Source organism: Canis lupus, chromosome 26, assembly GCF_003254725.2.
Source record: "Canis lupus dingo isolate Sandy chromosome 26, ASM325472v2, whole genome shotgun sequence".
Lineage (NCBI taxonomy): Eukaryota > Metazoa > Chordata > Mammalia > Carnivora > Canidae > Canis > Canis lupus.
Genome location: NC_064268.1, coordinates 29160514 through 29268518, shown reverse-complemented (window position 1 = coordinate 29268518; position 108005 = coordinate 29160514). Strand labels below are relative to the sequence as shown.

At 45.9% G+C, this 108005-nt stretch overlaps 2 protein-coding genes across 6 annotated transcripts; both read right to left on the bottom strand.

Moving 5' to 3' along the window:
* Positions 1-9087: 9087 nt before the first annotated feature.
* SLC25A1 (solute carrier family 25 member 1) lies at positions 9088-12342 on the bottom strand. 2 transcript variants are annotated; one of them, XM_025474865.3, is made up of 9 exons: positions 12177-12342; positions 11804-11911; positions 11559-11658; positions 11321-11459; positions 10772-10856; positions 10505-10609; positions 10190-10305; positions 10035-10108; positions 9088-9822 (listed from the first exon to the last, which is right to left on the bottom strand). In XM_025474865.3, exons 1-9 carry the CDS (start codon positions 12259-12261, stop codon positions 9708-9710), a joined length of 927 nt encoding a protein of 308 aa, XP_025330650.1. In that variant the 5' UTR covers positions 12262-12342; the 3' UTR covers positions 9088-9707. The 2 variants fall into 2 exon arrangements, with proteins under 2 accessions (XP_025330650.1, XP_048957844.1); XM_049101887.1 differs by lacking the exons at positions 11559-11658; positions 12177-12342.
* Positions 12343-12977: 635 nt separating this feature from the next.
* CLTCL1 (clathrin heavy chain like 1) lies at positions 12978-107609 on the bottom strand. Of its 4 annotated transcripts, XM_025474864.3 has the most exons (33): positions 106722-106784; positions 95366-95573; positions 88274-88542; positions 65487-65648; positions 64014-64127; positions 60751-60924; positions 59646-59843; positions 58455-58655; positions 58207-58359; positions 57449-57571; positions 55730-55867; positions 52504-52668; positions 51741-51921; positions 50239-50402; positions 48979-49104; positions 48299-48441; positions 47724-47958; positions 45141-45263; positions 42545-42690; positions 34683-34866; positions 33431-33623; positions 32659-32816; positions 28202-28366; positions 26158-26265; positions 23554-23721; positions 23324-23473; positions 20874-21005; positions 19806-19916; positions 19408-19578; positions 16345-16566; positions 14295-14370; positions 13731-13770; positions 12978-13511 (listed from the first exon to the last, which is right to left on the bottom strand). In XM_025474864.3, the coding sequence occupies exons 1-32, from the start codon at positions 106767-106769 to the stop codon at positions 13751-13753; spliced, it is 4929 nt and encodes a 1642-aa protein (XP_025330649.1). In that variant the 5' UTR covers positions 106770-106784; the 3' UTR covers positions 12978-13511; positions 13731-13750. The 4 variants fall into 4 exon arrangements, with proteins under 4 accessions (XP_025330649.1, XP_025330648.1, XP_025330647.1 ...); XM_025474863.3 differs by lacking the exons at positions 13731-13770; positions 106722-106784 and adding an exon at positions 107477-107609; XM_025474862.2 differs by lacking the exon at positions 13731-13770.
* Between the last annotated feature and the right edge of the window lie 396 nt (positions 107610-108005).

The following is a 108005-nucleotide window of genomic DNA, read 5'->3' as shown; positions in this document are numbered from 1 at the left end:
TAAAATTTTTTATTTATTTATGATAGTCACACACAGAGAGAGAGAGAGGCAGAGACACAGGCAGAGGGAGAAGCAGGCTCCATGCACCGGGAGCCCGACGTGGGATTCGATCCCGGGTCTCCAGGATTGCGCCCTGGGCCAGAGGCAGGCGCTAAACCGCTGCGCCACCCAGGAATCCCTCGAATTATTTCTTGAGGGTTCCTGTAGAGTCTCCTGTGTCACAGGAGAGTACCTCTGTGTGGATCAGCTCTTCCTTATCAATCCTTGTGTCCCACTTTCTCCATCGACTGCCTTCAGGGTTCCCACTAAGGCATCTTGTCCTGGTTCTTGCCAGCTCTGCTCAGACAAACCTGCAGTACCCCTTGCACACCACCCATGCCCTCCCAATGGACCCAGCATTTCAGTTAGTCTATGCTGAGATATGATCCTATTTTGGGGTGTGGTGGCTGACAAGGGAGGCGGGGGTGACCCAGAAGCAAACACTGTCTGATACGGTGCCTATCTCTTTTGAGGTGTGTGCAGAGTTCTGACGTATGGTGGTGTTACCCATGGATGAATCCTAGAGGGTTCGGGGGAGTCTGGGGTTCAAAGTGCTCAAATCCATCCATCCAGATATCCCCACTCACTCCATGTGTCAGGGTCCCATTTCTTCAGTATTAGGGCCCTGACTTTGATGCAAAGAGGCTTAACTAGGTTAAGATCCCTACTCTGCAGTGTCTCATCTTCATTTTCCTCAGGCTGCAGGGTCTCTTGACATGTGCCAGGTGGTCTCTGACACTCACTGTTGATTAATATCTCTGAACTTGCCATGTTCTCTCCTTAAGGAATCAATAATACTTCGCAACGGCCACGGCTCTTATTGGTACCATTTCCTCCCTCCTTCTCCAGTGCCTGAGACAGTGCACCGGCTACTACCTCCTTCTCCACTGTTTCCTATCCCGATTCTCCCAGGTGACAGTTTTCAAAGTCACACTGCTACTCACGCCAGGCGCTATGAATTTTCCATATGTCATCAGTGATGGTCTCTCATTGCCACCCGGTTGCTAGGAATCCAATTGTAGAGTGCTGTCCTTAAGGTCGGTTTCCTGGGACCACCTGCTCTGGTCAAGGCCAAGTTCCCTAAACGCAAAGCCTGATACTGAGAGTCTTATCCAAATGAGATGTTTTTGAGGGTGTGGTCTTAGGAGTGAAGAAATCTGCATCAGTTTGCTAGGTCTTCCTTTTTTTTTTTTTTTTTTTTTTAATGATAGTCACACAGAGAGAGAGAGGGGCAGAGACACAGGCAGAGGGAGAAGCAGGCTCCGTGCACCGGGAGCCCGATGTGGGATTCGGTCCCGGGTCTCCAGGATCGCGCCCTGGGCCAAAGGCAGGCGCCAAACCACTGCGCCACCCAGGGATCCCGCTAGGTCTTCCTTAACCACGTCCCTCAGTCTGTGTGGCTTACCACAGCAGAAATTTATTCTCTCAGTTCTAGAGGCCAAAGGTCCAAAATCAAGGGGTCCACAGGGCTGTGCTCTAGGTGAGAATCTGTTCCATGCCTTTTCCTTAGCTTCCAGTGCTTCCGGCAATCCTTGGTGCCCCCTGGCCTGTAGATGCATTGCTCCATTCTATGTCTGTCATCACGTCACTTTCTCCTTGTGTGTCTATGCATCACGTGGCTTTTCCCTCTCTGTGTGTGTCTGCCTCTGTCTCTTACTTCTTTTAGTTTTTTTTTTTAGATTTTATTTACTTATTCATGAGAGACACAGAAAGAGGCAGAGACACAGGCAGAGGGAGAAGCAGGCTCCATGCAGGGAGCCCGATGTGGGACTCGATCCCGGGACTCCAGGATCACACCCTGAGCCAAAGGCAGGCGCTCAACCGCTGGGCCACCCGGGGCGTCCCTCTGTCTCTTAATTCTTATAAAGATATCAGTCATATTGGATTAAAGGCCCACCCTATTCCACTATGACTTCATCTTAATTTACATCTTAAATACAGCTGCAAACACCCTATTTCCAGTTAAGTTTACATTCACGGGTACCAGGGTTTAGAATTTCGACATCTCTTTTTGTGGGACACAACAGAGGTGTAACGTGAGCAACCATTCTGGTTTGGGCAATGACATTTACCTTCTGGTAAAGTCTTTAGTGTCAGGAAACTGAGATGGTCAGTTACCCTGGAAGCAGGACAGGGCAGGGTGAGGAATGGAGAGTGCTAGGTGAGAAGGTGGTCTTGGTTGGAGTCAGCTTCCTGAAATCCCATATGGAAGCACTGGTGGCTTCACAGATCTGAATTGCCTTGAGGCAAAGTAAGGACCAGTCTTTTGCACCCTTATGCCAGTCAGTTCTTGGCTGAGCTCTGCCCTGAGCAGAGGGAGTGTGGGAGGGCCCGTCACCAGGGACAGTGCTTCAAGGTGGAGGCAGCTGTGCTCCATTAGCCACCAACACTCAAAGCAGCAGGACAGATGGGCTGACCACTGAAGGCATCCGGACAGAGTCCCAGCAGCCTCCACGACGCCACCCATGGGCGCACACCCGTCTACTTGACCCCCTTGGTAAATGGCCCACCTTTCTACCTAGTCACCTGGATAAATGCACACCTGTCCATTCAGGTTTCGTGGCCCACCTGCCCACTTGAGCGCCTTGGTAAGTGCTCACCGGCCACAGGGCCGTCCCAGCCTCAGAGGGGTGAGCCTGCCCACAGAGCCAGCAGTGATCTCTACAAACAAATCCAATCAGAGTGCTCCCCTGCTTCATATTCTCAGGATAAGAGGATCCTGAGGATTAGTCCCTTTGCGTCCGTGGTCCCCCAGCCCCTGGACTTTGCCACTTCTGTCCGTCTGCCCCACTGGCCTCTGGCTTCTCCCCTGATGCCCACATTCCGGGTCAGCTCCTCCAACGAGTCTAGTGCACAGCCAGCCTGGCTCGTCTCAGGCCCACCCCAGGGCTCATGGTGGTCTCTGCAGAGGGGCCCTTCCTACTCACCCCACTGCAACACCAGAGAGCTCAGGGCCTCTTTCCCTGCACACGCTCTATCAACAATCCTAGTCAACACTGGATGCCCTCATTTCTGTTTTCCACACTGAAGAGCAGACCCGGCTGCTTCCAGGACTGGTCAAAGCCGGTTACTGCCAAAAGAGAGGGACAGATGCAGGAGCATCAAGGGCCATGGGAAGAATGGATCTGCAGAAGAGCCCTGAGAGATCGTCGGCTTTGGACAGACACTGGAGTGCAAGGCAGGCGCAGCAAGGCCCCGGTGGGTTTGGGGGTTAGGTCTCAGCAAGTGCAAGGATGGTGCAAGAGGGGAGGGGTCCTCGCATCCAGCAGAGAGGCAGCCAGGGTGGAAGTGGGGAGGGGTCCTAGGTGCAGTCCAGGGCTGGGTGAGGCAGGCTCAGGATGGAGGTGGGGAGTTGGGCTCCTGGAGGCAGCACCCCTCCTTTCTCCTCCCCCTCCTCCTACATCCCCTCCTCTTTCCGGACCCCCTTTCCTGTCTCCCTCCCAGGCCCGGCAGGCGAGGCCATCAGGATTCCCCTGATTGCTTTCTTTCATCCTGGTGCCTTTCTCTGCAGCAAACGCTGCTAATGCCTCCTTTATCACGGAATTAGGGGATTTAGGGCCAATAGCACAAAGAGGCCTTCTATAGCAGCCATAATCAAACGCCAATCGGCCGATCTTGAGCGGGCCGGGGAAGAAAGCGAGCGCCGGGGATTAGCGCGGGACCCGCGGGCCGGGCGGGCTGAGATAGTATCGGCGCGGTCGCGGGGCTGAAGCCGCGGGGAGGGCCCGGCCACGGCCACAGAGAAAGGCCGGCTTAGCTGCTCAGCGCCGGGGATTCTGAAGCCATTAGGGGGGATTAGCACCCGGGTTAATCTGCTTTGGCCGCTCAATTGTCAGCAGGGAGTGCGCCAGCGGTGGAGGACACCTCTGGCCCCGAGTGGCCACGGGACCTCTGCGGTCCAGGCCCAGAGGCTGCTCTCGGTTTCCCCAGCTGCCTGGGCCGAGCCTGGTCCTGAGGAGCAGAGGTAAGGATGCGCACCCCATTTCATCAGGCCAAGGGGCTGATGCAGACACCTACCCCCTAGGTGTGAGTGCAGCCAGGCTCTTGGCTCTAGCCTCCCCCTCTGCCAGCCTTTTTGGGAGATCAGAGAACACGGTCCCTGCCCATCCTTGGGGACACGCTTCCCTTCTGTCCTCCCCCGCACTCCACCTCTGGCCTGATCACCGCTTGCAGCCCTGGGGGTCAGCTTCCCCACTGAGCGTGGGTTCCTCAGTAAAGCTTGCAGCCCTGGGGGTCAGCTTCCCCACTGAGCGTGGGTTCCTCAGTAAAGCATACACCGTCCCCATCATGACCGGGAGGCAGGACACAGGCCGAGGGATGCTGATGGAGATCGCAAGGAGCCACCACTTGCAAACCCTTCTTGGGTCTCTCTTGGGGTCCCTTCTCAGGGTCTGGACCCCCGAGGGGCCTATTTGCTGACTTATTCAGTCAGAACTGATGTGATGCTGCCTGCTGTCTCCCCACTGCTTGTCTCCAGCCCTCTCGCACTAGCTGAGGCCAGTGGGGCCGTGCAGACTGGGGCCTCCATAGGTCCTGGATAGTCCTTTGTCTCTGCCTGGGTTTTCCCATCTGCGAAACAGGGCTGGCTGAGAGAAGGAAAGGTCCAGCCAGGAGGCGCCATGGTCCAGTCGCACCACCTGTGCTCACTGCTGCCTGCTGGAGGGACACCCTCCAGCCCCTTTGCCTCTTCCTGGGCTGCTAACGACAGGCTCCTAGAGTAGGAAACTCAGAGGGGTGTCAACACCCTAGGCAATGAGGATGTGGCAAGGCCACTGTGCCTACACAAGCCCACGGCCAGCAACAGATGGCTGGTCCGAAGGTGGCCAGGCCGGCACGATGGGGCGGGAGGCGGCAGCGGAGAGGCTGGTGGAGCCCCGTTGGTGCCATCCCCTGACCCCATCTCCTCTCCCGCGGCTGAGGCTGGGGGCACCGAAGTAAACACATGCGAGGGGAGGAAAAGACGGTCTCCCAAGTTCCCTTCCCTCCCTCGGCAGAGCCCTGTCCAGCCCGGGCTCCGTGGAGGGGACACGCGGAGCTACAGGCCCAGGCTCTGCCCCGGGAGCTCGGCTGTGGGCGCCCAGGCAGGCAACCGGGCGCCGGGCCAGTCCCCACCTGCACGTAGGTGGAGCGGACCGCGGCTGCCGGTCTGGGGCGAGGCGGAAGCGCGCTGCCGCGGGGAGGCCCAGCCCGGGGCAGCACCTGCAGGCGGGGCGCGGGGGGCGCGGGGGGCGCGGGGGCGGCTTCCTCCGGCCGGCAGCGTCCCGCGGGGACAGTCGGTCGCCGGCGCGGGGCCTCAGCGACTCGGGGGAGCGGAGAGTGTCGGGCACCGGCGGTAACACGCGAGGCCCGCGGGCTCCGGCGGCGCCCACCACCGGCCTCCGACGCCCCAGCCGCTCCGAGCGCGGCCGAGCCCCAGGGCGCGTGCGCGAGCCTCCGCCGGGAGCGCGCCCGTGACGCCATCAGCGCGAGCCGCCCCGACTTCCGGGCGCGAGCGTCCCCGCCGCGGGCGGCCGCCGTTCCGCTCGGGCTCTCGCTGGCTGTCCCCAAGGCCGGGAACACAGGTGGGCCCGGGCAGCCCCCAGGGTGCCTTCTGCGCCCGCGGGCCCGGCCCCGGACCTCCAGGGCGAGGGCTGAGAGACGCCCCGACGGCCTGCGGCCTCTCGCAGCCGCCCTCGCTCCTTCCCCGTGGCCCGGTCCGGACAAGGCCCCGGGTCACCAGCGCGGGCGGCGGATTACCTTCGCCCGTCGCAGCCCTGCGGGGTCCTCGTCAGGTCACCGGGCGGCGCGGGTGCGGAGGGCGCTGCGGGGCCTCGGTCAGCCTGTGTGGGGCCCCCGGGCGCAGACGGACGGACTGGCCGCGCCGCCCGAGGCCCCCGCGTCTTCGGTGCTTTCGGCCGGGGGTCGGGCGGCAGGCCCCGGCGGTCATCTGAGCTCCGCTTCGGGGCAGAGGCGGTGGGATGCGTTACCCCTCGAGGTCACTTCGGGACAGCCCCCCCTCCACCGCGGCCGAGCCCCCCGGGTCCGGCCTGCCCGGTGGAGGACTCTGGGGAGGTGGGCGTGGCCTGCCTGGGACACAGATGACAGCCGCTGGGGAGGGTCAGGGTCCGACCCAAACTGAGGGGGGCGGCGAGAAGGGGAGCTTGCCCTCAGGGGTATTGCCAGGCGGGTGTGGAGGAGGGGAGATGGAGACCGACCGCAGCGGGGCCGCCTTGCTTCCCACGGGTCACCCACGTGGTTGCCTGGCTCAAGTCCCCCGCAGCCCTGAGTGTTGTCCGGGGCCTCCAAGTTGCCCTTTGCGGCCAGCTCTTCACTGCATGCATCTCTGGCCTGGTCCCTGGGGCGACCAGACCCTGCTCCCCGATCTGGTTGTGGCAGGAGCCGCTCAGACACCCCCCCCCCCCATTCTGTGCCCCTCCCCAAGGACCCTTTCTTTGTCTGGGGAATCTGAAAACGCGGAGGAAGTACAGAGAGGAAAATACTCTGGCATCGTCAACTGAGATTCTGTTGGCCATAAAGGCTGAGGGCACGATCCGAAGAACAATTCTCTTTGTTGGCTAAAAGGGGACAGACCCACTTCAGGAGTGACTGGGTTTTTTGTGCAGTAAACTCTGCCTGCCATTCATCACCTACACAAGGACACAGAAAAATCCAGGGGATGCCTGTGCAGTAGGGGCAGAGCAGGGGGTGGGTTCAAGGCAGCAGGGGGCTGGAGGACAGCTGCGGGCGTGCGGCCCCGCCTAAAGCGGTAGGACACCCGGCCCCAGCCCCGCAGCAATGACCACACGGCTGGCGGCCGGCCGAGCCCTGCCCAGGAGTAGCCACTACCTCACCCTCTGCTTGGTTGCCCTGGCCGAGGCCATTGTCCCCTTTGGCTACATTAGGTTAGGATCCCCCGCTCGAGGCCATGCGTGACAGTGAGGCTGCCTGAGGCCGAGTGAGGCTGGCTGTGGCCTCCGGCCTCGCACTGAGGCCCTGAGTGGGGCCGGGACACGGTGACCTGGACTCCCCACACTTGTCAGCTCCCATCTCTCCCCTGACGTGCAGACCCCCCCCCACCTCCTGGGGTTCCTCCACCGCACCCCCTACCCACAACGGGGCTGTGTCCAGGTCTGTGGGAGACGGGGTTGGAAGTTGTTCTACCAATTACTTGAAGACCTGCACACATTCCTCCTCTGTTCCCCCACTGCCACAGGGCTACGGTCCCCGTCGTCCTCCTCTGCACCCTTTTGGGGTCTTGGTTGAATGCAGCTGGGCTCCCTCCAGGTCCCTACCTGCTTGTTCAGCTGCTCTCTGCACGCCCGGACACCTGCTCTTTCCCGCATACAGGACACCCCTCCCCTCCTGCCCCCTCCCTCAGGTCTCCACAGAGAACCAAGGCCGCCTACTAATTCAGGCTGCGCGAAGGGGGTGGGATTGCCTCCACCACAGTGGGTGGCTCTTCTGTAATCACAGCCCCAGGGGGCTGGCCTCCCATTGTCCACATTGTGCTGGAGGCACAGGAGAGGCAATGTGGCCCCGTGATAGGGTTCCTGGCCCTCCTGGAGAGAGGAATGGGACCTAGGTTGCTCCTAGGTGGGGTTAGCTTCAGCCCTATCCTCCCAGTGACTGAAGGGGACAGGCCTCTGGGGTGCTGGTGTGCAGCCAGTGAATGGATACCATTCTGGACAGTCAGTGTTGGGGATATCGAGTCCCCTTGGGGCTCAGCACTGGGCTTGCCTGCTCTACGAACTACCTGGAACTCTGGGAGACTGTAAATAATCTCCTGCAACCCAAACAAAAACTACACATGCGAGGGCTTACTGTATTAGGCATTGTACTAAGCACTCTAAGGATGGGACGGGTTTTTCAGTCACCCCATTTCACAGATTAGGAAATTGAGCTTATACCTACCCTTACACGGTGGGCAAATGAGAGCCAAGGTTCTTTCTGTTCCCCACCACTGTCCACAGATGCTGGCTGCTGTGTGCCCCCTGGCCTCAGTGGCCTGTGCCATAGGCAAGCGCTGCCTGTCACCACAGAGCTGGCGGCCTGTGTCTGGGCCTGCATGCCCTGGTATGTGTGTGGGAGACAGCCGCTGGCCTCAGGGGGCAGGCAGGCTTTGCTGTGGGGCTCGTTCTCCTCAATTGTGGCTATGATTGGTATCTCCCAAGAGCACCAAGTGTGCACTGCCCAGTCCTTCAAAACCATTTTCCTTGTACCCCTATGCCTACAAGTGTTCCTCGGATCTCGGCGCTGTGGGAGGTTGCGGGGGCAGGGCACTCTCCCCTAAAAGGAGCAGCTCTAAGGACCAGACCTGCTTACTGAGAGGCTCCTGTTGGCAAGTTATTTCCCAATCTGAGCCAAACCCTTGAGTGACTCTTACCCATAGATCACTTGGACAGCAAAGTACCTTCTGCCCCTGCAGTCAGAGGCCCTGGTTTATTCCATCCTGCTCTCGGATCTCTTCCACTTGGCCCTGGGTTGTGGTTCCCAGCTTCTGATCTGGGGGCGAGGTGGGGTCCTGGGGCCCTGGTTGGGCGGTTCTACTCCCTGCTGCCCCACAGCAGCTGTCTCTTAGCCAGGGTAAAGAAGTGAGCAAAGCCCCCCTGCTCAGAGCCTCAGAAACTGGATGCCCCAAAGCACTTCCCTACAAGCAGACCACAGAGAAACTGTGAGGGAGTAAGGTATGCGGGGCCATAGGCTGAGGGGCAGTCAAGGGTCCTGGCGTGCAGTCTCCCAGGCCCAACCCCTGGGGATGGGCAGTTCTCACTCTGTTCACTCAGTGCTGCCTGCCAGGTGACCCCAAGGGCATGTCTACTAGCTGACCCTGCAGAACCTTGCCCAAAGGCCACAAGCATGGCCTGGAGAGAGTCCAAATGTTCCTTGGCTTCATGGAGCCAGGCCTCTTGGGAGCTGACGCTGTGGCCACAGCTGGCTCACCCACCAGCCTGCCTGCTGCCCTCCTTCCCTGTACTCCTGCCACTGTCCTCTGGTGAGGCGGTGGGCCTGCTCTCTGCAGAGGCACGGCCATTGTTATCCCATAGATGGGCCCACACAGGGACAGGAGGCTGCGACAGGATCCGGTTTATTCTGCCTTGGGAGGGTGGTCCTGAGAGTGGCGGATGCCACCCTGTCCCGGGCGGAGGGAGGGCCCAAGGGCCAATTAAGGCCAGTGGCGGGAGAAGCAGGGGGCATGTAGCCCCTGGAATGCGGTGAGGCCAGGCTGAGGCCCGGAGGCAGCTGTGGTAGGCTGGAGCAGGTGCCCCTGCTGCCCAGGGTGGAAGGCACCGGGCTGGGACCGGGCCATGGCTACAGGGCCGTGGACCCAAGCCACATGGGCACCCCGGGAAGCGGGGCACAGGGTCACTTGACACTGAACATGAAACACAGGCACACGGCTCATGAGTAAGCACATGGACAAGTGGGCACAGATTCAAAGGCCAGACGGATACCTAACCTTGGCCAGACACATGGACACAATAGTGGTGTCATACACACCACAGGGGACGTACGGCACTAAGGGACATATGGACTCGATGGCTACAGGGGATAGACCCAGGCCATGGAGTGCAAGGAACAGGGGAAAGGGGCCTTTTGGCACGACTGCACTGGAATTGTGAGAAGAGGGCAGTGGGAGTACTGGTCTGGAGGCACCTGGGGGCAGCCCCCATGCAGACCCCCTCAGTGACTCAGTCTGTCTTCCATACTTTGTTGAGTAGCTTCACCACTTCATCGTAGATGACAAACACGATGGCCACATCCAGGCAGACCCGGCCCAGGCGGGGGATGGTGCCCTTGTAGAATCTGGGGTTGGAGGGGAGAAGGCAGATGAAGAATTGTCCCTGGACAGTGAGGATGGTCCAGACACCAGAGGGACAAGGGCAGGAACCTAAAGGTAAAGACTCCCTGGAGGATAGCCTGGGGCTGGCAGCAGTTATGGGGGGAGGCCCAGGTAGAAGGCCGGGGAGGGCCTGGAGTGGGGACTACAGCCCTGGCCCGCCCCCTGCCACACTCACGCCTTGAGCCCCTCATTCCTCAGGATCTGCAAGCCACAGTCCCATGTATTCCGGTATTTGTGCGCCTCCAAGCCCTGAAGGACAGCAGCATGCCACAGGGGGTTCAGCGGCTAGCCTGTCACAAACTCCTACCCCCTTTCTGGCCCCACCCTTACCTGCATGCGAGTCTTGATCACATCCAGAGGAGTGTTCCCGAAGACACTGGCTGCACCAGCCACAGCTCCAAACACTCCAGTGATCAGTGGGTTCATGGGCTTGTTGGGGTTGTCCCCTGGGTGGGGGTAGGGTTTCAATCAGAAAGTGATAGGAAGTCAAAGGGGAGGGCTCTTCAGGGCTGGGGAGGAGCATGGACCAGAGCCTTTGAATGTGGGGGCCCCAGGAGGTCCTGGCCAGGAGGATTGAAGAGAAGGAGCCTAACCCAGAGTGGCTGGAGGTAGGGTCTTGGGGTAGCCGACCCAACAGATACATACCTCTGTACCAGTTACGCAGGGAGGTCATGACGAAGAAGCGGATGGCCTGGTTAGATCCCTGCTTCAGCACGGTGGCTGTGAGGCCCTGGTAGGTCCCCTTCAGCCCTAGGGGCAGACAGACATGGGAGTCATACTGGTGTCTTCCAGGCCCCAGTCCGGGGAGTCGGGGGAGTGGCGCATTAGAGCACCAAAGTAGGAAGGGGGAAATGCAGGCCAGTCTGGCCAAGGTCCCTCGGCCGACCTGAGGAGGAAGGCATCATGGCTCACCTTGTTCCCGCACAATCTCCCGGACCCCATGGAAGAATCCTCTGTACTTGGGTTTGGGAGAGGTCTGGTCGTGGATGAACTTCACCTGTGAGAGGGGAGCAAAGGCACTGGTTCTCAGGATTCCACTGGAAGGGCATGCTTCACCCTTTGCCTTGCAGGCAGGCCCAGGGCCCAAACAGCAGATCAAGGTTGGAGGTGCAGCTCTTTACCTGGAAATAAGGCCACCCAAGGCCACGAAGGGACACAAGGCCCCAGGAAACAGAGGGCTGGCCAGTCTCTGCAGTTGTATTTGCTGGTTATTTCCCACAGCTTAGGCAGGAAACATGCATTATCTTATGTTTTCTGTTTATAAAAGTGTTGTTAAAAATCCTAATGTCACTTGCTCCATTGCCTTTAGGACAGAGTCCAGTCTACAGCACACTTCCTGCACCCAGCTCCCTAGGCCTGCCCCCTGCACGCCTTGCCAGGCTCCATGGAGCACAAGAGCAGACTGGCCCCGGCCACCCCAGCATCCCTCTGCACCCCTCTGCACCCCCTACCCCTCCTCACCTTGATGGTCTCCATTGGGCACACGACCACCACAGCTTCGGCGACGCCGGCACCCAGGCCGCACAGCAGCCCCCGGGTGCTGTCCAGGCGTCCCTGGGGATCCCGCATGTGGTTGCTGAGGAACTCAAACATCCCGAACCTGGGGACGGGGGTGGGTGGGGGTGGGGCAGTGGGGTGAGAGGGGCTGCAGCCGCCCGGGGTGCCCTCCCTCGGCCGCGGCCGCCCCAGCCCGCCTCACCTGACGGCCGCTTTGGGGATGGAGCCGTAGAGCAGGGAGCTGAGGCCTCGATACAGGCCCAGGACGCCATGGCTGCGGACGGTCTGCCGCACGCAGTCCCCTGGAGGAGGGGGCGTTCAGCGACCCCAGCCGCCCCGAGACCCGCCCCCCGCGGCCCGCCAGGGCTGCTCCCGCGCGCAGGGGCCCGCCGTGCCGGAGCCGCGCCGCCCCTCCCCTCCCCTCCCGCGCCGCAGCGCCCTACTCACCGATGCCCCGGTACCGCGGAGGGTGCGAGCGCTCGTCCAGCTGCAGCTGGGTCTTCACGTACTCGGTGGGGAAGGTGATGCAAATTTCGATGCCGCCCGCCAGGCCGCCTGAGGGGACCAGGGACCCGGCCCTGAGACCCCCGCCCGGCGCCAGGCCGGCCCGCCCAGACCTTGTCCCGCGCCGGCGGGGAAGGGGAGGGCCCGCGGCGGCCCCCGCCCCACCCACGTCGCCCTGGCCCGTGGGGACCCGGGCCGCGCCCCCCGCCCGACCCGGAAGTGGGGCGGGGCCTCGGTGTCCCGGGCCCACCCGGAAGCGTGGTGGGGCCGACGGAGGGGGCAGCCCGGGGGCCCGTGTGCCGGGGAGGGGGCCCACCTGCCAGGATCGCCTTCCCCGGGTGCGTCAGCTTGGCCTTCCCGGACGCGGGCGCGGCGGCCGCCAGGGCGCGGGGCGCGGCCATAGCAGGCGGGGAGGCGGGGAGGCGGGGAGGCGGGGCGCCCGGCGTCGGCCTCGGGTCCGAGCCTCCTGCTCTCCGCGCTCGGTCCGCGGCGGCGGCGGCGGCGGCCGGTTATGGCCCGGGGGGCGGGGCGGTCGCGTCAGCTCCCGGGCTCCGCCCCGCGTGGTCCGAGCCGGGCCCCGCCCCCGGCCCGCCCCGCGCCGGCCGGGAAACTGAGGCCGGGGCGGGGCGAGCGAGGCAGGCGCCGGGGCGGGGCCGGCAGCCTAGCCAATGGCCGAGCACAGAGACCTTGGGAGGCGGTGCTGTGCCCCGGCCTGGAGCTGCGGGTCAAGGTGCAGTTTCTAAAACCCGCCCCGGCCTCTGGCACAATCCGGCACGGGAAGGAGCTTGTCTCGTGGTCTTTGCCTCGGCCTGAGCGGCTGGGTCCCCGGGAAGTCGCGGGCGGAGAGACGCGCAGGCCCTCCCCCAGGACACACGGGGCTCGTCCCGTTCCCGGTGCTTCAGGGTTTGGCATTCCGACACCCAACGGGCAGTGCAGCTGCCCTTCCCCCTACGGTATCTAGAGCTCCATGGGGAGCACGCAGGAGAAGACCCCCGGTGCACCCTGGCTATCCTCCTCCTGCGCGGCTTCTTCCCCGAGCAGACGCAGGTCCCCATCCCAAGAGGCCCCAACAAATCTTTTGTCCCCTACCACCCACACCAGCACCAAGCAGGGAAGCTTTGCCTTGATAAACCGACTTTAATATTCATGATCGGTAGGAGGCTCAGGGCCAGGTTAGAAAGTCTGTTGTCTGCAAAGGGGCCTGGAGCCGGCAGATTCGCCAGTGCAGAGCGAAAACTGGGTGCCCCTCCCACCAAAGGCGGGGAATCCCTGATGAGAACTCCCCAGGAATGCTGGCTCCAGCCAGAGGGCCTGGAGGCAGGAGTCCACCAGAGCTGGTCGTCTTGTGCAGTCAGTGGCTACCCTGGCCGCCCCAGGTGTGAGGATGGTTCACAGGCTGCCATCACTGGGCCTCAGCAAAAATAAATAATGTCCAGGTGTCCCCGCCTCCCATCAGGATCCTCTGTGCTTCTGAGGTGACATACTCCTTGAGGTCAATAACCCCATAGAGTTGTGTAGCCACTGAGCGCCCACTACACGCTGAAGCCGTACACAGGAGGCTGGGCGAAGGCAGGTGCAGCAGTATATCCATAGGGGAAGCCAGCAGGAGCAGGGCCTGCAGCAGGGCCTGCTGTCAGCATCAGCTGCTGGCCTGCAGAGGGAGAAGCAGAGTTAGGTAAGCAGAGCTCCTGCTGCCCCCAAGTGGCCAGGGGCCCGAGGAGCAGGGTCACAGACCAGCCCTGACCACCCAAGGCTCAGGCACTGGAGAACAGGTGCCTGGGGGCAAGGACAGTAGGAGCTGCTATTGTGGGAGCAGCCACAGAGGCTGGCCAGGCTAGGGGGTAAGCTAGTCCCAAAATGGGACACTTACTTAGCTCAAATGGCTGGGTCTCAATCATGCCCATCAAAATCTAAAAAAACCAGATTGACATTAATGGTGGTGGTAGGGGGTCACAATGATCGTGAGGACACAGTTGGTGGGAGACTTGAGACTAGGCTCACGTGCTGTGTGCTCACACGACACCCTCAGGCATTTGTTAGCCCTGCAACACACTTCAGACCCCAACCAATCTGTCTGCTCAAAGGCCAGGCCATCCAGACAGGCTCTCAAGTCAAAGCCAGCAGCAGCCTTGCTGCCCGGAGCCAGGCAGAGCAGTGCACAGCAGCAGACCCGAGTTAGGCAGTTGCTAGGCAAAGGAGCAGGCAGGGGCACCTTCGCAGAAGGCACGTACCCTCCGAAAAGGGAGGACGATGGCTGTGCACATTCCTGGATACACTGACCTCTTCACACCCAGCAGCTGTTGGGTGCTTCTGTCCCCCACCCTGTCCATTCCCTCTCGGATCTGAAGCCCAGCCAGGGAAGGACACTATGAATCACCTTCCCTCTCTCCCCTCCCTAGGGACAGGGGACTAGGGGCAATGGGGGACCACCTACCAAATAGGAGAGGGGCAGGCTCCACCACATGCTCCTCTCGCTTGCGCAGGCTCTCTGAGGCGTCTAGTCTGTCTACCTGCAAAGAGGTGAGAGCACTCAAGTGCTTGCCTGCCAGGCCGTGTTCAGGTCTGGGTCAGGAGGTGAATGTGGGGCAGGGAGGTGGCACACAGCCTCCAGCAAAGTCAGAGTGGGGGATGGCTGGAGGGCAGAGGCTGTACCCACAGTGACCACTGCCCTGCTCCACAAGAAGGTGAAACCTCTATAACTGGGTAGACATGGAATGGCCAAGGGGGCCCTGGTGACCTCTGGCTGTTGTTCCAGCCCAGTGCTTTCCAAGCAGGCACTGGGCTGCCTGGTGCATCAGAGCAGTGGCCAGTGACTGCAGGCTGCATGTGCGGCACGACTCATAGGGCTAGGTCCTCCTCTGGATCAGGGACACTGCTAAGACAACGTAGCACTTCCTACATCCAGCTAGTCCAGGCTGCCCTGCCCCCCTTCCTGAGGAGATCAGTCACTTGACATGTAGGACATCCCACCTGGCAGGGAGGATGAGCCACCTCAGAGAGAGGGGCAGCAACAGCCATCTGAGGACAGGCTGCCTCCTTGCTCTTCCTTGAGGCTTCAGCAGGGGCTGCCCATGCAGTACCCACAGGCTGGAGCAGACACACATATGGGGAGGGAACAGAGCAAGGCAGTGCCAGGGGCCTGCAGGGCAGACAGCACTGTGTGTCTGGGGCATCCCTCCTACCCCTTTGCCACCCCCCACCCCCAAAACAAGAAGAAATTCTTGTGTGCACTTGGGCCCAGGAGGGATGAGGCCAGGTACCAGAACATTAGCAGAAACAGCCCTGTTACTGGCCCCGTTACACCCCCTTCCCCTTCCCTCCTTGGGACCAGAGCTGAGGGGAGGAAGGAGCAAGACAGTGCAGGAGACTGGCAATCCACTCTCTTCCTTCAGCTAGCTCACACTCAGACTGAGATCTAAGCTAGGCCTGCCCTCCACTGAGAGAGCCAGGGGGTTCAGAGGTGTGAGCAACAACTTTCCTGCAGCCTTAGAAACAAACCAGACTAGGTGACAAGGGTCTCTGGACAGTGGCTCAACTAGGCCCCAGACAGGAACTCCTAGGGCTTCAACACACAGGGAGAGCTAAAATCAGACACTACCACCTCATTAAACAGCTCACCAGCCTGCAAAGAAAGCCAGAGTAGGATGCTAGGGCCACTAAGTGACATCCGGAATAGTAGAAGCAATTTACTGAGACATGAGTATGGCCCTGGGGCCAGGAAGATGTGGGTCTGAGCCCAAGTCTTCATCAATCAGCTTTGGACCCAAACCCATGACTACAGCTGTAGAGGGGATGATTACCTACCCGTCAAGGTGTTGCCATTCCTACTAAGTGCTCAGCAAAAGGGGGGTTACCATGACAGGTATGCCAACAAATGCACCCCAAACTCCACTGGAGGTGCGCTGAAAGGTTAATAGACCATATGGGGATGGAGCCCATGGGCTGTGTGCTGGTGCCTTGCTATTCTCACATCACAAAAACCCTGGGCTGGGGATCCCTGGGTGGCGCAGCGGTTTAGCGCCTGCCCTTGGCCCAGGGCACGATCCTGGAGACCTGGGATCCAGACCCACGTCAGGCTCCTGATGCATGGAGCCTGCTTCTCCCTCTGCCTGGGTCTCTGCCTCTCCCTCTCTCTCTGTGTGACTATCATAAATAAATTAAACAAACAAACAAACAAACAAACAAACAAACAAAAAAAACCCTGGGCTGTGGGCAAGCACATAGTGCACAGGAGAGCTGATGTAAGGGGAAGAAGTGCTTACTTCTATCCAGAGGCCCCCAAGGTGATTTTCTAGAATAAGTTAATGTTGGGCAGAAAACCACTCAACTGTGAAGGCAAAAGGCCCCTCTTCAAGGTGAGAGGGGCTGGTTGGACAACTTGGGCTGGTCCCACACAGGCCACTGGCTACCACATGGCCTCTGTGGACCTAGGCTAGCGTCACAGCCGAGCTACATGGGGGATCCAGGGCAGAGCCTGTACTTACTTTGCTAAGGTACTCTCTCATCACCTGGATGAAGTAGGGCATGGCCAGGTCCACAAGGTTGTGTCTCCAGGCCAGCTCCAGCACCACATCTGGGGGAAGCAGGTCATAGCAGGTGAAGAGAGAGGCTGCGAAGCACTCTCGCTTGCCCTCCTCCAGGAACCACTGCAGCAACTTCTCAGCCAGCTCAGCATCCCTGGATTCTGCAGCATGCTGCATGGCATCCTGCAACCAAGGCAGACACACAGCTCAGGTCTGTCCTGCCCGAAGCACATTCTGGATCGGCAGGACATCCTGGCCCGTCTAAAATAAAGAATTATACCCACCCAGTGAATAGTCACCAGCAAATTAGTGATTTCAATTTTCTAATCACAATGATAAGAACTGAACAGCCTAAACTGCCAGTGCGTGCGTCAGCTCCTCGGACCCTCCAACAGCCCTCTGTAGCAGGTATCCCACCATCTCCTTGAGGACCTGAGACCGAAGCCCGAAGATGAGGCCTCTCAGCTGACAGGCACAACCAGTCTCAAAGGCATTCTAGTTGCCTACTAATTGCTGACTGCCATCATGGTCTCAGCTCCTTGCCTGCTCAGTCCTCTGACACGAACCTCTGAGGTCTGTTTGGGAGACTCTCCCATGGGACCCAACATCCTGTAAGCTAGCTCTGTGGAGGCCCCCCTCTGGATCCTCCTCCTAAAATGATCCTCTCCCACCTGCTTGTTGCTGTCTGCTGAATCCTGTGTCATCCCCACGCTGTTCCTATGAAGGCAACTGGCCTTTTTATGGCAGGGGTGCAAAGTCAGCGGAGGCTCAAGTGAAAGCTCCAGGACGCCTTCAGGTCTCCTTGGACCTCTGACACCAATGCTGTCGCTGCTCGGCACTTTCTCTGCATGTCCTCCAGTCCAGCAGAGCCCACCCTTGGTTGGCTCATCTTCAATGTGCACCTAGAATTTGGCACTTCTCTCCCTCCACAGGCCTGGAGACCATCTCACAAACCCTCACAGCCTCAACTGCCTTCATCAGAAAGTGGACGTTTCCAGAACCCTTGTGCTTCAACTGTCTACAATGGCAATTTCCTAGAGGATTCAGGTGCAGTGAGGCCCACAGATGATCTCAGTCTGTGCCCTCCTCCTGCAGCCTAGAACCAAGCTTGATTCTCTCACACCTTCTTACTTCTTGTAAAGTAAGACCTGGCCCATGTCACTATTGGGGGACTTCTCTACCTTGTCCCCATCCCTCAACCTCCCTCCCAAACTACTGGCAGCACTTGCCAGGGCCCTGCTCCAGGCCCTCGCCCTGTCCTTCATCATCTCCAGCCTGTGACTATACCTCTGCAGGCTCCTGTTCTTCACTTGTGGGCGTGAGGTATCTGTGAACCTATTGTCTGTTCACACACCTGAGTATGGGCCCCTACCCTCACCTTCCCATGTCCTGATACATTTCCTCATGCCCCACCTGTCCCGCTGTTCCTCAACAATCCCAGCCTCCAACGTGAGTTACCACCACCTCTACTCCACTGGCTTCTCAGGTAGAGTGAATACACCTCAAAGTGGCTACCCCTAACAGCCAAACGCCCACTATGCTTTTACATCCAAGCTCTGCAATCTGGAAAATGTGCTTCTTATTCCTTTATGACTATTCCAGAAGCTAGCACTGGCCACTCACCAATCCCTCCAGGTGGCACACTGACCAACCACTCACTCAGGACTTCCATGTAGGGCGGGCTCTACTGCTAAGGCATGGCTGACACTTGCATATGTGTATGGGGTGGGGGCCTGTGCATTGTGGGCCCTTCTAGCACACAGTGGCCTCCACTTACTAGATGTATCATCACACCCCCAGGTATGACAACCAAACATCCCCTGGGGGTCAGAATCGCCCTCGCTAAAAACCAGGGCACTGGAAAGTATGCCCACAACTTGCTGCCTATGGCTTTGTCCTTGTGGATTCTCTTCCTGGCACACATTGCTCTGAGTGGGACTGCTGGCTGAAGTGGACAGATGCCCTTCTGGCAGTTCTCATAGCACTGCTTGCTCACTCACTCACTGACTGAGTGATAAGGGGCTGCACTTTCAAGACTCTGGTATGCACACTGGCAGGATGGGACAGCTGGGACCCCTAGATGGGGGCAGCTTCCCACTGGTGTGTTGGAGCCCCCACTGCCGCCTCCCAGCACCAGAGCCTGAGCACCCTGACAAATTGTCTCAGAGTTCCCTTTGCAGGAGCTCTGTCAGCATCTGAGGTAACACCATGAGCACTGTCACTAAAAGAGAGGACATGTCACATAACAGTCCCAAACTGGAAGTAACAATTGGGATGAAGCTTGATGTGCCCCTGATATCCAGGGTTCTCTGGCCTCAGCCAATGTGCTCTGAGGGAGATGCCTGTCCTCGTCCTAGAAAGGAACTCAGGAATGACAAGGACAGTTCTGGGAGTAACATCTTTAGGTCAAGCTCATGGCTTGGGAAAAGGCTCTCCAGAAGCTCCTTGCATGGGGACCCCCTGGATATCAGCTTAGCCACACAGCACATTACAATAATGGCCCTCTCATGCAACTGCACTTTACCCCACTGGGGAGATGCTGAGGCCAGGTGGAGCAAAGGGCCTGAGACCTCTCCAAGCAGCCCACCCTGGCTGCCAGATGCCCAGATCTGGATCCAGACCCGAGGGTGGTACCAAGCCACCACTCAATGGCAGAAATAAGTATTGTGAATGTGATTTTCACTTTGGAGTCTTTATTCCCCACATTTTTTTTTTTAATTCCCCACATCTTGATGGATAGAAAGCAAAGTAGGTGCCAGGTGAATGCTGCCACACTCTGCTTAGGGAAGAGTGAGACTCACAAATACCTGCCAGGAAAGACTGAACTCCATGGGAGCTAGTCTTCTGATCCAAATAACCGTGAAGAGGCTCTATGTTAATGATAGATAAGGATCCTAACCCTGTGTTCTACAAGCACATCTCCCTTAACTTCATCCTTCTTGTCCCCACCATGAGGGTCTCCTGGGAGGGGGTGGTGGTCATCAGGAAGCACATGGGGGGTGGATGGAGCACTGGGACACTAACCTTGTAGAGATGGTCCTTCTTGCAGAGCTCCACACTCTGGGCCCACCGGCTGTTGCCCTTGTATAGATAAGCTGCAATGCGCCTGAACTCAATCAGCTGGTGCTTCTCCAACCGCTGTGCCAGGGCGATGTTGTCAAAGTTGTCGTAGGCATCGATAGATGCCCTCAAACCCTAGGAAGACCCAGCCTTTCGTGGGTGAGGGTCACAGTGGAATGGACAACCAAGAATTACTCCCTGGCAGTTGCTGCCACCATGACCTCAAAAGGCCCCTTCCCATCTCCCTCTGGTGGGATCCATGACCACTCCTGTGCAAGGTCAGCCTTTGGGGAAGAAGGCTGGTGTGGAGAAGGGCTCTCCAGTCCCTGAGCGCCCAACATGGCTGCTTCCCTCACACCCACCTGGTAATCCTCCTCTTCCGTCAGTAGGTGGTTGAGAGCCTCATTCACACTCTTGTTGTTGTGGCTCTGGACTGACCGCAGGTAAGGCTTCACTAGGGGCAACTGGCCTGCCTGACGAGTCAGGAGAATGGTTAGGGTACTCAGGCAAGTCATCAGGGCACTAAGCTGGGGGCCCTGGGACACACTGATGGGCCAATGCATACAGCCTAGCTCCAGGTCTCCTTCTGGACACCCACAACTGATATGCTCTACACATACTAACACATGAAGGGCTGTCTGGGTTACTAAACAAATACCATTTCATCTATGGACATTTTGGTGGAAGTACAAAGCTATATCTGAAACCTAAAGCGGTTTGATACATTTAATTTTTATATTTGCTAAGGATCAATTTAATAAACTACTCATTAAAGGATCCCTGAGTGGCTCAGCGGTTTGGCGCCTGCCTTTGGCCGGGAGCGTGATCTTGGAGTCCCAGGATCAAGTTCCGCATTGGGCTCCCTGCATGGAGCCTGCTTCTCCTTCTGCTCGTGTCTCTGCCTCTCTCTCTGTGTCTCTCATGAATAAATAAAAATCTTTAAAACAAAACAAAACAACTATTCATTAAGGAATGAGTGCCTGGATGGCTCAGTTGGTTAAGTGTCTGCCTTCGGCTCAGGTCATGATCCCAGGGGCCTAGGATTGAGGCCTGTGCTGGGCTCCCTGCTCAGCAGGGGGTCGCTGCCTCTCCCTCTGCTGTTCTCCCTGCTTGTGTGCTCTTTCTCTCAAATAAATAAAATCTTTTAACAACAACAACAAAAACTTTAGGGACGCCGGGGTGGCTCAGTGGTTGAGCATCTGCCTTTGGTTCAGGTCATGATCCTGGGGTCCTGGGATGGAATCTCACAACGGGCTCCCCGCGGGGAGCCTGCTTCTCCTTCTACCTGTGTCTCTGCCTCTCTCTGTGTGTCTCTCATAAATAGATAATAAAATCTTTAAAAAAAGAAAAAAATTTAATTAAGAAACTACCATTCAGATGACCTTGGCCCAACACACCCTTCTCTGGCCCTGGGATGCTGGCTGACTCACCTTTGAAAAGAAGCCAACAGTCCGGGTATGGTCTAGCCGGGGCGCCAGCACAAGCAACAGGTCATTGAGGAGCAGAGGTTTGTAATCCAAATAGAACTGAAGGGCTTTATAGTAGAGCTCCACATTGGCAACCTGGAGGTGGGGACAGAGCTGAGGGTTGGCCTCTGTCAATCTCCAGACTGCCCCACCCACGTGTCTTAGATGCAGCATACTCTACTGTAACTCCTGGTATTTGCTCAAACGTACTTTATTAGCAAGGCTTGTTGTGAACGCCCCTTTTAAGACCACATACTCCCTCCCAACATGCCCCCTTTCCTACTTCTGACATTTTTCTCCTCAGCACTTGCCCCTCAATGACCTAAGAGGCAGACGTTTGTTTCCTACCTTGCCCTAGTATTTGACAGAGGTCGATGCCCAACGAATAATTTCTGTTGAGTGAATGAAAGAGGGGTAACAAGCCACGATAAATCCAAACACCAAAATGTGGTTTTATCCAAGCAAGAGTCCCTCAGTCCTCCCTGGATGTGCAGCCTGAGCTGTAAACAAATCCATAACACATCCTATTATGTCTACATTGCTCTCAGGTAAGACGCCATGGTGCTCAGACTGGGCACCCTGGTACACAGAGGAGGAATGAGTCACTCCAGGCTGACCCTGTCTATTTTATGGATGGGGTCACTGAGGTTCACAGTGATGACATTAGCTCAAAGTGACAGAGACAGCAAATGGCTGAGATACAACCCAGGCCTGTGTCACCCCTATCTGGCCCTCCACCGCTCAGTCTTATGGTCAGGTGATTCTGAAGCTCTCCTGTTATGTGCCCAGAATGCCAGCAATGTCCTCTCTGACAGGTACCATTCCAGCTGGTGTCCTCTACCTCCCTTTCTCCTCCACATGTGACCTGACAGGAGGCTCACATGGCAGACGCAGATGCACCAATGTGTTGCACCAAGAACAGAACTCAACTGTCAACTGTGTGAACACTATTTTGCCACAAGAAATGGTCTTGTCTGCAAGCATGAGACCTAGGGCCCAAGATGCCATGATGCCCTCCGTCTCTCCTCTTATCCTGACCTGAAGCTTCTTATCCTGACCACCATCCAGGTGGACTGAACTCGGGTCATGGGCCACATCAGCTGCCTGGACAACTTAGAATGCTCCAGATACCACTAAGAAACAGAAAGCACTGCCACCTCAACCATGGCACATCATCAATTTTAAAATGCACCCTGATTATCATTTGAGTTCAATGTGAAAAAAGCACGCCTAGAATTGATCAGGTGTAGGTTTTCCAGCATGGCTTTCACGTGCTGGGGGCACAGGAACGTGAACTCCGGCCACCCTTCCTCAGCAACCTGCAGACCTATACAGGGTGGGACATCTGCAGGCAGCCACTGATTCCACATTCCACCACACTGGTATGTGAATAGCACTGACATGTGACCCCAGACACTGAGACCTGGCTAGGCATCCCACCTGTCACCCACACCTGCCCCCAGCAGCCATATGTAGAACAGAGGCAGACAATTCCCTGGACCCAGACGGTGAGGAGTTCACATGCTCCCCTGTCCCTGCCACCCTGGGAGCAGTAAGACAGACACACAGTCAAAATGCCATCTTTCACTGACAGACAACAAATGGGAAAGATCTGTAGACAAGTTACTCGTATAAGGCCACTGGGACAAAACGAGGACACTCAGAGCAAAAGACCCGGGCCTGATGACAGAAAACTTCATGTCCCTACCTTCAAACATACAGAGCTCACAGAGGAAAAGAGAGGCTTGAAAGCTGGGCCCACTCTGAGCCCAGAAACAAAACAGCAGAGGTCCACTCAGTGCTTGCACCCAGACCTGACACCTGCCAACATGAGATGGCAGCTGGGAGACTAGTTCAGCACCCTGGTTTATCCCAACTAGACTACTGGAGGGTGGAAACTCCTAGGAAGGGCAGGGACCCAGAGGCCAGCAGATCCAGGCTCAGGACTCCACCTCCACAAGTGGCTCTGAGGGTGGCAGTTTTGGGAGGAGAGATGTGAAGAAAAAATATGCCAGATGGTAGGAAATATGAAACAACAGGAAATGATATAGACAGAGTCTGGAGGTGGGCCCCAGTATGACAGGGCAGAAGGAAGAGCAAACACCAGGGTGTGGCTGTTCAGGACCGTGCATGGGAGGGAGGGAGGGAGGGAGGGAGGGAGAGTGGCCCTGGCCCCTGTCCCACCTGCAGACCAGCTATGAGGTCAAGGCCAATCACTACCCATCCGAAACATCTGTCCCCTCTGTGCAGACAGAATCCCCACCGCCCGCACAGAGGGCACAGAGACTCACGGGATGAAGGCAAACACAAACACACTCTGGGCACACATGCTGGCAGTCATCCTAGCCCCCCGACCCCCGCAGGGCAGGCTGGGCAGAAGCAGAGGGGGGGATGATGCTCAGGCACCCTCTGACCTTGGCAATGACGTCCTTGAACTGTCCTTCCCTCCAGGCGTCAGTAGGGTGATTGATCATGGTAAGGACGGCATTGTCATACTCCTCATACTTGTCATAGAGGAACACCAGCTCTGCCCAGAGATGCGCCTGCTCTGCCGCTCTCAGCACCTGCGGGGACAGCCATGGCCGAGGGCTGGGCTTGTGCCACATAGGCTCACGGCAGCTAGAACCTTGGAGGGCTACATTACCTTTGGGATGTTGACTCGGGACCAGAAAAGCTCCAGGTGCTCTGGCATCTTCTGAGGCTTGAATTTGGAGTAGAGGATGGCCAGCTCTGTGAACATGCCCATGTGGGCTCGCTCCAGGCCCAGGGCAGCCTCCAGCAGAGAGATCAGTTCCTCAAAGTATCCCCGATCCTGACAGACCGACAGACATACTTGGCGTAGGGCTAAATGTACTCGGAGTGGCCAGCCCTGCTCCCTCTCTCGTATGCGCTCTGGTTCCAGCCTGCCTGGCATGCCTAAGCTGAGTCTGACTGGGTCTCATCACAATAATGCCCGAAAATCTCCAGGGCCACCCCCAGGGGACTTCACACTCTCCTCATTGTCTTCACTCTACGGATAACCTTGCTCCTGCTTCACTGAGAAATGGAAGCCATTAGAAGCAAATGCCCGTGTTGACCCTGCCATCATCTGTACCCATGTTGTCTGCTGGCGAGCTGCTCATGTTCCTGCTTAGGACCCAGCCAACCTGGAGCCCAGGCCCCAGCACCTGCCACCTACTGAGGCTGCTAGGTCAGTAACTGTCCCTTTCTCTCTGGGCACCAGCTTATCCCTCCACAGCTTGCCTTGAGCAAACATCCTACTAATTTTCTCATCCTGAAATGCTCTCTCCTGACTCCATGGCCCCTACCATCTCTACCCACCGATTCTCTACTCTTTCCAGCAAAACTCCTCAGCAGGACCCTGCCTGGCTGACTATCCTTCCCTCCTGGGCACAGCCATCTTGTTCTCTGGAGCTGCTTCTTGCTTTACCCCAACATGCTATTTCAGCTATTCTTTATCTGCTCCCACCCCCCACCCCCCATGCCCTCACTTAAGTTGTATGTCTTTATGTTCCATCTATGTGTCAACCAATGGATCCTATTTCACTTCTCTAGCTGAGCTTCTTCTCTGAACACCCAGGCCCTGTTTCCCTCTGCCTCCCTGACACCTCTATATGAACATCCAATTGGCAGCTCAAACTTGGTGTGTCCAAAACTTAACCCTTGTCCTTCCTTCCACTAGTCTCTTTAGTCTTGCCCATGTCCACTAGGGAGAACCTCAAGTTGTTCAGGCCCAAAATAAATGGAGTCATCCTTGTCTTTTCTCTCTTAGTCATACACAATCCACTAACATATTGACTCGGTTGCACACTCAAAACTCCTGAAACCTGACCACTTCTTACCCCACACCACCCACTTCAGGGCTCTCCGGGCTGCCACCTGCACCGTCCCCCACCTGCTTATCCCCAGAAGAGTCTGTTCTCAACCTGCAAGTCAGAATAGCCCCTTATGCTCAGGTCCTGTGTCCTTCTGTGAGTCTTTCATGAGGGCCTGTGTCCCCGATCTCCCTTCCCCAGGACCCTTCCTCAAATACTTGGCATATTCCTGCCTTTGGACTCTGCTCTGGCTGCTGATTCTTCCTTCAAATATCCCCATGACCAAGCCTCTCAACTTCTCCATGTCTCCTTTCAGGGTCACCCTCTCAATAACCCCTCTGTGGTTTCACCTAGGCCCTCCTGGTCTTAGGCTCCACTGCCCTTGTTAGGCTCCAGTGCCCTTGTCACTCATCACTTCCAAACATGTGTGTTGCCTGTCAACCTCACTGAATGTAAATTCAACTGAGTGAGGGTTTTTCTGTTTGGTCCGCTGCTATCATTACCTAGAATAATGCCCAGCATATGGCAGGTGCTTTAACACCTGCTGAACAAATGAAATATTTGTTTAGTCACCAGACTGCTTCATTACTTTCCCTGTCTACTTTACAGTTTTATTTTGTGAACTTCTGTAGAATAGGAAAGTGTATGTCAAGAAAAGTCATCCAGCCTATCTTGACATTTTAGTCTCCAGTGGCACTCATTTTCACAAGGTCACAGCCCCTTGAACCCCGTGACTTGCTAAGTCCCCCCATAGTCCTTACTATACAGTCAGTGAGGGAGGCTGGGGCTTGAGTTCCATGTGACCAATAACACTGCTGAGCAAAATCAAACTTTTAGTCTTCCCTGCTACCTTCACACTTTCACACATATAGTTCCAGGATTTCCAGACAGAGGCCCAGGCCCTCAACACACTTGATGTCTGTCAACCACCTGACAGTGAAGATTAACTAGGATACCAACACGGGTAGCTCCCACTCTTCTAAGGCCTCCTGGGTTCCCTCCCCTGGACTGTTGCAGGCCCCCTGTCTCCATGGTACCTGATAATCATACCCTCTGTAGGCCACATTCTGGGGCACTAGGATGTGGGCTGTGTCTCTGCCATGACTGGCCCAGTGTTCCCGGCAAGGTATCCAAGGGTTATCCAAGCCACTGGCTGGGCTTCTGAAGGTCCAAGGACATAACAGGAGGGGAAGGGCACTTAAAACCACAAATATCAGCCAGAAGTGAGGTCCAGGATATCTAACACACCCATCCAATTTGTGGACAGGTTGTCTAGCACATGAAAAGACTTTCCCGTAGAGACAGTGCTTTGTATGACTTCCTGTGGATGTGACCCATACTAAGGGGATAAGCGACCCTCTATGTGGAGTGTTTAGGTGTTACTTGTTACCTTCACTGTTAATAGAGATAATCTCTGGTCAGAGACTAGTTACCTGGTAATAGTGTATCAGCTCCTCCAGCTCATCTGCGTGAATGACAATGTGAAGACCACACAGCTGTGCAAGGCGGAACTCCTGCCCATCCACACATGCAAAGCACACCTATGGGAGGCAAGGCCAGACAGTGTGAATGTCCCCAGACGGGGCACAGGGCCCCAACAGCTGGCTACCAAGGATGTAACTACAAATGCAGAAATACCAGCAGACGGGGTTTTTATTTTTATTTATTTTTATTTTTTTATTTATTTAATATTTTTTTAAATTTTTATTTATTTATGATAGTAAGAGAGAGAGAGAGAGAGAGAGAGAGAGAGAGGCAGAGACACAGGCAGAGGGAGAAGCAGGCTCCATGCACCGGGAGCCCGACGTGGAATTTGATCCCAGGTCTCCGGGATCGCGCCCTGGGCCAAAGGCAGGCGCCAAACCGCTGCGCCACCCAGGGATCCCCAGACGGGGTTTTTAAAGTTAGATTCTGAACAAGTAAATAACTGAAAGGTGAGCTGTATGAGACTGGGAGGAAAAAATAATGAACTTTCTAATCTGCAGGCCAAGGGGATGTTTGAGACCACAGAGAGAAGGCGGCTCATGTATTACTTTTAAGTCCTGAGATGTTAAGGTCTCTTTAGGTGACAGGAAAGCTATGCTGGCATTTCAGGTTTGGGGTTTGAAAACACTTTAACAAAGCTCAAGAATAGCTGTCAATGGAGCACAGTTCATCTGAGTGCTGTTTATGTGGGAGGAGCTTATACTTTAATAAATATTTTTCTAACTGGGCTTTTGTTTTAAGATACTCTGAGGTATATACACATAAGTTCTAGGGAGTAAAAGCAGCCCCGTGCATTTCTGCTCAGAAAGACTCGAAAGAGGCCCCTGAGTTGCTCTTCTTCCTTTGTCATTTCCTTTTGTTTCTTTATTTCTAAGATTTTATTTATTTATTTATTTATTTATTTATTTATTTATTTATTTATTTGAGAGAGACAAAGACAGAGACAGAGAGTGCGTGTGCAAGAGAGCACAAGCAAGGGGAAGGGCAGAGGGAGAGGGAGAGGCGGAAGAAAACCCCTGCTGAGCAGGAAGCCAAGTGAGGCTTGATACCAGAACCGTGGGATCATGACCTGAGCCTAAGTCAGACACTTAACCCACTGAGCCACCCAGGTGCTCATAAGCTTGCTCTTCTTTCAATGGCTACAGACAGTCCTCATACCCACAGGCAGAGCTGGCTTCTCTTGAGGTTTCCCAACTTCATCTTCTATATACGCATGTGTTTTCATGGTAGATGAGGCAGGAAACCCAGATAAACAAAAATAATCCCACAACCCAGAGATAATTGGTCGTTACCTTGAGACACAATTGTTACCCACTATTTTCCCTGTGATAGAGCACCCACCAGCTCTCTCTCTCACACACTCACAAACAGAAGGGAATTACACTGGACATTCTACTTCGATTTCTCACAGAATACTTCAAAAACCTTCCCTCCTGTAACCCTGCCTATGCAGTTTGGTAGTTACAATATGTATACTATTTAACCATGCCCTTGATATTGGACATTGATGTTGATTTTAATCTTTTATTAAACAGTACTTCAGAGATTCATTGAAGCTAAATCTTTTGCACCTTTCTTTAAAACTTTTTTCTACTTACAGATACTGATAGTATCAGTGAGCTATAGATATGCCCTATCAATTTACTATAAAAGATCAACAATGCCAATTTACAGTGATTACCCTGAGAATATGGTGGTTTATACAAATATCTTAAATCATGATACCACTGCTCAGACTGATAATTCCATGCTATTAAGACAGCTTCTGGGGGCTGATTGGTCCAACACGGAGTCCTCCAGGACCTTTGCTACAACCACAACTGATAGCTTATGAGATTCTCTGAGCCTTCCCCTGCTGAGAAGACTCAGAACCCTGCCTGGACAAGGCAGGCATCCAGACACATCCCATGTGGCACAACGGTGTGGAGGAAGGAAGGACAAAGGGGGAAGGCTTGAGAGACCAGTGGTCCTCTGAAGACCAACTAAGCTTACCTCCTTCCACGTGCGGGTGCTGTTGGCCTTGCGGCTGCTGTCCACTGCTGCCTGATATTCCCCGAGGTGGACCAGGGTGGAAGCTAGGCGGGCAAAGTTAGAAACGCTGCTGTACAACAGCTTGGCAGCTTCATACATTCCCTCCTCGTAACAGCGGTCTCCAACCTATGAACAACCGGGTAGCTCTGCTGAGACCTTCTTAAATGGGAAGATCCTCCAGAGGTAGTCTAAAGTTCCAATTGATAGGGTATTTCTGTTTTCAAAGAAGGTATCTTTCTGATCACACAGCAGCCTGGGCCACCACAGAGCTTCTGAAGGATGAAGCGTGACTCTCAAGCCCTGGACCCACACCTGCCTGCTCCTGTGTATGCTGGCTATCATCTCCCACAGCTGCACCCCGGTGGGCCTGGCCTCAGAGCTGTGCTCCTTGCTGCTTCTAGTCTCCTCTCCACAACAGCTGCCTACCAGAGAATAGCCTGCCAGGGATCACACACAGCCCTGGTTCTTGCTGCCATCCAAAGATCTCCCTCACTCCCTGACAGCTTTAGCTTCCTCTGAATTCCTCTGGTCTGAGGACCTTGTGTCTCTAATGGTAGCCAGTCACTGTCAACTGCCAATCCTGGGAAGCTTAGTACCAGAACCTACTCTGCCTGCCATCTCCCCTCCTCTCCAGCTCACCACCTCCAGCCCCCAACTCCTAACCCACCACTCCCATCTGCACCTGGCCAACTCTCCTCCTGGCTTGATGGCTGTTGGCAAGCCATGTGGGCTCTATCTTCACTCCCTTGGTTGTACTTGGCCAGACCCTAGTCTTGGTTAGAGCGGTTCTCTGCCAACTCCACACACCCAGGACTGCAGAGCTAAGTTCAGAGAGCTGAACTCCCAAGTGCTGCCTGGGCTCTCTTAAACTTCATGATGGTGACCCCAGAGGAACTCGTGACATTAGCCATCCTACTCCCTCAGCCCAGGTACTTGCTCCTTTCCATCATTCATTTCCTAGCTTCTCTCCCAAAATCTCCAACAGCTCAGGCTGAATGCTTGGTTCTCAGATCCTGAGGAGACAGACACAATCAGAAGATCCTGTCCATAAGCATCAGGACTGAGTCTGCCCCCTGCATCTGTGGTCCTCACCTGGCCACCTGGGCCAACTCACCTGGTACACACGATCCCAGCTCCCCTCCCCTACTCTAGGTCAGGGGCCCAGGAAGCCCTAGCAGTGATTTTGCCCTCTATCCTAAATCACTGCTATAAGCTTAAGGAATCACTACTGCTTTCCCCAGCTCCAAACCAAACCAACCAATCTTCACTGTGACCTCAGCCCAGCTATTGGCTACCACCCAGCTTTTAGCATTTCTTTTCAAGCAGTACTTCTCAGAAGAGGTGTCTGTGTGTCTTAAGAGCTGTCCCCAGTCTCTTTCTGTGCTCTCTGGAATCTGCTGCAATCAGTCTCTTGCTGATTCACCAGCAGGGTCACTGCTTTAAGTCACCAGCACACCATCTGGCTTCCCTAACACTCTCCTGGACAGATATATACTTGCTTCCCTGTACAAACCTTTGCTTTTGTCCCCGCTACCTCCAGCCATCTTCCTGCACCTGGGCTTAGGAGTGACCTAGTCTCAGGCCTCAGCTTCCCCCCACTGTACAGTGTCAACTGCACACTGAAGGCTGCCACTTTTACAGCTCTAGTTTCAAATTCTCCTTAGAAATTGGACTTCTGTACCCAGCTGGACAGACATCTCTGGATGTCAAGATTGAACTTGTCTGCATATGAGTCTTGACTGTCCTCAAGGTAGGCCTCATACAGGGCCCCACCTTGGCAGACACAAATCCATCTGTCCAAAACTGTCCCGTGCCACACATGGCACAGATGCCTCACTCCCGCTTCTCACTTAAACTCCACCTACAACCCAAGCATATCACCAGCTCTCTGCCACTCATCCCGATCACTTTCTCTGAGTGGCCATTGACTCTGGCCCGGGCTACTGAATCACTTATCTGCTCTCATTGCTTCTGTCTCTGTCCTTCAGTCTATTTTCAGCACAGCAACCAGCGGAGTTCTGTTAACCCCTAAGACCAGATCATATCCCTCCTCTGTTCAGTGTCCTCTTCCCAGACTGAAAGCCAGAATTCTGCCCATGGCCTCCAAGTCCTGACATGCCCTGCCAACAACCATCATTCCCCAGTGTTCCACCTTTGACTTAACTGAGTCCATGTTTGACTGTGCTGCTTCAGCCTCCTAGGCCACCTCTGCACTGCACTGTTCCTGCAATATGCCCAAACACTCCTCAAGGCACCCTTGAATAGGCTGTCCATGCTCAGGCCTCCTCCCCCACAGAGATGCAGACTCAAAAACTCACCTCTAGACATCTTCCTGGCCACCTGTCTAGAAGTGTACCATCCACCTCACCCACATCACCTGCCCTACACTGTCCACCCCTCCCTGCTGTACTTTTCTTCTATACATTTACCATTTAACATACAAGAAATTTCTTGAATGGATCATAAGATCTACAAAGACAGAAATTTGACTACGACTACTACTTTCACATCTGCATCCACAGTCCCTATCCTGGCACATGGAAGATACTCAAGAAAAGTTTGTTGAATGGATTAATTAATGAAGTATCATATCAAAGCACATGATCCTTTAAGACCTGTTATTGTTGACTTATAGGCAATACAGGGAAAATGAGTAAAATGACATCATGGGAATTCAGTCAGCAGAAGCCAGACTGTGGGAAACATAAAAATAGGTGGTGGGTTGGAGCTGGTTGATGTGTACTGAGCCCACCTTGGAGGACTGTGGAAGGCAGTGAGTACAGCCTTAGGGTCACCATGAACAGAGGCAAAGAACAAACAAAGCCATCTGAGTTTCCCAGGCCAGCTAGCTTTCCGGTAGGATTTACCTTTGGTGTGACCCAAAAGAGCATCTCTGGCTATGGTATTTAATGGGCTCCCCAGTTAGGAGAATTCTGTTATGAATTCAGAGGGAGATCTCGGACAAGGCTTCATTTTCTAACATCTTACTAATTTTCTGATTATAAAGACAATTTAAAAAGTTTTGGTCACCAATCAAAACAAAACTTGGCAAAACGGGCAAATGAAAGGAAAATGGAAGACTACTGCCTAAACTGTATCTTTGCTGTCACACTTGACATGTTTTTTCTAAGTACATAGATATGTTCATCATATTGTACATGCAGGTTTTCACTCAGCTGCAACTTACCTCAAAAGATTTTTCTGTCACAAACAAGGCTCTAAATACCTGTAATGGCTATATTATATTCCACTGATGGATGGTGTTTCATTATTTCCTTTTTTGGGACACTGGCTTTCAACTATTATTGGTATAAACCATGGTGCAATGATTAGATATTTATATTAAAGTTATCTGTACTTTTTTTTCTTTCTTGGGATTTATTTTTACATTTAGACCTATGAGACCCATGATTAGGAATATACATATATGTAGAACTTTTATGCATTAGATGAACTGATACTTTCCTTTGTGCTTTCTTCAACTGCTTATATGCTTAAAAACTCCTTCCTCATGGAAAGACTCAAATAGATATTTAAAACTTTTAGATAAAACCCCCTCAACTTTTACCTATAATTCTTTCATATGGAATTTTAGTTACAGAATTACATGATGAACTTTTAAGCCCTTTCAAAACTCCAACCTAATTTCCAACAGCTAATTGGATCTTACTTTGTTTTTTTTTAAATTTTTATTTATGATAGTCACAGAGAGAGAGAGAGAGAGAGAGAAAGAGAGAGAGAGAGAGAGAGAGAGGCAGAGACACAGGCAGAGGGAGAAGCAGGCTCCATGCACCGGGAGCCCGATGTGGGATTCGATCCCGGGTCTCCAGGATCGCGCCCTGAGCCAAAGGCAGGTGCTAAACCGCTGCACCACCCAGGGATCCCTGGATCTTACTTTGAAATAAAGAATCCTAAGTCCACTTTTGTGTTACTTATTTCAGTAAAGTGTGTGTATTCTTTACAGAGGGGTTAGAATATATTCTATTAACCCTTCATCTCTATCACTTTTTCTAGGGGTAACACTGTATGCCAGGAAATAGACTTTACAGTTATTTAGATCTTTCTTTTATTTAACACTTTCCCTTAAGGTTTATTTAAACATTTTGGTGTTCTTCCTACTTTAAAAAATATTTTTCCCATTATGTTATTTGATAACTGCTGACATATGGAAAAACTCTTTTACCTGGCTAGTTAGTTCACTTTGTTCTCCCATGATAATAGCTAGAATACTGGCACATAGTCCTGGCACCTTTTTTTAGGAGTATCTTTCTGATGTGCACAGCCAGGGCCCTTAACTTCCATACTAGGGACAGTAACAAAGCTGTGGCTTGTTTCTCAGGGTCAGAGATCTGGGCCACTCTAGGGAGTAATCCCTGAACCTGCCTGTAGCAGTTCACGGTCCCCAGGGCACAGCCTACCTGCTGGATGTGGGCATTGTTGGGTCCATTAATACAATCTTCTAGTTCAGACAGACGGCTGGTTTTAGCCAGGGCAAAAATAAGTTCAGTCTCTACATAGGATTCTCGGCCCTTTTTCCTGGCCATCTGTAGAAATTTAACCAGATCCTCCCAATTGTCTAAAGACAGAAAATAGAAATAGGTTAATCCAGAGCTGCTAAGTTTAAACAGGAGGCTCAGTTCCTCCCATTCTATCCTCAGGTAAGATGTTTACACTCCCACTCTGCCTTAGTGAGGGCTTGGACTCCAGGTAAGGTCTCGGAGGACTTTTGTCTGCTAAGCAGAGCCCTATCCCAGATGGGAGAGACAGAAAGAGCAAAATCACACAGGGGCTGACCCCGGGGATGGGAAGCTCTACATCATCAAGTAAAGACCTCACCAGGAGAGAGGATGCTTATTCCAGTCCCTGGAGAAGCAAGCACCAGTTAACTGGAAAGGCTAGAAGAAGCTCTGGACCTAAGGTTCTGACCTTAAAATTATTATGATAGTGCTATCCATTGTGCTTAAACTGTCCAGTCAACCAAAGAGCTAGTGTCTAGTTAACAGTCAACTAAAGAGCTAGTGTCATTAGCAGATTAATAGTAATAGATTCTTTTGGAAAACTTTTACTTAGTGGTGTCTCCAATATTTCTGGATGCGTAACATGTGCAGATTCCTGGGAAGGCCACATCCTTCTCTTGCCAGGCTTCACACCAGTGAGAAGCAGAGCCTCAAGGAGAGGAAGTTCACTTACTGCTCTTGCTGGCTGCCTGAACGACCTCTAAGTAAGAGGAAGGGTCGTCCGCTCTGATGTAGGAGTCGATGGATTCTTTCACCAAGTCTTTCTGGAGCTGGGCGCGGGCCAGCTGACTCCATACAGCAGGCTCATTACATCTCTCTGCAAACTCGTATGCTCGGTCCAGGTTTCCAATGTGCTCAATCAGGACCTAGGGGTTATAAGAGGGCACTTATTTTTTACCACACCTAGTCAACTATAGGGAGCAGATTTTTGTTCAAAATGTAGAACATTTTGCCTAAAGCTGCATGGCCATTTCAATTCAGTCCAAAGCAACCAGGCATTAAGTATTTCTCAGATGATGAATGGAAGGAAAAGATAAGACCTATACTGTACAGGAGGAAGATGCCTCATGGAGAAGAGACACTCCAAAAAAGAGAAATAAAGAAATGGGAGACAGTCAAGCTAAGCTTTTTGGTCCAGAACAAGGACATGGGAATTGCCCTTGATCCTGGTAAGACAGTACAATGGAGCATACAGGGTGTAAAAAGCCTCAAAGGAGCTACTGTAGGGAATGAAATAGCTTATCAGGAAGAAAATACCCTTGAAGGGTACTGTCATCTGGAGGCCTGGGGTGCAGCAGTTGCCCCCTCATACAGTTTGATCTCAGAGCAAGGCCACAGACCATGTATGAACCAAAAAGAGGGGTGTTTATGTCTGAGATTTCACAGGCAGGTACAGAAAAATGGTAAGGGAAGAGGCAAGGACATAAAGAATCTTGGTGAGAGAGTAATTAAAGTGATCTGTCCCATGGTTTATAATTGATTTGGAAATAAAACCAGAAAAGACCAATAGGCTGGGAGGAAACAGAGGAGGGTTATGGGAAGGGCTCTTGGTGGGGCTGAAGGTGGGCAGGAGGGCTGGCAGGACTGCTCTGGAGAGGTGACTGCTCTGGGGAGGTGAGGTAGCAGGGGGTGAAGGACTGGAACAGTCATCACATGCAAGGACCTCAGTCACCAGGGCTGATCACATGACCTGGCTTCAGGTACCCAAGTCTAGAGGAATGACCGGGGGTGACTGCCAGAGAACAGGAGTACTAGCAGAATAGGAGCCAACAGGCTGGGAAGACAGGTTACTGGTGAAGAGAAGAAAAGAGCACAAGAATCTGAGAGAGACATCGAACAGCCAGATGGGGGTGACGACAGATGATGATGAGGACTCGTGTGGCAGAGGTCACTAGGGTCTACCATGACCGCACTCAGCAGCCCACCTGGATTGCTGAGGCGTTTACATCAAACTTGCGGAAAATGGCAAAGGCCTCCTCATACAGTGCGCTGCTTACGGCGATGTTTGCAATGTCTGGGGCATCGTAGTTGTCCAGGCGGCTGATGTACTCCATGACCCGTGTGCGGTCTGCCTTAATGGCGGTTAGGATCAGCAGATTCTGGAGATTCCTTAGGAGAGGTGGTAGTCAGCACAGTGTCACAGGAATGAAAGCCACACGACACTCTTTGGCAGGTTGACCGGCCCAAGACTCTCAATTTAAAAGTATTTAAAACACACACACATGACTAATGAATGATACAACAGAATATTTATAAAGTATATGTGGTCCAAAGTCTTGAGAAAGCACCAGGTAGGAGAAATCAGAAAACCACCCACCACTGGAGGGCTGCTGTGGCTTCTCCAGAAGCAACCACCACCCTTACTTCACAGGCTTTCCTCTAACAGCTTTTTTTGTGTGTGTGTGTGTTTTTAATAGTTCTGCCATATAAATTGTATATCTAGGGGTGCCTGGGTGCCTCAGTGAGTTGCCCATCTGTCTTCAGCTCAGGTCATGTTCCCAGGATCCTGGGATCGAGCCCTAAGTCAGGCTCCCTGCTCAGAGGAGAACCTGGTTCTCCCTCACCCACTCCCCATTTTTGTGATCATTCTGTCAAATAAAGAAATCTTAAAAAAAAAACTGTCTATCTAAGCAATATAGTTTTGCATGTTTTTGAACTTTTCTTTAATCATACTAGATGCATTCTTATAAAATGTTTTATTTTGCCTTATTTAAAAACATGGGGGGAAAATCAAGGTAATGTACCATATTAAGAATCTAAAAAAGAATAACATGAACATCATGTTGACTGAGAAAAAATATCTGACAAAATTCAATACCCATTAATGATAAGGACTCTAAGCAAACTAGAACTAGAAGGGAATTTCTTCAATCTGATGATGAAGGCCATCTACATAATATTCACAGCTCTCAATACTGAGAGACTGAATGCTTCTCCCCAGGATCAGGAATAAGACAATGATGAACACTTTCCCCACTTTTATTCAACATTCTACTGGAGGCTCTAGTCAAGGCAGTTAGGCAAGAAAAATAAATAAAAAGCATCTAGACTAGAAAGGAAGAAATAAAACTGTCACTATTTATAAGCAACAAAACTGATAGAAAATTCCAAGGAATCTATGAAAAAATCCTAGGAGAAATACATAAGCTTAGCAAGATATTAGGATAACCATTAAGTCGTTTGTAGTTCTGTATACTAGCAATGTACAATTGTAAACAAAGAAACCCCTACCGATTTACAGTAGCTCCCCAAACATGAAATATTTAGGTATTAATCTAATAAAACATGTACATGATCTATATGCTGAAAAATATAAAATGCTGATGAGAAAAAGTAAAGATCTAAATAAACGGAGACATGTTGTATTTATATACTCAACATAGTAAATATATCAACTGTCCCCAGATTCGTCTATAGATCTCATGCAATTCCAGTCAAAATTCCAGGAGGTTTCCCTTTTGATACAAAGCTAATTCTAAATCTTGAACAAGAATAAAGTTGGAGGGGGCAGCCCAGGTGGCTCAGCGGTTTAGCGCCGCCTTCAGCCCAGAGTGTGATCCTGGAGACCCAGGATCGAGTCCCACGTCGGGCTCCCTGCATGGAGCCTGCTTCTCTCTCTGCCTTTGTCTCTGCCTCTGTCTCTGTCTCTCATGAATAAATAAATAAAATCTTAAAAAAAAAGAATAAAGTTGGAGGAATCATGCTACCTGGCCAAGTGATTTTTGGCAAAGATGCAAAAGGAATCTGATGCACAAAGGACCTAACAAATAACCCTGGAATGACTGGATATCCACAAGAAAAAAATGAACCTAAACCTAAACCTCATATGTTGGTGGGCACTGGACCACAGATCTAAATGTAAAACTGTAAGACTTTTAAAAGGAATTTAGAGAGAATTTTTGACCTGGGACCAGGCACAGAGTTCTTAACACCAAAACACAATCCATAAGAGAAAAGTCTGACTTTGACTTGATCCAAATGAAAACTTTTAAGGGCACCTGGGTGGCTCAGTTGGTTAAGCATCTGCCTTTGGCTCACATCATGATCCTGGAATCCTGGGATCAGACCCTGTATCAGGCTCCCTGCTCAGCACTCTATCTCACTCCCGCTCTCTCAAATAAATACATAAAATCTTAAAAAAAAAAAAAAAGAGAAAACTTAAAAAAAAAAGATTTTATTTATTCATGAGAAACACACAGAGAGAGAGACAGAGGCAGAGACACAGGCAGAGGGAGAAGCAGCTCTCCATGCAGGGAGCCTGACGTGGGACTCGATCCCAGGTCTCCAGATCACGCCCTGGAGGCAGCGCTAAACCACTGAGCCACCAGGGCTGTCTGAAAACTTTTTTATTTTATTTTTTAAAGATTTTATTTATTTATTCATGAGAGAGAGAGAGAGAGAGAGAGAGAGGCAGAGACAGAGGCAGAGGGAGAAGCAGGCTCCATGCAGGGAGCTCGACGTGGGACTCGATCCTGGGACTCCAGGGTCACACCCCGGGCTGAAGGCAGGCACTAAACCGCTGAGCCACCCAGGGATCTCCACGAAAACTTTTTTTTTAAAAGATTTTTAAATTTATTCATTCATGGGAGAGAGAGACACACAGGGGGGCGGGCAGAGACATAGGCAAAGGGAGAAACAGGCCCCATGCAGGAAGCCTGAAATGGGACTTGATCCCAGGTCTCCAGGATCACGCCCTGGGCTGAAGGCAGTGCTGAACCGCTGAGCCACCCGGGCTGCCCAAAGAGAAAACTTTTGATCTTCAAATGATGCTATTAGGGGAATAAAAAGACAACCTCTACACTGGGAAAAAATATTTGTAAATTTTTTTTGCAATCGAGTCCGATATGGGACTTGATCTCAGAACTCTGGGATCACGACCTGAGCCAAAAGCAGATGCTCAGCCATTGAGCCACCCAGGTGCCCCAAGGCAAAAGATTTAGAAGGATCCTTGACCCAAGAGAATATATGGAGGGTAAATAAGCACAGGAAAAGTTGTTTAACACCATTAGCCATTAGGGAAATGCAAATTAAAACCACAATGACACACCACTATACACTTATTAGAATGACTAAAATAAAAAATACCGGTAATACCAAGTGCTAAAGAAGATGTAGAGAAATTGGAATTCTCACACATTGCTGGTGGGAATGCAAAATGGTACACTCTGAAAAACAATAGTTTGGCAACTTCTTAAACAGTTAAACATATATATACCATGTGGTTCACCAATTGCTAGATGTGTTCAAACAAAAATCTGGACACACGTTTATAGCAGCTGTATTCATAGTCACCCCAAACTGAAAACAATCCAAAATGTCCTTCAATGAGCAAGTGGATAAACAAACTGCTGTACATTCATACCACAGAACACTATTCACCAATAAAAAAGAACAAACTGGGATCCCTGGGTGGCGCAGCGGTTTAGCGCCTGCCTTTGGCCCAGGGCGTGATCCTGGAGACCCGGGATCGAATCCCACGTCGGGCTCCCGGTGCATGGAGCCTGCTTCTCCCTCTGCCTATGTCTCTGCCTCTCTCTCTCTGTGTGTGTGACTATCATAAATAAATAAAAATTAAAAAAAATATTTTAAAAAAGAACAAACTATTGATGCAGATAACTTGGATGAAGCTCAAAGGCATTACACTGTGTAAAAGAAGCCAGCTCTCAAGAGACTGCATACTGATTCCCTCTACATGACATTCTAGAAAAGGCAAAACTGCAGTGATGGTGATGAATCACAGATGGATGACTGTCAGGGGATGTAACTGTAAAGGGTAGTTTACACAAGGCAGTTTCATAGTGAGGGAACTGTTCTGTACCCTGACTGTGGTGGTAACTTACACAAATCTTAGGCATGTGTTGAAATTTCTAGTATTGTACATCCCCCATAAAAGGCCAATTTAACTGTATTATAATGAAAAAGGAGGGAAAAAGGTATTAAAAAATTAGGTCCTAGATTCACCTGTGCTGTTGGACAGCATTCATTTTCTCTGTGACATGGTACTCCACTGTACGACAGTACGACAACCCTTTTACAGTTGGGTATCTGGATTGCTCTCAGATCTTTGTTGCTGGAAATTGTGCTTTGTGCATTCTTGCACATGTCTCCTGATACATGTGAGCCAAGTTTCTCCAGAGTTCTGAACCAAGAGTGGAAACCCTTCCAACATGCACTGCTTCCCAAGAGGAATGCACATTTCCAACAGGGCATATAAGAGGCCCAGTTGCTCCACACTGTCATCAAGGCTGATTAGGAGAGCTAGATCCTTGCTGCTCTGCAGGAGGAAAGGGATGGCACACAGCAGTCACACTGTGCTTCCTTGATGGCTGATGAGGCTGCATTCCTGCCGTAGGCTCACAGGCTGTCTCTCTTGCTGAAGGATCACTCAAGTGCTTTGCTGAGTTTTCTAACAGGTTGAGTTTTTCTTTCATTTTGTTCTCTGGGCTAGTTTTTGTTGGTTATGTATGTTGCAAATGTCGTCTGTTTGTAGCTTACCCTTTTCTCATTATGATAAAGTTCTTAAGTTTAACATAGTCCTATTTACTAGTTTTTCAAGCGGTTTTTATATTTTCGTGGCTGGCTTATGTGTGCATTAGGCCACAAATACATTCTTCTTCTAAACATAAACTCTAAAAACATTATAGTTTTGCCTTTATATTTAAATCTTTACATAGTATGGCACAGAGGTCCAATTTTAATTTTTACCTATATGGATAATCAGTTGTCCAGACATCATTTTACTGAAAAGTCTATTATTTCCTTCTGCATAACCAACTCTGTCATAAATGCATGTTTTACATATGTGTAGGTCTATTTTAGGGCTCTTTGCTCTACTATAATGGTCCATTTCTCTGTTCCTTGCCTAAACCATCAGGACTTGATTTAATTTTATAATAATTCTAGATCAGAGTAAGTACCTTGCCATCCCTAAACCTACTCCCACCTCTTGGGTGACTTATTATTTGTGTTGGCAATCTTGATTATTCTTGGCCTTTTATCTTTTTTGATTTCAGTCCCCTTGCATTAAAATCTCCTATCAAGTTTCATAAATAAACAAATAGAGAGTTTTATTGGTATTGCAGTAAATCTGAATGATGTGGTAAAACTGATGTCTTTTTTTCCTTAAAAAAAACTTAAGATTTTACTTATTTATGAGAGAAAGATAAAGTGAATGCATGTGCGCATGAGCAAGGGGAGTTGCAAATGGAGAAGCAGGCTCCACACTGAGCAGACAGTCTGACATGGGGCTCGATCCCGGGACCCTAGGATCACAACCTGAACTGAAGGCAGACACTTAACTGAGCAAGCCACCCAGGTGCCCCTGATGTCTTTTAGTATGTGATCATTCATAAATTTACATCAAGCTCTTTATCATGGTTGAGTGGATAGGATTATAGAAGTTTGTCTTTTCATTTATTTGTCTCTTGATTTGTTTTTTTTAAGAACCATGTCTATTTGTTGAATAGATGTAAATTCATTCTAGTAAGCTTATAATTCAACAGCTATATTATTTTTATTTACTTTAAAAATGTATTTACTATGGTCTTTCTTTATGTATACTTTTTAATATGCTCATTTTTAAAAAAGATTTTATTTATTTATTCATGAGAGACACAGAGAGAGAGAGAGAGAGAGAGAGGCAGAGACACAGGCAGAGGGAGAAGCAGGCTCCATGCAGGGAGCCCAACGTGGGACTCGATCTCGGGTCTCCAGATCACACCCTGGACTGAAGGCAGTGCTAAACCGCTGAGTCACCAGGGCTGCCCTAATATGCTCATTTTTAAAGCTAATTGTTCTATCAATTACCCAGAGATGTGTTAAGATGTTCTAATGTGGTGAATCTGCCTTTGTCTTCTTGCAGTTTTGGCAATTGCCACCTTACATATTTTGAAACTATATTATTAGGTATGTACGAGTTCAGAATTATCTCCCCGATGAGTTAAATATTTCATCATTATATATAGTAGTCCCCCTCAGCTGCAGGTAATTATTCCAAGACCCCCCAGTGGGGGTTTGAAACCACAGAGAGTACCAAATCCTACATATATGATATTTTTTCCTGTATATATATCCTTTGATAAGCTTTATTAATCAGGTACAATAAGAGATTAACAATAAAAACTCATGATAACATAGAACAATTACAACAATACATTATAAATAAAATTTATGTGAATGTGGTTTCTTGCCCTCAAAATATCTTGTACTGCACTCACCCTTCTTGGGATGATGTGAAATGCTAAAACGCCTATGTGATGAGAAGTGAGGTAAATGATGTAGGCACTGAGATATACTGTTAGGCTATAACTGAGCTTCTGACACACTATTTTCAGACCGAATATAGTTAACCATGACAACTGAAACCATAGGACATGAAATCATGGATAAGTGGGGGACTACTGTACTGGCCCTTTTTACTATTAATGGTTTTTACCTCAAAATGTATTTTGTGTGACACAAATATAGACCATATAATATATATAAGTTTTTCTAGTAATGGTGTAAGTATATAGGGATCTAGTCTGCCATACTGCCAACTCTGGCTATTTACACCTACACAGAAAACTATGTCTGATGAAGCAGCCAGTCCTAGAAAGAGGGGCAAGAACTTGAAGGTCCCCTTGCATGTATGAGAAACAACAGTGTTCAAGGAGTCAGCACACAGAATCAGAACCACCTTTAAGTATTTTTCTGTGGAAAGTACTAACAAGCTAGTATCTATCAAAGGAGGTTGACCAGACAACAAGATGGAATATCCTAGTCACCTCAGGCATCCTGTAATCAAGAAGGGCTCAGGATTCCATTAAAATATAATTTTACATTCCATAATTTGCCATTTAGCATTTCTGAGTTTAAAAACAAACACATACACAAAAATATGCTTTAACACATGCCACAGGCCTTGAAAGCCCTTCTGGCCTACAAAACAAACCTTACAATTAAATCTTTACAGCAGGATTTATGGTGCAAATATACTGGTCTGTTTGACACAGAATCTCTGATAATGAATTTTAAAGTGGAGATTAAGTGCTGAGTGTGACCACATTGAAGCATGCTCTATTACTTCCAAAGTGTCTGCCCATGGAGCATCTGGGTGGCTCAGTGGGTTAAGTGTCTGCCTACAGCTCGGGTCATGATCCCAGGGTCCTGGGATGGAGCCCCATGTCAGGTTCTCCTTTCAGTGGGGAATCTGCTTCTCCTTTTCCCTTCTGCAGGTTGTGTCTTTCACTCTGTCTTCAAATAAATAAAAATCTTAAAAAAAAACCCACACACACACAACAAAACAAAAACAAAAACAAAAACAAAAACAAAACCCAACAAAGTGTCTGCCCATGCTGTTGTTTCTGCCTAGAGTGTTCTTTCTACCAAAGCTCTTACTCATCATGTCTCTACATTACATATCCAGCAAGTCTTCCCTGATACATGACCAGATTTAGTTTTCTTGGCATCTGTTTCCAAGCTTTGTTCACCATGATTTCAAGAGTTTAACATGCTTGGGACATAGTAGGCACTAATGAATATTAGCTCCCTTTCTGAGCATTGTGGTTAAAAAAGAATAGTGCAGCCCAGAGAATCAAGAGGAAGGATGGCTTCCTGGAAAAAGGAGAATTTAGGTTGGGCTAGAAGACATAGGTAGGACTGAAAATACAGAACACAGTGAGAAGACACTGGGGAGCAGTCAATGAGGCTGGGCAGGTGAAGAAAGGTCCAACAGTGTAATGGAAAGTGAACGTCAGGCAGGTGCTTGAATCTGACCCAGTCAGCACTACCCTTGGCATACCCTTACCTGTGCTCACTGAAGACCGAGTTATCCAGAACAATCTTCTCCAGCAGCTCAATCAGTTCATTAGGCAGATCAGCTGTCATGAAGGCTTTGACAGTGACTGAGACCTCTTCAGGATCCTGTGTTTCTGACAATGCCGTCTGTACCACCTGGTTTTAAAAATCATTTGAAAGAACTTGATTAGATACAGCCAATTCAAGACTATCTTTGAAGCTAAACCGAAGGGAAGGATTCCTCCATGGCAGTCTGAAATAGTCACAGAGAAAACAGATTTCTCAAGGCAAAAAGGGAAGGTTGTCTAAAGGAGTCCATTTCAGAGATCTCTGCCTCCTCTATTTGACAGTTAGTTGCTCTCTCACATCAAAAGGGCTGCAGATTCATCTCTGCCCGAGTGAGCATACCGCAAATTTACTCCACACTCAATAACACAGTGCACTAAACAGGCAGCTGAAATGCATGTCTGCTTTCATCTTTGTTTTTTAGGTCACTGTTCATAGCAAATACGGCCTCCATTTCTCTAATGAAGACACCACTCTAGTGAAGCTCTTGCTACCCTAGAGCACCACTGGCCCAGCCCACTTCCAGGCCTGCAGTCCAGTATACCCTGAGCTCCACAGCCCTCAGAACAAGGCCAAGGGAAAGACTGGGGAAAAAAAAAAAAAAAAAAAAAAAACTGGCCACACCACCCCTCATCCAACTACAGGTGTCTCATTACAAAAAAAAAAAAAACTCACAAGTGGGGGAAAAGACACTTTCCCAAAGAGTACACTTCCCAGATGACAGCAGGCTAGAAGGTCAGCATCGTTCTCTTTATTTACACTTTGTGCCAGGGGCCTTTGGTGGCTTCAGGATCTATCAGTTTTGCCAAGTTTGGGTGTTTATCAGGGGTGAGCAATAGTAGTGCATTAAAGAGAAAGAACTGACAGCTCAGAGAAGGTATGACAGATAATAGATGATACACAGCTCTGGCCATGAGCTTTTACCCTGCAAACAGGAGGGGCTGCAATAGAACTAGAATCAAAGCCCAGTCCACCTTGCAAGTGGCCACTGTATACTCAATGGCCTCATAAGATACAAAAGTTCTTCTGAGGAGTTTATAACAATCCTAACAGTTATTCCAAGGAGTTTGAGGAAAGGGGCTATCACAGGAGATAAATAACAAAAAGGGTGCACTTAAGGGAAAAGAAAACTGTCATAGCACACAGAATCCATCCAGAATAGGAGGTATTTCCTGCCATCATGATATCTATCCATTCTTGAAAACCTTTGAGTGCTTTAAATATACACTGTTTATTTTAAGGGCAAAAATAAATTTCCATCATCTATTTGAGTCAACAGGATGCCTAATCTAAGGTTACTTAAAGAAGCTGCTGCCTCTAAGTAAACTTTCCATAATGAGCTAGCTTCTCCTCCAGGCCTACAAGCAGTCTGCCTCTGGCCTCATGCAGTCTCTCTAATTAGAGAGGTAAGGTAGGTAAATGCCCCCTAGGAGGTGGCTATGAATATTCAGTCTCAGCAGACATAATGACAGGATTAGCAGCCCTACACAGACATGGGGAGACCAAGAGACACTCTGCTGGCTTCAGTTCAGCAAAGCATTAAAGCTGCTCGAGCCAATGCAACATGGCCTACAAGACATGTCAGGCAGTTGGACAACACCTGGAGAAGTATCTGTTGTCTGTAAATCTGGAGATAGATCTCTAGTGGAATATAAGCCTACTCTGTCCCAGGCCCTTTGCTGCTCAGTATCTGTCAAGTCTGGATGAATGAATCTTCAGGCAAATCTTACAGATGGGTAACTCCAAAGTTAATATGAGATCCAAAAAACCAGTCTTCTAGCCATCTAAAAGTGTTCCAAAATGAAGTTTATTAATAAAAATATAATGGCAGAAACATGAAGAACAGTGGACAGAAAACAAGAAGATGAAATTCAGGAGAGATAGAGGTGAAACCCAGCAAGTGCACCCAGTGGTTGGTAATGCACACAAAGGAGCAGAGGCACTTTAGTTGACAGGCTCAAGGCTGAAGGCCACTTCTTGGACCAGGGTGTCTTTTTCCCACCTTGGTCTTAGCCTACCCTCCAAAGAGTATGCCCAGCAGCTGAGGGGAGAGTGGGGATGGTGAAGTATCAATTGTTGCCTTGAAGCTATGGGAAGCCTACCAAGTGGTTGAGGTTGACACCCATCCGCCAGACTGCACATAGGAGGAACCCTGGCCTCAGCACTGGAGGAGAAGGAGGCAACTAGATAGTTATAAGAGTGCAAGGGGTTCCTCAACAAAGGCAAGTCCAGCTGAAACAATCCTGAAAGTCATTTACCTTGTGTCACCGGGGGCTGAGCTGAAAAAATACTAAGGATCCAGCATGTAGGCATGCCATCAGATATTCCTTTTACTGGAGCAGCACATCCCTGCTTTGGAGATTAGGGCCAACTCTGTGCCTTTAACCAGTAAACTCCAGAGAGGATTCACAAGATAGTCTGTCTGGTCACGCGTCTGAAGATGTGTTAGACGTAATAATTCAACTAGTCACTCTGGCCACAATATGGTAAGACAGCAAAATGCAGGCATGCATACCCATACTCCCATTTCCATTCCTCACCTGGTCAATCAGCTGTCTCCTGGACGGGTTAGTCTCCTCAAGGACATGAGCCCAGAGCTCAGGATCCTTCCTGCGCACCAGGTAGCGGGCCTCACTCTTGAACAGAGAATTCTCATTGCAAACCTGAAATGAGCACACTAGTGTGTATAACACAACCAACCAATGGATGCTACTTAAGGGACCCACCCTAGTCAGTTCCCTCTGTCCCCAACACTTGTTTAGTGTCAGCCAGAGCCTAAATGAGAAACAGTACTTTGACATGTGATAAGCAGCATCCCAAATGAGTGACAATGCACTTCCCAGAGTGACAAATTAGCTCAAAACACAAGTTTCTCAGTTTAAAACTTAGAATGGGTATGACTGTGAGGCAGCTCCTCTCCACAGCAACCTGTTGCCCTAAAGTAGTGCTACCCAGCAGAACTTTCTGAGACAATGAAAATGTTCTAGACCTGTGCAATGGAATGCGGTGCATGAAGGAGGGACTAATTTTTAAATTTTAGCTAACTTAAACAGTCATCATCTCTAAAATGTTATCAGAATAGCCCAGAACTGGTACAAAACAGCATATATGCTACATTTCAAGGCCTATAAACTTTATTTTTATTTATTTTTAATTTTTATTTATTTATAATAGTCACAGAGAGAGAAAGAGAGAGAGGCAGAGACATAGGCAGAGGGAGAAGCAGGCTCCATGCACCGGGAGCCTGATGTGGGATTCGATCCCGGGTCTCCAGGATCGCGCCCTGGGCCAAAGGCAGGCGCCAAACCGCTGCGCCACCCAGGGATCCCTCAAGGCCTATAAACTTTAAAATACAGGGATCCCTGGGTGGCGCAGCGGTTTAGCGCCTGCCTTTGGCCCAGGGCGCGATCCTGGGGACCCGGGATCGAGTCCCACATCGGGCTCCCAGTCATCCCAGTGCATGGAGCCTGCTTCTCCCGCTGCCTGTGTCTCTGCCTCTCTCTCTCTGTGACTATCATAAATAAATAAATAAAAATTAAAAAAAAAAAAGAAGAAGTAAAATACACTTTCATTGATTGAACTTGAGACCCTTTTTCTGAGTGTTCTAATATACATCTCTAAGAAACCAGCTGTTTACTGGAACATCTCAATGTGTGAGGCACTTGCTAAGGCCTAGTGGGTATCAGACTGGCTGGGTACCACAGGCCAGGCACAAGGCTAAGTGCTGCATGTGTGTCCATGGGCTGCTCATGTGTGCATAGCATGACTTCTAGCTTGCCCCAAAATCTCACTGCAGCTTCTCCTTCTGACACAGCAGACCTTAATGAGCATTTTTGGGTCTGAACTCTGCCTTACTAAAAGGCGATGTCCAGGTAGGACAGATGAGTGTAAAAATCCCTGAGAGGTCACTGAACTGAGTTTTAATAAAAAGGTGGTAACATTCAGCCAAAAGGTTGGCTTATGGTATCAAACCAACTAAAGTCCCAACTTCACACAAACTGGCTCCCTAGAGACTGTAAGACAAGGTGCTGTGTCAACCTGGCCTATCACTTGCATGGTCAGTGTCCAAAGCTAAAGTAGGATGACAAACTGGTACACTGCTCTTGAGCTTTGGCTCTGTATGCTTGATACCCTAACATATTCCTTCCTCAGTTGCTGAGTTTCTACCATGTTGTCAGGCACTCTGAGGTGCCCAGGGCAAACAGATGTCTATAGATCTTACAGTCAAACAAACATCAGGCACACCCACATGAGATTTCTGGAGTTTAAGGTCACAATAAAATATGTAGATCCAACCGAGGGCAGAGGTAAGCAGACCTGAGGTGGATGTTCCAAGGAGGGGCCAGTTAAGAGCTCATGGTTGGGAAGAGTTGGCAGAGGGTATGTGTAAGAAGCTGCCTTAAGGAATATAAATAATAGTGAAAGGGAATATAAGGGAAGGGAGAAGAAATGTGTGGGAAATATCAGAAAGGGAGACAGAACATAAAGACTCCTAACTCTGGGAAACGAACTAGGGGTGGTGGAAAGGGAGGAGGGCGGAGGGCGGGGGTGAGTGGGTAACGGGCACTGAGGGGGACACTTGACGGGATGAGCACTGGGTGTTATTCTGTATGATGGTAAACTGAACACCAATAAAAAATTAATTTATTATAAAAAAAAGAACCATAGTATAAAATACAAAAAAAAAAAAAAAAAAAAAGAAGAAGAAGCTGCCCTAGAAGAGCAGGAAGTGCTAGGGCACACAGGATGGAAGCATCCAAGGTAGAGAGGCAAGAGGGGAGGTAGTCAGGCTGCTGAGGACAGGACTTGCAGTTCCCAGAGGAACTGTGTGAACCCCAAGTCAGACTAAGGGGCTCAATTTTGCCCTCAGGACACTAAGTAACCTTAAGGACTGTAAACAGAAGGCTGACAGGTCAGACTTGGAGCAGCAGCCAGGCTTATAGGTACAATATATACAAACAGGGTATAAGGCATCTGAATGAAAAGGAAACCAAGTTTATGGAAATGTACCACATGATCTGCAACTGTGGGGCTCAGAGGAAGTCCTCAGCAGCCCCCACTGATGAAGTCCTGCCACAGGAAGCCAGGGCAACAGCTGGCAGCTAGGTGTATTTGCTCCCCACCTTAATGAGTTCAAGATCACACTGCCCCCTCTCGTAGGCAACGCAGGCCAGATGTGGGTCCCGTTTCTCACAGTAGCGGCCCACCACACGGCTGTCATAGTAAGCATTCTCTCTCAGGAAGCGCTCGGGGCTATTGTTGCTATCAATGTAGATCTTGGCAAGTGCATTGTGAGTGGCAGGCTCTTCACAGCCTTCGTGACTCCGGGACTCCAGCCAGGGAAGCAGCAGCTTTAGCCTTTGGAACAAAGAAGAACATCATAAAAGTCTCAAAACGAACATCCTAAGCCTCCAGGGCAGACCCTGAACTCTGAAGGTTGCTTCTAGAAACAAAAATCTCATTCTATTAACCTCAGGTTGTTCTAGGGACCAAAACAGACTTGAGTTCCAAACTTATTTTAATTGTTACATTTTCCTGAAAGATCTGCAGTACCAATAGCAAATAACTCACTACTATGAATCCAGCCATAGAGACAGTTTACTCTTGGGGTCTGGAGGCTGACTGAAAGGGATCTTGGAGAACTTAACAGCAAATAGAACCCAGGGGCAAGAGAAGATACCAAGCTAGGATCCCTTACCTGTTTCTTTTTTCTACTTCAGCCACCAGCTCATCAGTAGAGAACTGTCCTCTCACCACCATGATTAAGTTTTTAATTACTTCCTCAGAACAATCCACATCAAGCAGCCCTCCAACCACAGCAGGGATCCGGCTAGGGTTGACCTAGAATGGTCAAGGTGGTGACTTCAGTGCTGCAGGCACAGGTCACTGCTACAAGTTCCCCAGTGCCTGGACACTGTGGCTGTCTTAAAGGGCTCCTGTGGTGGGCAGAATGCATATTTGAAACTCTAAGCCCTAATGTGACTGTATTTGAAGATGGGCCTTGAAGGACATAATTATGGTTCAATGAAGTCACAAGGGTAGGGCCGTAATCAAAGAAAAGGCCATGTAAAGGCACAGCAAGAAGGCGGCCATCTATAAGCCAAGGAGAGTGGCTTCAGAGAGAACCAACCCAAGGTGGTGGGGTCAGCACCTTGATCTTGGGACTTCCGGCCTCTAGAACTGTTAGTAATAAATGTCTATTGCTTAAGCCACCCAGCCTGTGGTATTGTGCTATGGCAGCCTGGGTTAAGATACCAGTAGTCTCAGACACATTCAGGGAGCAGAATCAGTCTCTCAGGTGTAGGTTATTACCACCAACCAAGGCACAAAGGTAGCCAGGTGTCACTTGGGAGCCAGCAGCGACGGTCCCAGTAGTACCTTCTGAACGTAGATCTCGATGTACTTCTGCAGGTTGTTGCGGTATAAGTACAAGACGAGGTCATGGACAAAGTCAAACCGATCACACACAATGATGAGGGGAAGCTGGTCTGTGAGCTTGGCCTCCTGTGTTTTGGGAAAGCACAGAACAAAGCAGGCAGTGAAGACCCCACAGAGCTAGACTGCAGGAATCAGGAATAAGCACAGGGATGGCGCTGCTTCTATAGAAAAGCAACTCTAAGAAGACTCAGGATGAGAGTTTGTTCTAGAGATGCTATTGTTTTAAGTTATTTGCTTTTGGGGATATAGAGTTTGCTTTGGGAAACAATAGAAAGATAATACTATTTGGTTAAAGAAGAAAAGAACTCTGCTAAATTTGGCAATACCATTGCAAACTGGTCCAAAAGCAAATACCATTTGTGTTAAGATAAGCAGCCCATTATGTATAAATGCGACCCAAGCCTGGCAGCAGACAGTGTGGGCTACTTTCAAGAACACGTGCCAATAAGGGCTGCCTTTCTGGGCAAACAGCCACACTCCATGGAACATCAGCCATCAGTGCAGGGGGCTCCCCCCAACCCACTGCCAACACACACAGTCCATCATAATAACGCCTCCCCTCATTTGGCCATACCTACACGACACTTCTCAGGTGCCCTTGCACCTTTGCAAGGTTCTGGGTATGGCCATGTGATCCAGTTTCCTCTAATGGAATGGGAATCGAAGTGCCACATGCCACCTGCAGTCTCACCCATAAAAACCACCCATGCTTACTCCTCTGAACTCTCTTTCCTTCTTCCTGTTGACCATTCAAGGTGGTATGCTGAAGATGGCAAAGCAGCCATCAGCCTGGTCCTTGAAAGATGGTGAAATAGAAAGCCACCCTACTTTAGCTCCACATTTACCCCAGTCTGTGCATGAGGAAAAAATACACTTCTCACTTTTGATGCCACTAGCACTGAGTCACTTATTTGCTTCTATAGACTTTCCTAACCTAATTAACAGGGGCATAGTTGGGACATTGTTGAAACATAATGCAGCAATAAACTAACTCCCTCTACTCATACATTGGATAATTAACAGCATAGCCTCATAGGTTGTTAAATGAGCAGTGGCCTCCTCCAAGAACTTTAGGCCATAAAGTAGAGCTCTGCACTAAGGACCTAGGGAACACTAATGGAGACAAAGCTGGCTTTCCACCTCTTGGGCAGCTGCCTGATGGTTTGCTCAAGGAATGAGGCAATGCCTGGACACACTTACCTTCAGGAAATTCTTCACTCGCTCTGGATTGTAGCAATTACTCTCCCGGCATATCCTCTCCACCTCCTTGATCTGCCCCGTCTTACAGGCAGCCTGAATGTATTTCAAGTGCACATCTGGATCTTGGCTGAAGTTCACAATTGAGCCCAAGAAGTAGAAGAGGCCTACAAAGAGAGATTGTTTCATCTTATGCCATCATAATATCGACCTGCCTTTTCCACAGTCACAGCCCACCTGCCCTTGAAGGCCAGCCCACAACAGCAATGCTCCAGTCTCCCAGCTCACATAGCCCACTCACAACTTAGAAAATCTACATGAAGTTCTTCTGCTTTGGCATCTCCCCCCAAATAACTAGTTCTGATTTCCATCAAATTTGGGAGGTATACCTGAGATGTTCTGATGTAAAATACTGTGTGTGTGTGTGTGTGTGTGTGTGTGATCCTTCTGGGGGGCCCAGGCACACCCTATCTTCAAGAATAATTCAAATTCAGGTAACCTAAGAGGGCTGTGTGACTGCTGCCCTAAAAAAGACAAACCAGGGAGAGAGGAAAGCAGAGGCTTTCAGTGGCAGCCTCCCTGACACTGAGCTGCTGGCACACATGGAGCCACTGTGGACTGGGCTGCAAGGTGAGTCACAAAGCACCGTTATTCATCAGAGGCTGAACATCTCCTGACTCTCACAGAAGCCAGCCAGGGAATACTGGTGATAAGAACATGACAGGATACCACAGAGAATACCACTTTCTCTGAGGAGGTCTTTGGCTTTAACCTGGGGGAAGGAACCAGAGCTCTGAAAACAGACAGCTCCCACTGACCCTACTCTACTGCCATCTCCTCACCCAGTGCAATCTAATAGCTGCTGCAGCCTTTCCTGCAATGGCGTCTTCTGACGATAGGGGCAGCTTCCTAGAGGCAGGTCTTGCCTTTACTCCTCCAACATTCCAGCCTCACTAGGTCCAGGGAAGTGGCTTAACACCTCACTGGACAAATGCTCAGTTTCTATCCCTGCCCCAGCCTGTCTCCAGCAGACTCTCACCTAGGAAAGCCATCACCTTCACCAGCATATTCTTGGTGTGATACCCATAGGAGGACAGAGGTGGCTAACCACAGTCAGGCCTGCCAGCCCAACAACCATACACCACTGAGCCTCCATGGGGCTTTAACTTGGGGGACGCCAAAGGCACTGCCCTCTTAGGGCCATGCACTAGTGCAAGTGGCTCAGGCTTTCTGGTGAACATTCAGCAGACTGTGTGACACAAAGATACTCAATTCCACAGAGGCTCCAGGGACACAAGGGGGATTCTAACTGTCCCCACCCAACACCAACCAACTAATTTCTTCCTTTGCAAATGCCAAAAAACTACCTAAGCTGGGTAACACGCACCAGACAGCAGAAATCTTCTGCCAACGACCGACACATCGGCCTGGCCTGAAGGAAGACTGTGAGATTACTACAGGCACCTGAGCAAGAGGTGCAGTTGGCTAGAGGCTGTGAAGTTTACCTTCGTAACTCTTGAAGGATTCAAAGAGCTCCACCAGGGACTGTGTGCCCAGCTGCTCGTGGTACTTGGAGGCTACCTGCACACACAGCTGAAGGTTCTGTCTGATACTGGCAGACAGCAGAGCATGCAGACACGCCAAAGAATCCTCAACCGACAAGGAGCCAAAGAAGCTGATGAGCCACTGTGAAGCAAGGAAGAGTTTGTCCACAGCTAAGTACCATTGTAGATGTTGCCGACACTGGCAAAATAACTGGGTCAATTCTTCCCACTGAGTGTCAAAAATATAAAGAATCTTCACTTAAGAGGACTGAAAACAACTATCCCTTGTGGTAAAAAGTACGAGCCAGGAGTGAACTTAGGATAAGATACTAAACTTCAACTATTCATTAAGCTGTCCCAGACCCTGCAACACCCCACAGTTGAAAGAAAAATCTATTCTGTAAATGGAATGCAGTACCAATTAGTTTCTGCTAATGGTTTTAGACAACCCTGATAGAGCTGTCAGTATTAATAGGTTCTTTCGGGCTAAGTCAAAGGTAGACAATGGAAAGAAAGAGGTGATGCAAGCCCAGCTGTGTGGGTAAGCAAGTGGAGCTTGTGTGGGGGCTAAATGAGAACTGTATATAGCAGTGACGAGGTTCATGCACAGGGAAGATACATGCCACAGTCCTATAACCACGTACGTAGGAAATTTTGGGAGCATGTGATCCTAGTGATAGGTGGGTGTCATCCACAACAGGAGTGCCCCAAGGGTGCATGATACCTCAGGATTGAGAAGGTGAGTGTGGACCACAGCCCTCTTGATGTCGTAGAGGTCAGTGTAGTGCTCCAATGCACGCTGCAGGAGGCCTGCCTTTTCACAGAGCTGGGCAATGTGGGCCCGATCATAATGAGTAAACATCTGATTTCCAAGAATGGCATCTGCAACCTGTGAAATAGTGAGGTCAGGAAGAAAGTCTAAATGGTGGCAATTTTAAGAGCAGCTGCTCAAACCTTATCCCTCAGGGCACAGCTCCAGAAAGTGCTCACAGGAGAGAGGGGCTTCACCAGGTCTAGGTTCTTCCCCACTTCTGAGCAGAACCCTAGCCAACCATCCAAGCCACGTAAGGCTCTTCAAACAAGGCTCTAGGGTACAAAGTGAGGTATGTATAAAAGGCTGACGTTCTGCCCTAAAGCGTGTTACTTGGGTCATTCCAGACTATTACTCTGGCTTTTTAGCCATCATATCTGTACAGTTTTCTATGGCAAGTGAAGGTCAATGTCAGGGTGTGAGTCTACAAGGGTCTCCCTTAATGAGCTCAATCCTTGGACTAGCAACAGTTAAGATTAGACCTGGAAGTAACAAATCCTTTTGGCATTCACTAAGCATCTCAATTTGGTAAAAGGCAGAATTAGGGGTATGTTTTGTGGGAGTCGGGTATGTGAGAAAATAACACTCCTAGAAAGAATTCTGGTAAGATTTAATATCTATCATCTTTAAACAAGCAATCTCTGGCCTAAGAATGAGTAGGTCAACAAGCAACCTGTTATCTTGTTAAGTGATCTGACCCTCAGTATCTAACTAGTATCAAGTCTTGATGAGATGGGTGTCACCCAGCACACTCTTTCCCAATCCTTCCAGAATATGGAGCACCAACCAAGTATGCAGTGTCCACAGACCTAGTCTAACAACATGCTGCTCCAGGGAAATGCATACTCTGTGTTCCCTATAGAGAAAACAATCCAGACCAAGGGCTAAGAGGAGAGTTTTGTAATATCTGGAACTTATCGATGTCCCTACTCTTTGTTTTCTCCAGATCTGTCTTTACTATCCTCTTTAAAAAAAAAAAAAAGTTTTCTCATTATAGCAATAGCGTCATTTAAAGAACTCAGAAAACACAGATGAGCCAAGAAAGAAAATATCATCCAGCCTCTGACATCCAGAGAAGACTGCTCCAATATTTCTGGTGTTGTGCCCAGCTGTGCACCCATCCAGGCTGACCCTCTTTCAGGTTTGGGCTTTTTTTAGGGTCTATCTGCTCAGTTCCTAAGTGGTGCTTAGTTGCTGTTTCAAAACTCATTTACTAGGACAGCTTGGGTGGCTCAGCAGTTTAGCGCCTGCCTTTGGCCTAGGGTGTGATCCTGGAGTCCCGGGATCGAGTCCCACATCAGGCTCCTTGCATGGAGCCTGCTTCTCCCTCACCTGTGTCTCTGCCTCTCTCTGTCTCTGTCTCTGTGTCTCTCATGAATAAATAAAATCTCAAAAAGAATCTCATTTATAAGATTTCAACAGAACACCAAACAGCAAATTAATAGCATTTTTGCTTCCTAAAGGTAGGGTATGAACCACACAACAACAGCTGACTTGTGGACTGGATACCTGAGATCACAGAACAATACAATGAACATACTGTTTCCTAATCACAAAAACAGTACATGATTATAAAGAAAAAGAAACTGGAACACAAACAAGTAAAGAATAAAGTGAACTATGATCTTGTCCACTCAGACGACTGTGGTTAAGAGCTTGATATAAATTTCTCCAAACTCCTTTCCTGCATATATATCCAAAATTAACCCAAAAAGGCACATAAATGTAATTTAACGTCACCCCTCAACTTTCAGTTCAAGAAATGCCCTGCCACAATGAGCTACCACTTCACACCCATTTAGGATAGCTATTATTTAAAAAAAAAAAAAACACATACAGAAAATAGCAAGTGTTGACAAGCATATGAAGAAATTGGAACCCTCATATATTATGGTAAGAATATGGTATAACTGCTTGGAATACAGTATGGTGGTACCTCAACAAGTTACATTCAGTATTACCATATGATCCAGCAATTCCACTTCTGGGTGTACACCCCAAAAGCTGAAAACAGGAACTCACTCAAACTGATCGATACCTGCATATATTCACAGCAGCACTATTTGCAATAGCACAAAGTGAAAGCAACCCAATGTCTATCAACAAATAAATGGATAAACAAAATGTGATATACACATACAAAGGAATCTTATTCAGACATAATAAGGAATGAAATTCTTTTTTTAAGATTTTATTTATTCATTCATGAGAGACAGAGAGAGAGAGAGAGAGAGAAAAGAGAGGCAGAGACACAGGCAGAGGGAGAAGCAGGTTCCACACAGGAGAACGTGAGGACTTGATCCCCGGTCTCCAGGATCATGCCTCAGGCCGAAGGTGGCGCTAAACCACTGAGCCACCTGGGCTGCTGCCCTGGAATGAAATTCTAATCCATGGTATGACATGGATGAATCCTGAAAATAATATGCTAAATGAAATAAGCCAAACAAAAGAACAAATATATGATTCTACTTATATGAAGTAACTAGAATACGCAAATTCATATAAAAGGTACATAGAATAGGGGGTTACCAAGGACTGGGGAAGGGAATGGGGAGTTACCACTTAATGGGTATAGATTTTCTGTTTGTGATGATAAAAAGTTCTGGAAATACATAGTGGTAACAGTTGCACAATATTGTGAATTTAGTTAACGCCACTGAATTGTGTGCTTAAACATGTTTAAAACTGGGGTGTCTGGGTGACTCAGTGGTTGAGTGTCTGCCTTCGGCTCAGGGCATGATCCCACAGTCCTGGGATCAAGTCCTGCATCGGGCTTCCCACAGGGAACCTGCTTCTCCCTCTGCCTATGTCTCTGCCTCTCTCTCTGTGTTTCTCATGAATAAATAATATCTTTTAAAAAATGATTAAAACAGTAAATTTTTTTATGTATACTTTACCACAGTGAAGAAAAGAAGAGAAAGAAAAGAAAAAAGGAAGCAAAAGAAAAGATGCCCCAGTTGTAATTATTTTTATGAAAGTTTTGCACCATGGATTCTGGAAATCTCTTATAAGAAAGTCCTAGAGAATGTCCACTGAGACACGAGCACATCCCAGCCCAAAGCCTCTGTGTTTAGGTGTGCGAGTCCTACACAGAAACAGGTCCTTTGTCCCTTGGTTTCAGCCTAGAAATAGCACTTGCCTGGGGTGCATGAATCAGGTTCATCTCCAACAGGCGAGTCTGGAGGTGCCCCTCAGCTGGGCGATTATTTTTCAAAGCATCCAATAAGAAGGAAGTACACTGCTGAATTAAACTGTTTTCCATGAAAACATCTACAATCTGAAACAGATAGCAAGCCACATTTTTACCCAAAGGAAATGGTTTTATTTTCTTATTCAAATAGTTCCTAAAGATGAATCTCATTTAAAAATTCAATAATTAGCTCCTTCCTTTGCATTTAAAAACTTTTAATTTATTTTAGTAATCTCTACACTCAACATGGGGCTCAAGCTTACAACCCTGAGATCAACAGTCACATGCTCTTCTGAATAAGGCAAGTAGGTGCTCCTGCATTTTCTCTTATCATCAGAAGTCAAGTAATTCATGGCCATTTTTTATTAGGTAATTTTGTGAAATTTATCACCCATGTCATACTCACCAACAGGGCATTTTATTCAAGTCAATCAAAGGAAGTAGTTGTATCAGTATGAATCCCCAAATTCCTCTACAGTGATCCAAGCAATCTTAACAATCTATTACTTAATCAAATCCTAGAGGCAGTCAACACCTGGTTTCTAGCCCTTATACTCTTATTATTCAGGCACAGTTAAGAAAATGCAAACATTGACTTAGACACCAATCATTAGAGTTAAAATATATATTAAAGAATAAGCCTAAGAAGTGAAATATAGGTAATGAATTTATGAATTTGTAACTGTTTCCAAGTTTAAAATACAAGAGAAAGTTTATAATAAAAATACTTCAGGGGTGCCTAGGTGGCTCAGTGGTTGAGCATCTGTCTTTGGCTCAGGTCGTGATCCCAGGGTCCCAGCATCGAGTCCCACATTGGGCTCTCTGCAGGGATCCTGCTTCTCCCTCTGCCTATGTCTCTGCCTCTCTGTCTGGGTCTCTCATAAATAAATAAAGAACATCTTTTAAAAAATACATAAATAAAAATACTTCAGGAATATGAAATATAATCCAGATATAATCTGGAGTTTTTTTTCCTCTTGAGATCTATGTAAATTTGCCTCAAACCCCTTAATCTCCAAAATCTGCAAATTCCAAGATGTATATAACCTAGTGTGACTGTATTTAAAATTGAATCTATACAGGATATTGATTTTGCTTTGCTTCAAGCTTCATTACACATCTCTGCATTACCCAGAGCTCTTTACACACAGTTTAATGAAGGTGACTTGACAGGTGTTTATATCTAAACACTAACTATGTTATGCTAAAATAACAGTCTCCTGTTCACCTACCTCCAGGTTAGCCAGACACCCACAAGATGAAAGTCTGCAGACTCAAAAGCACTCACCATAACCAGGTATGCAGGCAGAATTGGGTGGCTTTAGTCAGCAGAGTATAATGAGGTGGGGCTGGGGGTGGAGTGGGGCCACCATTCCCAATGACATCCTCACTCTCCACCACAAACCACCACAAAGAAACAAGATCCTCACAACCTGACACATGAATCCTCTAAAATACTTCAAAAAAAACGGTAAATGATATGTATTCAAACAATAAAAGACTAGAAGACAATCTTCTCTGGTACATCATATCTTTTAAAACTGGAAGATTAACAGCAGACAAAGAAAAGAATTGAGACACTAGTAAGAGTAAAAAAAACAAAAGGGAATCTTCTTGACAGCTATACAAGCCACAGAAAGCTGTCCCAAACAATCAGCCAATGCTCACCTGGTCAATATTGGCCAATGGCTCTTCCTCTCGCACTAGCATCTGAGAAAACTGCAGGCCCTGGTCTGGACTGATCCTCATTACACTTCTTAGCAAAAAGATCCAGTCTGGGACATAGCCAACCTAGAAGCAAGGGAACACCCATCAGAAAAATAAACAAAACACTGTGAGTGGCTAAACAAAAATAAAAACAATAACACTCCCATTTTTTGTTTTAAACTCGTGTTTACAAAGAAATGAGGAACAATATAAGCATGTGTACATGCTCGGCCTCTGCCAAACACAACAACCCCTTCAGTGTGATGATGCCATGTATTGCAGAGGTGCAATCAACTACACAAATAGCCTGGACCACAAAAAAGTCACTCCAACCAGTGTGCCAGCTCTGACCCATACCCAGCACACAAGCCAGTGAACTTTGGGCACAAGCTGCTGTGGAAGCCTGGGAAACACAGGATTAACACACAGATGATGCTGAGGAGGGTGAGGGAGAAAGAAGAAAAAGAACAAGATAAAATTACAGGAAAATCCCCAACTGGAAGGAAATTGGAAGGACTGTAAACATAAGACAGGAAAATAAAAAACTGAAGAGAATAAAAGAGGATCATTATCACTGAATGACAGATGCTAACAGCAACATCAACAACTCACACTAGAGCACGTCTGTAGGAGGAAGGGTATTTTATAAATTTCAGAATCAGCAACCACTCACCACTAATTAATTATCTATGAAATGCTCACGGTTAGGCATATATTACCTTTTTGGCATAGAGGACAATTTTCTGGAATTGGCCTGTTTCTGCAAAACATTGGATAACTTTGCTTGGCACATTTGCCCGAAGATATACACTCAGAGCGAGTGTAGGGTCAGCAGTTTTGACCAAATCTCCAAGTTCTTCTGAACACTCCAGCTGTGATGTGCCAAAGAGACAGGATTAGGACCAGAGGAGCCTGTGACCTTGTTTTCAAACTGTGCTGAGGGTTGTGATTTCGTAAGTGTTTGTACCTTATCTTCTTTCAGCCACTTTTCTAAGAGTTGCTTTCGTCCCTGCTGAAGCACTGGACGGCAAAGTTCTAAGGATTCAAGTTTATTGAGCTGACCCTGGTCAAGCAGGATTCCAAAGTACTGGAGCAAAGGAGAGGCCTGCCCCGGCTGGGCAGGAATACTCTGGAACTTCCGAACTGTGTCACTGGTACGCAGGACTCCCTGATGACAAATGGAAATATAGGTTGTTATGTCATTAATCACAGGCTGTCTCTTTACTTAACTGCCTTATATTTTTAAAAAATCTGCCAGGGATCCCTGGGTGGTGCAGCGGTTTAGTGCCTGCCCTTTGGCCCAGGGCACAATCCTGGAGATCCAGGATCAAATCCCACGTCAGGCTCCCGGTGCATGGAGCCTGCTTCTCCCTCTGCCTATGTCTCTGCCTCTCTCTCTCTCTCTCTCTCTCTGTGACTATCATAAATAAATAAAAAAAATTAAAAAAAATCTGCCAATGGAAATTCCTCACTGAATTAATTGTCAAAGACAGAAAGTCCTCTACCAAGGCAATGGCTTCCATCTTCAACAAAAAACCACGAACACAGTGGGTCTCAGTCCCACAGATGACTTCTAGCAAGGGTGAGAATTAGGCTTCTAAATCAGCTTTGCAGTAGTGAAGTTCTACTACCACTACATTTTAATTCAAAATACTCGAAGTCCTGGGTGAAGACTAGAAATAGTTTGTTCATATGCATCACTTGAAAGAAAAAATCCTTTCAAGGAGGAGCAAATCAAAACCCTTTATCTGCTCAGAAGCAGATCTAGGCCTAGGACAATTTATTTTAATGAAATAAATCAAAGAAAATGCCCCAAGCAGTACTATTAACATTCCAGATGAGTGGAGAAAGTAGAATAGAATGTGACTAAATAAAACTGGGGCATAACCACTTGATGTATAATATATCTCTGTATTTCCTATGTTAAGAAGCTGGGTGTGAAATATCTATGCACATAGGTAATAACTGAAAGAGAATTTTAAAAAATATTGTAGTAGGATTGTACTTTTCATTGATTTGTCTCATTGTTATGCCAGTGGCATAAAATTTTAAAGCTAAAACAAATAACAAAACAGTAAGACAATCCAACAACAGCAGTGGAATGCTTTTATAACTGATTTCACTCTCAGACTAGAACACAGCATTCGAGGGCCATTACCTTTGGTGCAGATGCTGCTACTTTCGCAGCTTCAGCATAGCTCCCCTGCGCAAAGAGGGTACTGAATTTTCTCACAAATAATTCCTCTGCCCCAGCCAAGTTGCTACGAATGGCCAAACGCAGACCAAGGTCTGGATTCTGAAGCACAGTGGTTGCATAATTCACAATGTTATCTTCCTCGACACAAATGGACAGCACCTATAAAGACCCAACAGGTGAGACTGGCCTACCATAGAAAGTGCTCCATATATACCTACTGCCAACATCTCGCCCGTAGGCACTGCAGTATCAGCAAAGTTCTAAAGCTCATGCTGAGTATCCCTAGAACATTGGCTCTAACAGTGACAGGATGCACAGGAGCCAAATACCTAATGATAATAAAACAGAACTTCATGACAGAGCTACAGCATGGTCAAATGAGAAAAATATCAGGTTGCATGGATACTGACCAGTGATACATTCAAGATAACTCTGCCAAAATCACTGGGTGTGGGGGTGGAACTGACAGTTTTTCTTCTCAATCTTCTTTTTTTTAAAGCACAGATTTCCTTCTTTTAACTGTTTTAACTTTAGTTGAGAAAGGTAATTTAGGTAGCATAGCACCTGCCTTTCAACCCTCCCCAATTAGCCTAGCCTGAACATGTTAGTGGTGTGTATCAGCCTGAACATGTTAGTGGTGTGTATCAGAACCACTGCTCCACTGGTAGAAGCTTTGTGCAGGACGGGAGCTACTCCTCTCGGAATTGATCCTGTTTAATGGTGCTGTCCAGGGGCACCTGGGTAGCTCAGTCTGTTGAGCATCTGCCTTTGGTTCAGGTCATGATCCCAGGGTCCTGTTCGGTGGGGAGCCTGCTTCTCCCTCTCTCTCTGCTCCCCTGCTCCTGGTCTCTTGTTCTACCTCAAATAAATAAATAAAACCTTGAAAAAATGAAAAAGAATAGTGCTGAGAGGTGAAGTGATGGTAGGAAGGAGAAGGGAGACATGGGTGTAAGTTGAATAACAGGAGCTGATAATATTTGACCACCTTCCTGAGGAAGGAGGAAAAGTTAAGCTCCAGTCCCCAATGAATGGAAAATGTGGGAGATGAACCCTCAAAGTTCCATACCTGTCCCTTTTTGTTGACACCGATAATTCCAGAAGTAGGTTCATGTGGAGCAGTGACAAAAATTGTGTCAGCACTAATACGGTTCATGTAAATGCACACGCCAGACTCTAGGTCATACAGATGAAGATAGCCATACTTTGTGATCAAGTAAATAACTCCATGTTTAGCTCCAATCTACAGGGAGATAGAGAACAACAGGTAGAAATGTAAGTAAGAAGAAGCCAAAGAGGACAAAAGAGCTCATAAATGATGAAAGAGGAGTTTTCAGCCCAAGAGATCATTTATCATTGGTGGGAGTGGATCCCAAGTTGATTCCAGTCATATCCATTTGAGAACTAGTTTTAAAGCCAATACTTTGCTTGACTTTTCTCAAATAAAGGTGCAATAAATCAGGCTATTCCATTTGTCTTTCAGGTCTAACTATCCTCTCCCCACTTCCTTACCAAATCCCTTTAGAAAAAGCTGTGAGTTCATAAAATAAGGGGAAAGTTCTGGATAAACTTAAAAAAATTATTATAAAACCCATAGTAATTTTATTTTTTAAAAGTTTATTTAAGTAATCTCTATACCCCAAGTGGGGCTCAAACTCATGACCCTGAGATCAAGAGTCACATACTCCTCCAATGGAACCAGCCAGGCACCCCAAACCTATAGTGGTTTTAAAGTATGGTAGTAAAAAAATAAAGTTAGTACCAGCATAGGAAAAAATGTAAACAAACAGAATTGAGAACCCTGAAATAGAATCAAATGTACATAAGAATTTAATATAAATGAGTAGATATTTCATATTAGTGGAAAACAGACTTTAACCAGTATACAGTGCTGATACAACCAGCTGTCTATATGGCGATGGAGGATGAGCATAAAGAACTGTCTCTTTGGGTGCCTGGGTGGTTCAGATGGTTAACTGTCTGCCTTCAGCTCAAATTGTGATCTCAGGTGCTGGGATCAGGCCCCACGTCATCGGGTTCTCTGTTCAGCAGGGGGTCTACTTCTCCCTCTGCCTTTCCTTCTTGCTTATGTTCTCTGTCTCTCTGTCTCAAATGAATAAATAAAATCTTTTTTTAAAAAAGCCCTGATCAAAAAAAAATAAAAAATAAAAAAAAAATAAAAAAGCCCTGATCTTGAACATGAGAGACTCCTAACTCTGGGAAACGAACTAGGGGTGGGGGAAGGAGAGGTGGGTGGGGGGTGGGGGTGACTGGGTGACGGGTACTGAGGGGGGCACTTGATGGGATGAGCATTGGGCATTATTCTATATGTTGGCAAATTGAACACCAATAAAAAATAAATTTACAAAAAAAAAAAAGACTAAAAAAAAAAAAAAAAAGCCCTGATCTTATTATTTTTTTTTTTTAACATTTCTTATTTATTTATTCATGAGAGACAGAGAGAGAGAGGCAGAGACACAGGCAGAGGGAGAAGCAGGCTCCATGCAGGGAGTCTGACGTGGGACTTAATCCTGGGTTTCCAGGATCACGCCCTGGACTAAAGGTGGCACTAAACCGCTGAGCAGGGATCCCTGGGTGGCGCAGCGGTTTGGCGCCTGCCTTTGGCCCAGGGCGCGATCCTGGAGACCCGGGATCGAATCCCACATCAGGCTCCCTGCATGGAGCCTGCTTCTCCCTCTGCCTGTGTCTCTGCCTCTCTCTCTCTCTCTGTATGACTATCATAAATAAATAATAATAAAAAATGTTTAAAAAAAAAAAACGCTGAGCAACCCAGGCTGCCCTTCATCTTACTCTTTAAAGTAAATTCCAGATGGGTCAAAGATTTTAAGCAAATAAAACCAAGAAAGTAATAGAAGCAAATATGGGTGAATATTTTCATCACATTGGGGTGCAGAATTCTTTACAAAACATGATATCAAAGCCACACAAAAATGCAAAATCTTCCACAAAATGGAATATACCACAAATAAACTTGAGATGACTGGAAAGAAATACCTATTTGAAACACACCAGACACTCAGTACCCCAAAACTACAGAGTTCTTACAAGATAAACACCCCAAGAGAAAAAAATGCCAATATTAGGAAGAGGCAATTAACAGGATGTATAGGAGTGCTAAACCCATCCCATCTTAACAATAATCACAGGTAGGGAATGAACATCACTGGACACTGTCCAGAGTGGTTGTGCACCTGCCCCTGACCAGTAGTTTCACTTGCAGGAGTTTATCCTTGGACGGAGCATTGGACAACAATGCTCCTACAAGTGTTACTGTAAACATAAATACCCAATGGGTGATTGTCTACATGAGTCAGGGACATCCACAGAACAGATGATACAGACATTAAAATATTATATGCATTTAATTGGTGTGGGATAGTCTACAACACAGTGAAAGAAGGTCATAAAGCTGAAGGTCAGTGCTAAGACACGTCATAAGACTCTTTTTGTAAATATCTTCACAAATGCATGCATACGAAGATACTTCCAAAGGGGCAGTCAGTTTTCAGTGGGGTAGGATTTCAGTCGCTATTTAATTCTTTGGTTATGTTTATGGATATTGATGGATATTTATGGACAATATGTATTTCTCTAAGACAGAAAAAAGGCCAATTTCACTTTGTGGGAAAAAAATGCATTTGATTACATATTTATTTCCAGAAGTCTAGCTTAAAAAATTATCATCTAAAAAATACTTTAAAAAGAAATCATTAAGTATTATCAAATATTTGAGAACAGGAAAAAAGGCAAACAGCTAAACCATCCTACCATTATGGTAGATCCCTAAGAATAAACATTTATTTCTCAAAATATTAACTAAGAATGTCATATCTACTATAGAAATGCCAATGATGTACTGAGCAGAAGAGTAATAAGGGAGAGTAGATTGTATGCTCTTACATATATAATGTGATCCCAATTTTGTTCAAAAAGTGTATCTAACTTTTTAAATATGACAAGTAGTGAGATCTTCGATGTATTTTATATCCAACTGGTTCAGCTACAGAAGATTGTTTTCCTCTTTATATTTCTGTAGTACAGTAAACATCTAATCTTTTATAATAAAAAGGAAAAGGCCTGGGACTTTGGTATGTGAGTTGTACAAAGTTCTTGTTTGTAGAAAAGAGTGCTCCTTTCCAGAGAATGTTAAGACAGCATTAGCTAGAACATGAGCATCGACATTATCTTCTCCACAATCTAATATTATCTATTTGGGCATCTTCTGAAGCACAGGAACCTGCTATCTTCTATTCCCCTCCCCACAAGATCTGTGATTTGTTTGAACTCACATAGTGGGCAGCACATTCATACCTGCATAGCCACTGGGAAATCAGTCTGAGCCTCTGGAGGGAAAAACACATCCACAGCTTTCTTTACAAAAGGCTGGTTTCCTGCTGCAGGCTGCCCGACTTCAATTATGTGCAACTAGAGAAGAGATTTAAGTCAATGTAAGTAAACATATTGGTGGTAGACTGATGCTAACCAATGCCCAGTGGTAAGCAGAGCCATAGCCCATGCTTTGTAGGGCTAAAGATAAAACTTACATCAAACAAAACAAGACAGTCTTGGAGTGCTCATGCTATTCATTAACCTGCTGCCTACCACACCAAGGACACAGGAAAAACCAACACCAGCAAACATGAGCAATGTTTAGTACCACATTGTAAGCCAAGTCACTTCTCCCCTCTCTGGGCCTTAGTGTGGAAGCCCATGAAACAAGGGGCTCTCCTGGACACAGCTCAGGCTAACACAAATCAGCCGACAAGATACTGTAACTGAATGCCAAACTCACAAGACAGTCAACTGTGCCAAATGCCTGAGAGTTTTTCAAGGTTATGTTGGGGTAGTGGTGCTAAGAATCTTTGGAAAATCAGAAAGAATGAGAGTGAACAAGGGGCTTCATCCCTGCTACTATCAGAACAGCTTCAAGTTCCTCTCATCTAATGAGAAGGTACTAAAGCTAGAACAGGTCTGGAAAAAGTCACGAGTAGGGGTGGATCAAACACACAAAACAACAAGGGTTGGAGAGGGTGCCCAGCAGAAGAAACTGACGAGTGTACACTTAGAGAATAGTTTGGATTTGGCCTGGCAGAGAGGAGCTGGGAAACACCAAAAAGGCTTGAGGCAAGCAGAGCGATGGGCTAGAAGAGGAGGATTGATGTAGGAAGTGAGCAGGGGCCCCTGGGAGTTAAGATGCAGGGAGACTAAAACTTCTAGCATACAGGCACCTGAAGAGAAATGGTAGTTTGGAAGAATTATTTTTGAAAGGTGAGGTGGGTCTGAAGACCTAATAAATGACTATTCTCTAACCCAAATACAGGTAACAAGGGGCTGGTCTGCCATAGAAGTGACACTTGCTAAAGATGGACAGTGGCAACACAAACAGAATGGAGCTAGAAAGCCATGGCTTCTTGCTTGGGAGTTGGGAAGGATGGTGCCATTGCCAACAGAAGGGGGGGAGGTGATGGGTAAGGAAGCCAGGCTTCTTTGGGAGGTAGAGGGAAAAGGGCAGGACTATGGACAGGTGGCATCTGCCTGTAAGAAAGGAACAAGGAATTGGAGTACAGACAAAACTCAGATCCACATAAGGAGACTACAGAACCATTCCTGTAAGTACAGCTGGGTGTTGTTCTAAATACTGTAAGAGCCTTCATTTACATGAAGCACCTGCAGGTCATTCCCCACTCCCAATTATAAATTGGTTTTGAAATGCGGGTTAAGTGGCTACCAATTTACACTTATACAGACTCCCAACACAAAGAGAAGACAAAGTAGAGAGCTTACCTTGCCCCCTGTGGGACTTCGTACAGCAAAGCAGAAAAGGGTGGCAGGCTTGGTGTTCCCCTCGCTCTTGAACTCTGCAAAAGCAGCAGCATGGCCTTCTATGGGTTGTGAAACCTTCCTATCCACAGAGTAGAGCTGCATTGCCCCAACTACACGGTTTTGCTAAGACAAGACATTTGCAATGAAAGGGAAAGAAAAGAGAGGATATAAATTGTTAAAACAAATGTTTCTATAATGAAAGTCTCATATGTTGATATAGTTTCTCTAAATAAAAAACAAGCCTATTTTTTAAAGATTTTATTTATTTGACACAGAAAGAGAGAGAGCACGAGCAGGGGGAGCGGCAGGCAGAGGGAGAGGGATAAGCAGGCTCCCTGCTGAGTAGGGAGCCCAATGTGGGGCTCAATCCCAGGACTCCAGGACCATGACCTGAGCCAAAAGTAGATGCTTAACCAGCTGAGCCATCCAGGTGCTCCCCAAAACAAGCCTATTATATATTAAAGACACAATATAACTCTAAATCTGATATGGAAAGACGGCTGCAAACACCAGGGAAAAAATAAGATGACAAACTTCTTGATTTGTTAAATGTAAAATGTGAGTATATACACAGGTATGCATTTAGACATATGTTTGTGTATATGTGTAAGTGTACATTCCATGTTTGCATATGTTAATAAATATACACATATTATACAAACACATAAATATTCATGTAAAGTCTTGGGAAGCAACTCTAAAGGAGTAGTTATATCAAGAGGAGGAAGTTATGGGCTAATTCTGAAAATTGGGTTTCTGAAATCTATAAATAGCAAAAACTGTATTCAATAAACCCCAATAAGGCTGGTATCTTTTATAAAACTTAGAATGTACATTTTTGGGCAAAGAATTTTAGTACATTTGTATCCAATGTCAAATGTTCAAAAAGCTAAGTAAATGAGATATGACAGCATCACAGCTCAAGCTCTTAGAATTCAACATTCAAATCGCCACCCCAGCCAAATGAGGCCCCATACAGTCGGTGGATAAAATTCAGATCCTCAATGTATCTGCCACCTACTCCCACTCCTTAGAAAGGGAAAAAAAGGCTTCAACATTTTTCTTTTTAAAGAACCTTTCCTTTGTACCTCTGTACTGCACACTTATGTTAAAGTACTACGGAAAGTAGCAGTTCATGCTACAACACTGATGAACCTTGAAAACATGCAAAGTGAAAGAAGCCACTCACAAAGGCCACACATGAAATATTCGGAATAGGGAAATCCAGAGAGACAGAGTAGACAAGTGGTTGCCAAAGGCCGAGACGGGGAAGAAATAGGAGAGCAAGTGGTAGATAAATGTGTGCACTCTAACAGAAGAATGAACAAGAAAAGTTTTTTTTTAATTTTTAAAATATTATTTATTTATTTATTCATAGAGATGCAGAGAGAGAAAGAGAGAAAGAGAGAGAGAGAGAGAGAGAGAGAGGCAGAGACACAGGCAGAGGGAGAAGCAGGCTCCATGCAGAGAGCCTGACGTGGGACTCGATCCAGGGTCTCCAGGATCACACCCTGGGCTGCAGGTGGCGCTAAACTGCTGCGCCACCAGGGTTGCCCAAGAAAAGTTTTAAATGAGAGTAAGGACAGGACAAGACTCACCCTCCTGGGTGAGGATGGGAAGATTGGAGACCATATGGAGACAGTACCTTTAAGTCTCAATGCTAGAGAAGACTAACCTAAAGCCAAGAAGAGGTGAAGCAGAGAAGACCTGAGATCAAGCCTGAGACCTGGACTCTGCACTGCCTGTCCTCATGTCCCACCCAGAGGCTGCATGTGCGGTCTTAAAAAAACTCCCTGTGCCTATTAAAAGTTAGGGCCGCTTCTGAAACTTAGGCTCCTGTCTGGTAGTCCATCTTGCAGGAGTGCTGAGTGTGCTTTGGGAAAGGGCATACTGAGGACTGTAGCTGACAAAGTCTCAATGTAAAAATGCTTTCATTTGGGACGCCTGGGTGGCTCAGTGGTTGAGTGTTTCCCTTTGGCTCAGGGCATATCCCGGAGTACTGGGATCGAGTCTCACATCAGGCTCCATGCAGGGTGCCTCTGCCTGTGTCTCTGCCTCTCTCTCTGTGGGTCTCTCATGAATAAATAAATAAAATGTTTTTAAAAAATGCTTTCATTTGTGCCAGGCACCATGTGAAGGGCTAAGGATAAGGAAAAAATGAATGTGACTCAGACCCTTCCCTTAAGGACACATGATAAGGACTCTGGCAAGGAAGCAAGCAACAGCAATACAGAGTGCTGTTATGGCCCAGGATAGAATGATATGCTGTGACTTCATGCAACCTGGTGAGTCAGGAAAGTCTTCCTAGTGACTCCTAAGCTGGAGTAAGAGGTCACAAGGTGAAGAGGAAAAGCTGTTTTAAACAAAGGGAAAACATTTACAAATGCTTAGACAGGGGGTTGCAAACCATGGTCTGTGGCCCAAAATCCGTCCTCCATGTTATCGTCCTGTATCCTTTTAGTTGAGATTAAATTCATATACCTAAAACTACCCATTTTAAAGGAAGGATTCGATTCAGTGGCATTGAACATTCACAATGTTGTAGAACCATCCTCTTTATGTAGTTTCAAAACATTTTTATCATCCAAAAAACTCCCTGTGCCTATTAAAAGTTAGTTCCCATCTCCCCGCCCCTCAGCCCCTGGCAACCACCAGTCTGCTTTATCTCTACAGATTTACGAATTTCATATAAATGGAATCATAAAACGCCTTTTGTGTGACTTGTTTCACTCAGTGAGGCTTTCGAGGTTTATCCATGTTGTAGCCTGTATCACTAATTCCTTTTTTTAAGCCTAAATGATACTCCATTTTGTGTAAAAGTCATATTTTATCCATTCAGCCAGTGGTAAACATTTGGGTTGTTTTCATCTTTTAGCTATGACAAATGCTGCTGCTATGTTTGCGCACAAGTTTTTGTATGGATGTTTTTTCATCACTTTTCTTGGGTAGATGCCTAGGAGTGAAATTGCTAGGTCAAATGTAACTTTATGTTAAATTTTTTGAGGAACCATCAATCTGTTTTCCACAGGAGCTGAACCATTTTACATTCCCACCACTGACATACAAGGATTCCAATAACTCTGCATCCCTGCCAAAACTCATTATTTCCCATTAAAAAAAATTATGCCACCATCCCAATGGGTGGTACCTCATTGTGGTTTTGACTTGCAATTCCTTAGTGACTAATGATGTTGAATACCTTTTCATGTGCTTGTCGGCTATTTGTATATATCTCTGGATAAATATCTGTTCAAGTCTTTTTGTATATTTTCTATTTGGGACATCTTTTTGTAGTTGAGTTACAAGTGTTCTCTATACATTGTAGATATTAGATTCTTCTCAGATATATGATTTACAAATCCTATTCTGTAGGTTATCTTTTCTCTTTCTTAATAATGTCTTTTGATTCATAAATGTTTTTAATTTTTTTTATGATAGGCACACAGTGAGAGAGAGAGAGAGGCAGAGACACAGGCAGAGGGAGAAGCAGGCTCCATGCACTGGGAGCCCGACGTGGGATTCGATCCCGGGTCTCCAGGATCGCGCCCTGGGCCAAAGGCAGGCGCTAAACCGCTGCGCCACCCAGGGATCCCCAATGTTTTTAATTTTGATAAATCTAATTTACCTATGTTTTCTTTTGTTGCTCATACTTTGGGTGTTATATCTAAAAATCCATAGCCAAATACAAAGTCATGAACATTTCTCACATCTTCTAAAGGTTTTACAGTTTTGCCTCTTATATTTAGGTCTTTGATCCATTTTGAGCTAACTTTAAAGATTTGAGGGAGAAAGCAAGAGAAACTAAGTTGTGAGCTGGGGGAGGGGCAGAGGGAGGAGAGAGAGAATGTTAAGCAGGCTCCATGTGCAGCATGGAGATCGTGACCTGAGCCAAAATCAAGAGTTGGGACACTCAACAAACTAAGCCACTCTGGTGCTCCAAATTAATTTTTATATACGGTATGAGGTAGGAATCCAACTCCATTCTTTTGCATTTGAATATCTTGGTGTGCCAGCATCATTTGTTGAAGAGAACAGTCTTTCCCAATTGATTGGTCTTGCCACTACTGTCAAAAATCAAATGTCCATAGGTGTATGGTTTATTCCTAGACTCTCAGGGGTGTGTGTGTGTGTGTGTGTGTGTGTGTGTTTTAAGATTTATTTATTTGACAGAGGAAGAGAGAGAGCACAAGTAGGGCAAGTGGCAGGCAGAGGGAGAGAAGTAGGCTCCCTGCTGAGCAGGAAGCCTGATACAGGGCTTGATCCTGGGACCCTGAGATCATGACCTGAGCTGAAAGCAGACATTTAACCGACTGAGCCATCCAGGCATCCCTGGACTCTCAGTTCTATTCCATTGGTTTCCACTGTCTATCCTTATACCCATGGATTTTGGTTGTTGTTGTTTGTTAAATACTTGTGTGATAGTATAGTAAGAAATACATATTCATTTTTGTCTCTTGTTCCTGGCACAGAACTCCTAAAACCTTTAAAATATCCTAAATGATATGAGTGACAGGTGCATCTTTGTGACACAAAAGCCTATGGGGGATCTTAGATAGCTTCAAGTTTGGAACTTTATGTCCCACCCCTCTGGAGACAAAGTTAATCCCCAAAGACCAATGCAAATCTACACAGAAACCCCCAAGTGACAGAGTTCAGAAAGCTCCTATCATCAAAGCAGTGGTAGGGTGGAGGGCCTGCATGGGGCATGGAAGCTCCATGCATACCACTTTCCTCCATGCCTTCCTTGCCTTATACATTGCTTCCATTTGATTGTTCCTAAATTGTACCCTTTTTATTTTATTTATTTATTATTTATTTATTTATTTATTTATTTTAATTTTTATTTATTTATGATAGTCACAGAGAGAGAAATAGAGAGAGGCAGAGACATAGGCAGAGGGAGAAGCAGGCTCCACGCACAGGGAGCCCGACGTGGGACTCGATCCCAGGTCTCCAGGATCGCGCCCTGGGCCAAAGGCAGGCGCCAAACCGCTGCGCCACCCAGGGATCCCAATTGTACCCTTTTTAATGAACCAGTAATAAGTGCCTTTCCGAGCCATTCTAATAAATTATTGAACCTGAGAAGGAGGTTGTGGGAACCTCTGATTTATAGCTTGTTGGTCAGAGGTGCTGGTGGCCTAGGACTAGAGAGTGGCATCTGAAGGCATGGGGGCAGTCTTGTGGGACTGAACTCTTAACCTGTGGAGTCTGCGCTAATTCTTGGATATCCAGTTGGTGTCCACAGGGAATTAGAGAATTGTTTGATGTAGAAAAGCCAACACTTGATGTCAGAAGCATAGTGAGAGTCAAAACAGCTTTTGGCTTGGATTTTTTTTGTTGGTTTTTATTTTTGTCAGTAAAGCACAAATAAGTAACACTGTGATTGATAATCTTTTCTTTAAAATATTTCTCAGAGGAGGGGCAAGATGGCAGAAGAGTAGGGTCCCCAAATCACCTGTCCCCACCAAATTACCTAGATAACCTTTAAATCATCCTGGAAATCTACGAATTCAGCCTGAGATTTAAAGAGAGAACAGCTGAAACGCTACAGTGAGAAGAGTTCATGCTTCTATCAAGGTAGGAAGATGGGGGTGGGGTAGAAATAAAAAAACAAAAGGCATCCAAGGGGGAGGGGCCCCGCGAGGAGCCGGGCTAAGGCCGGGGCGAGTGCCCCCAGGACAGGAGAGCCCCGACCCGGAGAAGCAGGAGCTGCACCAATCTTCCTGGGCGGAAAGGGGCCCGCGGGGTGTTAGAGCAGGACCCCAGGGGGGCGGGGATGCCCTTGGGCTCCCTGGGACACTAACAGACACCTGCGTGCCCAGGAGAGTGCGCCGAGCTCCCTAAGGGCTGCAGCGCCCACGGCGGGACCCGGAGCAGCTCGGAGGGGCTCGGAAGGCGGCTCCGCGGAGGGGGCTGCGCGGCTCCGGGGGCAGCTCCAAAGCGGCGGCTCCGGCAGAGGAAGAGGCTCCGTGCAGAGGGGGGGCTGCACGGAGGGGGCTGCCCGGCTCCGGGAGCAGCTTGGAGGGGCTCGGGCGAGGCTAAGCGGAGAGGCGGCTGTGTGGCCGGGAGCACGAATCCAACAGCGCAGACCCGGAGCACAGGGTGCCGGAAACAGCCCAGGATCCGGCCACCCCCCGGGACAGGCAGAGGCCGGGAGGGCCCAGGACAGCAAGGACGCTCCTGCCCCGAGCTGAGAAGATCAGCGGCCCCACCCCCCGGAGCCTCCAGGCCCTGCAGGCTGAGAGCTCTGTAGTTACTGCGGGAGCTGAATCCAGGGCTCTAGAGCTGCCGCAGCCACTGGGGTTGTTCCTCCTGGGGCCTCACGGGGTAAACAACCCCCACTGAGCCCTGCACCAGGTAAGGGGCAGAGCAGCTCCCCCAAGTGCTAACACCTGAAAATCAGCACAACAGGCCCCTCCCTCAGAAGACCAGCTAGATGGACAAGTTCCAGGGGAAGTCAAGGGACTTAAAGCATACAGAATCAGAAGATACTCCCCCGTTTTTTTTTTCTTTTTGATTTCTGATTGCTTCCCCCACCCTTTTTTTCACCTTTCTTTCTTTTTCTTTCTCTTTTTCTTTTTTCTTTCCTTTTCTCTCTTTTTCTCCTTTTCCCAATACAACTTGTTTTTGGCCACTCTGCACTGAGCAAAATGACTAGAAGGAAAACCTCACCTCAAAAGAAAGAATCAGAAACAGTCCTCTCTCCCACAAGAGTTACAAAATCTGGATTACAATTCAATGTCAGAAAGCCAATTCAGGGATCCCTGGGTGGCGCAGTGGATTAGCGCCTGCCTTTGGCCCAGGGCGCGATCCTGGAGACCCGGGATCGAATCCCACGTCAGGCTCCCGGTGCATGGAGCCTGCTTCTCCCTCTGCCTGTGTCTCTGCCTCTCTCTCTCTCTCTCTCTCTCTGTGACTATCATAAATAAATTAAAAAAAAAAAAAAGAAAGCCAATTCAGAAGCACTATTATACAGCTACTGGTGGCTCTAGAAAAAAGCATAAAGGACTCAAGAGACTTCGTGACTGCAGAATTTAGATCCAATCAGGCAGAAATTAAAAATCAACTGAATGAGATGCAATCCAAACTAGAAGTCCTAACGACGAGGGTTAACGAGGTGGAAGAACGAGTGAGTGACATAGAAGACAAGTTGATGGCAAAGAGGGAAACTGAGGAAAAAAGAGACAGACAATTAAAAGACCATGAAGACAGAGGGAAATAAACGACAGCCTGAGGAAGAAAAACCTACGTTTAATTGGGGTTCCTGAGGGCGCCGAAAGGGACAGAGGGCCAGAATATGTATTTGAACAAATCCTAGCTGAAAACTTTCCTAATCTGGGAAGGGAAACAGGCATTCAGATCCAGGAAATAGAGAGATCCCCCCTAAAATAAATAAAAACCGTTCAACACCTCGACATTTAATAGTGAAGCTTGCAAATTCCAAAGATAAAGAGAAGATCCTTAAAGCAGCAAGAGACAAGAAATCCCTGACTTTTATGGGGAGGAATATTAGGGTAACAGCAGACCTCTCCACAGAGACCTGGCAGGCAAGAAAGGGCTGGCAGGATATATTCGGGTCCTAAATGAGAAGAACATGCAACCAAGAATACTTTATCCAGCAAGGCTCTCATTCAAAATGGAAGGAGAGATAAAGAGCTTCCAAGACAGGCAGGAACTGAAAGAATATGTGACCTCCAAACCAGCTCTGCAAGAAATTTTAAGGGGGACTCTTAAAATTCCACTTTAAGAAGTTCAGTGCAACAATCCACAAAAACAAGGACTGAATAGATATCATGATGACACTAAACTCATATCTGTCAATAGTAACTGAACGTGAATGGGCTTAATGACCCCATCAAAAGGCGCAGGGTTTCAGACTGGATAAAAAAGCAGGACCCATCTATTTGCTGTCTACAAGAGACTCATTTTAGACAGAAGGACACCTACAGCCTGAAAATAAAAGGTTGGAGAACCATTTACCACTCAAATGGTCCTCAAAAGAAAGCAGGGGTAGCCATCCTTATATCAGATAAACTAAAATTTACCCCGAAGACTGTAGTGAGAGATGAAGAGGGACACTATCTCATACTTAAAGGATCTATCCAACAAGAGGACTTAACAATCCTCAATATATATGCCCCGAATGTGGGAGCTGTCAAATATTTAAACCAATTAATAACCAAAGTGAAGAAATATTTAGATAATAATACACTTATACTTGGTGACTTCAATCTAGCTCTTTCTACCCTCGACAGGTCTTCTAAGCACAACATCTCCAAAGAAACGAGAGCTTTTTTTTTTTTTTTTTTTTTTTTTATTCATGATAGGCACACAGTGAGAGAGAGAGGCAGAGACACAGGCAGAGGGAGAAGCAGGCTCCATGCACCGGGAGCCCGACGTGGGATTCGATCCCGGATCTCCAGGATCGCGCCCTGGGCCAAAGGCAGGCGCCAAACCGCTGCGCCACCCAGGGATCCCAGAAACGAGAGCTTTAAACGATACACTGGACCAGATGGATTTCACAGATATCTACAGAACTTTACATCCAAACTCAACTGAATACACATTCTTCTCAAGCGCACATGGAACTTTCTCCAGAATAGACCACATACTGGGTCACAAATTGGGTCTGAACTGATACCAAAAGATTGGGATCGTCCCCTGCATATTCTCAGACCATAATGCCTTGAAATTAGAACTAAATCACAACAAGAAGTTTGGAAGGACCTCAAACACGTGGAGGTTAAGGACCATCCTGCTAAAAGATGAAAGGGTCAACCAGGAAATTAAGGAAGAATTAAAAAGATTCATGGAAACTAATGAGAATGAAGATACAACCGTTCAAAATCTTTGGGATGCAGCAAAAGCAGTCCTAAGGGGGAAATACATCGCAATACAAGCATCCATTCAAAAACTGGAAAGAACTCAAATACAAAAGCTAACCTTACACATAAAGGAGCTAGAGAATAAACAGCAGATGGACCCTACGCCCAGCAGAAGAAGAGAGAGAGTTAATTAAAATTCGAGCAGAACTCAACAAAATCGAGACCAGAAGAACTGTGGAACAGATCAACAGAACCAGGAGTTGGTTCTTTGAAAGAATTAATTAGATAGATAAACCATTAGCCAACCTTATTAAAAAGAAGAGAGAGAAGATTCAAATTAATAAAGTCATAAATGAGAAAGGAGAGATCACTACCAACACCAAGGAAATACAAACGATTTTAAAAACATATTATGAACAGCTATACGCCCATAAATTAGGCAATCTAGAAGAAATGGACGCATTCCTGGAAAGCCACAAACTACCAAAACTGGAACAGGAGGAAATAGAAAACCTGAACAGGCCAATAACCAGGGAGGAAATTGAAGCAGTCATCAAAAACCTCCCAAGACACAAGAGTCCAGGGCCAGATGGCTTCCCAGGGGAATTCTATCAAATGTTTAAAGAAGAAATCATACCTATTCTACTAAAGCTGTTTGGAAAGATAGAAAGAGATGGAGTACTTCCAAATTCATTCTATGAGGCCAGCATCACCTTAATTCCAAAACCAGACAAAGACCCCACCAAAAAGGAGAATTACAGACCAATATCCCTGATGAACATGGATGCAAAAATTCTCAACAAGATACTAGCCAATAGGATCCAACAGCACATTAAGAAAATTATTCACCATGACCAAGTAGGATTTATCCCCGGGACACAAGGCTGGTTCAACACTCGTAAAACAATCAATGTGATTCATCATATCAGCAAGAGAAAAACCAAGAACCATATGATCCTCTCATTAAATGCTGAGAAAACATTTGACAAAATACAGCATCCATTCCTGATCAAAACTCTTCAGAGTGTAGGGAGAGAGGGAACTTTCCTTGACATCTTAAAAGCCATCTACGAAAAGCCCACAGCAAATATTCTCAATGGGGAAGCACTGGGAGCCTTTCCCCTAAGATCAGGAACAAGACAGGGATGTCCACTCTCACCACTGCTGTTCAACATAGTACTGGAAGTCCTAGCCTCAGCAATCAGACAACAAAAAGACATTAAAGGCATTCAAATTGGCAAAGAAGAAGTCAAACTCTCCCTCTTCGCCGATGACATGATACTCTACATAGAAAACCCAAAAGCCTCCACCCCAAGATTGCTAGAATTCATACAGCAATTTGGTAGCGTGGCAGGATACAAAATCAATGCCCAGAAATCAATGGCATTTCTATACACTAACAATGAGACTGAAGAAAGAGAAATTAAGGAGTCAATCTCATTTACAATTGCACCCAAAAGCATAAGATACCTAGGAATAAACCTAACCAAAGAGGTAAAGGATCCATACCCTAAAAACTATAGAACACTTCTGAAAGAAATTGAGGAAGACACAAAGAGATGGAAAAATATTCCATGCTCATGGATTGGCAGAATTAATATTGTGAAAATGTCAATGTTACCCAGGGCAATTTACACGTTTAATGCAATCCCTATCAAAATACCATGGACTTTCTTCAGAGAGTTAGAACAAATTATTTTAAGATTTGTGTGGAATCAGAAAAGACCCCGAATAGCCAGGGGAATTTTAAAAAAGAAAACCATATCTGGGGGCATCACAATGCCAGATTTCAGGTTGTACTACAAAGCTGTGGTCAAGACAGTGTGGTACTGGCACAAAAACAGACACATAGATCAATGGAACAGAATAGAGAATCCAGAAGTGGACCCTCAACTTTATGGTCAACTAATACTCGATAAAGGAGGAAAGACTATCCATTGGAAGAAAGACAGTCTCTTCAATAAATGGTGCTGGGAAAATTGGACATCCACACGCAGAAGAATGAAACTAGACCACTCTCTTTCACCATACACAAAGATAAACTCAAAATGGATGAAAGATCTAAATGTGAGACAAGATTCCATCAAAATCCTAGAGGAGAACACAGGCAACACCCTTTTTGAACTTGGCCACAGTAACTTCTTGCAAGATACATCCACAAAGGCAAAAGAAACAAAAGCAAAAATGAACTATTGGGACTTCATCAAGATAAGAAGCTTTTGCACAGCAAAGGATACAGTCTACAAAACTAAAAGACAACCTACAGAATGGGAGGAGATGCAAATGACATATCAGATAAAGGGCTAGTTTCCAAGATCTATAAAGAACTTCTTAAACTTAACACCAAAGAAACAAACAATCCGGGATCCCTGGGTGGCGCAGCAGTTTGGCGCCTGCCTTTGGCCCGGGGCGCGATCCTGGAGACCCGGGATCGAATCCCACATCGGGCTCCCGGTGCATGGAGCCTGCTTCTCCCTCTGCCTGTGTCTCTGCCCCTCTCTCTCTCTCTGTGACTATCATAAATAAATAAAAATTAAAAAAAAAAGAAACAAACAATCCAATCATGAAATCGGCAAAATACATGAAGAGAAATCTCACAGAGGAAGACAATAGACATGGCCAACATGCACATGAGAAAATGCTCTGCATCACTTGCCATCAGGGAAATACAAATCAAAACCACAATGAGATACCACCTCACACCAGTGAGAATGGGGAAAATTAACAAGGCAGGAAACAACAAATGTTGGAGAGGATGCGGAGAAAAGGGAACCCTCTTACACTGTTGGTGGGAATGTGAATTGGTGCAGCCACTCTGGAAAACTGTGTGGAGGTTCCTCAAAGAGTTAAAAATAGACCTGCCCTACGACCCAGCAATTGCACTGTTGGGGATTTACCCCAAAGATTCAGATGCAATGAAACGCCGGGACACCTGCACCCCGATGTTTCTAGCAGCAATGTCCACAATAGCCAAACTGTGGAAGGAGCCTCAGTGTCCATTGAAAGATGAATGGAGGGATCCCTGGGTGGCGCAGCGGTTTGGCGCCTGCCTTTGGCCCAGGGCGCGATCCTGGAGACCCGGGATCGAATCCCACGTCGGGCTCCCGGTGCATGGAGCCTGCTTCTCCCTCTGCCTGTGTCTCTGCCTCTCTCTCTCTCTCTCTCTCTCTCTCTGTGACTATCATAAAAAAAAAAAAGTCTAAAAAAAAAAAAAAGAAAGATGAATGGATAAAGAAGATGTGGTTTATGTATACAATGGAATATTACTCAGCCATTAGAAATGACAAATACCCACCATTTGCTTCTACGTGGATGGAATTATGCTGAGTGAAGTAAGACAATCGGAGGAGGACAAACAGTGTATGTTCTCATTCATTTGGGGAATATAAATAATAGTGAAAGGGAATATAAGGGAAGGGAGAAGAAATGTGTGGGAAATATCAGAAAGGGAGACAGAACATAAAGACTCCTAACTCTGGGAAACGAACTAGGGGTGGTGGAAGGGGAGGAGGGCGGGGGTTGGGGGTGAGTGGGTGACAGGCACTGAGGGGGACACTTGACGGGATGAGCACTGGGTGTTATTCTGTATGTTGGTAAATTGAACACCAATAAAAAATTAATTTATTAAAAAAAAATAAAATAAAAGATTTCTCAGACATGACGATCTCCTTATAAATGATCAGGATTCCTAAAGGTATTTTTAACAACTTTGAGATATAATTCATTTACCATTAATTCATTCATTTGAAGCATACTATTCAATGTTTTTTAGTTTATTCACAAGATTGTACAATCATCACAATATAATTTTAAAACACTTTCATCCCTTAACAAAAACCTCATTAACAGCCAACCCTCATTCCCACCTCCCACACTCCATCCTCAAAGCAACTGCTTATCCATTTTCTATCTCTGTAGATAATTACTATTCTGAATGTCTCATAAAAATGGAATCATACAATATGTGGGGTTTTTTGTGCCGACACCTTTCACTTAGCTTATTATTTCCAAGATTAAGCATGATATAGCATATATCAGTAGAGATGACTTGAGCAATATGAAGAAGGTTAGGGTCATAGACCCAACACAGTAAAAAAATTCATGTATTAACTTTTGACTCTTCAAAAACTTAACTACTAATAGTTTACTGCTGACCAGAAACCTTACCAATAACATAGTCAAATAACACATATTTTGTATGGTATATGTATTATGCACTGCATTCTCACAAAACTAAAAAAAAGTGTTAAAAAATCATGAGAAAATACATTTACAATACTATACTGTATTTATTGAAAAAAAATTCGGCTGTAAGTAAACTCATACACTTCAAACCCATGTTGTTCAAAAGTCAACTGTACTTCATTTCTTTTTAAGGTCAAATAAATATCCCACTGTCAAATATCTACACAGTAGATATATTTATCAGTAGATGGACTTTTGGATTACTTCCACGTTTTGCCTAAAATAGTGTTTTAACTGATGGTTAACAGAGGGGAGGTGGGGGAGGTGGGTTAAGTGAATTTGATGGGGATTAAGGAGTATATTTGTGATGATCATCAGGTGTTATATATATTGAAAGTGTTGAATTGCCATATTGTACACCTGAAGCTAATATGACACACTATGTTAACCAATTGTAACTTACTTTTTTTAAAATGATTTTATTTATTTATTCATAGAGACAGAGAGAGAGAGAGAGAGAGAGAGAGAGAGAGGCAGAGGCACAGGCAGAGGGAGAAGCAGGCTCCATGCAGGGAGCCTGATGTGGGACTCGATCCAGGGTCCCCAGGATCAAACCCCGGGCTGCAGGCGGTGTTAAACCACTGTGCCACCAGGCTGCCCTGGAATTTACTTTTTTAAAAAATTTTATTTATTTATTCTCGAGAGACAGAGAGAGAGACAGACAGACAGACAGAGAGGGCTCCATGCAGGGAGCCCAACGTGGGACTCGACCCCAGGTCTCCAGGATCACACCCTGGGCCGAAGTCAGGTGGCTAAACCACTGAGCCACCTGGGCTGCCCAACCAATTGGAATTTAAATTAAAACTCAAGGTGGGTTAGTGAAGTAAGTCAATCGGAGGAGGACAAACATTATATGTTCTCATTCATTTGGGGAATATAAATAATAGTGAAAGGGAATATAAGGGAAGGGAGAAGAAACGTGTGGGAAATATCAGAAAGGGAGACAGAACATAAAGACTCCTAACTCTGGGAAACGAACTAGGGGTGGTGGAAGGGGAGGAGGGCGGGGGTTGGGGGTGAATGGGTGACGGGCACTGAGGGGGGCACTCGACGGGATGAGCACTGGGTGTTATTCTGTATGTTGGTAAATTGAACACCAATAAAAAATAAATTTATTATAAAAAAAAACTCAAGGTGGGGGGTGCACCTGAGTGGCTCAGTTTGTTATGTGTCCGACACTCGATTTTGGCTCAGGTCATGACATCAGAGTTATGAGATTGAGCCCTCTGCTGGGCTCTCCACTGGGCACGGAGCCTCCATTCCTTCCTCTCCTTTGCTTTGTCACATAAAGTACATATTTCTTTTTGTTTTTGTTTTTTGTTTTTTTGTTTGTTTTTTGTTTTGTCACATAAAGTACATATTTATACATCATTAACACAGATTTATAATTATTGCTTTAGTAGTCATCTTTGAACTCACATAAAAAAAATAGTCATACACAAAAACTACCTTTATGCAGTCTTTTATGTTTACCTATACAGTTTACTCATACTGTGCTCTTTAATTTTTTTTTTTAAATTTTTGTTTATTTATGATAGTCACACAGAGAGAGAGAGAGAGAGAGGCAGAGACACAGGCAGAGGGAGAAGCAGGCTCCATGCACCGGGAGCCCGACGTGGGACTCGATCCTGGGTCTCCAGGATCGCGCCCTGGGCCAAAGGCAGGCGCCAAACCACTGCGCCACCCAGGGATCCCTACTGTGCTCTTTATTTCTTCATGTGGGTTTGGGTTACTGACTTCCATTTCCACCTGAAAGATTCACTTTAGTATTTCTTATAGGGCAGATGTGTTAGAGACAAATTCTCTGTTTTTGTTACTTGGTAATGCCTTAATCTCCCCTTCATTATTTGAAGAATAATTTTGCTGGATATGGAATTCTTGCTTGACAGTCTTATTTTTTTTAAAAGCACTTTGATTATATCATACCACTGCCTGGATGGGTTCTATTAAATCAATTGTTGGGATCCCTGGGTGGCGCAGCGGTTTGGCGCCTGCCTTTGGCCCAGGGCGTGATCCTGGAGACCCGGGATCGAATCCCACATAGGGCTCACGGTGCATGGAGCCTGCTTCTCCCTCTGCCTATGTCTCTGCCTCTCTCTCTCTCTCTCTCTGTGACTACCATAAAAAAAAAAAAGAAATCAATTGTTAATCTGAGAGTCCATTGTGTAAGTTTGCTTCTTTCTTACTGCTGTCAAGATTTTTTGTCTTTTGATAGTTTAATTATGATATATCTGGGTGTAGATTAATGGTTTTCATCAAATTTGCTAAGTTTGGGGCCATTATTTCTTCAAATATTCTTTTCCCCTTTCTTTGTCTCCTGTGGCACTTCCAGTATGTGTACTGACTCACTTGATGTGTTCCACAAATCTATGAGGCTTTTTTAAGTAGACTCTGTGCCCAGCATGGGGGCTTCAACTCACAACCCTGAGGGGCCAAGAGTCATATGCTCTACCAATTGAGCGAGCCAAGCATCCCATAGGCTGTTTTTTTTTTTTCAATACCACCTAGTTCTTTATTATTATGATTTATATGGAGAGACACTGTTCTCATAATTTCCTTTAGTTCCCTGGACATACTTTCTATTAGCTCTTTGAACATACTTAAAATAGTTGACTTACAGTCTTTTTGAAAATAACTCCAATGTCTGGGTTTCCTCAAAACAGTCTCTACTGACTAATTTTCCCCTCTTTGAGCATGGGCTATACTTTGTTTCTTTGCCTATTTCATTTTTGGTGCTGTTGTTGAAAGGTGGATATTTTAAATAGCATAAAGTGACAACTCTGGAAATCAGATATTCCACCCCCCACCCCGGGCTTATTGAAGTTGTTTGTTTAACAAATCTCCTGAACTAAGTCCGTAAAGACTGTATTCTTTGCCATATGTGGTCACTGAGGTCTCTATTCAGCTTAGTGGTCAGTTAATGATTTGAAATAGATTCCTTAAATGCCTTGAGTTTCAGCCTTTGCTGAGAGGGTGTGTATGTGTGGAGACATACCTTCAATACTCTGGCAGGCAGCTTACAATACTGCCTTGGCCTTCAACCTTCCTGCTTGTACAGAGCCTCAAGGTCAGCTAAGGGTGAGAGTTTAAGGCCTTGTCAATCCTCTCTTGGTGCACAGCTCTGTGCATGTACATTTCCCAAGAATATGCTGAAACATTTGAAAGCCTCCTATGAACATGCTTTTAATTTTTTTTAGCCAGCTTCTTATTTACCTCAAGTATTACCATCCTACCAGGCAGTTGTGATGTTAAACAATTGCTCCTGATGGTACATCACAACCATCCCAGGAGGTAAGGCCATTTGCACTGAGGAAGAGTGAGTCAAGTCAAATAAAAGGCAAGGTCTGTGAAAGGAGATTTCCAAGAAACTATTACATAAGTCAAATAATGACATTTATCTGGGAAAGGTGCTTTGGGGAGAAGTTCTAAGCCTTTCTTGCCTCCTTCAGAGGCTGTAAGGTTGCTGTATTTCATCAATTGGTGGAACAACATATTGGTTTTTAACACTATCAGAAACCGTACAGAAGGAGATGGGACTGGCACAAGTTAAAATGTCACCAAACTTGCTGTTCTGAGATGTAGCAAATTTTCTTAAATAAGAGTTCTTTGGATTTTTAAGCCTGTGGTTAATTTCTAGAACTCTGAAAAAGTTGATTTTGGAAATTTTTTGCCATTGTTCTCAGTGCTTTTATGGAGGAGCGAATTTTCAAAGGCCTGTATTCCACCAATCCTGCTGATATACTGTGTTTAATATTTTATGTGGATGTATATTTACATTTCTCTTGGGTATATAAATGGGAGTGGAATTCCTAGATCACACAGTAACTCTACATTTAACTTTTTGGGGGATTGCCAAACTATTTTCCATCAACACTCTGTGTTTTACATTCTCACCAACAATGTATGAAGGTTCCAATTTCTCTACATCCTTGACAACATTTGTTATTGGCGATCTTTTTGATTATAGCCATCCTAATACGTGTGAAGTCACATCACATTTTTTTGGGGGGGGGGGTTGTTTCGTTTGTTTTTTAAGTAAGCTCTACACCCAATGCGGGGTTTGAACTCATCACCTTGAGATCAAGAGGGGCATGCTCTTCTGAATCAGCCAGCCAGCTGTCCCTCACACTGAATTTTCAATTTGTATTTCCACAATGACTAAGGATTTTTTTTTATAAAGACTTTTCATTTATTTATTCATAGAGACACAGAGAGAGGCAGAGACATAGGCAGAAGGAGAACCAGGTTCCCTGCAGGGAGCCTGATGCAGGACTCAGTCTCTGGGATCACGACCCAAGCCAAAGGCAGAGACTCAACCACTGAACCACCCAGATGGTTCAGTAGCCCCAATGACTAATGATGTTAAACAAATTTTCATGTGTTTTTGGAGAAATATCTGTTCAAATCATTTAACGATTTGTAAACTGGATTATTTGCCTTTTTATTATTGAGTTGTAAGAATTCTTTATATATTCTGGATACAAGTCCCTTGTCAGATATATGATCTTGAAATATTTTCTCCAAATGGCGGGTTATTTTTTCACTTTCAAATGGTATCATTTGTAGCACAAAGGATTTTAATTTTGTTTTACCTGTTTTTCTTTTGTTGCTTATGCTTTTGATGTTGTATCTATAAAGGTTCTGCTTAACTCAAGGTCACTAAGATTTGCTATGTTTTCTTCTAAGAGTTTCATAGCTTCAGCTCTTACATTTGGGTTTGATCCATTTTGAGTTAATTTTTAGTATGTTGAGAGGTAGGGGTTCAGTTTCATGCTTTGGTATGTACAGATATCCAGTGTCCCCAAACCATTTGTTAAATGGACTATTATTTCCTGTGTTGAATTGTCTTAGCATCCCTATCAAAAAAATAAACTGATCATAAATGCAAGGATATTATTTCTAGACTCTCAATTTTACCTTATTGATCTATATGTCTACTCTTATCTTGGTACCATACTGTCTCGATGACTGTAGATTTGTAGCAATTTTTGAAATTGGGAAGTATGAGTACTCTAACTTTGTTTTCTTTTCATCAAGACTGTTCTGGCTATTATGAGTTCTCTGCAATTCCATATGAATTTTAGGGTTAGCTTATCAATTTCTACAAAGAATTTATCTGGTATTCTGACAGAGATTATGTTGAATTTGCAGATTAGGGTGTATTAACATCTTTTTAAAAATTTTTATTTATTTATGATAGTCACACAGAGGGGGGGGGCGGGGCAGAGACACAGGCAGAGGGAGAAGCAGGCTCCATCACCCGGAGCCCGACGTGGGATTCGATCCCGGGTCTCCAGGATCGCGCCCTGGGCCAAAGGCAGGCACTAAACCGCTGCACCACCCAGGGATCCCAGTGTATTAACATCTTAAAAATATTAACTATTATGATACATGAACATGAAATGTTTTCCCATTTATTTAGATCTTTAGTTATTTTCAACAGTGTTTTGTAGTTTTAAGGATAAAAGTATGTAACATATATATAGAGAGAGAGAGAGACACTTACAAGTATATAACTTATACATATAAACACATATATAGTTATATAAATTATATACTTTTTATTAAATTTATTCCTATTTTATTCATTTTGATGCTATTATGAATGGAATATCATTTTTAATTATTCATTGAAAGTGTATATTATCTTGCATTCTATAACCTTGTACTTGTTAGTTCTAGAATTTTATTGGATGCCTTAAGATTTTCAATATGTAAAATCATGTCATCTGCAAACAGATGTTTTTAATTCTTCCTTTCAAATCAGGATGCCTTTTATTTCTTTTTCTGATTGTTCTGACTAGAATCTCTAGTCCATTGTTGAACAGCAGTGGCAAAAGTGGACATCTCTGCCTTGTCTGATCTTAGGGGTAAACTTTCAGTCTTTCGCTATTAAGTAAGATGCTAGCTGTGTGTTTTTCTCAGATGCCTTTTATCAGGTTAAGGAAGTTCCTTTCTATTCCTAGTTTGTTGAGCATTTTTATCATAAAAGGTGTTGGGTTTTATACTGTGCTTTTTCTATGTCTGCTGAGATGACCATGTGGTTTTTGTATTTTATTCTATTAATACTGTACATTATTTTCATTGGTTTTCAGATATTAAACCCACCTGATATCACCAGGTAAGTCCCACTTGGTTGTGACATACAATTCTTTTATATGTTGCTGGATTCAGTTCACTAGTATGTTGCTGAAGATTTCTGCATCTATATTCAGAGGAGATAGTGGTTTGCAGTTTTTTTGTGATGTCTTTGGTGTCTGGGTACTAATGGCCTCATAGAATGAATTGAGAAGTGTCCCCTCCTCTTCTATGTTTTAGAAAAGTTTGTGAAGGATTAGTACTACCTTTTCTTTGAATATTTGATAGAATTAACCAGTGAAACCATCTGGGTCAGAGTTTTTCTTTGTAAGTAGTTTTTTCATTAGTAATTATCTTAGCTTGTTATATAGGACTATTCATATTTTCTATTTCTTCTTGAGTCATTTTCATAATCTATGTTTTTCTGGGAATTAGTCCTTTCATCTAAGTTATATAGTTTGCTGGTATACAATATTCTTAGTATTCTCTACTAATTTTTTTTATTTCTGTATGGTTTGTCCCACCTGTTTTGAAGCCATGCCCATTCACTTATGTACTGTCTATGGCTGCCCATACTATAATTTCACAGTTGAGTAATTGTGACAGAGACCAAATTTTGGGGGCCCACAAAGCAAAAAAATTTACTATCTGGGTCTTTATAGAAAAAATATGCTGACCTCCAGCTAAGAAGAACAAAGCAACATTTGAAGTATGCAGGTCAAACTGGAGCAAAGGGCTTTTAAGAAAATATTAGAGGCAGTTAAAAAGTGCAGAATGAATTAACTGTTGTCTTAGTTTTATAAGTCTCAGCTCAAATTTCATTCCAACCCCTCAGACATAATCAATCCTGGGGGAACAAACATATTTCCAGACCAGATTCAGTACCAAGACAGAGTTTCATGGAATAAAGAGGAAACTCAAAAACAAAAAGTATTCTGGGCAAGTATTTGGGAAAAGTGATAAAGGCTACCCTGTGAGTAACTTTGTTCCTTGGTTGAGAGTCCTGCAACTCTACGTACCTCTTTCCAAAAGCAACATAAAGGCTCAAAAAGTACAGCTTTCCCACTGACTCTTGAATAGTATGAAGGGCTATGGAAGAGAGATCTTCTGGCTCCCCTGCCTTCACAAAGTAGAGTGAATCAATTTTTTCTTTTCATGCCCATACCACCTTGAAAATTCACCATGACAGCATATGTCATACAGATTTTATCTGTCTGTAACTCTCTCGCAATTCATCCCAGCATCTCCAGGCTCTCCTCAGCCCTAACATCACAAACACTCCTGTCTTCATTTATATTAGCAACACCTGAACCGTCTGCAACCTCTGTCCACCATTAGGGCCAGCAACATCCAAATCCTTTCAGGGGAAAGCCAAAGGTAGAGTTTTCACATGAGAAAAACTTCATAAATAGCATCTAATCTAGGGTTAGTTTCCTTCCAAGAGGAAATCATTCAAGCTAATAGATGATACATCACAGAAAATGTCCTAGGTGTAAAATTATTCCTTTTATGGAAGCCTGGGCAATCAGACCCAAACAAGCTGTTATGGATGAATCATAATATCATGTGTAGGGGCAATGGGATTGCCCATTATTCTAGATATATATTCCTATAAATACACTGTCATTCCAGCTTAACCCTCAGCCCTGACAATAAGTAAGTGAGGCTGAATGGAAGTCATGGACCTATCTATAAAAGGCTCTGTGACTAAGCAAGTCCTTTATATTACACAAAAGAACTCCCACATCATCTGAGGATGCAAACTTGTCAGTGTAATACAAAGATGAAGGGTTAGAGCAGATATACTTCAGTTCTCCCTTATCTATATCTCATTCTAAGACAAATGCTGGGCCATCATCCAACTCTCCTCTCCCTGAGAGGAGTCCCATGCATCACCAATTTCTAGCCATTTCTCCTCTAAAATCTAAAGCCTTGCATCGGGGCACCTGGCTGACTCAGTCATTAGAGCATGTGACTCTTGATCTTAGGGTTGTGAGTTTGAGCCCCACATTGAGCATAGAGATTACTAAACAAAATTCTCTCTCTCTCTCTCTCTGTGTCTCAAACCTTGCCTCTACTGCTCATCTCCAATGCCAGTGCTTCCATCTAAATCACACATGGCTTACTTCTCCTGGGAGCTGCAGATTGGAAGAGACTTCTAAAGTGAAGAGAAGTACTCCTTCCATCTTTGCTCGCTCTTTACCTTTCTCATACATGTCTTTATTCCAGAACATGCTATATGGTTTCTTCCTGTATCTGCCTATCAACTAGCTTCCCAGCCTCCAGTCTTCATGGTGGTCCCTCCTCGACATCACTGATAGCATTATTTCTATGCCATCATGCTACAGAGAAAGAAAATAAATCATATCACTTTCACTTTAAAATCTGCTGCAGAATTCCCACTGCCAACAGCATGCACTTCAGTCTTGCCCCCACTGATCTCTCAGCCTCTTATGCATCCTATAGGTATCAGCCAAGGTGATACCTGAGACTCACATAAAGAGCCATTCTCTTCCACTTCCATGCCTTTGCATACAGTTTCCTTCCCAAGTGCACTTTTATAGCTGGCAAAATGCAGCTTAAGAGGCCCTTTCTGGGATCCCTGGGTGGTGCAGCGGTTTGGCGCCTGTCTTTGGCCCAGGGCTCGATCCTAGAGACCCGGGATCGAATCCCACATCGGGCTCCCGGTGCATGGAGCCTGCTTCTCTCTCTCTCTCTCTCTCTCTATCATAAATAAATAAAAATTAAAAAACAAACAAACAAACAAAAAAGAGGCCTTTTCTGTTGTGGTCCCTCTCTGACTTAAGGTATTTTCTTACAGCTTCCACAGCACTGTCTTGAAATGTTTGACAGTTTTATAAGTGCTAGAATTCTGTATTTATACTCTTCCCACTAGGCTATGGAAGACCATTCAATGGCCAGAATTAGCTAATAAAGATCTAAAACCAAAAATCCTGTAGTCAAGTATCTGGTGACTAGATTAGCCACCAGGAATGAAAAAAAAGAAGCACAGCAGAAAGTTACTGCTTCTATCATAAAAATAAACAAATTAGTAAGGGCACCTGGGTTGCACTGTCAGTTAAGTGTCTGACTCTTGGTTTCAGCTCAGGTCATGATCTTAGGGTTCTGAGATGGAGCCATATGTCAATCAGGCTCTGTACTGAAAGAGGAGTCTGCTTAAGACTTTCCTTCTCCCTATGCCCTTCCACTCTTGTACTTGCTCACTCTCTCTCCCTCTATTAAAATACATAAATGAATCTTTAAAAAAAGTATATGAATTAGTAACATTCAATTAAAGCCCTTAAAATAGAGCCCCCAAACTACTTTCCATAAACCTATAGGTTCCAAGTGGCTTTACAAAATTCCTCAACAATTAACTTCTCAAAACTATGCCAGAAATAGTTTACAGAATGAGTATCAGTAATCTGATGGAATACAGAGTTAAACTACAATTCTTATACAACCCAAAGTTTGAATTTCTTGTAACCTCTATTTCTTTTAGGCCTGGACCTATTTCTTCTGCCTCAACCCTAATACTAACTTCAGTATTATACCTCTACATTCCATCAGACCAGTCCCTGAAGGCAGCCAAAAGCTTACCTGAGCTGAGATGCCAATGAGGAGCAACCACTTCTGGTACTCATCAGTCCGGTAGTGGATCATCTGGCACCCTGACAGACTGGCATGTCTATCAAACATCTTCACGGGTTGAGAGTCACCTTCCATGCTCCAGTGGTAGACTGTGGTCTCAGTCACCAGGGCAACAGTGTTCACAGAGACCCATTTCCAGAAAATCACCTCTTCTGCCATTGTATGAGACTTCATTTTACTCTTCATTTCAATATTAAAGATCTGAAGTGTCTTCCCAGCTAGTATTTGATGTGATGGAGATTAGAGAAAGATAAATTAAAAATGTGAAAGACAAATTCTTACACTCCTAATTCTGAATCGTTTTAATGTTACTTTAAGTTGTACTACTTACAGGCAATCTGATTAAGAAGGGAAAAAAGCTGCCTCAGTAGTAATTAACCACACTTTGATGTCTCAATATTGAGAAGAGCCTTCTTCAAAAGAAGAATGTAAAAGTGTGTGAATATATAATGTATGAGTAACAGTCAGAAATTAGTTCTTTTGAAGCAACTATCAGGAGAATCAGTTTTAAATTGTTATCTTCTAGTTTTAAAATGTTTCTGGATAAGTCAGCAAAAACAAGACTCAAAGATTTCAGTTTTACAAAAGGAAAATCATTCTGAAGGTGGATGGTCCTGATAGGTGTACAACAACATAAATGTACTTAAGACCACTGAACAATACACTAAAAATGGTTAAGATAATAGACTCCATGATATATATTTAGCTGCAACTCTTAAAAATTGAAAAAACTTGGAGATTTCAATACCCCACTCTAAATAATAAAACAACTAGACAGAAAAATATACTTGAACATTACTGACCAATTCAACCTAACATCTTTAGAACACATTACCCAATAAGAAAATACAATACATTCTTTCCAAGTATACCTGAAACATATTCTAGGATAGATCTTATGCTTGGCTATTAAAAAAGTATCAAGAAATTTTAAAATTTAAAGTCATATAAGTTATCTGATTACAACAAAATTATTAAAAAGCAACAGAAAAAAAGTGTGAGATATTCCCAAATTTTGGAATTCAACCACATACCACATGCTTCTATATAGCCCATGCATCAAAGAAGAAATTACAAAGAAAATTAGAAAATATGTTGAACTGAATAAAATAACAAGTACAACATATCAATTTTGGGGTTGCAGCTAAGGCACTACTTAAAGAAAAAATATCATTTTAAACATCAAGATCATAAAAGAATATCTCAAACCAATAAAGTTTCCAACTTAATAAACTATAAAAAGAGTAAACTAAACCCAAAGCAACAAAAAACAGAAATTAAGAATAGAGTAAAAATCAAGGAAGGAAACAAAAAATAATAAAGAAAAATCAATAAAATAAAAAGTTGACTCTTCACAACAATCAAGAAAATTGACAAAATGATCAAGAAAAAAAAGGTAAGATCCAAATTACCAAAATTAGGAATAAAAGAGAGGACATCAGAGGTGATCTTGGAGAAATTAAAAGGACTATGAGTGAATAGTATGAACAATTTTATGTCAACCCAGTAGAGGACTTAAATAGAGAACTTGGATATAAATTCCTAGAAAGAGAAATTACCAAAACTGACACAAGAAAGAAAAATCTGAACAAATTTACAGCAAGTAAAGAAGCTGAACTCTCAGTTTAAAATCATCTCACAAAGGAAAACCCAAGCTCAAAAGGCTTTCACTGATGAATTCTATCAAGTACTCAAAGATGACTCAAGTAACAAGTCTCTCACAAACTTCAGGAAGCAGAAAAGGGACCACTTCCCACCTCATTCTGTAAGGCCAATACTAACCTAATTCCAAAGTTAAAGACATCACAAGAAAACACAGACCAATCATCATAAAAACAGACAGAAAAGTCCTTAAAACAGGAGTGAACCAAATCCAGCCACATATAAAAACAATCATGGGGCACATAGGTGGCTAAGTTGGTTACATGTACAACTCTTGGTTTCAGCTCAGATCATGATCTCGGGGTTGTGAGATCAAGCCAAGCTCTGCGTTGGGCTCCATACTCAGTGCAGAGTCTGCTGGAGAGTCTCTCCTTCTTCCTCTTTCTCCCCTACCTCTTCCCCCTACTCTTGCACATGCTATCTAAACAAACAAACAAAAAATCTTTTAAAAAATACTTTGAAAAATATGAAGTTGGAGTACCAACACTGATTTCAAACTTACTATAAAGCCATAGTAATCAAGTAATTGGCACAAGGTTGAGGATATGGATCAATGAAACAGAATGAGTGTCTAGAAGTTGATCTTTCTATTTATGGTCAATTGACTTTAACCAAAGGTGCTAGATAATTCAATGGGATATTCATTCTCAACAAATGGTGCTTGGACAAGTGAATGCCCTTACCCCACCAAAAAAATGATGATGATGATGATGATGACAAAAAGGAGGAAGAAGGGGCAGCCCGGGTGGCTCAGCGATTTACTGCCATCTTCAGCCCAGGGCGTGATCCTGGAGACCCGGGATTGAGTCCCATGTTGGGCTCCCTGCATGGAGCCTGCTTCTCCCTCTGCCTACTTCTCCCTCTGCCTGTGTCTCTGCCTCTCTCTGTGTCTCATGAATAAATAAAATATTTTAAAAAAAAAGAAAGAAAAAGAAAAGGAGGAAGAGGAAGAAGAAGAAAAACCTTACACCCTTACCACACACAAAAACTAATCCCAAATAGACTATGAACTTAAGTGTAAGAGTTAAAACTTAAAAAAAAACATTAGAAGAAATGCAAAACATCATCATGACCTTGGGCTAGGCTAAGCATTCTCAGGTAGGACTCCAAAATCATGATCCATTAAAGAAAAAAACTGGTAAGCTGGACTTTAACAAAATTAAATTTTTTCTTCAAAAGATACATCAAGAAAATAAAATGATGAGCTACAAAATGGGAGAAAATATGTAGATCACATATTTGATAAATGATTTATATCCAGGATATATAAAGAACCCTTAAAATTCAGTAAGACAAATAAGCCAATTAAGAAATAAGCAAAAGATTGTAGATACTTCTCTAACAAGATATGAGTGGCAAATAAAATAAAACAAAAAAGATATATAAATGGAATTGCTATGATTAAAAAAAAAGACAATATTATAAAGCTTTCATATATGTTGCAAAAACTAGAATCCCCATACATTATTGACAGGAACACAAAATGTACAGCCATTAAGAAACAGGCAGTATCTTAAAAAGCTAAAAAAATTTATCATATGACCCAGCAATTCTACTCCTAGGTATTTAAGAAAAATGGAAACATACATCCACGCAAAGACTTGTCAGCAAGTGTTCATAGCAGCAATATACTTAATGGCCAAAAACTGTAACCAATCCAAATGTCCACAAACTGATAAACAGAGAAACAAAATGTGATATATCTATAGAGTAATGGAGTACTGGAATCTTACTCAACTATAAAAAGGAACTAACTACTGATACAAGCTACAACATGGATGAATCTCAAACATGCTATGCTAATTGAAGGAACCCAGATGTAAAAGACTGTATGTTGTATGATTTCTTTATTTGAAATGTCCAGAAATGGCAAATCTATAGAGTCAGAAAACAGATCAGTAGCTACCTAGGGCTGAGGGTGGGAGTGGGGAACAACTGCAAATGGGAATAAAGGAACTTTCTGTAGTAGTAGAAATGTTCTAAAACAGAGCATGTTGGTGGTTCCGCAACTCAATAAATTTACTAAAAATCACTGAATAGTACACTTAGAATAAATGAATTTTATGGCATATAAATTATACCTGAATAAAGTGGTTAAGAAAGAAAAGACTAGACTAGCAGTTCAACTGTAGGATGGGGGTACCTTTTAGTTTCCAATAGCCTGGGATCACAGAGGGAATTTCCACTAGTTCAAAAACTTGTCAGGTTGTCCTTAGACTGGTTAAGAAGAACTTGTTTTACACGACGTACTAGATATTTAGTGTCACAAAGAGAATAAAACAAAACAAAAACCCTACCAATCTCCTTTGGGAATCAACCTGCTGTTAGACTCTAGTTGCCAGGGTGAAGAATGTGCTACCACAAGGGGGCTCCATCCCACCACCTTTCCTCTCCCCAACTGGGCTAAGAGCTAACTACTAAGCTGGCACCACCCTAACCTATACACAATCCACTTCTAAAAATTAAGAAAAAAGGGAGAGTTTGCAAAAAGAAACACACATGACTACTCAAAAAGCTATGTTTCTTTATTTTTTTTAAGATTTTATTTATTCATGAGAGACACACAGAGAGAGAGGCAGAGACAGAGGCAGAGGTTAGAAGCAGGCTCCATGCAGGGAGCCCAACGTGGGACTCGATCCCAGGTCTCCAGGATCATGCCCTGGGCTGAAGGAGGCACTAAACCACTGAGCCACCTGGGCTGCCCAAAAGGCTATGTTTCATAATAAAAGTAAAAAATATACTTGGGCCAGTAATGCAAGTAGTCAGTCAACTTTTTCTATATAGGGACATATATGATCTTTGTCACATATTTGTCTGTTTTTACAACTCTTTAAAAATATAAAAACCATTCTTAGCTTGGTGATGTACAAAAACCAACAGTTTACTGACCCCTCACTTGGAGCATTAATGTTCCACTAAGATGATGAGCAACTAATGAGGAATTCTACTCCTCACTTCCTCCTCCTTTAGTCAAAGGTAAAAATTTATCTCTGGTTTTATTTATTCATTTTTTAAGATTTTATTTACTTATTTATGAGAGACACAGAGAAAGAAAGGGGCAGAGATGCAGGTAGAGGGAGAAGCAGGCTCCCCACAGGGAGCCTGATGTAGGACTTGACCCCAAAACCCTGGGACCCTGACCTGAGCCAAAGGCAGATGCTCAACCACTGAGCCACCTGGGCATTCTGTATCTCTGATTTTAAAATATTCACCACAAAAGCACCAGTACAGAGTTTCCAGAGAGACTGGGGTGAGTGAATCTGCTCCAGGCTTCTCCAGAAGGATGGGCAGTGATATGGGCTGAGAACCTCAGGAGGTCTCAGCCAGATAAAAGGACAGACTGTGAAGGAAGACCTTTTTTAAAAAGAGGTTCATCTCATCACAAACCTCTTTCCAATCACAAGACTTCACCAGTCAAAATGGGGTATCTGTGAGATTCAAGACCAGGCCCCTTCACTTCACTTTCATGCTTTCACAATGGGACCTATGGAACAGCTAAGTCATACGACGCAATAAAAGTATAATTAAATTATCTCTGTAATACAGCCACTGTTCAAATACCATTTTTTTTTTTAATTCTTAAAGACAGTTTTCCTCATTTTGGTCTAGGGTCTTTGAATCACACTGTGATACTTGCCCACAATTTGTAGTATAAGAGTCCAAGATCATTCTAATGGTCACAAGATTGCCGTAAAAATAGGATACTTGAAATTATATCACTTTGGTTCCACAGCTCACACTTACTCATGTAAAAGAAAACAACACTCAATTACTATAGCTGAAGCAATTCATATGAACACTAAGAATGGAAAGAAAAAAAAAAAATAAAGAACAGCCCCCGCCATTAGAAAGCTGGCCTGGTCTTCACAGCCAGGCCATGTTGCTCTCCTAGCAGACATAAACCATCTTAGACAAGTCCAAGACCATGATAAAGTGAGACAAAGCAAGGTCGCTTCAGAATTTTATCTAAGTACAGACAAAAACAAGGTAAATGTGCAACCCACAAAATATGAAACAGCCCCTCTCGTAGCTGAAATGAGTGCCTGCTACTTCTTTAACCAATGCCAGTTTTATCCTCGCTCTAGTCTGTCCTTCTCTATAGATAAGATTAAGATAACCTAATAAAATTACTCCCATTTTCTAGCAGCAATCTACAACAAACTCCTATTTCCTTAGACCATCCCCCAAATCCCTCAACCAAACCCCAAATCCTACAAAAGGCAAAAGGTTCTTTCTAACACCCTCAAATAGTAGTATGATACATCCCAGCTCCCCATGGTGTTTTGTCCTCGCTGAAACAAGTAATAAACCCAACTTATTCAACTTCAGGTGTGTTGCCAGTGGCCTTTGGTTGAAGAGGACTGACAGCATGTAAATACGAGTTCTCTCCATTCCCTTACCACACTCCAACAACCTCTTCCAGGAGATCCATAGTGCACAATGGTAAAGAGAACTGTATTAGAGGACCAGGAAGACTAAAATGCTGGTCATCTGTGAGACCTGCAGAGAACATCAAACAGCAAACGACATGATAGATAAGGGCTCTCAAAAGTAATGAAAAATAGAAAATGCAGAAAAGCCAAAAGGTCATGAAGAATCCATAAAGGTTAGCAATTTCTTCAATTAAAATTAGTTTACACTGCTTACACTACATGGTCATAAGTTTCAGATGTCTATTTACCTACTGAAAGGACAAAGTAGACCCTATTTCTGTAACAAAAAAGAAGCACAGGCAAAGCTAATATTTGGCATTCACTAATTTTAGCTCCAGAAAAAACTCTCACTTTTCAAGGTAGGTGGCAATACACTTTGCATAAAATACTAACAAGTCCAGTATATACATAATCCTTTCAATTTCCCAAATCATGATAATATGAAAAGATTTTATACTCTCAAAGTAACTAGGATGTTTCAAGCACCCAATATTCCCTGATTTCAGGGAGGTAAAATTCTATTAATCAACAGCTATACTGTCATTGATGTGCTTCACAGGAGAAGTAGTACCTTGGCTCATATTCCGGGATGCCTGGAGCACCACCGTAAAGCAGCCCATCATGAGGTCCAGGGTACCACATGGCCCTCCTGGGGAACATATGCAGTGTGGTGTTAGCTTTTCCAGATGTGTCAGTCATAAGGATGAGGCCTGGGCACTCTCTCCTGTATTTGGTAGTGTGCATGATGTCTCAAAAAGCTGGGGTGCTCAGGGGCCTCTGGTTAAATAAGGTATGTAAAACAGAGCTTTGGCTAAAACTTTTGGAGTTTAATTTAACATTACCGATGACACTTCCCTGTGAATTTGCTGACAGTTGTCTGATATTTAAGGTAACACAGCAGGTAAAGTGAAGTAAAATTCCTTTCTGAAAATCCCATCAGGCTTACCTTTCAGAGCTATCACCTTAGAGGCTGGATTCATGATGGCACTCTCAGCAGAGATGGGCCGTCTGATTGGCACCATTGGCTCACTCATGTCAATAATCACTACTTGCGCCTGTTCGCCAACCTTCTCTCGGACACATATAAACTTATCAGATTCCATGGTCAGTGTGCTAAATCCAATGTTGGCTGGATTAATTCCCAGGTTCTGGAGCTAAATAGAAAAGAAACATTTGATTAAAAGCAAGTCTTTCCTCTCTGAAATAGATTAAATCTAGCCTATCATTTCCCAAAGCCTAACAGAAGGAGGAAGAAAAGTTAAACAAGAGTTTAGAAAAAACTTAACATTGACTATTTGAGGCAAACACTGACTTGTGTTTCTATACCTTTAAAGGCACAGGCAATGCATCAACAGTAGGCTGTGAATCAACTCTCAAGGAACTTTTTTTTTTTAATTTTTATTTATTTATGATAGTCACAGAGAGAGAGAGAGAGAGGCAGAGACACAGGCAGAGGGAGAAGCAGGCTCCATGCACCGGGAGCCCGACGTGGGATTCGATCCCGGGTCTCCAGAATCGCGCCCTGGGCCAAAGGCAGGCGCCAAACCGCTGCGCCACCCAGGGATCCCTCAAGGAACTTTTGATCCTGCAGGCTGATGAGAACATACAAGAATAAGGATAATACCAAGAAGAGAGAAGGATGCCACGAGTGATACAGATGGGAAAACATCTGGTTGAGTGTTGGGGGGGTGGAGGAGCCCACAAAGAATACCTCACAGATAAGCCCATAGTTGAGGAGAGCCCATAGTTTGGAGAGGTGAAGGTGGAGGAAGAGAGGAGAAAGGAAGAAAAGACAAAAACTGATTTCTCTGAAAGCAAGCAATAACAAAGAACCAGCCAAGAGTTTTTCCTTAAAGCAACCCCACATATCATAAAATCTGATTTAATTTCTCAGTTTACTTTCATTTTTAAATTTCTTTTAAATGTATTTATTCATGATAGACATAGAGAGAGAAAGAGGCAGAGACACAGGCAGAGGGAGAAGCAGGCTCCATGCAGGAAGCCTGACGCGGGACTTGATCCCGGGTCTCCAGGATCACGCCCTGGGCCAAAGGCAGGCGCTAAACTGCTGAGCCACCCTGGGATCCCCTCTCAGTCGGTTTAAATATTTCTTGGCAAGTCCAAGGTTAACAAAAAGTCAACACATTTGGTACATCTTTGGAGGCAGACTGCTTGAACTTGTGTAAAACTTAAATCAGGTGCCTTTCTCCAAAGGTCACTTTACATAGTGCCTATTTTAAATAAAAACCTATGGATGAGGGATCCCTGGGTGGCGCAGCGGTTTGGCGCCTGCCTTTGGCCTAGGGCGTGATCCTGGAGACCCGGGATCAAATCCCACATCGGGCTCCCGGTGCATGGAGCCTGCTTCTCCCTCTGCCTGTGTCTCTGCCTCTCTCTCTCTCTCTCTCTCTCTCTCTCTCTGTGACTATCATAAAAAAACAAAAAAACAAAAAACCTCTGGATGAGATAAGCTTCAATGAAATACTCTGGGAAAACACACACTCAAGAAATTTCTATCACCCTTATAAAGAATGGTGCTTATTTCTATAAAACTCCCCTGCTCCAACCTATCTACAAGGTATCTTTGTTTCTAAACATTGTTCTGCTCAACCCAAACCCTACTGCTACTGACTTAACCCTTTAGTACCTGTTACTCTGTGTGAACTTGTATAAAAGAGTATGCTAGCAACAAAGATTAGGGACCATTTGTTAAAAATAACTACCAGCCTTTGGAAGAAGCACAAACAAGGCTGTTCAAACTGCTAGTGTAATTCTTTACTCTATCTTTTTTTTTTCTATGAACTCCTCAAAAGCAGGGATTGTATCTTATTTGTTTCTTGTGGTACAGAGTCTAGCATATATTGAACATTCCAGCTGCTGAGTGGAACAGACTACAGGACAACAGGTCACCTCATCTTATCTTTCTGCTAACTCAGGAGACAAGTATGCCATGCACAATTTACACAACACAGGGTTTTCAGATTATCTTCCCAAAGCCACCATGCTTATTAATGATGGAGATAGTTGTGAATAAAGCTTGTGCTCTGGACCACAAAATTGAGTTGAAATTCACATTTTATTTTCACACATCTGAAATAGCAGCTTAATGCAATTGTAAATGTAGTGTAGTGAATGAAAGCTGAGACTTTCTCATAGAAAGTAATTTTCATACATTCGTTCCATAAATAAGTACTGAATACACAGTACCTGCTAGCCACTAATTAGACTCTGAAAGCAGTAAGATACATAAGATATAGTTTTTTTTTTTTTTTTTTTTTTATTGGTGTTCAATTTACTAACATACAGAATAACACCCAGTGCCCGTCACCCATTCACTCCCACCCCCCGCCCTCCTCCCCTTCTACCACCCCTAGTTCGGTTCCCAGAGTTAGCAGTCTTTACGTTCTGTCTCCCTTTCTGATAAGATATAGTTAGTCACAATATCCAGAGCCCACAGGCTGCGGAGACTAACGATCACTATTTGGTTGAACTATATGAAGATGCTGATAGGAGGGCACTGAAAAGTTCCCTTGGGGGCAGAGGGAGGGGGAGAAGCAAAAGGGTGAAAGAAAGTTCCCAGGAGACCTACACAGTCTTCCTTTCTCATTATGAATTATTGTAAGCGTTATACTATATTAACATATAGTAACATTTCGCGAGCACCCTAACACTCAAGCACCCAACACCCAACACTGTCAAATCTTTACATTTCAGAGCCATATATTTAAGTGGACCTAGATTTTCTAAATTTTCATTTTATTCTTAGCTTGGGATTATATGGCTACATTCTGATTTCAACTCCAAATATCAAGAAATATTTGTACTCAACCTCTTGAGCACAGTAGGTTCTTAAGTATTAGTGACTGAGTCCAGTTCCTCACACAAGAGCATATACACATATTCATGGCATTCTGAAAAGGTAAAATCACTTCACAAATCAAGACACTGTTTTAATAGCTGAGAACAGTGTATCCAAAAATAAGAGACTATTAGAACTAGAAGAAAGGAAGACAGTGTTTCTCAAGGGGCGCTAGTATCCTGTAATCTCTGGAAATGGGCAATTCGAATTGTACAATGACTAGAGAACACTAATTAGCTAGCATTTACTGGGGCCAGGGATGTCAAACACAGGACAATTCCACAAAAAGAACTTTTACATCTAAAATATCAAATACCGGCGTGCCTGGGTGCTCAGTCAGTTGAGCTTCCAACTCCTGATTTTGGCTTGCGTCATGATCTCGGGTCGTGCAATCAAGCCCCGAGGCAGGCTACATGCTCTCCTGGGGGGCGGGAGGGGGCTTTAGATTCTCCCTCCCACCCCTGCACACCCTCTCTCTATTTCTCTCTCTAAATAAACAAATCATAAATATGTAAATAAATAAAATGTCAAATACTATGTTTTCTCATTAGTAGCTATAACTAAGGACTCCTGATTCCTATAATAATTATTCTGAAAGGTAACACAGATACACATTTAAACAGCCAATATATATGAGTTAAGCAAAAGTACACAAGATACTATCTAATAATCCTTTTCTGTTCTCAAGACCCGCAATTAAATGAATCCAAATTCAAATCTGACACTGGGGAAAACATAAAAAGAAATTACTCATCCAACAGTCCTGTTGCTTCTATATTTAAAGGGCTTAGGGACAGTAGTCTGACTGGGAGGGAAGGTTGCAGCTGTGTTTACATAGGGCTGTTAGTGAAAACACACACTGCCAGTATCAAAGAGCCAGAACGTTCCAGTTACACTGAACATCCAGGTTTTTATGCCTCTCTTTGAAAAACCTAGTCCTTTTTCCTTTGTATAAGTCTCTGCAGGCTCACTTACTTCTGCCTTATCCCTATGCCCAGCACATGGTCGTTCAATAATTAATTAGTAAAGAAGTTAACAAGTTTTAGGCAGTCAAGAAAATAATTTGAAGTAACTTAGAAATCTTTTATATCTCAAACTTATCAGCAAGCTTTTTCCTACCTTAAAGAGGGAGCTCTGTAATTGAGGACCTAGGAAGAATAATGATACTGAGGTCCTTCCTAGGAGTAACCTAAAATTCTAGGACTAGGTTAGCTCAGAGTAGTTTAAAAACAACATTTGTAGAGTGCTTTATAGAACCTCTCTCAAATTACACCAATGTAGGTTTTCTGTATTTTAAAACCAACGCACAAGACCCTATATTTATACCTGTTAAATGTCAACTAGTTGGATCCTAGCCTGTCAAGATCTGCCTGGATTCTAATTTTGTCATTGAACTTTGCTAGGGCAGCTCTGCGGCATCCTTCTTCAGCCAGCCAAGAGATGGTAATCTTTCCCTGGCATGGAGACCGCCAGCAGGTCCCAAGCAAGAGAAACAAAAGAAAATACAGAATAGACTGAAAGCAATAGATTTATTGAAGCAGGAAGGGAAAGCAAAGAAATACAGGATGGGGTGACAGGTGTCAACAACTACAGAAGGATATTAGTAAGCAATACTGTCAAATACATGCTGCAATCTGTGTGTAATCTTTTTTTTTTTTTAAGATTTTAGTTATTTATTCATCAGAGACACAGAGAGAGGCAGAGACATAGGCAGAGGAAGAAGCAGGCTCCCTGCAGGGAGCCTGACGTGGGACTTGATCGCTAGACTCCAGGATCACGACCTAAGCCAAACTGAGCCACCCAAGCGTCCCAATCTCTAGGTAATCTTTTATTTTTTTATTTTTATTATTTATTTATTTTTATCTGTAGGTAATCTTGAAAGAGCTTCAAACTCTGTTAACTTACAAAAGCAAAAGGAGGGGAATTTTAAAAAAAAGATTTTATTTATTTGACTGACAGAGCACAAGCAGGGGAGTGGCAGGCAGGAGATGAGAAGCATGCTCCCCACTAAGCAAGGAGCCCAATGAGGGGCTTGATCCCAGGACCCCAGCCAGGATCATGACCTGAGCCAAAGGCAGCAGCTCAATTGACTGAGCCACCCACGCGCCCCAAGGTGGGGAATTTTATAGCAGGATTCTTTAAATTATTTTTTGAAAGATATAATGATTTTTAATAGTAGTTTCTTTTGGGAAAAGACCCAGTGTTTGAACAGAAAGGTTTACTTTTCATTTATACTTTCTATTTAGGGCTATTCTTCCCATGTATACGTATTACTTTAAAGCTTGTTCCAGGCAGACTTTGCCCCAGCTATGGACTTTGCTCAAGAACCTTGTGGAGAGGGACCTTGACTAAGATCTTCCTAGTACATGGTAACTCTTTTAACCCAATAAATTCAAAAAGTACTTATGTAGTTTGGGGATTTTGAACATTTAAAATATGCTCAATAGTAATAATTTATTCTTCCAAAGAGGACCTGTCCAAATACATTTAATATTTGCTCACTTAACATGCCACTGTTGTGGACACACTCACAAAGGCTGACCCTTCCACATTCTCTGGTTACTTTCTTCACTTTGTAAATAAGAAAGTCAGAAGGTAATGACTGACCCAGTATCTCCTTCCAATACAAGAATCATCAGTCCACCAAGAAGCAAAATTTAACAGCTTATACAAGACCATAAAAACATTTTACATGGGTGCACAACAATTTCAGGACACAAGCAGCCTACCGCTGTTTGTCTTAGTATATCAAAAACCATTTCACAAAATAAGATGGCTACATAATGGCAACTTAAACTAAACACATACTAGGCTGTGAGTACAGCATCCCTTTCAGAGTGACTCCCCCGCTTCTTCACCAGCAGCCACAGATACACATGAACTGTTTTCAATTCACGCTCAATCTACTCCTCAAAGTGCTGCCTTCCCTACTCATGTGCAAAAGGCTTCAAATATCAACCTCTTTCTTTAATTATGAATGACTAGAAGATTGATTCAATACAGTCGCATGTGAGACTCACCTGGAAAGAAAGGCCAAAGTCCTTACCTCTCAGAGATCCTGATTTAATGTTTAAGGTGCGCACTTATGTGTTTCTCAGCCTGGGCTAGGAAGCACTGATTAAGACTAGTGACCACCTTGCTCCTATAATTTACATAGATCACCTTGGCAGACTCTGTAAGAACATCACCTCAAAGATATGCTACATAACCAAAACTCTAAGGGAATGCATTTATATGTTGTGTATTGAGCTGTGTCACACTTCAAAACTCTTTCAAATAACTATTCCTCTTCTGAATTAAGGTGTCATTGTTTCTTAGCTCTTTTGCTTTTTTCCATTCTAGCATAAAGAGCAACAACTTTCAAACTTAGATATTGGAATATAAAAAAGTAAAAATAGTACATATAAGAAAAATATTTCTGCAGGATAAGTACTCCTCTCAAAATCAGGGTGACAGGATAAATAAATTCATATAAATTGTAACATCCCAAGCTGAAGTTGAAGGATGCTTTATTACAACGCATTAGATCTAGAAGTGCAGCTTCTGCTCTTGGTACATTTCTGAAAGGTTCTTTGTAGAATAAAAGTTCCTATACACTAATTTTTTTCTTTTTTTTTTAAAAAAAGATTTTATTTATTTATTCATGAGAGACACAGAGAGAGAAGCAGAGACACAGAGGGAGAAGCAGGCTCTATGTGGGGAGCCCAATGTGGGACTCGATCCTGGGACTCCAGGATCACGCCCTGAGCCAAAGGCAGACGCTCAACCACTGAGCCACCCAGGCACCCATTTTTTTCTTTTTTAAAGATTTATCTTAGAGAGACAGAGAGAGGGGGTGAATGCACGAGGGGGCGGGGGGAGGAGGAGAGGGAGAATCCCAAGCAGATTCTCCCACCTACTTTGCATGAAGCCTCTCGTGGGGCTTGATCCCATGACCCTGAGATCACGACCCCCAGCTGAAATCAAGAGTTGGAGACCCAATTGACTGAGCCATCTAGGTGCCCTGCTATACACTGATTTCTATTTTCCAACTGACCATTATAAAACTATTGTTTTTCCTCTAGGGAAAATCTGGCCCAAGAATTTTCATATGAAAGAAACCAAAATTAAAAACAGAAAAAAATAATAAGATTCATAAAATGTAAAGTGATAATATGGTAGACACAGGGTAGGGGCAGAAAAAAAAATGTCAGTGATATAAGCAGGAGTATATTTTTTAAGATTTTATTTATTTATCTATTTATTTATTTAGAAAGAGCAACAACCAGGGTTGGGGGGTAGGAGCAGAGGGAGAGGGAAAAGCAGACCCCCCCCCAAAGCAGGAAGCCCGATGCAGGGCTTGATGCCAGGATCCTGAGATCACAACCTGAGCTGAAGGCAGATGCTTAACCAACTGAACCACCCAGGCACCCCTAGCAGGAGTATTCTTTTTTTTTTTTTTAATTAATTAATTTATTCATGACACACACACACAGGCAGAGACAGAAGCAGGCTCCATGCGGGGAGCCCGACATGGGACTCGACCCTGGGCCTCCAGGATCACACACCCTGGGCTGAAGGCGGCACTGAACGGCTGAGCCACCCGGGCTGCCTGTAGCAGGAGTATTCTTAATAAAATAGACTTAAGAATAAATTGGTCACAGGTGAGCTATATGGAGGGCCTGGAAAAGCCTACAAACTGTATCATTAGACAATCTACATTATAATTAGTTATTGATTATACATTTTAATATGAGATTGGGTTCCATTCCTTCAAAGATCTCAAGCCTGTTATATACCAGGCAGTGGGAATACAACTGCAGATAGGAGGAGATCCTGAGCTTACAGTACAGTAGGGACCTATATACCATATGGTTAGGGCCATCATGAGGGAAGCCCTAAAGCTATGGGGGCACTCAGGAAGGACTCCTAATTCTGACATGTCACGGACACCTTCCTGTCATTTAAGCAGATAGATACCAGAAGGCTAAGTAGTACTTGGCTGGGTAATAAGAGTGAAGGGAGGAATGTTCTGGAAAGAGGCAATAACCTGCAAAAGCCCAGAGGTAAGAAAAGGTCCTGAAGGACAAGATGGGGAGCAGCAAAAACCTGAGCAGGTGCTGGATTAGGCACAGCTTTACAGGGCATTGGAGAGTCTGGCATTTTCATCCTGGAAGCAAGAGGGAAGCATTCACTGACGAACTTTAAGCAGATGTTTAGCCTTTGAGAAGATCTCTTTGCCTGTGTGCTAGACTGGAGGTAGAGGACCAGAGACAAAGTTAGTGCAGCCATCTAGGTGAGGAATGCTGGCATAGTCCAGGGTCATGTCAGTCATGCTCAAAGTGGCAGAATAATGCCCAAAATACACAGGAGGAAGAATCAACAAGTTAGGGAGAAGTCATGGCTGTCTCCTAGGTTCCTGGCTGGAAACTGGAGAAGATACACATTTAGAGAAAAAGAGGAACCCTATTTGGAACGTGATGTGTTTGAAGAACCTATGGATCCAATGCCCTTCTCCAACAGACAGCTGTCATCATGGTAGTAACAAATAACAAGAATAGAGTGTTTTATTATGTACCAGACATAATAAAAATTTTACAAACTTTTTGTAAAATTATGTCCCACACCTTACATTTACCACATTTATTTTTTTTCATTTACCACATTTATTAACTCAAAACCTCACAACAGCTCTATGAGGTAAAAACTGTACCTTTTACCTTTATATTATAGATGTAGAAATGTACTTACAAAAAGGTTACAAAAATTGCCCAAATGCACTTGTATGTGCCTGAGTCCAGATTTAAACAAACCCTTCCATTGGTCTTCAGTCTGTGCTCTTAACCAGAGCCTTTTATTGTCTCTCCTTCATGTATCTCTGAGGATCAGCAAAAGTATGTAGCCTGCCTATGAACACTGAGCATATGGATATACATATAAATCACCCAGTAGAGCATACAGAATGAAGAGATAAAGGGTAGGGCAGCCCAAGTGGCTCGACGGTTTAGCATCGCCTTCGGCGCAGGGCCTGATCCTGGAGTCCTGGGATCAAGTTCCGCGTGGGCTCCCTGCACAGAGCCTGCTTCTCCCTCTGCCTGTGTCTCTGCCTCTCTCTCTCTCTGTGTCTCTCATGAATGAATAAATAAAATCTTAAAAAAAAAGAGAGATAAAGGGACTCAAGACAGACCCCAGGCTTATGCCTAAGAGAAGCTCACAAAGAAAACTGGGTTGTGGGCAGAGAGATAGGAGAAACCCTGGGAGACTGTGGTACTAGCAAAAGCAACAGAAAAAGGGTCATAAGGCGGCAGTAAAGCACATTGTCAACTGTAGATGTTTGTAATGCTGGGATTTGAGTTCTTTTCTTTTTTTTTTTTTTGAGCAGGGCTTAGCAAACTACAAACTTTTTGTATAGCCCAACTAAAAGTGGATTTTGCACTTTTTACAAGATTTTTTTAAAGGGGAGGATGGGAAATATGTGACAAGAGACACAATGTGGCCCTCAAAGGCCTAACCTATATACCTGGTCCTTTACAAAAAAAGTCTACATTTCAACTTGTGACCTTGGCAACAACAGATGCAGGGGAAGAGTGGATGCAAAAACCAGACTGCAGATTATTGAGGAATATAAGGGAAGGGATGGAGTCATAAGGTGATTCTTTCATGTCTAGCTGTGAAGTAAGAGCTTCAAGGGGACAGGGGAGAGGGAGAAGTTTGTTTGCTGTAAAGACAGAAGAGATATGAGCATGGTTAAACACAAACATGGAAGAAGCCACCACAAGGGAATGGATGAAATCAAAGGAAAGAGAAGATGCTACTGAGTAAGGCCCTGTTAAAAGGGGGAAGAATGTAGGATCCAGAACACAAAGGAAAAAATGGGAAAAACCCACTTCTAAGATAACAGGAAAGCAGAAAACGGCAACTACAGACAAGTTTTCAAGACTGCAGGCATGAAGGTGAGGAATATCCCATTTATGGCTTCTGTTTCTCCAACCATCTGCTACCAGCAAGGGGGAGTAGTGGGATCAGAGATTTAAGGAACAAGCGGAAATTTTGAAATGTGTGCAGCTAAGGGAGAGTGTACAAACTAGAAAAACAAGGAGTGCAGAGTAACCTCAACAGCTGGTTAATGCTGGAGACCACAAACCATATTTACATAGCCTGTATGCTAACAAGGCACAAGTAGTTTCCAGATAATAGAATATATCTCTTCAAGGCATTATGAACTTCAATAGGAATTTAAAATGCGTTACTGCTTCCTTGCCTTCTGAAGAAAACATATTTAGTGGCTAAAGCACAGGCTTTGGAGTCAGAGATCAGGATTAGAACCCAAGCTGTCACTTTCTAGCTGTGTAATTTTACCTTTATTACTTACCCTCTCTGTGCCCCAGTTAGATAAACACTAAGTTAAATGAGGTTTATAAAATACACAATATAGTGACTAGCAGCAGAAATGGCTCAATAAATGGCACATATTATTACATTGTTCTAATTAACAGCAGCAGTAGTATTTTGCTATTTCACATTACTGTCAAGAGATGGGCGTTCAGGATACCTTCTACCTCCACACAACTACAGCTGCTGTTATCACTAACCAAGTGACAATGGAGGAATACTCAGGGATCAAGTTTTCAATCTGTATAATAGGTGGATCTAGCCAGTCACTATACTCCCAGGGCCTTTCCCATTTGGATACAGAGTAAGAAGTGCTCTATGCTGTGAAAAAAGAAAGAAAGAAAGAAAAAAAAAGACCTTCCGATCCACCACATTCCTTGCAATACCACAATTTAGCCACAAAGACCTGAGTCTAGGGATGCATGTGTGGCTCAGCGGTTTAGCGCCTGCCTTCCACCCATGATCCTGGGGTACCGGGATCAGTTCCCACATCGGGCTCCCTGCATGGAGCCTGCTTCTCCTTCTGCCTGTGTCTCTGCCTCTCTGTGTGCCTTTCATGAATAAATAAATAAAACCTTAAAAAAAAAAGACCTGAGTCTGAATCCTGCTCTTATTTGCCAAATGACTAGACAAGTTATTTAAATTTTTAATTTATTTATTCATGATAGACACACAGAGAGGGAGGCAGAGACACAGGCAGAGGGAGAGGCAGGCTCCACGCCGGCCCACGCGGGACTCGATCCCGGGTCTCCAGGATGGCGCCCTGGGCTAAAGGCAGGCGCCAAGCCGCTGAGCCACCCAGGGATCCCCTTGACAACTTATTTAACATCTTTGTGCCTTGGTTTCCTCAACTAGAAAACAGGGATCTTATGGGATTGTGATGATTTTTTTTTTAAGTCGGCTCTATGCCCAGCAACAGGGAACTCCAACTCACAAGGGTGAGATCCAGACCTGAGCTGAGATCAAGAGTCAGACGCTTAACAGACTGAGCCACCCAGGAGCCCAGGATTGCGATGATTTTACATAAAGCACAGCGCCAATGGCAAGTATTCATGCAGCCCTGCCTCCTCACCTGTAAAAAGGGAATCACATCACCGCTCAGGTGACACAGGCTTGTCATGGAGTAGAGCACTGCGCACCGTGCCAGTCCACGATCCTCGGTCACACACAGGCAGCCCAATCTGTATTTCCCTGAGACACAACTCTACTGGGACAGTAGGAGATATAACAAACTGCGACCTCACTAAACAGCTAAACTTTTGGGGTGTCACTGCATATTGAAGGGTGCCTCTTCCTCCCTGATCACACGGCTTGACGACCCTCCCCCCACGAAGCCGCCCCAGTGACAGGGAGCCAACAGACGCAGAGTCAGATGGAAGGATGGAGGGGCGGAGAGAGAGCATCAGGCTCAGGCACGGGCTCTAGAGTCGCAGAGCTCGCGCTGCAGTCCGGGTGCCCCGCTCGCCGGTCTGGGGGCGCACCCACCCCGCGCTCCCAGCACGCCCTCCGGCTCCGGGGTCGGGGTCCCAGCGCCCGCAGGGCTCTACCGTCGCCGCCGGACAACGGGTCTCGGCGGCCAGCACCCCCGGCGAGCCGCTCGCGCCGGCCGCCCGCCCCCGCCCTGGCCCGGCCGCGTCTGCGTCCGCGGGAGCCGGGGTCCGGGTCCAGGGCCTGGGCCGGGGTCTGGGCGGCCGGCCGGGCGGCGTCTCCAGCCCGGTCCCCCGGGAGGCGGGGCGGCGGGGCCGCGGGGGGCGCGGCTGACAGGACGGAGCGCGCGACCCGCCCCCTGAAGCCCGCCCAGCCTCGGCGCCGGAGCCCGGGCCTCACCTGGAAGTGCTCCTGGAAGCGGATGGGGAGGATCTGCGCCATGGCGGGCGCGGGGCCGAGACGGCGGCGGAGACACAAACCGAGGCGGCGGCGGCGGCGGCTCCCCTCACGCGGGCAGACGGGCGGCGGCGGCGGCGGCGGCGGCCGCGCAGGCGCAGTGCCCCATCCCGCGTCCCGCACGCGCCTGCCTCCGCATGGACCCTACGCGGGATCCCTCCGCCCGCCTCCAGAGGGTCCGCGAAAAGTAGTCCCTCGCGTAGCCGCACTTCCAGCTCTCCGGGGCAGGAACCCGTCTGCGCTGGGGAGGCAGGTGTGCGCGGGAAGGTGCAGGGGGCCCGGGCCAACCCCCAGCTGGTGTCCCGGGCAGGTGTGCGCGGGAAGGTGCAGGGTCCCGGGCAGGTGTGCGCGAGAAGGTGCAAGGGTCCCGGGCAGGTGTGCGCGGGAAGGTGCAAGGGTCCCGGGCAGGTGTGCGCGAGAAGGTGCAAGGGTCCCGGGCCAACTCCCAGTTGGTGTCCCGGACAGTTGTGCG

Bases quoted from the DNA above. Each gene is read 5' to 3' on its own strand.
- SLC25A1 (XM_025474865.3), bottom strand. From the start codon at position 12,261: ATGGCCGCGCCCCGCGCCCTGGCGGCCGCCGCGCCCGCGTCCGGGAAG. The intron at 10,857-11,320 runs GTGAGGAGGGGT...CCCCTCTCACAG, and splicing joins GCCCAATGGAGACCATCAAG to GTGAAGTTCATCCACGACCA. The intron at 10,306-10,504 runs GTATGTATCTGT...ACCCCCACCCAG, and splicing joins CCTGCGTAACTGGTACAGAG to GGGACAACCCCAACAAGCCC.
- CLTCL1 (XM_025474862.2), bottom strand. From the start codon at position 106,769: ATGACAAGCCTGTGTCACCTGAGCGGTGATGTGATTCCCTTTTTACAG. The intron at 49,105-50,238 runs GTAAGTGTGTCC...CCCAAAACACAG, and splicing joins GAGTGAAGAATTTCCTGAAG to GAGGCCAAGCTCACAGACCA. The intron at 26,266-28,201 runs GTAAGCTTAGTT...TGCCTCCCATAG, and splicing joins GCACCCGCACGTGGAAGGAG to GTGTGCTTTGCATGTGTGGA.